At 35.3% G+C, this 140,772-nt stretch overlaps 1 protein-coding gene across 1 annotated transcript; it reads left to right on the forward strand.

Annotated features, from left to right (window-relative positions):
- Nucleotides 1–2,334: 2,334 nt before the first annotated feature.
- LOC113497176 (cadherin-86C) lies at nt 2,335–101,662 on the forward strand. Its single transcript, XM_026876588.1, has 15 exons — nt 2,335–3,522; nt 43,714–43,810; nt 85,238–85,428; nt 85,929–86,173; nt 86,962–87,045; nt 88,221–88,346; nt 90,594–90,858; nt 95,531–95,723; nt 95,999–96,242; nt 96,363–96,948; nt 97,035–97,377; nt 97,459–97,669; nt 97,757–97,887; nt 98,398–98,727; nt 98,814–101,662. The coding sequence occupies exons 2-15, from the start codon at nt 43,767–43,769 to the stop codon at nt 101,269–101,271; spliced, it is 5,451 nt and encodes a 1,816-aa protein (XP_026732389.1). The 5' UTR covers nt 2,335–3,522; nt 43,714–43,766; the 3' UTR covers nt 101,272–101,662.
- The last annotated feature ends 39,110 nt before the right edge of the window (nt 101,663–140,772 follow it).

The following is a 140,772-nucleotide window of genomic DNA, read 5'->3' on the forward strand; positions in this document are numbered from 1 at the left end:
ACTCAATATCCCCAATTCAGATAATCCTAGCGGAAATCAGTTTTCAAACTTCTTTTCATACTTGCTTTATTAGGTTTCATTAATTTTTATTTTGTTTTCAAAATACGTGTATATTATACCATTTAAAACGTGCGATTGGGTAAGAATAACAACAAGCGCTGATCACTACACCACAATCCAAGTGTCGTTTTTTTTTCAGCTTTTTGAGCGTGAAGAGTCAAAAAACGTCCATACATACAAACATACTTTCGCATATATAATATTAGTATGCTGCAGACCGATACGAAAATTCTTTGGAAGGCCTATGCGTAGCTCTGGAACGTGACAGGATGAGCTCAATAATTGATTGACGCAACAAAGAGATTTAAGAGATCGCATTCAAAATTTTCCAAAGAGGATAATATTAAGCTACTAGATTTAGTTTCAAAGCAAAATAAACCTTTATTTCCCTTCATCAATGGATTATCATTACTATAACAATAGTATCTACAGATTTTTTACATAATATCTATAACAACAGATCGCGAATAACGGTATCAACTCCAGTGTGATTCGTATGTTGTGTTGGGCGCGCTTGTTGCAATTTATCGGATACAGTTCTAATCTCCGCTATAACTGAGATTTCGTATTAGTAAAGTCCAATTAACCTATAGCTTGAACTGGAGGTCCACGCAAGTATTAGAAACTGCAGTCGTGTTTGCTGTTCTAATCAATATATTGATCATAATGTGTGGGTGATAAATTATATTATGCATTTCTGATGATCGTTTATGTCTTCAAACTGTGAACTCGACTGATCCTCAGCCCATTTCATAGCCTGAAGACATAATAATTGTAAAGACGCCTGTCCATACGTGTGTCATCAGGCTGTATCTAGTGAACGGCAATATCTAGACAGTTGAAATTTCAGAGTTGTATTTTAGTTATAAATAAAAATAGAAGTTAAGCAACGATTTATTTGGAATGTATTGCCCAATTATCAGCCGATTCCTACTTAATTCTCACACACTTGACCGCTTTCAAAGATGCTTTGTCTCACATCTTGCAATTTCAAGTACGTATTACATAGTAATGAGCCTTATACCTTAAACTAGATATTCAAGCCTTAAGTCTTCGAGACAAAGATTTACACAGACGTGTCTAGTTTGGTATGAGACTTGGAGGATATCACTAAAGGCCGCTTATCTCACAGATCTCACAATGCGACGCTGCCGCTCGTATCTTAGATCTTTTTATCTAAAAACTGTGAGGCTCGTCCACCCCCTCGTAGCCTCATCTCTTCACACCTAAGAATTCAATTAATCTCGACGCGCACCCGCTTCGCTGGCCACGAGATTCGTGACTGGTAATTACTTTTTGTAACAAAAAGAAAACAAATTCATTCTATACTCCCCCGCTTGTTTACGAAAATAAAAAGAACTTCTAACCGACTAACGGACTAACAGAACAATGAGCGATGATATGGAACTCTCAGTAACAACTCCCCAATAAAAGGGTTATCTTGTTAAACGAATATTGTACTTGGAATATTATAATAATAACGCACGAAACAAAGGCGATAACTAGCAGTAAATTACGAACAAGATTTACGTTTACCATTCATCATTTGAGAATTAATCTCCCTGTTTCTCGGCATCGCCTAGAGATATTTCAATATACCTCAAAAGAATCCCATTTATTTGTGGTACCTGCCGACTTCGCCTCATATTTCTCCGGGAATAACAAAGGCCGGGATCAAGGCATGACCTGTGGGCGCGTTCAGCAACAAGTTGTAAAAAACTTGCGCACGAGAACGCAAATGAAATCGAAATAACGTAACGTCCAGTCTCGGCAAGGTCTCGCGGAATGAGATACGGCCTTTTGATTAACCATTGTCGGGGAGCCGGCCCATGGAGTCGCCCCACAACACTGCCGCCATACTTTATTTATGTCTTTACATTTATTGCGGTCTCCTTCGCTCGCAATAAAGATTACGTTTTTCTAATCGCTCGACGCGACGCGGCGCTCTCAATGATCAGACCGGTTCCCTTCATTTGCATATATTATGTATTTTCAATCTTTTTTAATCTCCTATTCTCATTATAAAATTTATTATACTCAGGAAAATTGATAAATATTTTATTTTGTGTCTTAATTACTATTCAAATGATGTATTAATAGGCGATTTGTTTTGTCGGCTGAATTGCGTTAAGTTATAATTTATCATGCAATAATTTATGGTCTAGTGGCTAAAATAAATATCTTCTATTGCGTCATCTCCACTGCCCCTTTGTCCATTTCTATGTCAAAGTTCAATTTATTTTAAATTAAATCTTTTATGGCGTTCTTGATGTAATGTATAATTCACGACTAGTAAAAACCTGAGCAAAAAATTCAAGTACGAGGTTAAAGTTTTTACTTTTTGTTCCCTATATTCAGCACAAAAATAAAAACGTTTTGAACACTTCCATGTGACGTGTTTACCAAAAGCCACATTTAACGAATGATCATTATTTATATCAGGTCTGGGTTTTATTGAGCAGTTGATTTGTTCAAGGAACTAAAAATATTACGTGCCTTTTATTACCGTCTAATGACATTTTTAAGGTGGAGGGTTGGCTATAAGTCACGCTCGGACCCCGAAAAGAAGCGAACCTCCTTCTGCTAGTAATTACATGCAAGTCGAGCCACGCGTAGGGTTCACCCCTAGCCCCTGCTCCAACATCACGCGATGTAAAAGCCTTCGCAGTACAAGATATTTTAAAACCAGTAGCTCGATGTTTGTTCGACAAACAAACTTGCTCATAATCGAATCTTCAAATTCTCATCGAACTTTGGCTATCCCGATGTTGGAGTTATACAACTCCTTATTTAACTTCGGGATGAAACTTCGACAAAAGCAAGGACTTGTTCTATTTACATCGTTACTTGTAACATACGAAACCCAGTCCGATCTAAACATAGTCGCGTCAAGTATAAAGTGTACATCACACGATAAAGTAACTATTTGTGTGGCTGTTTTGTAACGTAAAGTTGATTTTACCGTCAGTGTACAGTCTTCTCTGAGAGTTTTAAAGGCACATAATCCAGTCGTTACAAAAAGTCGACACTGCGATAAAACGTGCAATAAGAATGGGTCGGTATAAGCACTATAGTGTAGTTTTCATGTGTGTAAGCGGGCAGCGGGCAGCGGGCGAGCTAGGCTAGCGCAGGGCCCGTCGACTTGTCCTCAACTCGGTAGCCGTGGCCGGTTCTCGGCTCGCCGCTCTAGTACGGCACGGGCGGAGTCAGGCAGCGGACGCGCGCCGCCACAACCCGGCGCGCGCATACACACGAACATAACTCATAACATTTGATAATACAAACTTTTTGACCGGTGTGTTTACTGACTGTGTTTACTGGATTGAGTGCACATTGAGTGACTTAGCTTAGTGAGGGATTTGGCGGGAGTCTGGAGCGAAAGTGGCAGGACAGAGGCGCGAGCGCGCCCTCTTTTACATAATCGTTGATAACTGGAGCTTTCGTAATTGTTGCGTGATAACAGTAAGTACACTTTAAGAAAGTTTTGGTGTCTTAGAAATTTCGTGTTTTACAGCAGTTTTATTGTTTACGTTTGCGAAGCTTTTAGTAGCAGTGAACTTACCGTTGAACTTATTTCGAACTAATTTATGAGTGCTCATAAGTTTGTTCAAGTTTTTTGTTTGCATTGCGCATGTCATGTTTATGTTGATTCAAACTTATCTTGAGTTGTGATAGACATAATCCTCTTATCTTTGAATTAAGTACTGGTTTAAGTTAAAACAGCGTCTCGCCTGTCGCTTTTGTAAATAAACACAGATAAAGTACGAAGTCATTTGAATATTTTAGTTCGTAATTTTAGTTTTTGTAGGTCGGCTGGTATTATTTGAATTCGAAATTGTTCTGAGTCCAATCCTGAAGTAAAGTAGTGTGCAATACGACGGCGTTTTTATTTGCCCTGTAGTTTACGTAGTATTAGAATGGGATTTAAATGCGGCAAACGGTTTTCAACTCTTGGCCAATAGTATTAGGGTATGATCTACAATGTGTACTATCTATAGTTGTGATTTAACTTGAAATTTATTATCCAATCTCGTTTTTAATTCCATAAATTAGCCATTCTGTGATTTACGGTGGCATTTATTAAGATTGTAGGAACCATACAAAATTGATTTTGTACATTTTCTTTCCTATGTCCTTTTGTTCTAAACCAAAGTTTTTTTTTTGGGTTTGTAATGTTGTTTTGATGTTATCTTAATTATTTTTACGATTTGCTTTGGCTTTAAATGTACCGTAGTACCATGTAGGTGCTTGGAAATGTACCGATTTCATTGTTCTCATGATACTGTTAAATGGTCAGTAAATTAGTATGTCACAATTCAATTTCGTTTATAATTTCCAATTGGATAAGCTTATTTCTATTACTCGTATTCCAGGGATACTGAAGTTTCTTCTGTTCTTCTAATACCTATGTAGCGAAATCAGAGAATGTTAATTCATCATTAAAATCTATTTTAGTTCTATGGCAGTAACTAGTATTTTAAGCTACTAATATTGATACTATAGCACCGTTCGCTGATAACAGTTTTACTCGATGGATACCCAGAATTCAGAAAGCTGTCATATTGGTTATTGACCATTTGACGATCACATATGTACATTTATAAGTTCATAGAAAAGTGACCAATAAGAATGACTAAATGGCCTGTTATATTAAAAAAAACTTTCATGTTTAGAATGACTCATATTTTGTGTGTTCCATGAAATGGTTATTTTACTTTGCCTGTGTTAAACTTTGTTCACAGGGTGCGTAAGTTTTTGGTGTCCTTATTTACACCTGAAAAACTTTTCACTTAGACTAAGAAGTTGAACAAATAGATTATTATTAGAAACATACCACCTCTAACTATACCTTTGTAATTAAAAACAAATCCTTCATATACTTAGTACTTCAACTATAACTCTATACTTTTATTAAATATCTTTACTATTCTGTCTTCTAATATCTTAGTTCAATGAACTCACCCTAAAATAGATTACTAAACCCAAACTTAGATCGAAGTCGATAAGCCCCAGGATCTTTAGGCATCTCGTAAAATCCGATCACGTTTGATGGCGAGATCGTGGGCCACTGTCGCAATTGAATCGCTCCATTATCGTTCACTTATCACTGTTGACAAGACGACTAATCGTGAATAGTTGCTTCTCGAGAATACCTTGTCTTTGTATATTTGTTGATACGAAAGCGACTCCTGTACCAACTGGGTTTTAATCCGTGTGTGAGGGGGTTTCATAAAAAATTAAGTCACATGCACAAGACAACCAAACTCAGAACAATTGGTGGGTCACCCAAATGCTTGTCCTAAACGAGGTTTGAACTCACGATGCGTCGTGTGTCATCACCATGCCATATGGCGAGAAACTGCCAGCTATGTATAAAAGTAAAAATGTAAAAGTATCGGTCACTGGTGACCTATTCCTTGTTTTATGACTTGTATTGAGTAGGCTTAGATTAGAGTAAAGAATTTATTGTTGATACTTAAACAGGTTGATCATAATATATTTTATAGTAATTTTCATCCAAGTGTACTACAGTAACGTCGAATAAAGTGCTTTTATGTGACATTTTACATTCGTTGTAAATATAACGTGAATTGAGACAATCACAGACAGTCACTATATAAATACCAATTGCTATCTTAATACAAATATAATAATAAATCTGTTAGCTTAAACTTGAATGTTATACTTGAATGTTATGATTTTCGAAAGCTCGAATTTATTTTATTTATCACCAATTAAGTCTATAAACCTCTATAAACTTTTAAAACCAAAATCATATATTTGTTATTACAAATAATGAGTACTCTTAAAACGAAACTTAATTATGGATATCAAAGTCACATAAATACATGAGACACTTGAAATGTTTTTGAGTAACAAAAAAGGATTTACTTCGACTTTCATACAATATGATAGACGATGATAACGATTAAAGTCAATGAGGTAATAGGGATGCGCGTGGCGATCTTGAAACCAATGAGAAGATGCTGTGATCGTGCGACACGGTCGATATCTGTAGTCTTTATCTTGGATATGTTAGGGTTGTACTGTATATGAAATTGTAGAAAAAATAAGTATAGTTGTTCATGGTGATTGATTTTCATTTCATCAGTTTTTGTTGACCATAGTTTTTTTTAAATGAAACAAAATAAGTAGTTGGTGCTAAAAATAAAAGTTAATGTGATCCGTGAACATTTTTTATTTTGCTTGGGTTACAAATATTTTACATGAATATTATGCTGTTATCAAAACTAAAAACATTGCACTTCAACCATAAAAATAAAAAATAAATCTTAATGATCAATAAAAGTCGATTAGTCGATTGTACTCGATCGTCGATAGTAAAATCGAGTAGCTTGTCCCATCTCTAGTTATCGTCACAATGGCGTCCTCTCGTTAGGGCGACACTGACTTCTCTCGGCTAATGGCGCGTCGTGCTGCCAATTCCTGGCTTTAGGCGCTTTGAGCAGGCGTTAGCACGCATTAGTTTAAATGTGTTTTCTTTTATGGCAATACTAAAGTTGAGGGCCAGTAAGAATAGTTGCACGTTTTATGGTAGGTCCGATTGTGTCTTGTGAAGTGGCCGTTTTAATAAATTTGAATGTTGTGCTATCTTTTTAAATAACTTTAGGGAAGCATTATAATACATTTATATATATATCTATTAGACTATTTATTTAAAATCACTTTTTTCGGTGGATTTGACCTTTTATAAAATTCTAATGAAAAATTTACTTCTTTTACCGTCTCATTTAAAATTACAGTTCAATAAAATTCATTTAAGCTGCTTATGAAGTACGGTACAACAAAACTGTACATTCAATACTTAAAACTAGTCATACCGTTAAAGCTAAAGTTCTATTACTCTTCGCTATTTTGTTCCATAAAATGCAATCAAGAAAACTTCGCATGAAATTTTGTCGTAACTAACAACGTTAAGGCATAAAAAGATTGTTAATCAACCTGCGCAAGCGCAGCGCGTTGAAGTCTTTTGTATGGAATAGAAGCGGCGCATGAGCGTCGCGCGTACTATTTTCCATTTTCAACTATTTTATTCAAAGATTCTTAATTTTTATTTATACTGTATGTGTTAATTGATTGGTTAAGTTGAGTGTTAATTAAAATAACATCTGCTTATTTATTTATCACTCTTAACTGACGCGAAAATTATAGGTAGGTAATTAGAAAATCTTAGCTGTAATGTTTTATGTCTTGTATTCGCTTTGTATGAGAATATTTTACAAGAATATTATTTTTTTTCAAGATATTCGCACATATAAGAGCTTCAAACATCTCCTAATAACCGAACATAACAGCGTGGGCGTGGCGTGGTTTAGAATCATACTTTACCTTTATATTTTTATTACAAACAAAATATTTCACGATTACATATCTATAACGATTTCACTTATAGTTAATAAGCTTGCCTAAATTTAGAGCTTATTGTGGTACTATACAAGAGGCTTAGAGAGGCGGCCTACGCGGGATAATGTAAACAAAGCCTGATAGCGTCCCATTACTGACGAGTTATAGGCCATTCTGATAGTCAATTATATAAACTACAGGAATGAGGTTAATTCTTTGATATTCATGTTGTTATTTAGATTATTTGAAAGGAATTTTGTACGTTGGTCTAATAAAGATTATTTTCTAAGAAGTTTAAGGCTGGGTTTTGGTTGTATGACTTTAAAACTGGTTTAGAGGATTGTTTTGATAATGAAAAGTGGTATTTTATCTCAGAAATGCATAAAATTTCACATCATTCAATCTTGTCTTGTTTGAATTTTTCTTTAAAAACAGTCTCTACAATGTGATCACAATTAATTGAAAAAACATACCTTAAGTAGGTAAATTTCCCATCAGAATAATAACCAAAACAAAAACCTTGATATTATATCATCATTAACATCGAAGTTAATTAATTAACGAAACTAAAGTACCAATCAACGATATATTACTAACGAAAGAAGGTCGGGGACAACCTGTACTATGAAATTTTAATTCACGGCCGTCTCGGGCCAAGTATCCTAATTAATAATGTTAAAAACAAATATTTACTGAATTGACGGAAGGAATATAATATGAAAAAAAGATTACTAAACAAACATTTTAGCATAAAATACTCGTTTGATTTAATATTATTATTTTTATTGAAAACTACATGTAAAATATATAGAATAAATATTTGTATAAATAAATAAAATCAATCATCAGCTGTCTTTAAATGAAAACAATACAGTTAAAAATTTCGTGATAATATTATGAACCTGTACAAGTTCCGTTTTTGAGCAAAGAATTGTCTCAATAACTGTTAAACATTGATCACTTATTAAATCAAGAGACCAATAGCAAATAAATATTTAAATGGTCCACAAAAATCAAAATTACTCAATAATATTCCTTACCGACCGCAAACTACAAACCAAACCTTTCTTGAAACAGTTCATGCTTTTTAATCACACGATCTGACCATAATAGTTTTACTTTTTACCAGCAGCCGCCGTCTGACCCTCCGCCCTTTAGGTCAACTCCTAACCTACATTATTTTATTAAGAATCTATATACTAATATATAAAACTGAAGAGTTTGTTTGTTTGAACGCGCTAATCTCAGGAACTACTGGTTCAAATAGACCATTCATCGAGGAAGGTTTTAGGCTATAAATCATCACGCTGCGACTAATAGGAGCTAAGATACAATGGAAAATGTGGAAAAAGCAGGGTAGACATAACTCATAACTTATATTTTCTAACGACGCGGACGAAGTCGCGGGCAACAGCTAGTAAGGTAATATAGACAAAGGTAGCATACATTTGTAAAGGAAGTACGTGAGTCGATGTAATAAAACACCTCGATTGTGGTAAACTTAGTTTTTTGACGACCACAAAACAAACGTTATCGTCCAACCAGATTTAGGTCGGGGGCTAATAAATTGGACGTATACGTAATATCGTACGCTATTTTTCAATAGTGACCATAGAAACACGAGTGTATTAAACTTACTTCAATTTAACGTCGGCTTTTTCGTATATGTCCCACATTTAGTTTATTTGTAAGACGTTTTTTGTAGGGCAGTAGAAAATAAACAAATAAAGAACATTATACAATACTAGCTGTTGCCCGCGTTTTTTTTCGATTTGGATCAGTAGTTCCTGAGATTAGCGCGTTCAAACAAACTCTTCAGCTTTATATATTAGTAAAGTATAGATATGAATACATTCATGTACGGAAAGATATCTTTATCCTTATCTTTCATTTACTGACCGTATTGTATGCAATAAGGTCGTTTGATTGATTTTATATGGCTAACGATGTATTAAAATAAGTCAGAGTTATTGCAAACACTCCCTAGGTAGTTAACGTCACTATTATGTTGTACTTCAGGAGTGAGAGATTCTTTTCGTATTGCCATATCTATTACTTAGAATAAGAAAGCAAGAAATATTCTTTATCAATATACATATTTATCATTGACGTTTTAAACAACAATGTTCAATAAACAAGAAAAGCGGTCACCCTTTGAACTTAGAGCTTATTATCAATAATTCATTGTTCAGCCCAAGACTGAAGTTGCTTGGTAATAAATTCACTGTTTTTTGGCGACAACAAAACTGTAATGTAATCGTTCAATCAAATGTAGGTCGAGGGTTTATAAATACGTGTTTTCCATTATTCATGCTCAATTGTTCTGACGGAAAATCGTTAGCGGTGACTCATTAAAGAAATTCGACCGGTCTCGAATCGGTCTAAGATTTTGTTTGCTGATAAGACTTGCAACTTATATCGGTCGCGAAGGAATTCTGTATTGAATGATATTTTGTTTCTAAATTGTGTTTTCTAAGTAGAGCTGTTGCGGTATTTCATGCGGCGCCTTTGAGACGTTTGTTTGCATGAGTGTTGTTGTCAGTTTAATTATTTTGTTAAATATTTTAAATAGGTGAATGTTAATTTGATTGTTCGGAATGGAGAATGGCGTTGGATGCTTTTACGTTTAACACAAGGTTTAACACGAAAAATTTATTCTATTGTGTTTTATTCGAATTTTGAAATCCACATTTCAATGATTGTCAAACTACCGTTTGCTCTATTACTATTAATTACACGAAGCATAATCTCTTTCTCTTTCTTTCATGGTGTGCTATCCACTCTGGTATTCTCTTTCTAAAATACCAGAGTGCCTACCATGAAAACCTAGAAATGTTCATTGTAGCACATAAACGATATACACTACCTACAATTAATCAATAACACAAATATGTAACTTCTATGTCCTAATTCCAATGTCAGGCCGTCACGTGTCAAACCTATCATGTATTGAATAAAAAGTTCGTCCTTGAGTGACACATAAGTTTTCAAACAAACATTGTATAGAGAATGTTTATACAATTGTATACATCTACTTTCATTCATACATTGACCCCGATGGCCGGTCGATATTAAAGTTCCAATTGACCGTTGTATGTTGAAAGGTACTCTTCATAATTAATGGAAATTGCAAATTTTATGAAAACGTCGATTTTGCTTTTTTTCTGGTTTAGAACTTGAAAACGTCGTTACTCGCATCCGACAGTAAAAAACTTAATTACTCATATGTGATCCTACAATGTATCGTGATCTGTATAATGATCCTACTCTATAAAAAAATATTATTTAATTTACTAATATTAAACTGTAACCAAAAATCTTCACGCTATCAAAACGGGAGAACGAATAGCCGAACCATGAAATACCATCAAAATTAACACTACAATAACCATGAAACATTAATTTAGTGAATACTCAAGGTTACGTTACAAGTGTTACGATTACGATTTGAACGTTATTGGTCGCGTCTGATAGCATCGAAATGATTTTGTAACCTTCAGGGCGAGTGGTGGTTATCACGCGACAGCGACGGGTTAACTCGCAGCCCTTTGTCACGACTTCACCTTATGTATTAAGCGTGGTTTATAATAGCGTGAAAGTAGCGCAAATTATAGAATAATATTTTTATAGTAGATATCTTAAAATTACTGTCTTGGAATCTCTCTTTGTTTAGGGCCTTATTAAACCATGTTTTTTCGAAAATTTGTTTCTTATTCTCTGTTCCTATTTTTGGAATTGAAGAAGTGAATTTAACTGTTTGCAGTACGTCTCCATTATGTCTATTTGGAGTGAGGACAATGTAGGCAAAACTGTTACTCATAGCTTGTATACGTGAAAAGTAATACAAAAAAAATGTAGTTCCATATTTACTTCGCCATGACTCCTTTCTCACAACTTCTGTATAAACCATCCCTTATATTTTATACGTGTACACAAGTAAGATATATACGATGTTCTTCCTGAACAAATAGTTTGGTGCTAATGTTTGTCTGAAAGCTTTGTATGTTCTTCAAGTTGCAAGGCGGTGAAAACTTTTGTTTTATGTCTTGCGCCTCGAAAAGTATCGATAAAATATTGTTGTAGTAAATGTCAATTTGTTTTTAATTATCGTTGTCAATTATAAAGTATAGGTACCAAAAATGTATAGCATATAAACTGAATACTTTGCTCTAGATCTCACGGGGGAATTGTAATGACTTAAATACTCTGTATTTATCGCGTAATTAAATCGTAATTGTTGATAATTGATTAAAAGTCTAACTTTTGTAAATATTTATAGAAAAAATTCGAGTCAAATCGTGACGCAGAATCAAAAATATAGAAACGTCTAAGTATATTAAGAAAGTACTTGTATGTTTTAAAGAATTAATCGTAAGGAACTACAATCAATAATAATGCACGCAACCAAATTATCTTCAATTACAATCAGAGAATTCAACAAATTATAAACGCTTACAAAAGCTAACGGGTAAGCAAATGTAGACAAATAAAACCAACCACAAAGATATTAACGATTATCGAGTAATTAATCGAATCACTGGAACTAATATGCAACATTTTATATCGATAATAATTTTACACGACCATTCGACACGTGTCAAGTTTCAGTAATCAACCGTTTGGCAGCAATCGATTGTCAGTTTCGATTAAATACATCGATAATCGATATTTATCTTCTGAAAGGAGTGACGTATATTGTCAATAGGAATAAACGTGAAATTGATTGAAGAGTTGATTATTTATTGTTTTAACTCTACTTTGTATTTTTTTGTTATGTTAGCCTTAACGGCTTTGGTAGTCGGTAACCATATTCAAATTAACCGTGTTATATAATGTCATCAAAAATAAGGTCAACCTGATGGACATTTAAAAAGAGGAAATTAATAATTTACCAGCCTAACTTCACACAAGATTTTTCCAGAAATTTGTTTATTTTCCGTTGCCATAGCAACCACTTCTCAACAAAGCCATAGTTTAGGCTAATGTGTTAAGATTTTACGGTCAGGAAATGTCAGTGTTGCGTGGGTACCTACCTCCTCAAGAATAGCCCTACAGGGTCATTATTACTGAATCATATCGCCAATTCCATTATTCATGACCTTTTACGTCATCGCTTATGAATAATGGAATGACCTTTGTCCTATTAAGCTTCGGCTGACGTCACTAACATTTCCATTTTATTGGATTTCAGATTCCATGTTTTCTTTTAATGTGAATCGTATCGTTAAATTAATAAAACCTTCATGTTTAGAATGAATAATGTTCTGATTCATATTCATTGAATCCTGTCTGGATTGTTAATCTTTCTTCGATTATGGATGTTATTGCTGTAAGTCGGGTAAAGTTTTTCTTAATTGCTTGGGAATCATTTTTATTCTTTAATGAGAAATAGATATAATCTTTGATTAACCAACGTATGAAAATCGACTACAATGTTTCTTTCACTGAATATTTCTCGTCATGACTTATTTTCCAAGTGTTTTTCTTACTACCTATCCCTTTTCTTAGGAACCTTTTAAATTATCAAGAGTGTTGATATCAGGAACTCTCAAGAAGTTGCCTTCAATATTTTTAGCAAGCTATACCTTGTAGTCCCTCAGATTTGTCTTCAAAGTACAATCCGATTGAGTCATTACCTCAAATGCGAACGCAAGGCGGTCATTTACTTACATTACGAGGATAACTGTTTATTAGAACATACTTCTGTACAAGAGTCGAGTAAATTGCGTCACCATATTTGGATCTGGGGACCTACCACCATCGTTCATAGTAAGTCTGTTGCTGATGTGGGATTGGGACGGCACCCTATAACGTGTAGTGCCATCTCGCTTCGTCCAGCATGAGATGATGGTAGACGCTCTGAATAGTTATATAACTAGGCAGTAAGTAATTAGTGAAGGGTAATCTAGATATTCTACCTCTATTGGACTCTTTATGTTCAGCAATGTATTACTTCGTTTTACGTCGTCGTATCATTAAACACTGAGTAATGTTAAGTATAATGTAAAACTTATAAATGTAAAGTACTATTTTATATTTTCATTAATACTTGTGATTTTATAGCTAAATATAATTTGTGACATAATAATTGAAATAAAGATCAATTATCGGTTAAGCGCGAGTCGAACCTGCTAGCGAACCACGATTGTACGAGAATGCATCAGTGAAAACCTATCACAGATAAGCAGAAAGTTGAAGTTTTTATATTTGGCCTGCCTGATGACAAACAGCAGTGTTCTAGTTTTACCCTTTGGGTACGAAACCATAAAAATAAATAAAGAAAAAGGCCCCATCTTTAATCTGAGTCTCATTAAATGCTAAACACATAATAAAATTCAAAATACACACAGATGAGTCAGATATGCCGCAGATTTCGTAAAACAATGGGTCCAGCGAAGAAAAAACTGTATCACTACATCGGCATTTCGTCGACCATTTAAAATTCTACGCGCGTTTTCTGACCATGGCATTTTTGTTTAGTACCGCGACGTAAAATGCGCGGATTCCCATGTTTTGAGGCCGACAACCTCCCACTGTGAGCGACAACCACCCATGAACATTTAGAGCACAGAATACAATTAGAATAGACAACAGGGTGTTGCGTTAAATTCATTTTTATGACCGTCAGATATGAGACATCGAGCACGTTTTTTTGCGAAGACACAATTTTGTGACGACGATTGTATGACAGGATTAAAAAATCATTGTCAAGACTCAAACAGAACTTGTACGTAACATAACGAGCCACTGCTTTAATATTTTTGTGCACGTTATCTAAGTAATTTTGAGTTACAAAGTAATAAGTGCGTCGTTGTAATTTCCTTTCTATCAAACTAACGTTCATACTCGTCCTTGTCGGGTCAATCAATCAACACTGCTGAGCCTCTAACTACACACACTTGCTAACTGTATATTATATATTATAGCCGTAACATTATCAGCCTTTTCCATCAATATATGGCCTTAGTAATGCAATTCTTAATAAGAATGTTGGTTCATATTTGGTTGCAACGGCTCACTACGAATTCAATTGCATATGCAAAACTGCTCCAATTACATATACTCATAAGCATTGGTTTTGCATAAAAAATGTGGACAGTTGGTAAACTGAAATAGACCTTGTTTACAGATAATGTCCAAATATAACCAACCTATTTAATGCACCTTTTGAAGATAATAGTAAATTAAAATAAAATTGCTCTCATTAACAATCTCGTTATCAAAGCAATTAAGAAATATATAAGTTAATACATTGACATCTTATATTGAATATAACATTAAAATTTTAATTAAATACCAACAAGACAGTAAAGGAAATGGATAACTACTCAATTACAGTAAATGAGTTCCATAGTTTCTTAACGTGGGTTGAATTCGCGCGATATTTTAACACAAAGCCTTATCCGGCTATTTACTTTGACAATCGGGTGTCTAGGCTATTAAATCTTGGGAACAGTTGATTGTGCTTGATTTCAATGTTAGGTTACCTAGCGCCCTACCACTAAATCTTAAAATACAACAGTTACAGTTGCTAAGGGGAGACAGCGATATTCGCTTCGTAAAGCGGCATCTCTCTTCCACGCATGCATTTCTTGCTTTACGCCGTGGTATTGGGACAGCTTTACGGCTGATGAATCTCGAAGTAAAGGTGCGTGGGTTATATGGAAATCGATCGTACTTTGTTTTACAATGAACGAAGCATTTTAGGGTAAGAGTGCACGTTCAGAAACTAGGTTTAACTTAGCAATTTAAACCGTTTCTGATTGTGCGAAATTGCCTTGTTTTTAATGACATTTGACGATGTAGTCGTTTTGTGACGAGACGAGTAAATCCTCCCACGGACAATGATGGTAATGGTGCCGTAACTTTTAATTTAGCCCTTTTTGTTAGTTAGTGCTTTGACATTTTGCCATCGAAGGTTTTACAATCATTATTGAAAGAAGGACAAACACTTTCTGAAAATCTCAATAAAGGGAATTTTCATTTCTGTGTCGAAATCTTTTGGACAAAAAAAAATAAAAGAAAGATTATCTCAAATGAATGTTGTTTGGGGAATATCCTTTCAGCTCAGTAGGATGATAGTCAGTTTGCCGTGCAACCACCAATTTATGTATTACTTGTAAAGTGCCTAATCCAACTAATTTCCCGACTTACTAGGAACCTATAAACAAAAATCATTTTAAGACATAACAGTATTCTTGTCATAAAAATGTACAATACATTTTTTCAATTTGCAATTTAATTCGAGATGACATTATCTGTGCGAGCGTTAGAGTGCGCCGGCGCCGGTTCGACGCCATATAAATTAATTTATAAGGTCTGTAACTGTACAGTTGGAACAGAACATAAACTTCGTTTTAATCTCGTACTAGTTACATTAAATAAATAATTACGAACTAACGTATTATTAGTATAACGCAGCAACTAAAGTCAAAAGTTTAAGAGTATGTCTATGCTTAACACCTGGACCGATTTGGATAAAATTTGTTGTGCTCGAAACAAATTGGATTTTAATCCCGATGAAGGCGAAGAAAAAAAGTACAGTAAATTACAGTTTAAAGCAACATCTACGCTGGCATAGCTGGCGTAAGTAAGTTGACAAATAGAAATTTGCTATTGATTCAAAAACTTTTACAAAACGCCATTTAGTCTTAAATTAAACAGAGCTTATGACGCGAGTACCTACTAGACAAGTTATAGTTCCAATATCGAATTCCTTTCTTTATTGTTTGGTTCTACACACATCGTAACATTGCCTGTTGATATATTTTTAAGTCAAGTCATAGTAAATATAATTGTCAAGTTTTAAACCTACTGGCTAACTTTCACTCCTTAGCCTTTTGTCCTTTTCGTGTCGAAGCCAAAACTTCACGGTTGTCAGTTCCGTTTACGATCAGAAGACCAATGACGTAAAATCTTCGTCTTTTTTTATTTGCCGTAATTTAATGATTTTTTATTGAGATGATTTATTACTGAAGCGCTTCTTTAAAACTATTTTAGCGATTTCTAACGTTTTAAGGTAAAATTAGCAAAGTAAGTATGTAATGGAATTCGGGAACTACTATAAAAAAGTTTATTTTCTTTCTCGGTTATTCAAAAAATATTGTTTCATATGGTTAATGATCTTATAGTTCAAAACATATCTATTCTATATGTTACAGTATCAAATTGATAATTAAAAGCCTCCACATTATTCATTTTGTGTTTGAGTTTCAAATCGATAATTAAACACATTAGGCAAAAAAATAACTTAGAACAAATCTTACATAATACATCAAAATTTTCAGAATCTGTTTGATCTTCTGTTCTTTTCTCTCCTATGATCTAGAGCAGTTAGGCTCGTTTCGTTCAATTAGCTACCGTCACTTAGGCGTATGTGGCAAAAGCACCGCTAGCTGCCGACTGATAATTTTATAAGGTAGTGTTGTCTGATTATAGTCTAGGCGTGTGATCTGATTGTAATTCACAATGCAATTATCGTACTGGAAATATTCTTTATAAGTATTCTAGACTGTGGTTAGTTAGTTGTATGTAAATTATATGTAATGAATGTTATGTTGATGGTCATTGACTTAATAGCAGATATAAAAATCTTTTTTTTTTCCTTTCTTTGATAATTTTTGGTGAACAAGAAATATGAATATTTTAAGCCTGTGTTTCACCACATTATGTTTTGACGTGTAAATTTTAGGTTCGTAGAAATCCTAAAATTACCATTAAACGGTATTACAAAACGCCACTCACATGGTTACTGACCCCAGTCTATTACGATAGCCGGCGAACAAGATAACTCATGCTTCGTAACCATATAGGGTAAACAGAATTGCAGGCGAGGGAACCACTTAGAAAATGCGGATACTATAAGCTTCATATTTTCGTTTTTAATAAAAAAATACTTGAGTTATTACGTTTGTTGTGTAATGTCTGGCGATTTCTTAAGTAATGTCTTAGACACATTTGAAAGAGAAATCTACAGTTAATAGTCAATTTGTTATTTATAAAATTCATGCATCAAAAAATGAACGCAACTTTACAAGCACTTTTACAAATAAAGTTATTCTGTCGGTCTCTTTTTACGGTCTTACGAACCCATGGATCTATACAAAACACAAACACACACACATAATACTCCGTCCTTAAAAGCTAAACAGGTTGTATGGGAAATTGTAAATAGAACGAAAGAACAAAAATTATTATACCATTTTTTGTCGCCGGTGTAAAAAAGAGAAAGTTGATCTATATTTAATTACAAGATACACAGTCTAATTACAAAGCTAATAGCCTTTTAACCTACTGTTAACAATTCTATTTTTTATAAAGAACTTTTTTATACTATGTAGTTTGAAGGATGCTCGTCCGGTCTCCACTTTGCTATATCATTACGTTATGAAACGTTGAGTTACGTCTAGTTTCTAATAGACAGACTCGAGGTATATTATTAGTGGTTTTTCAAATATTAGAAGCGTTAGTAAATGTTTTTAAATGGAGAAGATTCAATGTTTCGTCACTCGCAAATGGGCATTTACGAAGTTATTATTAGTGGACAGTAAGTGCTCGTCAAAATAAAATAAGGAATATTATTACGATTTAGTATTATGTAATAGTTGAAACCTTATTTTGTTATATAACAGAATGATGGCTAGATTGGATTCTTTCTTATTATAGGTACGAAAATGTTAAGGAAGCAATCACATTCAATTGATTTTATTTCTCCGCTGGACTGAGAGGCAGACCCAGACGGTGATAGCACAATGAACTGAATTCGTTCTTAACTTGTTACTTAACTTAGCAGTCGCGGCTCATGAGAGACACAATTAGAAGAAGAATGAAGAATGAGGAGCCTTTTACCCAGCAGAGGTACTTTCTGGGTAATAATAATAAAAATAGCGAAATTATGAGAGTGTTTGTACGTGTGCATGTTTGTTACCTTTACACAAAAGGCCGGACTGATTTCGATGAAATTCGGCAAAGGGGTAGCTCACATTACTTTTCATCCGACTAAAGGAAGGGTAATATTTTTCCAGCTATAACGAACAGACGGGCGGAACCGCAAGCAACAGCTGTTACCATTATAAAATGATAAATAGATTCACTAGTTCCAAACAACAGTTAATCCAGTATTCGGTCGATATCGGTGTTACCATTTCTACCTCGTAAACGTCAACTGACGACAAATAGTGAGTGTCGTGAAATAGGCTCCATCCATGATACTGAACCTATATATTTTAGTTTTATTACTCACTATATCAGGCAGCACCTATTATCTTGTAGGTACGTACGTAAATGTAACAAACTGTAGTTTGGATTTTAAACCTATTTTGGTTTTGATCTTGAAAAAAACTCGAAAAATTTAGTTTTTTTTAACTAGATTTTTCATTAAATCTCTTGAATTTATGCTATAATTTATATTTTTATATTTATTGACTTTAATAAATCATATGATAGTATTCTTATTCCTAAAATTTTTGACAACCCTAATCTCAAAGCTTTACGAAAGCCCCATCCACAATAGCAAACAACGCCCTAATACACCGTTACAAATATAATCGCAATATAAACACGTTACAATCAAACAATTCGATCAATAAACATAAGTGAGGGATCACACGTGCAAGCCTGCACTACAGTTGCACGCTACACAGTTCACGCCAAAGAGTAATCACCTCAGAGGTGAAACTTTAAACTACCATTTAATATCGAGTGATGTCTGTGTTAAAAACTTCGAATAAAGAATGTTTTAATATACCGCAAACTTGTCTTTTGTCAAGTCCATCAGTACAAAATGTCAATGCGTACTACGTCTATGTAATGTGTATCTTAGTTACAGATTCTTTCTTTGTATCTTTATTTACAATTAAAATAAGAAAAGCACTTAGACTTCAAAAGCATTACTTTTCCGGGAACAGATAAAGAATGAAGCAATTGCTCGACTGGTCCATCACTACAGTTTTAAGAAAATTCTGAACAGTCAGCGTTGCGATGCTTAGTTAATAAATCTTCATCGTAAAACTTTGCCTCTCTGAGCTACTTGATCTATGACACACATACACACAGCTCTAAGCCACATATAGAAGCCTGAAGCATGTCATTTGCAAGTCTTGCTTGCATAACTCGCCTGATTTGGCCATAAGAATTGTATACAAATGTCGTTCCTGTTACACGAAAGAATTTGAGGTGTTAATTACGGTTGTTTACTTTTTGAACGTGGCAATATTTTAATTAATAAAAGATTTTTTATGTAATAACTTTTGGCTTTTTTCTAATACTATGAAAATATGGAACGTATTTTTTATACCGTACCGAAATTATTTTGCCCATCTTATAAAAATAATCATAAAAGTCAAAACTTTATAGCAGCCACAGCTTCCTGAATGTGATAAAAATGGGATTGCCCACTCACATATGTTTTAACCCAGAGGACCAAGTCTCTCTGGGCAATACAATATTAATTGTTACCATGTTTTTAAATTCTGTGTAGTTAGGTAAAACTTGTAATGAACCATTGTTGTTTGTAAATAAAAAAAATATTATGTTTTATTATTATTATAACCGTTTTGCTTTAAAAAGCTGAATCTAACTGTTTTTCTAACAAAATAATCTATCAGTGTGTTATGAAAAGTTTTTCTATTATTCTTATTTCTTGTGAGTATTTTTTTTCAAATAATATCGACAAAACATTTTCTATGATTGACGAGAGTATATCAGCCATTACCTTCATAACTAAGGAAACATACTCATAATCATCTCATACATTAGTGGTATGTACATTTATGATTGCTTCTGCAAAGAATGTGTTCTGCCTTAGTTTACACTCGATTATCTATGTATAACATCTAGATTATACCAGATTAGAAACTAGAATATCGTAATGGTTCAATGGCCTAATGAATGGGATCGTTTACTTAAGATTGTTGATTCAAACTTTGCCAATATACTTATATATGTAAGTAAACCTAATTTTTACGTTTTTGAAGTACATAATTGTTTTGCTCCTTTTATTTTGGTATGCCATTGACAGATTCAGATATCTGCTGAATAAAAATACTCTTAATGTAATAATTGTTTTTAATGACACAAACATACATACTGATTTCAAATAAAAGCTACTTATACAAACTTGATGAAATTTTCAAAGGGTCAAAGGACGAAGGATACAGGACAAAAAATACATCTGAATTAAGAACCACATCCTTTTTGAAGTACTTGTGTTTAACAGCTTACTTTAATTCACACTCAATCAAAATTGTACTTCGAAACTATCAAAATAAAAACAAACCTACAAACATCTCTAGGTCAACGCCCCGATCGCTTTATCAAACAGATATTATATGTAATACCGATACAACAAAACAATGTTTTATTCAACACGTTTATTGATTGTTACGGGACACGTTGCGCAACCAGTTGCGTGACGTTATTCCCGATGATTCAGACGTGACTTACTAAAATGTTAATGCGAGGTGAAAGACGGCTTTACGGCTGTGTATATTGTAGGAATGTCAAGTTGTTGGGGAAGGTTAGGTCGACTAAAGACTGTTAGACGTTTGGGTATATAGTTCTATCAAGTTTTTTTATTATGAAATCCTACTGCCCAAAGCAGTAAAAGAAATGCCATATGCCTAATTTAAAGCCCATTTTAAAAGGTATTTAACAGATACATGCTACTATAGCATACAAGAATTTTTAAGTCAGTGATGCACAAATATGTATTTTACATTCGCTTTTATTGGTGGCATTGATCTTGTTCTATTGTAACTACTGAATTTTATATATTTTTTTCTTTTCTTTTTACACTTATTCATGCCATGCGCCAACGTGCGGTAGCTCAATGTATCTCTAACGAACTTCGTTTCGTTTTAATGTCATAATATGTTCATCGTTGTACATTGTTGTCGATGTCGTCATCATTTTAGTAGTATAATACAATTTAAGTACGGCTTAAGAAGTATCTACAAGCTATACGTTACTTAATATTTATATGTCATTTAACAATATTTTCTTACTCTTCAGTTATAAGTTTTGTAACTACGATAGACTATTCCGTATGAAATCTAGTATCGATACAATTTTAATGAATTATTGTGCGTCGCAAAACAATATCAATAATATTGCACCGACGATTGAGACTGTACGTAGGCAGAATATTGACACAAACCAGCATCTATCGATTTCACAGTAACAATCGCCAAAAACTTTCGTGTAACGTCACTTTCCACGTCTAGAAAGACAAGAGCGTTGCCACAGCGTCACAATAACGGTCAAATAGCGATTTATTGCTTTCTCGATATCGATAATTGTCTCCTGCGATGTCGTTCGTGAAATAGATCGTGGGTGCCTGGTCCGGAGTAATTGTCCACGCTGTCATATGGTCACAGACATTTTTATTAGTATTTAATAGGAAATAACCGTAGTTCATTACTTGCTGTAGTATGAGTTGAATATATATTATGTACTAGTTTCAGACTAATTGGGTCTATTGAAAAGTACTCGAATTCTTTTAATCAATGTACCAGGAGCGCAAACACCTATAAGAGGTTAAGGAGTTCAATGTTTTTTTTTAATGTGACTAGCTGACCCGGCAAACGTGATTAGGCCATTTAAATTATGTATAAGGAATTTGTGGTGTTGAAAAGCCAATACATAAACTTATATCGTAAATGAATAATACGGAGGAAATGTTAGGGGTAGACAACTTTTAACAATTAGGGGTATGAAAAATAGACCAGCCGATTCTCAGACCTACTGATTATGTATGTATGTGGTCAATCTGTTTGGGACAATAAGATAAGGTAAAGTAACTAACAAATTGTCATTGTGAGAAGAGAATTTTAGAGTAAGATTTTGCACACCGTTTATAAGTTTACTATATAAAAATTACATATTCTTTACCTTCCAAGATTACTTAATATCGTTTCTCAAACGTTTCCTCAAACCGTTACTTATAGCTCACTTACAGTAACCAAATGAACATTACTAAAATCTAAAAATAACTAAATAACGGAGCCAATACTTCAAGTATCGCAATTTATACTAAATTAAGGTTTCATGCCAACGTGTATCCATTTAGTTTCCGAAATAAACTTATAAAAACACTGGAATATTAAGTTGGTTATATTTTTTTGCAATAACCGTATTACTAAAACTAATTTTAATATTACCTTGTTTAAAATTAGATATCATAGCCGCTACTGTAACATAAATTGAGTATTTTATATCTCGTGTAACTATTATAGTTTAAACTTACAAGTTTTTGCCGAACAACAAGGCCGAAGCTTCCAACAAAAAACAGAATCCATTTATTTCCATGATTGAACATTGTTTGTTTTTTATCATCCACAAACATACACAAAGCGATCAGGAATGTCGTCAAACAAGTACAAAACAAACTCTTATTACAGTAGATGCTTGTTACTCGTCGCCAATTTAATTAATTTCACAAGAAAACAAAACACTTAAAATATTCATGCCGTATTCACCGAAGGGCCGGATTTGCATATTTCTACGAGGGTCCAAGTTTATTGGCGGTCGTGTGTGGTCCTCGGTTGCTATGGTAACGAAGGTATCGCGGTCAAAGCGGATCGCCTTACCGCCTTAACTGATGGACGCGGCTAATTGTTAGAGCGCCGACGTCGCCGCGCGCCGGTCGCCGCTTCTGACACCACACGCCTCTAAATGTCACTACATGACCGTTAGTTTCATTTCTTATCTGATTCTCCAATTAAACCGAACTTAGAAGCAGTCAAGACCTCGTAACAATTAAGTATACTAATTTATTTTATAATGCTTACTATAATTTCCCTACCAAGCCTCTAGTCTTGTAAACATAGCATTTAATTTGTTCCATGCTTATAATTGTTTACGCTTTTACAGTACGACTGTCGCGTTAATTCTTTACGCAATTACTTTTACGATTTTATAACGATTCGTCTCGGTATTTATCTTTTGCCACTGACCCATGAACTTGCAGCTCTTTTAAAAGAAACTTGACTAGTTAAAAGAAAACATAAATACCATCTCTCTTGTAAAGATGCTCAGTGTATCTGTGGGTACCGCCGCATAAATGAAACTTAAAACTAAATAAGAAATACAAAAATTGAACGGACTTTGCAAACGCTGTGTAGCGGAGGAAAAAATCCGTCTGTGAAATTGAAAAATAAATTAAAGAGGAACAGCCTTTAGTATCTGAGCGGTGGAGTCACTGGCAACTACGAAAGTGATTTGTGTAAAAAATACGAGATTTAAATGTAATGCAAATTGATTGGATATGATACGACTTTTCATGTCTAATTCGTTTTGGCGCACCTGTATGACTTTTTCGACTTTTTCCAACAACGCATATAATAAATACTAGGAAAAAAGATTTTAAAACAAAAAGGTGAACTTAAGGTCAGTGCCCATTGGCGCGTAACACGCTCCAGTATTTTCACAACAGCGTGTATTGATGGATATGAAGCAAGGCGTGTCACGAATAAATAGCGTTTTCTATGCGAAACAGATATTTTGCATAATGAACTGTTTTAACGATACGCTTCGTTGTACGCTATTACTTAAAAGCTTCTCGTTTCTTATGGATACAGCTTAATAAACGGCTACTGTTTTCATTTGTTTGTTTTACAGGTTTATTTCATTCTAGTCAGATGGTTAAAGAATATTGATGTAAATTTCCAGGGCTGCAACTTACACTTTTTACTGAAACCTACGACCTACGCGGTCAATTATAAAAATACAGACGATGACAATAGTTAACGCTTGTGACCTGTATATCTACAGCGCCCCAAGGTCAAGCCAACTAAATCGATTGACTCGACAACTTTTAATAGAGAGCGCAATAAACGTAACAAATGATATAATTTAAGGCATCCACAAAGATCGTGACATCTTGCAGGTGCTGATTGTCCGATTGTTATCATAACAATAAAGCTTCGCTGAACACTTGTATCAAAACTGAACAGCTGACATAACTATTAGGTGTTGTTTTGATTTAAATGTTTTTACTGTTTATCAATGTGAAGATATTATGTTGTAGTAGTGGTAGATAGGTTGTTTTGTAAAAAGATTTGCATTTCTAATCCTTATAAGGAGCCTTATGAATACTCCTACCATATATAAAAACGTTATAGCGAGCAATATACAGCGCAAAGTGGAGTCTTTTTTCCACAAACACAATTTTAACAGATTAAGAAGGATGGTTCAAAAATCTCGTATTTTTTTTCTGGTTAGGTTGAGATATTTTTAGTTAATAATTATGTACACGCAGTAAAAAAAAACACAATTTTACAAAGTAAGCTGCTTATTTTGAAATCTGGCCCGTGATAAGAGAGGCGGTTGATATTGGCCGTCAACAGACACAATTTATTTTCTTTAAGAAAGATTATTGTGCGTTTACTTTACTGGGAAACATATTACTGTCCAGTATTATAATATCCAATACAAATGACTCAATACCACTAACAACTTGTTCAAGCGATGGCAGTTCTCACGCGTCGATCAAACAAAAAATGTTCCTATCTGCTTCACCGAGCATAATTATAGCAAGGAATATTAAACGTATGAACTAAACCAATGCTTACTTGACTGTTAAACGACCAACAATAAGGGCCAATTTAAACTACAATAGAATAATACTAATTAAAATAAAATTTATAATTTTCGAATCGGGTATTTAAAATTAATAACCAGTTACTTCCAACATTAATAGTTTATTACATCACACTTAATTCGTTAATTAATTATTATTTTTTCTTTTCCAGGTAAGTTCCGTTAATTACTGTATTTAGCAGCATGTGTAAGTAATTAAAATTAGCAGTAGGTTTATTTAATTGATCCATAATTAAGGTATTTATACTTTACGCTATAGCTAACAAAGTTTCTTAAATAGCTTTTGCCTGAGATTAAATATGATGTTGATTAAAGCTGCAAAAGTCTATACTAATTTAAAATACCATATATTTTCACCACAATTGGCCCTATCAACATCCTATATAAATATGCGTAACAATCTTACAAAGAAACAAACTACCTTTGTAAAATTATTGATAAGATAAAAAGCGATCACTCTTCAATTCCGTCCCAGTGTGAATCGACCCTAAAAACAAAAACATGAACTAAAACATATTCAGATTTAAACAGTAAACAAATCACGCAACTAACTTAACTCACTCACAGTAAACAGGTTAGTGGTGTAACAATTTAGGTCGTGGTGACTAATTAAAACTTTTGTTACACGCAAAACTTGCTTTGTTCAGAAAATGGCCGTCGCGACGCTTAGATCGCGTTCTCATTTTATATAACAATATTTATTACATTATTAATTATGTGTGGTTTACGTGTTAGTAAACAGTGAAGGAAATTAGGTTTTGTTAGTAATAAATCTGTGTAATATCCGCTTAGGAACATTATTCTTGTGTTAATATTGTACTTCTTTTTCTAAGTATATTAAGTTCTTTGACAATGGACTTTGAGGCTATTTTGTTACTTGTTAAACAGCATTAAAAATGACAACAAAGGATCAAAAGAAATTTAATAAAGTATGTCTTTAATATTATAGGTAAGGTTTCCTTATATTCACAAGGAAAACATTATTACCGTGGTATTATACTGATTTCTGTCTAATCTTTGTACCTACGCAAATTTTAATTATTTGAAGGCATTTTCGTTGTCTTAATTTACTTGAACACATTGGTTGAAATATCTGTATCACAGTATTTACAGTGCATCTCAGTATATGTCATTTCACTAGTTGAACAGGTTTTACTTTTTTAATTCTAATGCTATATTTTATACAGGAAAGAGATAATTTCTAATCAATAATTGTTCTTAGACTATTCACCAAGCACCGCTTACAAGTTAAAGGCCAACATTCAACAATAATGATAAGAGTTGCCAACATCGACAAATCGTATATTAAAACTGTGTAATATTGCCTTCGAGGTATCCTATTATTAGATAAAACGATAAATATCGTAACGTGTAAGGCGTTAATTTGTTCCGGCTGAGATCAAAGGCTCTACTATCATATCCTATAGTAAGTCTTCTGTAGTTGTGGAAGGGAGATGCATGACTTCGCTGTATAGGTCTGTCTCTTTCCCACTCCAACTATCTTGCTTTAAGAAATATTGGTAGAGCTCTGGCTTTATAAAAGCTTGACAATATATTCCCTTCATTATAAATTAGCTGAGTCCTCATAACATTGAATACATTGGAAACATAATTAAAGTTTTTATTGAAATCATAATGCGTTAATTGATAATATATTTACTCTTTTATTTGAAGAAACATTATTAAAAACTATTTTTATTTCAATTTTAAATAAAAACATTTTGTTTGTAGATTGATTTTTATATCGATAATTGTAATTATTACGAATTAATTCTGTAACTTTAATAAAATTTTATAAATATGCAGATATTTTAATTTTAATTTTTCATTAAAACATACGGTCAATGCTTATATAAAATTCGATGTTAATAACACCAACATGCATGTGCATAATGATATTAAAATATTAAACGTAAATAATGGCCGCCTGCACGCAATTTATGCTAATTGTTTACTTCACGATATAATGTGACATATTTTTAATTTTAATTTAGTTTAGCTATTTGATGTGTTTTTTTATTATAACTTGCCAGTAAAATACTTATTTTTTTTTGTAGTAAAAAATAATGAAAGTCACACTATTACTGATATTGTAATCCCTACTATATATAATATTATAAATGCGAAAGTAACTCTGTCTGTCTGTCTAATGCGCTTTCACGTCTAAACCACTGAACTGATTTTAATGAAATTTGGTTCAGAGAAAGAGTTGACTTTGAGAAAGAACGTAGGGGTAGTTTTTATCCTGGACTTTTAAAGAGTTGTCTTGGAAACACGATATAACCGACCTCGACGCGGGCGAAGCCGCGGGCGAAAAGCTAGTAACTCATAAGTCTAATGATTAATAGAAGCTTTTTAATTCATAAAAAAGGTAAAGTCAATATTTGATTAACCACTACAGCATTGACAAATGCTTATTCATTAACTGCCAGACACATTTCATTTCAGCACTTAAAACCTTCTTGAACTGACAGAAAAGGGACTTTAACGAGACATAAACTGGCCGTAATGTTATTTTGACAGCTGTAAATTATAAACTAATAATCGAATTTAATGTCGTACTGGTCGTTTATTTTGATTACTAACGAAGTTAGCTGTAGGCGCCTCCGTACAATGAAACGACATCGTGTTAAATCCATTCGTAAATATTCAGTAACTGCTGACGTGCGGTCTAGTATTGCAGGTATTAATGTGATTTTTAAAGTTATTACGAACATAGGTCCAAATTGTTATTGCGGCTAATCATGACAGAATAATACAATAACTATGTAACCGATATTATCTAGGTGTAATTTACATTTAATGTTACGAGAAACGTCAAGGTCTTGATCACTGGTTAGTATTAAAAGTTCTAAATTGGATTCAACTTAGTCAAACGTAATTAACAATATTTTCAATTACAATTAAAAAAAAAAGTTCAAATATAAATGTTACGAACTATACTGTCTGTTTTAAATCACTAACATTCTGTATTTTTTTTAAAATGTCGATTTAAAAAAAGCTTTATTTAAAAATTAATTCAAATAATATAGGCTGATAATAAAAATAAATTATCACCTACGAAAAAAATAATCAATTTTCAAATATAGAATCTAAATCCGCCATTGTTAATTAAATAATGAAACACTCAATGACAGTTACGAATCACGTCGTACAAAATTAGGTACAATCAAGTCCGTGCTACTCTGTATCAATTTACAAATGGCAAAGTTCAGTAATTAAAGTACCGTAAAAATTACATGCAATACGATCTCTGTTACATGACGTCCGTATAATTGTAATGTGGTCTATATCTGATGTTTTAGCGAGCTACTTGTGTAACTAAGAACATACTTAATATTGTTAATGTATGTTAGGTAAGTCCTACTATAATGTTTATTGCGGTACTAGAACTGGGGGACTTCCACCAACTCCAGTGTATTAGAGGAGAGACAGAGACAGCGCTATACGCCATGTAGTGCCTTCTTACTTCAACAAATTCAATGGTCTCATTTTAATTGTAGGTAGGTTGTTTCAGATTTATAAGCGTATGTCCGTATGTAAGCTACTGATATGCGTATTGCAAATCAAATATTGTCGGTTGTAAATATTGTGACTTCCTGAGCGAAGGAAACATTTGTCAGTGATTGATTGTAATATTGTTCAATTGTTTTTTGATTGCACATAAACTTGTTGTTCGTAGATTATTTTACCATGTTTATTAGACTGCAATTATTTTTTTACTTTTTCCATGTCTTACAAAATGAAATCGATCTTAAATACATTAATGTTGCATTCGATTAGAGTTTAAAATGTGTTGAACGATCATTAGTTTTTCTATTCTCGATTGTCTTCATGAATTTGGTTTTATTCGATGATGACCAAGCTTAAATAGTAGCAGAAAAGGAACTTGAAAAAAAGTAGATACGTAAGTTTAGAAATTAAAAATTTATAATCCAAATAATCCAGGAAAAAAATATATCTGTAAGGTCCCAATTCACTCCATAAATATTTTATCGAGACCTTTCAAATTGGATATTTAAAGTCTAAGTGTTAAGATGATGAGGAAGTAAATTTAACATGTCTATGAAATCCTTAGGTTATTGAAGTATAATTTTAATTGCGCGAATAGTAACGCAGTGTGGTATTTAGTAAGTACTATGGTGATTAGGAGTTTCTGCAACATTATATTAAGTGTATGGCCTTTAAGTCGTTAGCACATTTCAGTAATAAAGTTTTTGTATCAATATCCTCTTAAGTACTAGACTATCTGCAAGATAAGGCTAAGTATTGAACGAATATAAGGATTGAAACTCGATTATTTAATATAGACAATCATTGTAATGATCGAAGTTTTATGGACCAAGAATTTTTTTATCATCGTTCTTATGCAATTTGCCTGACCATGCGCAGGCTGTTGATTCACTGTAAATATTTTCAAACATGGTCCTATTCCGTCATTTGTTAATGGAAACAACAATTTTCTACGAAAACAAACCACAAGACTTAAATTTGAATCAGAACTTGTTTTTTATTGTATAAGCTCTTGGGATTTGAAAGCCACTAAAAGCACACATGATTCAACTTTACGTAAAAATCGTGTACTCCATTTAAAAAACAAAAACTTTTAAAAGTCTCTACAATGTACACCAACCTTAAATAATTCACTTAATACCACGTATCGTTGACAGGACACATTACAAATACTCATTAAACAGTAATAGATTAGGCTCCCATAGGTACTGTGAGTCATGCCGAGTACCGCGTGGGCGATATTAATTCCTTGTTGCAATCACAGTCGCGGTTGTTAGCCATGAGTAACTAATAAATAATTGCTCATTTGCTGGAATGGTGAATATGAGCTAGGTTTGATTGGAACGGTGTTGTGAGATAGAAGACTAATCAAAACGTTTCATGTTATGTAATCGTGATTAGGGAAATGTTTGGATCAAATTTTAATTACCGTTTGAAGTCTTCTCTGTCACTGACCGATTCCGTTACAGATTTTAAAAGAGTTAACAATCTTAACCATCGATGAAAACAATTTAAAGTGGATCTTCTTTCTTCGTCCTGCCTTGATCCCGTTCCTACTTCCAATCTGTCCTGTCTCCTTTTTCCTTCATATTGCTTTTCCCAACATGCACCTACCTACATTTTTGGTCTTACGAGCTATACTCACTCTCCATCAACTGAATTCACCATCAATCGATATTTAAATCTCTTTTGTGGAATCTTTATCAAACGACAACCGATCTCAGAAAAGCAACAAGAACAAAAATAAATTAATTAACCTACACCACCGTCATTCACAATCACTTTCAATTGTTATCATAATCACAACAATATAAATAACACACACAAATATTTTCTCTCATTCCGTCAATTCATAAAAAATCTTTTCAATTCCATACGTTTGTCGACTCGGTACGTGAGGCCACGACCTCAGTCTCGCTCTGATAATGATGAACAGGTGAGGATATACGCAGAGGCATCTACGAACCGCAACTAACTAGAGCAAGAATGTAGTCAAAATAATAAAGACAATGGAAAGTGAAATTAATAGAAATTATTCAAGGGAGTCACTCGCTTGGTACTCGTAACTAACTTCTAGGCAACATCGTTAGGAGCTACTATTACTTTTAAGTAGCCGTTTAGTATCATTCTTAATAAGCAAGGCTAGAAGAGACCGTTTTCAAATCTAGAGAGTTTGTCTTCCCCCCACCCCCTCCAATTATCTAGACTAATTGAGAGGGGAAAAATAAAATGTCTCTCTCAAGTGATTAACCAAGTGTACGTGTCAATTGAGTGTATAATTGTTGGATTTTAATTCCGACATGCTACCACACAGTAAAAAGAAGTGTGAACACCATACGAGTAAGTGTCACAGTGTGAACAAGGCTTCAGTCCCCGATCCACTTTCCTTAATATCTAAGTCATTGATATATGTGACGTATACAAATACATTCACGGTTCATTATACCTTGAATATCTGGCACGTGCCAGTAAAAACACATTCGCAATCTACCTTAGATATTTTTCGACCCATTCATCATCATTTATTTACGCAACCCGCTCTATATCTGGCTATATTTCAGATATTTCTTAAGCCTTAGAAACGCCAATTTATCAGTTTTGTTGAACAAAACATTTTGTTTAATTAACATGCAATGTTATCGTTAGTTCGGTGCAAACGTGAAACTTTTAATCTGGTTGGGACTTACAACGAGTAATTTGCATAGTTTAACAATTACTTGGCACATTCTTTCGCAAGTATCCACATCTTGATATCGTCTACTAACAAAGAACGGGGAACTCTTCGGGACTTCGTGACTACTGAACTGTTAAATCCTTGGGTATGTGTTGGAAATATATTGTCACTAACGTTTAACTCAGTATCTATGTTATAAGTCTCGTTGTATTAATCTCGTTCAGGATTAAGCAATGGTATTTTGTAGTCTACTTTACCTCGGTCTGACCAAAGGTATTCGCTTTAAACTATTGCTTCAAACATTAATTATTTTCAGACCTAATCAAACTACTCATGACCTTATGGTACAGTCAGCAAAAGAAGTTAGACAACATTGATTTAAAAGTACATAAGAAAGTATGTTTTAACTGTACTCACTGTAAAGCATATTCCGTTACTTATTATAAAAAATGAAATTATTTATTGTGCAAGAATGATAAATCAGCACTTTTTTGTGTTTTACGACGCTTTTGTTGACATTTCCTTTCGGATTATCTGAGTCAGTCTCTTTTTAAATCCATTTAATAATAATTTATTGGGGATAATTATTTCAAAAGTGTCTGCATTAATCGACTATTTTTGATGATCTTACCAAGATAGTTTTAATGTATGAAGCAATTACACAAGTACTTACACCTCCGACCTCCGCAAAAGCAGTCTTGATACTTGATCATCTATTTCTCAAGCTGTGACGTCATAAACTACCCACGAATATAATTAAATAAATCAATTTTCCCCAGTTGAATTACTTCTGCTCGCATATTCATAGGATTATTCTACATTTGTGTTCAAGTGACGTGTAAATATTTATACTGTATAATTGATTCATTGATGATTATTTTATTCATCGAGTTGTTTGCTGTGCTGAGAACCAATTCTTGGAAGGTTGATGAATCGGTAGTGGTGTGTGGTTTTCGTGACAATCGACAACTTTATTGAATGATTTAAAGGTTTACTCACGTATCTGCATGATCGGGTAAACCCTATAAATACGGGAAGATGATGAAGATGAAGAAGATGAATCAAACTTAAGAAAATATATTATATGTAAATAAATAACAATTTCGAACAACATTAGCGAAATTAGTGCTTCTGCAATAAATTTGCACCAAAACGCTTCCATTGAGGTAAAATATGAGTGCATAGACATAATCCGTACCGATAAGTGAGACATAAAAATAAACATTATCAATTTCATGACACAACAAATTCCATTTCAAGCTTCAATAAACTTATAATAATTGAAGCATTAACTCAAATTTACAACTTGAAATTTAAAATAAATAATACCAAGAATACCACAGCAAGGCGTATAAGGAACAACAAACAAATATAAAATACTATACGGTTATGAGAAAAGATAACAATAAGCAATAACAGTACCTATAAACATTCTAAATTAAAACATTATACGGGATATTATGTAATTCGCAGGCGATGGATAGCCATTATTCTTTTACTGAGTGTGTGGCCGCTCTGGCCGCAGCGTGTGTCATAAAGCTGCGCGTGCGCCGCTACAGGGGGCGTCCTCGTCACAACACTTTATGACCACATTACAGTCCGATAGTAAACGACACCCTAAACTTACCGCCATTCAGAATATTGCTATTTGAAAATCAACCATATTGAAATATGGTAAGGTTGGGTTTTGTAATTATGACGTTTTTAATCCAATTTTATTGATCTTATTAAATGTCGATCGTGAACTTTCCTTTTTGCTTTAACATTATTTATGTGGTTTACCTGAAAGTTCAGAATATTTCGAATCATATAATTTTATCACTCCCGCCTACCTCAAATCCTCATTCATGAACAGGATGTTATAGCTTCAAGTACCAGGTCAAAAACTCAAACTTACCCAACGTATTGACATTGGTTACATAAGCCGAGAACCACCTAACACTATAGAAGGCGAGTGAAATAAACAACAATTGTTATCTATATAGCAAATAGTTTTACGTTTACACTTCTAAGTTGTAAATATATTTAGGTAACATATACCAAAAACGGAATTCGAACTCTCGACCTTACCTCACGACTGGGACTTTAATAAGTTTGCCTTAACTTCTAGGTTGCCAAGTTAAGATAATTTGCAGTCAGTATATTTTATGGCAATTATCGACTGTTATTGGATTTTTTTATTGAGCTTTTTTAATATTAGACAATCGGAGTATGACTTAACTTCTTGTCTTTATAACAATTGGATGTGGAAACTTGGCATAGCAATTTTTTTTCGATCATTAAGTATTTAAAATTAATGTTCCATGTTAGACATGTTCAACAATATGATCAAAGTAATCTATGCTAAATATTTGTCTGATTCGTATGACAGGTGAGTGCGAGATGGGTGCAAAAATGCAAAGCACCCGGTCATATCGCCGGACGCATGATCAGTATGCGCGCTATACATCACACATTCCTATGAATTCGTGCAGAAATTGGCACCCAAAGAGCGACCGACCGAGAATAAAACAGGCCATAAACATTGACCATTAAAATTTAAAACAACACCCGTAAAGCTACGACAGCATTACATCCTCATAAAAGGCAATATTTCACTTCACAGTTTTCAAGAAACATGTCATAAGTAACGACACCGGCGTAAATAAACAGACGATGTAAAATAGTGAGTTTTATGGACGTACTTACCTAGCCGAGACCCTTGGTTTATTCCAACGTTAAAATCTGAAGAGGTTGAAGTACTGTGTTAGGAGTTACTTCCTACTGTCGCCTATAATGAACACCGTCATCAAGTTATTAGAGGGCTGACAGTTCACACGTTTAAAGACAAGGAATGGCCCGCGTGGGCAGGCACTTCAAGCATCGAGATTGAAATCTTACTTGGTTTACGTATTGGGGCAACGATCGGCCAGAACCAGTGTTGTCTGCGGGCAAATCAGCAGTTTAAATCAAGTCTATCGTATGCGTAGCCAACCATAATGTAGCTTAATCAAAAATCGATCTCGTGTGACCGGCCTAACAATATCGATGAAGAGATGCTTCCAGAACATAAAATAGGCACTAACCGGTTTATATTTTAGGCATTTTATCAATACCATCTTAGATTCTAATATTATGTGAACGAATTTTACAACATTCTGCAATTTACGCCAATCTTTGAACGTGATTGCTGTGACTTCCATTAGATTTCGCAATTATTAGAAACTAGACGAGTGTAATCTTAAAAGTTTTTGCTAACTATTTAAGAATTACAAAAGCTACATTGATTCTAAATGAAATTGGACACTGTTTTTTGCTCAGAGCAAGCAAAAAGTCTTGCGGTGGCTTATCACGTAACGTTAATAAGTCAGTAGTCATACCATCAATCACAGTAGCGTGAATACTGAGCTATCAACGTTTATATAATGTTAAATAAATAGAACTAAAAAACAGACCACCCGCTGAGCGAGTATCGTTTTCATAGTTTCAACGTTACAGCAACAACCGAGCAAAAACTCGGTACGCCACAAACAACAGTTTCTCATTTAACACTTCTAGGTATGTTAAAATTTAAATTGCATCACTCGATTTGTTCCCCAAAAATTTTATACGCACGGAATTATACTGACAATGTGACCGCAAATATTGTTATTGCGAGTCGAATTTTGCGAATTGCGTGAAGGAACCTGTGTGTTTGCGGAGCGAAAGCTGAAATCGTTCCATTGTGGTTCGAGTGGATTTCATATTCGCTCATTCCCGGCAATAAAAACTCAATTCGCGCTGAGGTTGCGGCCGCGATACGAGGAAAAGTTGCCTCGAAAGAAGCTGGTTACGTAAATATTTAATTGGTTGTCTAGTTTGTTTTGCTTATAAAATAGAGCATTTAGTAAGGAACTAAAAGTTTGTAGAAAACCTTTGAGTTGTCAGACACGCCCGTATCACAGGTAACATTCAAACTAGATACTGGCATAAAATGTCCCGCTAAGTAAGTAAAGTAGGTGTTTATTGAAAGTTAAACTTATGGTTTCGAAAATAGTTTCCATGTTCTTATTTGTCATAATATAGATAAATATCCATTACCTCCTTTTAAATAAGTAATGCCTGACAGCTGACAAATAAACTAACAATGTCGCCGCCTACGATCGCACCAATAGCTCCAAAGTTGGCAACGGATCATGTATCACAAGGGATCCATTACATAAAAAACTTACTCGACGAAAGCGTGAACTAATACAAACAGACATGGAACGTTATTGCTTTGTTGTTTGCTTGTCGTTTTTATAAATTCAGCAACATTTTTGTCGGTCTCTATACGATGCAAATTGCTTCATTAGTTTCAGTTCTAAATAAACGAGAGTTAACCGTAAAAGTTAGAGAAATACGGATCCCTAAAAGGACCTCGTTATTTTCGCGCTCGCTAAGTACGAAAAAGCAGTAGTTACGCTTGCGTATTACGTATGTAAATCCTTAGCGTGGGCGGTCTATGTGCTCAACACCGACGGTACAGAGCTTAGTTAGATTTATTTCGTTCCCGGGTTATAACTCAGGCCAATACGTGACCGATGCTCACGCCTACGCTTACATAGAAATTATCCACGACCAAAACGTTATCACGGTGAAATGGTAGCGTATTTCACCTATCTAACACTGCCGGGGTCGGCCACCTAATATTGGCTAAAGGTCGGTCGCTAAAGGTTAGTTCCTGTCGCCTGCGGCCAGCTTTCTACTGATTCTAAACTAGTGCAGTTGCAGAAAGGTCGTGCTGTCAAAAATGCATGCACAACTTGTAGTTACATAATGGACACGGTCAACCGTTATCTACACGAAGTTGTTGCTATTCTCGCTCGAAGTTTTGTTCTCTTGGGTGTTGTATATAATCTCAAATGCATAAGTTAGTGCACGGGAAAAGCAGCTGAATTATCTTGAGGAACTTGCTAGAAATAACTGTCCTCTGCATAATGCTTGTTTCGTTTATTCTTAAATGTGCCTAAATATGTTTCAAAGAAATCAATGAAAAGAATGGGCTTCCGTTGATGAAAAACATAACAATAAGGAGATTGACAACAAAACACAAAAGCGACTATCTACTCAATATCATTCTGACATTAATACACCATGAAGTGAAACTATTGTCAAATAATATTCTATAACAGCATAGGTGGCATTACTTACTGCAGTTTAGTCAACGCCAGCATAAAGTTATTCACACCAGCATTTCACTTTGGCTTGGTATTATGCATAAATTTCCCCCAAGAATGTGATCCCGAATGCATTGTTGAAGCGGATAAATTCTCGTGAAATTTGAAGTAAACTATCGATTAAATATTGATATTGTCCTCGGTTTTGTGGAGGTGTGAAATTAATGTACCTCAAAATATTATAATATTGTGGAAAATGGGTGGTACTAACAATTTATTTACAACTGATTTACGTGTAAACAGGTTTTTACAGGTCTATCAAATAATACAAAATCTATTTTTAAAGCTGGTCCCATACACTCTTCGTGCTTTTTAAAAGTTGACGATTTAAAAACTTACTATTTGTCTGAGAGTTGTTATTACAAATATCACTTAATACTTTGTCTTGAATTATAGTGTCGATCACTTAACCACAGCTCTGACCATATTGCTAGTCCTGGCGCTTGCCATCTTACTGCTATTAATCATTTTGTCTTCACCCCTGATTGATGCAAATTAAGTTAATGTTGTCAAACGGGTCTGACATTCCAAATTAATGAACCATTCCATAGATTTATTGCTCCAAGTAAAAATTTTAGACAACCGCGTCATGTTCTCATAATACTTGTTGATACGACAAAAAAGCGGTTTATCTCGCTATGAATAAAATATACGGCTAAGCATTTTAGTTCTTATATTGTTGGACATGAAGGCGATGGCGCCGGCGGAGTTTTTGCGGCGCTCATCGGCGACTGCGGAGCGTGAGACAAGTAATTCATACCATTGGTGTCCAATAAACTGTACCCGGAACTAGCGGATGATATGAAAGAAAAATTCATTGAGCGTCCCTGGGAGCCGCACGCTCGGCGCGCCGCCCTGCGCCCACCGGAATGAGAACCGTGCTCGTGGCCGATGAGAAAAGTTGGAACGTCTGTACCCACATTTCATAAGCGGCTTAGCGACTTTAAAGGACTGCGCGCAACGATAGCCGGTATTGCGTACCCTCTCCTTAAATGGCAGACGTTTTATTTTTGTTGCATTGTGCGCGGATGCGGATTTTACGTAAACTTTCTACGTATACGATCCCGGCATGTCATTACATCACGGCGCGACTTAAATGGATTTAAATGCTGACGATTACAACTTCCATTTGAGTCGAACAATTAAATGTTAGCGTTTGGAAATTGGTGTGATATGGCCTTTTTTACACTAGAATACAAGCTCCATTTATGACAAACAATTGGTGGTGGCTTGAATTAGTGAGTTGTGCCCATAATTGTTCACTTACCCTAAGTTACAAAAGAGGAAATAAATTACGTAAAGTCCATTTATCTTCCTAATATTTCAAAGTGTGTATAGAGACAATCTAAAAGCTTTTAAATCCTTAGGTAAGTGTGAACTTAGGTTGATTTAATTCTTCAACGCTTAGCTCCATTATTTGATCAATAAAATTTAATAGTAATATAATCATAAACGACATGTTTACAGTCCTGCTCAGCGAATCTGATCGTTTCACAGAAACTGAGAACGCCCATGCAACGGAAATTATCAGCGTCTAGTGTATTTAGGGCCCTTCCCTGCCATTAAATACAACCACTGTTTAATCGAACTTCCTTATTACCTGATCACTTTCATTTTCTACAAGAACGGGCGTAGAACCTCTATATTACTGCTCTACAATTTCCTCTAATGATTTATACACCTAGTTTTCCCTTAATTACGTGCCTGAATCTAAACCAAATCCATGCTCTAGATTAATCAAATAATTCACCGTTTCTAAGCTTACTGCTTCAATAAATGTCATAATAAAATTAATTAATATACTGTTGTGTATCCAAAGAGAGGGATTAAAATACAAATTCGATTTACTTGGTGTTACAATTATGTTACATTGATATCGAACTATTGCTTTGGATTTCGCGTTTAATATAGATGTTCTGCTATTGTAATTATTTTTGGATTAGATAATAACTGGGTTTATAATAGCAATTTGCATTGAACGGAGGGATATTATGAAAGGTGGCATGGAATTCGTTGTTTGTCTATACAATAAAATATGTTTTATTTATACCTATTCCGGTTGCGTTTTAATTACTGCCCTTTTGTGGAGATGAACAACATTCTTTATGAGAACCAGTTGAGTCTTAAAAAAGCTCGATTATCATGCAATACGCATTGTCATCAGCTGTACGTACTTTTAATACTTGTACAAATAATTTTCCTTGCTAAAGGGACAATTTCAAGCCATTTCTTACACATATTGTTCCTTCAATCATTAGGCCTGTGTCCTGTATATACAGTTCCTGTCAACAAGCACCAACATTCCCGTCAATTCATTTTCAAAACGTGATCACGTTACGCAATAAAATTATGTGACCACAACAATATTGGTGTGGCAACCATGCCCAGTAGTGGATCCCGCCCACAACTGTGCATGTTTCGTATGGTAAAAGTCGTTCGAAATGTAAGCCAGGGGTCTACCATGGCCTCCTAATGTCAGACCGCGACTTGTGGAAGAGAGATGCTGTTATACGCAGTATAGCGCGCCGTCTCGCTTCAACATTAACAACACGATTGAATAAGGGGATAGTAGTAGGCCCCCAGGTCAACAAAACCAGTGCGGAAAGCTGCTTACCTTCGTAGTTCACATTCAGTCCGAACTATACGTAGAGTGAACTCACACACGAATATTTCGCTTGTTTTCTTTTTGCACAGCCAAGGTCGCGATGTCTGAACGAGTTCATTGAATCACATTCTTGCATTTTAAATACTGGTATGGTTTTTTATTCACGTTTCATCGATGCGTTTTTATGAGGTTGATAACGTTATTACCTTGATGTTTATGCCCATTTTGTGACGAAGTTTAATATGTTGTTATGTAAGTTTACAGCTATTCAATATGGTCATGTTTAGATAGCAAGTTTATCCGTTCATTCACGTTCTCTTGCTAAATATATCATAAAAGATTTTATAAAGTGTAAAGCGCAGTGTTCTCAACGTAACAGTTATTTATTGTCTGTCTCAGTACGCACCAGATTGCGGGTGTGATAACTTGTATTTATCATTATACTGTCTATGAGTTTTAAGGATTAGTTTCAAAGCGAAACTGTTCAGCGTTCAACAATAATATAATGAATACTATTACACTTAAACAGTTTAATTAAAATTGCCTTCGAAAACAGATTGTAATTGCTGTGCGTTATACTCAATGATACAGAAACAGGATTGGCAATGAACGCTTACTAGGTATTTCAGTACGCAGTTACTTCGAAATAATTAATTGAGCAATTGTAACTTGCCTACTTAATCTCAGGTGTCAGATAGAAGGGTTGTGATACCCTGAGCCTCTGATAACGACTTAATTACGCGACGCGTTGCGACAGGACCAAGTACAGTCCGTACCTAGCATTCTCATATCTTCATCGGTGCTACAAAAACTGGTTGTCAGTTGCAAAACTGTTGGCACGTAAATTTGCCGCTACCCAACAACAATGGCGGGCTGTTATTGTAAACAAAACAAGTAAAGCATTAGCATTCAGTTACGAGACGAAAGGCGTAGTGTTGCAAGCGGCGTAAAGCGAGAATGTAATTAATCGATATTTATTCGATTATTGTGTCAAATCGATCAATTATGTAATTTAAATACTTGAAATAATGGAATTGACGTAGGAAGTTATTTCTTTAGAAATTCCTTTGGTACGATTATAATTTAATTGAGCAACAGGATGTGTTTGTTGGATTATTTATAACAAGGTCGAGAAACGTACTTGGGTAGTATGATAAAATAAATACTAGGGTATTTTAAAACCAGTTGACCACCGCAATTAACATACATAACTATTATAAAACATGCACGTACATGAATAAGTTCGTGATTGAGACAAGCATTAATCATTATGGTATTAAAATAAGTTCGTAAATGATTTGTGTCTATTAATTGAAACTTTTTATTAAAATTCATTTAAATAATAATATATTACTTTTATAAATTGAATAAACAATTTATCGCGCATTGTATAACACTGGTTATTTATGGTTTTTAACTCATTTACAAATAAGGCAATGACGCCACTAGTTACAAAACATCGTATATTTATTCCAATTTTAAATAATGGCCTCAGGCCTAATCACTTTGTATTTTTAATAGCAGTAGAAGTTTCACATTATACAAACATATTGGTGTGTCGCAATTTCAACATTCTTACAACAAGATAAAATACATATTTGATTATTTCGACTTGAAAAATCTTATCACCTTTTTTCATTAAAAAGCAAAGCATTCCAATTTTGAATTGTCATTTCAAAGTCTGTCCAAGATACTACAATATTCGTTTGTTTAATTCGCATAATAGTTGATGATATTTTTATTGGTAAGACAAATCAATTTGAGTTGTAATTATTTACATCTAAGGGTCTAAATTCATATGACGTTCTCTGTTTTAATGAGCTTTCATCACCATGGTTACCACCATGATAAAAGAGAGTTAAGTTTTGTAGGCGTTTCGCTTATCAATTAACATGTCGTGAGTAATTAGCGGAATACAGTTATGGAAGTGGGCATGATTGCATCACAAAAACATTCTTAATAGCCATACAAAATATAAATAAATGACCCGCCTTAACACGACTCTATATAAGAAAGTAAGAAAACCCACTCAGAGCGACACGCGAGAAAAGAAAACATTTATCAAATTCAAATTTCAATATTATTGCACTATAAATTAGACACTAAAAGGATTGGTCCTTATGGTGCTAATAGGACTTTTTAATGGAGTGAAGGCAACTTGTTTAAAACGTATCAATTATTTGGTAACTTTTTCTAATATTATAGTGAATTGTAAAAGGATTTGGGCAAGACCTTTTCTCAAGACTAAATAAAATAAGCCATAGGAAATTACTTGATTTTCCAATAGGCATGTGTTATAGGATAAGGAGGTATTTGGCTTAATATAAAAATATTAATCTGCTTAATATTGGATACATATTTTTCATTTCGTTACAATATTAAAAAGTAAGAAGGAAAAAAGCACTTAAGTATAGTAGTGGAGGCTAAAATCATCACTTGCCAGTAGCACGTACTGGTAAGTGACGTCACACGAGATCCTAAATCACTGTTTCCCCCTTTGCCTTAGAATTTTCTAAACCCGAAATACAAAAACATAGAATAAACCTTCTGTACAATTATTTATAGTAAAACTTTAAAACCTACTCATACAATCTGACTTAAAGCACGTTTTTGCTAAGTAACTATTTAGTTTTAACGAAAGATAAGAAATGCTTTGTTGGAGTGCTTGTACCGTTGTGTTTGCCTTCATTTGGATAGTAAATAGAACATCCGCAACTCGGAACAATGACCGGGATTATGAACACTAGAACAAACAAATGGTTTGTTTTCTTTTGATTTGTATGTTTTAAGGTTTGAAGCTATGATGGTATTAACGTTAGTTGGTATTCAAGTTGTGTCATCTTCGTTTTAGGATTTGCTGGAGGGAAGACGATTGATAAGTAAGCCTTTTAATGATTGGTGTGTATTTTACACACGAAACAGAAAATACATACCTACGTAGTACTACTAATGTAAAACACCAAAGCATGAATGTCATTATACTAATTATACTTACGAATTTTGACTATTTTACTCTCAAAGAATATTTTTCTTTTTACTGTAAGAAAGCAGCGTCGTATTTCTAATGAAACCTTATTGTTTAAATACTATTTCATACTCGGAATGTCCAATCACTAACTCGATAAAAAATGGAATATGAACTAATCGTTCATGACACTTACCAGTCGGTTTGTGTTTCTGCTTCGGCAAAAATATTTCTACCTAGCTTTTACTTCAGTTATGTTAGATCCGGCTCCAACCCTCACTGACCGTATTCGGCTTTTCGCCATATTTAACTTAAGTGATTGCCCATTTGACCTTTTTTCAAACGCCAACGCAACTAAAAAGCTTTTGAAGTAACACGACATGACCATTCCTCATCTTTTATTTACAGTAAAGAAAACTCATTTGTTTGCGGCGACTAACAAACGTTTAATTAAGTAAAAGAAAGTGTTTAATTAAATATTCTAGCGACACAACAGTTTTACTAATACCAATAGTTAATAGAAACACATTCCAAGAATATATTTCAAACTGTCATCTTATGTTTAAAGTGTTTGTGAAAGAGCCCACGTACTTAGACGCGTAGTGCGCCATCTCGCTTTAAAAACTGACCAAAACTGTAGATGATACCTGCACAGTAACTGTAGAATAGTGAAGCTCATTGCCTGACGATAAAATATAGAGATAACCCAATTTATTCAAGCATTTATTTTTTTTAGATTCAATCGATTCTCCAAAAAAAAAAACATTTTTTTAAATAAATTAAAGTGACAAAGATACTCTACTATTTTAGACAAAATAACGTATCACCGAATACTAAACATACATTCCCAATCAACGTCTAATTTAAATTCTCATTGTACCACAATCCTATCCAAGCCACTATTGTAATGACAATACAAGAATTTTCACTAGTTTCTATTAGTATATACAATTTGAATAGTTCCGCGTTAACTTACCGTTGGCTCTCATTGACCATAGTTATCTCACTCATTATGCATATCCAAAATCGTATTTATTGAACTAGCTTTGGTGAGGTATGCCTGGTTTCCGACCGTGGGGCACGTGCGCCGGCGTCGCCACTCCATTACCTACTATACGCTTTGTGTTCAGATCTTTATTGGTAATTAAGATTGGGAATTTATTTGTTTCGTTAGATGTGAAGTGCAAAAGTATATAAGGTAGGGTATAATAAGTAGTTTTCGTTGCTATTGCCGGGAAGGAGGTTATAGGCCTTCGAAATCTTTGGACTGAGAAAGTCCGCAAGGCTTTGCCGAAAAAATGTGTAACTTAAAAATCTCATCATGATAGATATATTAGACTGATTTAACGCTACAAAACTGCGATTATAATTGTCAAAGAAAAATAATGAAAAAAATTATACGATAACAATTATATTGTTCTACCTCTAACTAAATTATATAACCGAAGCCGTCAGTTATGAGTCACGTGACACTGCTCTTACAGCATTGGATATACTGTGAGCTTTCGCCGCGACGCCGCATTATCTAGGCATCTGGGCGAAGACAATGGGCCGCGCATGCGTAATGCGTTATCTCACATCTACCTCTTGCCACACTCTGCTCCCCTAATGAGGAACGGTGTTCCACTTCTCGTACTATGCTAATTGAAGAATTCTAAATCAAAACTTGGTGAAATTTTCGGATCTGCTAATAATAATAATTGTTGTTCATTAACGTAGCTGTGTTTTACTCTAACTTAAGGTTTCATTGTTCTAGGTGGAGTAGTATAACGGTAGCCGTGCCTCGCAAAGGATGAGGAATAAGCAACGATGCTGGCGACGCTCCTTGTACCCAGACATACTCAAATCAACAGGTATGTATGCTTATCCAAAATTCCATTTACGCTGAACTTTATTATAGTAACTAGGATAAGCAAACAATTTAGAAAGATAATGGAGTCTATTCAAATCCGACTCACGTACATTATGGAGAAATTGCAACAACACGAACGAAACTTGGCAGGCTTTCAACTTTAGTGTCGGCTAGGTTGAGGAATAGTTGGGAAACCACTTCAACCCACTGTAGAATACTTTAAATAATCATTTATATTTGGACTCCTCAGTACCAGATATAATAAAAAACGATGAACACCCGATAGCAAAATTATTAAACATGCTTCAAGAAGGAATTTAATAGAAAAGGAGTTTAGTAAGGTTATAAAGTTGTCTTCAACACAGTAACCAATAAATTATTAACGATAAAGTATTGAAATTAGTGCAGGGATGTCCATCTTAGCACGCATGACCGGTCCGAATCGATTCTTGTTAGGCTATAAATACACCAACTTTATGTCTAACAAAGGTAACAAAACACAAATGGTATATATTTTATATCTCCATGATAATCGACGCGGCCCTGCTTTCCTGGAACGTGCTAACAATAATTCTTGGAAAGGAAGGAATTTATGTGCAGAGGTGATGAGTTAGCTTGTATGAGATAAATGTAATACGACTGTTCCGTATTCTACAATTCGAGAGCGAAACACACACCGTACACAACAATGCATTGCGCATTGTCATATCCCGCCCACGTGGCACTGTGTATAATTTCGAGATATAAACGCACCGCCTTACGAAATACATCTAGGGGAGTGCGACGATAAATAACCAACAAATTACTCAGTTGGCGCGATACGTTCTTACACGTGCGACGGTGACATTTGCATGCCTGAGAAATGTTTACAGCTTGTTGAATCTACAGTTCGTAGGAAGTGAATGAATGCACGCCGCGGAGCCGGCCTCGGGCGTTTAATCAAGGTACGCTGTGAGTGTGACAACCAGCGTTATACTTTACGTCAAAACTGCGCGATTTTGTGTCGATTTTAAGTCGAAAATCAAAGTCTAATTTACATTGAACCGTTTTTGTACAGCAAAAGTAGTTCAGTCAAGTATGGACTGAAAGTTTCAATTCATCAAACGTGCCCTAATCGTGTCTACTAACTCTATTAATTGACTAGGTCTAAAATATGTTGAGAAGTTAAATAATTTCCTAACGATTTTGTCTACTGAATTATCAGATAATACTTCACCAAAAACAATCCCCTTTCGCAGAATGTTTTCATTCAAGCGCAAATAAAACGTAATTCAGCAAACTTCCCTGTTTATCTATTCCACGGGACCTAAAGGCTGTTGTTCAAAGAGACTCACTTAGACACAATTTGATCAAATTTCCCGCTCACCAAAAGTTTGTGAAACAAATTAACAATTACGACGTTTCTAATCATCTCGATTGTTCGAGTCGTAGGACTGTTTAACTCGACGATTGAATTATACGAGTAATTCCGGATGGCGCTGACTAAGCGGCTGGCTTGTGAATTTGAATGAAATGTGAGCCATTTCGTTAGCGAATAGCTTTCGCAGACTCGAGAACGATGTCGTCTGGTTCGGAATTTGTATGGATGCAAAAATGCACAATGGGATTGCGATATATAGAATCATAGAACGCATTGTCTGGTGAAGGAATTTCTAAGCGAAAATGGCGTTTAAACGGAATTGTTTTAATGACAGCTTAGGTACTATTAAAGTACAACCTTCAGCCTACTTTGTGGTTAAAGTGTTTGAGAAAATAAGTCCAATTATTTTTCCATTACAGCCCTACGTTTTCAACATCATTTATTGCTATTGCACAAAATGTATAAACAAGCTGGCTCCATTCAACCCTTCCATTAACGCCCACTCGTTTTTCAAGCAAGTTTCATCAGATTGCCTTTTTTATCTTCAAATAAAAAGGTATTTAGGGACCCTTATCAAAAAAATTAAACAGTCCAATTATAAGGGGAGTTTACACTTCCGTACCCACATTAGGTATGATTTATGCGGATGTGTGACACGGCCTTAAATCAGAGTTTATAAACGAGCTGCGTCGCCATTTTCAAAATGGCGCAATCATGAGGAACTGACGGAAATACTCAACGTCGTTATGTTCAGTTAATGGTTTTGAAAACATTTGCTAAATTAGAATGTTTGTTCTTGCTATTTCATGAAGTGTTCTTAGACTTCTGTGGTTGGGATGAATCTAAGGCATTTTGAACTAGACAGTAAACTGGTCGCCAAAAGTTTCTTTTCTGGCTTTCAATTGAGTTCCAAATATATATCCAAATAAATATATAAGTAAATTTAAAATCATTGCTGCAACCCTTAAACCTTTTCTTGCTCTTTGCCGTCGTCCATCCTCATTCGTCATACCTTTTTTCTTACTTAATTTTAAAGAAACGTGTTTAAGACTAATACAAATATGTAAAACAATCGATTACGATCAAATAAATTCAATATTTTATAGGACTAAAGCTATTGTTAACATTCATTGTTTCCTCAGCATTATGAATATTTTATCGATGCTATAACGTGGTTTAACATTTTATTTGCTTTACAAATCACCTTAAAACAGGCTTAACAACTAACATAAGTACACAATTACATGCAGAGCTTTCAGTAAGTCCCAAAGTTAGCAACTAAGTCGAATCAATGAATTGTCACATTAACAGTTGCGTAAAACATTTTGCAACTGCCCATTTATCTTAGAATCGACAAATACTTACAGCAAACATCTGTTATAATGTATTATGTACTTATAAAGCGTTTAAGATGAAATCATTAGAACTAACGCTAATCTCTGCTCTGACGAAATTTCTGAATAAGTATCGAAGGTAATTTATTGAGTATATCTGACTTATCCTTATTGGTTTATTGAAGTTAAGCCTATTCAGATATGAACGTTGACAAACTGTTTTGAAACTGTTTAGAACTACTGTATATATTGTTTTATAATCATTCATTTGTTTATATGGCTATTCAGAAGAATGATATTTGCGTATATGTTGGGGTATCGAAATATATGGGTAGTGTACAATTAGAAAAAAAACTAATAAATAAGTCCATTTACATGTAATGAATAAAAGAGTGCTAATACATGTTTCTTAAAAATGCGTGCAAGAAAAATACTGTAATATTCAATATATGTAAGATAAATCTGTATATTGATTTCTATCTGGATAAGAAATAAGTAACTTATGTGAAAGTTCCTCTTTAAACCACCTTAGGTGTATAATGTTACACAGGGTACACTTAATTACAATTTATAAATCATCCTTTCTAAATATAGAAATGTATACATATAATTTTATGTACAAAATGCCTTACTAAAAACATATACAAAACTTAGAAACTACACTGTAAATCAAATAAAACCAGCCATAACTCCCAACTAAAATCTACACGCATCGCAATAAATTGCCGTTTTCGAAAGAAGCTATTATTAAGTGTGGCATTTAAAAAGAATAGAAATAAAAGTGGTCCCCAGGGCAAGGAGCAATTAATGGCGAAGAGATTAACCAATAAATCGAAGCGAGCTTGCCGCGGTGGGGCGACTGCCGCGGTCTCAATGAGTATGTATTTGACAAAGTTTCAAACACTGCGATATTGACTCCTAAAAGCATTTGTGTCTTGAATGTCTTTAAACAATTTGAGTTTTGAGTCATATTTTTTTAATGTTTTGACTGTCGTTAGTCAAAAGAATCAATCTTATATTAACACAAATGTTACCAAACCTTCCTTATAACCATATTGTGTACTTTCATTAAAACTTTGGCTTTTTGCAATGAGCAAGAGGTAGATTACTCCATCGTGTAAGCCAGACGCTGGTACAGTCTGTCATCTCCGTCTCACGTCCTGCTGTTGAGTAGTAAATTTGCAGTTTGTCTAATTCATACTTAGCGCGGCATCGCTTCGTTCATACCTTCGTAATGACGCTCGATAATCGGAGACATCCTTCCCGGGACCTTTGAGCTCGTTTAAAGGAATTTTCTATATTTTTGTAGGGGAAAAAATTGAGAATTTTAACAAGAGGCGCTTCGCTTCCACGCTTGCAACGCCATTAGCTCGAGGTTTCCTAGATTTATTGTTAGCGATGAAAATAGTTTGTTGCTCAACATAGTTAGGGTGGGATGTTACAAGGATTTTTTGCAGGCCTTTTAAATAAGTGAGTCTAATACTAGATATTTTGTTAACAGACGTATTGATGAGAATGCCAGACTCTTTCTAACAACCGACGCAAACGAGGGAGTGTTTTACGTTTGAAGTGTCTGGTTGTGGCATCAGCTCCCGAATGGATTGAGCGATTAACAATTAAGTTCGTTTTGTATTAAAATAAACTAATGTGCGAGTGTTCTAAGACATGTTTGATAAAAATAAGAAAACTGTTTGTCAAAGGTTTTTTATATTTTTAATTTTATCTTGTTAATATTCTAGTACTTCAACATTATAAATTATCAGGGCGCTATGTATTTTTATAAACAGTTCTCATAGTTAATATCCAATCATGTAGTTTCCAATTGCTTTTATAATTATGTCGTATATAACATAGATACCGTCTTAACTGTCAGTATCGCTCGATCTTAACATCGACGGAAATGATTGTTTACTTAAACGACATCTAATACTTTCCATCGAATGTCCAATAAAAAATGTTAAGCCCAATAAATTCTTCAATCGATGATAGCAACCGAAAAGAAACCGAGCTCTATAATTAGAAAAATAAACTATAATTTAGTGAGATACGAATCGGAACAAATCGATATAAATCGTTCGATTACTGGGCGTTATCGTAATCGATTCAATATTTATTCGCGATTCACCTATCGTGTAATTTTTTGCGCAACCTACGGTATTCACCATGTGTAGTCATGATCTTGACAAGCCTAATTGACTAACGTATCCCGAGATCTGGCGGAACGCATGCAAAGCCGCGCTTGTCACATCGATTTGCCGCATAAAGCTCGCCGTGCAATGCCTAAAACGTCCTTCCGTGTAAACTGGTTGGTAGACTTGGTAGCCTAGCCGTCAGAGTTCCCTTTTCTGTAGTACCAGGGCCGCAGGAAATGCAGGGATGGTACCTGTAATTACGGTTGTTTGATAGCCATGTAGTCTGTCGCGAAGCAGATGCATGTATGTATGTAAAATGTTACAACCTCTTTCGACTCATTATGTCCTGTTCGTTCAATGACTTCTCTATTGCTTAATCTGCTTTCTTTTAAATTATTTTTATCTATTTATACTGGTTTAAATATCAGTGACCGTCCATCACTATTTTAATTTCTAAACCGTTAAAATCCAGAAAGCTTTTTTTAATAAGCAAAAAAGAGATACAGATTGACTGCCAAAATAAACTAAGTTCTGTTAACTATCGTGTAACGGAGTGTTGCAATTAAACTACGGTTACTTAACGGAAATGAATTAGTCTATCTTTAATCTATTTGGCTAACGTGATCTTGAGTTCAGAACTGCTAGGCAAAAGCTAATCTAGGAACACAAGGTCTTATCTCACAGTATGTTACAGCAAATTGTTATTTAATAATACCATGTTCTATATAAATTGCTGTACGTTTAGCTACATGTATTTATTTATAGATTTGCTACATGCATCTTTAGATTAATCACTATTAAGGAAGCGAGATTTATAAATCTGAAATGAAATATTATGAACGTAAAGTTGTATGTGGAACTATGTTTAGTAAAATTGCCTAAATTTAATCCTGCCTGATTACGACGCGATGTAATAAAAAAACCACTCTCACAAGAAGGAATTTACTCCATATGAGGGGGAGTGTTCATAAACATTCAAGACATATGCACAAATACCCCCAGTCACAGAACATGCATTCATAAATCGCACAAACGCTTGTCCTACTTGGGGATCGAACCTGCGACACGTTGCGCACATTGGTTTAGGCATGGCTTCCACCGCTTGGTTATCCGTGCAGATAAATATTGATATTTCGTACATATATTTACTAAAATCGATGCATGAAAGTAGCACATGAATGAGTATACTAAAAGTGACAGCCCTAATATGAGTTAGCCCCACACGGCGACCGCGCACCATTCCACTCGGCTTGTAATTATTGTTGTACCTAACACCAGTTGCACAACATTACACTACCTAGTAAGTAAAACTACTTTTATTTTAGATAGAACCTCCTTATGTGTTAGCTTTCGCCTCTATAGACTTGGAGTTCAGTATTCGAGCTTTGCGCGATTGTCCGTAGATATGAATGAATAGGTACTGTATAGTACATAATATATGAATTATTAGATTTTTGCTTTAGTGCAACGTTACCTTACAATGCGACATTAAAAAGAGCCAAAAATCTTCAGATTGTCTTCATTTTTTTTTTAGTTTAGTGTCTTTATTCTTTACTGATCTTTCAAAATGAAAAAAAAACAAAAATAATGATATTAATTTGCCATTTTTTCATTTGTCTGCTACAGCAAGTAAAAATAAGGTATTTAAAAAAAACGAATTAACGAAACAAAAACATTAAAGTTGGGTATTTTAACCTAACTTTTTCATCGATACCTACAGCCACTGTAGCCGTCATTAAACGAACGCTTGTACAATAACATTTTTTCCACGTATTCAAGTTGTAAGTTCTTAGTACTATTTAATAAACAAAAGCTACCGCCTCCCAATCAACCTATTGTTGGCTTATGATTTCTATCCGAACATTTTATTATGCAATTACTATTGTAAGGAATAATTTTCTAGGAACAATTAGCTGATTGTTCAAGCTAATGCTTTACAATAATTCCTATTTTGTTAACATTTATAGAGCTTATCTTGAGTCTGTAATGTTGCTTGGACAATAGTTGTTACTAAGTTATTGTACAAGAGAATGAAGTGATAGATCTGCGGAAAAGCGTTTTAGCTGAGGCGGAAATTTTATCAAAACGTTATTGGCTTAAATTGTCGCGATTATTAATTTATAATTAGGACTCTTTTTTTGTAAGGAAGCAATGGCATTGAATGCGTAATCAGTGTTACACATTTAAAGTTTAGTTTTAAAATTGGTCTTAGCAACGTTTTCCTTCATATCACGTCTTTGTTTTACAAAATATTTTTCTTTTACATGTAAGTAAACAACGATATGTTTTTTCTCTTTTCAAGTAATGCTTTTTCTTGCTATTAATGTTGGAATTGACATATAAAAATAGGTGGAAATAAAACAAAATTACTACTTCTGTCTACAGCACTACACCTTCAAAGTATATAGGAGACAAAAATGCACTTAAAATACATGAAGAGATAGCCTTATTATTCCAATCGAAAAAAATGTTCGGTAACAACCTCAGCGGCGACGATCAAACTTGAATTGAAATAAATCTACATATAAAACGCTTATACATAATACATAGATATTTAAATAAATGTGTTCACCGGCTAATTGATATTATACCGTACCATTGGAAGGTGTCGCGTCGATGCTAATTAATAGTCATTTACAGATCATTAATTACAACGTAGTTTATTTTCACACCGCGCTGTATACTTATGTAAATAGAGGTGTGATGGAGACCGGTCAAGTGTGAGCTGGAATCGCAACATTAAGGTTTGGTCCAAAGAGGTTAAAAAAAATTGTAAAAAATAATAGGCGTTACATTTATGACAGCACCAACGATTAATAAACTTAGATTTTTAGTTTTACTACTTGTTGTTATGGCGGCAACAGAAATGCATCTTCAGAAATTTCCAAAAGTCTTCCAAGTGTGATTTTAGAGATAAAGCCGGATACAGACTTACAGACAGACGAAAACGTAGCAAAGGCTGGTAATATGGTTCCGTTTTAAACCTTTGCTTACGGAACCCTAATAATCTCTATGTAAATTAGTCATTGAGTAGCTAATACAGATTCTATCTTTAGAGACGTCTTAAATTTATTTACCTCATAAATAGGAATAAATATTTATATGTTTTATATCAGAATTCAATTTGTTATTGTAAGCAGGATGTATCTAACAAGATTAACTGTAGCTTTTAAACACATGCTTTTAATATAAAATCAATTTAGTATGAAAATAAATGTTTGACAAAGAGCACATTTATTGTACTAGGTACATGCTAAAGTAAGTGGGTGATTCTCCGGAAAAAAGTAAAACAAGTTAAAAACGTCATTATCCTCACCACACTTTTGGTACTGCAGATTGATGTATTCTATATTATTTTTATGAAAGTTCCTAAAGTACTCAGACTATTAATAGATGACTTGAAAATTTAAACAATTTAGTACTACAGTTACTTAGACCAGTTGGTGAGGATAATGACGACGTTAACTTGTGTTATTTTTTTTTGGAGAATCACCCAAGTAGTTTGCGATATTTAGTACTTTATCTCTGAATCATTAAAAAAGGATTTAATTAATCCATGATTTTTAAATTCTTTTTCGATTGAGTATCATACTAAAGAATTTTCAATGCGCACAATAAATGAATTAAAACTTTGTTCCTTCATAACAATAAAGTAAAACCTAACAGTGCTTATCATAAATAGCATTATCCAAAAATATCTTCATGGCTTTATCAAAAAGAATCTATAAAGATAAACACAGAATACCACACATAACAGACATCCAACCGTTACATAATAGAATACAAAACCAACATCCTATCAACATTAATGGAGACCAAATCACATAAAAGGCTTCTCCATACATTAGTTTTAATCATAAATGCAACATACATGTTAGTAATACAAGCAAGTATTTGTTCGAGACATGTCCAATGCATTTACTTGCATCATACTACAGTTGTCAACTGCAACGACAAACGTCGACAAGAGACCACGTCCTGTGCCCTATATGTATGCCTATCGAGTAACATGACTCGCTCTAATCGGATAGAATAACAAGAATAATCGATTAGGAATTCGATGTTGAAAAGGCAGAAGTAAGAGAGATGGTATAATCTCGATAAAGGGGAAAAAAAGTATGCATGTAAAAGCCCAGTACTTAAATTTATGACGATGATGAAAATGATATGGTTTTTCAATTTTAAATAGAGTTTCGCAAGTTCGATCCTCGCATGTATGATTCGCGTCGGACAAACATTTGTGTGATCCTCAATACTTGTTAAAAGTCTGTTTTGGTGTATGTCTTTTTACATGTGACTTGAACGTTCGTAAATCCCCGCCATACAAGGATTATAATCCTATAATAGTTTAAAAAAAACTACTAAAAAGCTTTAGAAATTTTGTTATTAAGTGTGAGATTGTTCTTCTTCAACAGCAACTCTAATTAAGTTATATTTTATAGGTTGTATTATTAGTTATTTATCAATTTAAAAGCACTAACCCTAACTATCAGTAAAAACAGTGTTTTAAAGACCACTTGTACAATCGAAAAACAAGGCAATTAGTTAAATCAAAGTTGTTCTCAATAGGGACTTGTAAGTCATTAGCACAATAACATGAGCTCAAACCACGGCTAAACAAAGCTGTCGCAATAAATTAATCAGCTATCACTAATCCAAATGTTACTTTACTTATCTCAACAGTACACCGGACAACCGTCAATACATAATTGTTTTCAACTAAACATTTATTCATACCTCCTCGATTTCTCAGTAATCTTATCGATTAGACATTAAGAACTTATTCTTATCGTTTCATGATACCGTGTCAGTCCATTTCCTATTCACTGTCTGACAATAGCCTGGGACTCTGACAGCTAGTGACGTAATTATACGTGCAGGCGAGTTAATTAGTCGCTCATTGAACCCGTATTAATGTGAAGTCACTGCGTATAATAGCTAGTCGGTGGGCAGATTTGCGCCCTCTCCACTCAAGGTACTTCGATCTATGGCATTGATAGCTGAGTCAACGGATTAAGCTCATTTCTGTTTCACAATAACCTCTCCGATCATACTAGATTTTGTCGATTTCTATTCGTGGCTGGGAACCCGCCATAAGGAAATTGGATATCGAAATGATAGGTAAACTGAAGTTACATTAGATTTAATAATTTACTATATAGTAAGCGTTTACTTAAGCATTTTGTTGACTGGTGAGAAAATAGGATATACCCGTAACCTTTGCACAAAATTGATTTTGTTTTTACACAAAAAAATGCGCTTTACGACTGTGAATGCAATTATAATGTTTCGCTACAGCACACGAGCTTCCTCGCACGCTATGGTAAATAAAAATAATAATCGAATTACCACAACTTCACGGGTTCTCGGTAAAAACCGGACATTCCATTACCTTTTGTATGCCCGCCATTTAACCTTAAATAACTTTCATAACCACGTTACTAAACTTGGAGGAAAGGCCGCGACTTTAGGGTCTATGATTGTAAAGTGCATACCAAGTTAATTTATGTAAAGTGTTGTTTTCAAAGCGGAGATTTACAGCGGTAGTTTAATTGTTAATGTATTAATGAGTTTCCGAAGTTCAACTGTGGATTGGACCACACAGTGTGAAATATTTCACAAGACGGTCACGATCTATCCGATTATTTCGATACAACACAGATATTGTTTTATCGGAGTCTCTTACAGATGCACGATGGATTGGTTGTGATAAGAATAATGCTTGTGTGCATTGCATTTACGAAACATCCGGTGAACGGGCAGTTCACATCGCTGTGGGCAGACATGCGGTATTGAATTTGATGAAATAATGCACTAACTGTAATATTGCCACCAATAAATAATAATAGAAAGCAATGATTTACGTATATTGCGTCTTTTATCGCTATACCAGATGGAAATACGAATAGTGGATTGATTTAATGTTTAAAATCTATGTAGGAGCGAACGTATTGAGTAGATCTACTATTCTGTTCTATGTTTATTCATAACTGTCTCGTGGTCGGTTGATTTGGGACAACGTATGGCGCCGATTGTGTTTTGTTATTGTTTGTTATTCAATACAGCGATTCCTTAGTCGATATTCATGTGTGGGCTTAGTAGTCCCTAGACATTGAAGAGCCTATAAAAATATGATACCGTATTTTAGTATCTGAATTTATTGACGAAATTATTCCAAACATAAAGCAAAGACTTGATTGATACATTACCTGACATCTTTTCCCTATTACTTACTGTAAATAGTTTTCTAACAATACACTTGAATTTTAAAGAAACACAAACTCGAGTATTTTATTGAACGACTTGAAGTAATCTGCCCACACATGAAATTCTTTAGCTTTATAACTTCACATTAAATTGAAAGCAAACTGTGATCTCGTTTATCACTTGAATCGATCGATACTTTACGTCAATGAATGCATTCATGAGATGCGTTGACATACCGAACATGAGGTGTGAATATCGGCTCGCTTAACTTACATATGAATGAAACAGTATTCAAATTCCACAATCATATTTGTTAGTGTACTTGTGAATATGAATGGGTTGTACCGAGTATCGTGTTGAAATCTCTGAGAACTGACTTTAGCATCAATTATCACATTAGGCACGAACTTTCGTTTGAAGTACGAGATAGGGCATTGAACTTCTAATTGCAGGCAGCTCTTACTGGCGTTTAGTAAAACTTTTTACTGGATTCTGAGAAGAAAACAGTCCACTGTTCTTCAGGAATGCTATTGTGAGTGCGTCAAGAGTTTTTTGGAACAAAAGTAAATGTGTATCTTTGCGGTTTTCGCTGTGGTTTGCCCATAATTTCTGGGCAATTTAACGGCTTTTCTGTAAGTAATTTAACGTTAATATTAGCATGCAAAACGGGCACAAACTTAATATATATTTCTTTATTTTTCTCTGTTCATTTATATTTAAAGTTGAGGATGACTTTGAGTTTCAACTTCCTCAACAACTTTAATAATTATTTTCTTTTTTAACTCTTTTTAGAAGCGAGTTATTTAAAACTTGAGTAGAGCCGTACACATACAAAATTAAATCAAATAAGATAAGTCTAATCAAACAACTTTTTTCTTCTCTACGTTTTGGTTCCAAAAATTTCTGTCATTTTTGGTCGTCTTCGGTAATATAAAAACAGTGTGGTTAAAAGTGAATTATTATATAAGCGAATTACCTAGATAGATAGCAAATGACCTTCCAAATGGACCATTAAATTTAGCAGACAATAAAAACTTTATTTCAAATTTCTCTCTATATTTCCAGGTAAACAATGTTTTCCACAAACCATGCATACTTTTCTATCAGCACCATCTCTTTATCAGTAATATTTCTTCGGAATTAGACAACTACACGACTTAATTTACATACAATCGAAGAAAGTTAAGGTGTACGGGACCACCCATGACACTTCCGTGTTGTTTTATCACTTAATTAGTATTTGATCGGCGCTACGTGAAGACTATAGTGATTTGTAACACACGACTTTTTTAATCATTTTCTGATTGAGATGATTTGCTTTGAGAATGTTGCTAACAGACCTAGAACCATGTTTCTATTGGGGGCAGATTTTTAAATTAAACGATAGTACGTGGGTATTATGGGCTGGTTCCATGTTTTGCCCAGCAATGGGAAACAGTGGGTTAAATAAAACACGTAGTATTTGCCTTAAAAAAAGGAAACACATAATTAATCCTTTAACTTAAACAATTAGTACATCGATCCTTAAAAGTTTTTGTACACGCGGGAGAATATTAAAAACTTTTCATGCCTTACCCAAAGATTTCGACGGACACCCAAGAAAATCAGGACAAAGTGAGTTTTAAGGGTTAAAACTCTATTGTATTTGCGATAAAGTCGATTTTCGTTAATCGATCACTTACGTGCTATCGACCTACGTAATCCCTGAATGGCTTACATAACTGGCGTCGGGTGTCTGCAGACATACTTGATTTTAACAATGAATTTCGCCTATTGATTTTGACAATCGATTTCAACAATCGATTCCGATGATTAATGTTGTTGTTGAATAATGATAATCGATATTAATGACGCCCAGTGCGACCTAATTGGTGCTATGGCTTAGTGATTAGCTTCTGCGCTTGTGGCTTAGCTTGCGGGTTCAATCCTTGCATGGAACAGGTTTTTTATTATTTTATAGTGTCATAATAGTACCAGAACGATTAAGGTTAAAAATTGATGATTTTGATTTTTTAATGCCATAAATTGCATATAAGACCAAAAAAAAACTATACTTTGACCAAGCGTCAAAGAATTAATGTTATCTGCAGTAGGTAAGCGATAAATAATTTTATTTACTTACAAACATACGAACATTTTCCTAGATTTTTCGCTAAATAAAATCACACGAATTAATAAGTGCAGTTTGACACGTAATAAAGTATGTTAAAAATACAAACTTGTCAAACTTGTCATAAACTTAGATTTATATCTAAAACATGTGAAATTCTTGACTTGCATTACACATACTGCAGTTTAACTAATCAATCATAATTGAAAATACATGTCTGACATTAAACACTTCGATGACTTATATGGGAAACATAATTTGAGAAAAAATATTTACCAATATTTATATGTAGGTACATAAATTACCTCCTCCGGACAACGAGTGAAAACCTAGTAACCTTTGAACTGCCAAGTCAAAAGTCGTAGGTTTGAGTCCGGTACGGTAATCACCGCACGGTTAAGGAAACCAGCATATCTGAGAATTACGAAAAGTATTTACGAATAATTTTTAATTTAAGTTATTTCAATAAATTCTACTTCCTCTTTTAGTAAAAATCACCACTTATCATCAGAACCTAACTTTCTAAACCTTAAAAACAAGTTAGTAATAAAAAATAATGACTACGATATTATTATTATAGAGACCCGAGGGTAGGTACCTACTAAAGACCCAAACATGTAAATGTCACATACAATTATAATTAATTGGCCACACCCAAATAAAAGCCATAACTCATTTATTACGTAACAGTAAAGGAAATGTCAAATTGCGAAATATATCAGTAGTCAGTAGTTTTAAGATCGAAACAAATTATGTAAGGTAGGTACACGATCTTAAGACATTGTCTTACTGACCGGTCTAACGTGTGTAAGGAGCAAGTACAACGAAATACTGACACAATGCTTTGTGAGTTCAATATAATGATAAGAATTGATGTATGTAGTATGGAGTAAGGGTTGAATTGAATAAAAGGAGAAATAAAATGACGACCTCCGTGGTCGAGTGGCGCACGCACCGGTTTCAAGGTGTCGCTAGCTCTGAGGTCCCGGGTTCGATCCCCGGCCGGGTCAATGTAAAAATTCACATTTCTACATTGTCTCGGGTCTGGGTGTGGTACCTTCGTTGTATCTGAATTCCATAACACAAGTGCTATAGCAACTTACTTTGGGTTCAGAACAATGTATTTGATGTTGTCCGCATTCATTATTTATTTATTTAAAGAAGATCTTTTTTGAGCCTTCTCGTTGAATGTGCTCTTAATATACAATTTTATTGATAAGGTTTGAGAAAATCATATTTCTAAGACGCTTTTATACTTTTTTTTGGGCGTCTCTTGGTTTTAATTTTGACTTTTTTTGTATAGATCAAAATACTTATCGGTTTGATGATTACAAATATTGGAATCTGAAATCGCAAATTCGCATTAAGCAAAAGTTCTCATTTCTTAAATGGTAAGAGGCCGTTGTGAAGTGGCCTATTATTTATAAGTATTGAAATATCATGGCTTTGCTAAATCTAAATACATTTGTAAAAGGCCCATAGAAATTCTTATTTCAATACTTAAACTATTTAGGTATGGCCGGCCTTGCATACCTCAACACTATCGTACAAGCAACTTCAATACAATAGTTAAACAGATTAAGTTCGTAACATTTCAACATGCATGCATGCATTGCAATGCATTGATGCATGCACAACAGCGTTTCAGAATTCAATAGCTGGCTATAGCTCAGCCGGATTGATTTCCCTTCGTTTGTGTCTAGAAACTTGGTACAATAGATTTGAATTGAAGGTCGTTGTTCAGACTTAAGTTTCTGCAGTTCTTGTTCGTTGTGCGACTTTTTAGTTTGTTCTGACTTGGTTAGTAATAAGCGTTTGTAGACGTACATCTGAGAACATTTTACTTCGAAAATATTTTGTAATTGTAAATTATCTTTGTTGGCGGAAAAAAAATACTGACACCCTGACTCCGACAGCCGTAATTTTTTTCCAGCTTTGAATGGTCATGAGCTTTGTTTGATGAAAATGTATACAAAATATCTTATACTAATTTAACCTGACATTTAAGTCTGTAACTTTACGTTACACGTTACTAGGATATATTTTTTTAAGGAAACTGTTGGATATCTGTGGCGTGTTAGTCCCATACTATTCTAGTCAGTCTATTTAGTTTAGTTCCTAGATACTCCTAATTTTAGATGATGAAGATTAACTTTATTTTAAATTAATATAAGACATTTTGATTAATTATTTGTGTAAGACGATGTGACTGATAACCTGAATTGTTTTTCAAATAAATATTTACGAAATGTACGTTCTTATTTAACCACCAAGACCATAGTTATATAAAATTTATAAAGATGTAAAACTGGTGTTTTACCTATATTAGGATTCAATAGAATTAACACCAATCTCCACCCAACAAAACACAGGTATGATGAATACACAAATATAAATTTGTAAGATACGAATCAATTTATAATAGGTGTGATACTCAAGTATTCAACAGACAGGTTTCCTTCTGTTGAATCACAATTTACATGTGAAGATAACCACTGTATACACTCAATAAATTTATCATTCTGAGATTCAATAATGTGATATGAAATGACTATAAATAATGATAGGCAATGCAAACAATAGAAGCTGTAATACCAACACGAAATTATGTAAGTAATCTCACAAGGAACTTGGATTTGTTTGAAATGGATCGCTCGAATCAAAATGTAGTAGACAATCAAACAGACATGCAATCATCAACTCAGAGCGCCTGCTACCACATCGTAAAGTAATATTCTTGTCGATGAGTAAGCGTGACAGCGCTCTCTACGGTATATGGCGGCGTCCCTTCTCCACATCTGCAATAATACTACACTAAGCTTTAATGGTAAGTTCTCAGTACTTTGAGTCTGCGAGTTGTGACCCGTCCTTTCATTAATCAAAGAAACTAGGACAGATTTTATTAGTTCGTAAAGATTGCTGTTGTGACGAAATGAGTTATCGAATTGGAAATTGTATGAGAAACATAAAATTGCTTGATTATGATTATACTTGATTTAGTTCTAGAATTTTAAACTGAGGTAGTTTGATGTCTGTTTTCGTAATCGGATATACTGTTTTTTTTAAATTATAGTATATCTTGTTAATAGAACAGTTTACGACCTCAAATCATCAAAAACAAATCCATTAAGATTATGCCATTGACATTATCAAATGAAAAATAGTTAAAGCCATACATCAAGATAATTTATATTGCAACCTTTATAAAGTTAAAAACAAAACGGCCATAGATCAAAACATAGATAGAAACGTCAAAAATTACGATAGCTATAGATAGAGATTAAAGACACTTAAGACTCAATACAACTTTTAGACAGATGGATAATTTATTGCTTTAAGCTACACAGCTTTATTTTAACTGAAAATAAAGAAAAATACATTAAGGTGAATTAATGTGAAACTCGGGAATTAAAAAAAAATGCAACACTATATTTTATTTTATCAAACAATAACATTTATCATTTAATTTGTTTTATTTGGTAGTCCTTGGATATTCTCCGATACCTTACGAAGAAAGCAACTCTAAAAATACATTTATCAAATAGAGATTGAGTTATCTTCTTCGAACTGTGATTTATAACTCTTACGAACAGTATATTACGTTACACTGTAAGGTATGAATCACAATTTGACAAAATAAAAAGACTGACTTCGGGAAGCAGTCTGGAGAATGCACAATAAAGCTATTAATTAAACATTTAGTCGGCGGGCGGCACTCCAGCCGTCGACGCACCGAGACGGCCACAAATCTCAGCAGTGCCATTACTTACTGGGCCCAGCGTCCCTTGCCTGCTACTGCACTATAACTATTTTTAACATCCGATATATCTCGTGATAAATCACTACTCTGTCTGTACCATATACTATGTGAGCTTTACATAACTCACGCGAACGTTATTTATCACACGCCCTTTGCTAAAGGAAAAATATTTCAAATTGCACGTCTACCAAGAATTCAGTGGCTAAGATAAAGGTGTGCAAAGGAATGTCGCTGACTTTGCCACGGCTAGGATAAAACTCGGCGAAATTGCGAATATTTTGAATTTCAAATAATGTCTACGAATGGTTGGTATTCAGAAATAACTCTGTTTATGCCCTTCGGGGTGTATACGGGTGACTTATGCAGCGACTGGAGCACCGACTAGCGACTCTCCTAATGCTTTCTTTACTTATTCGAGTTCTCAGCCACGATGTGTAGCTGGCGTAGCTGCGCAGATTGTGGTCATTCTTCAACGCATAAATTACAGATCTCTCGCGGAAACCTCGCGCCATCACGCTCGCCTCGAGCAACTACACAAACACACAGATAATACGCTCAAATCAACTGTAGGCAATAATTCATGGTGCAGTTTAAAATTCACGTTTGAACATTAAAGCACGCAATGCAATAACGAGTCGCTTGATGTGCCTGATGGTCGGGTTTCACACGCGAACCAAAACCATGTGGCCATTCAGTCCACAGCCAACAAGATAAAACATAAATAAAATCCCTCGAAACATCTAGCTGAATGCCTCTTTGCCGTCAATTTAGATTCAGTTTCCTTATACGGTTGTTTTTAGATTTAAAGCTCAGGCTAAATTCATAACTGTACATAAATTACGTCTTACACAGCTCAGGTCGACACGCAATCGCATTTATCCGTAGTTTTCCAATAAACAAGGTACGTATATAATTGAAGGTTTCATATTTACTAATAGTTCCGATAGACTTGTTATTCCGAGCACGCAGCTAACAAAGCGCGGGCGCAGGAGATAACCGGCCGATAGTCCTGCGCGCACCAGTTACGCATGCGCAATGATAACTGTAAGACGAGATACCATAAACTTTTCTCATGCTACATGATTTTTCATTAAACTGCAGTATTATACTGTGCAAGCATAGAAAGTTTAATACCATTTCCGTCAACGTATTTTAGTTCACTTATCCATTTCCCACAAATCGACAGTCACGATTCCACATGCGGATAGATCGGGATCAGGACTTTGGTAAAAAATACCGTCGTGCATAACGATAAGGAAAGAATTCATTTGGTCCTAAGCTTTGATACGCCGTTCTTAGTAATTGCGAATTTAGTCGAGGTTAATTGGGAAAATGTGGGAAGGAATGAACGCCCTAAGGAAACGCGCAGTGGTATCGCATTTTGAAGAGTAAATCTTTATTTATGTCCTTTATTCTGGAGTCGCACCATCTCTCGACGAAACTCACCGCGCCGTCATTACTCAGATATTTATTGCGTTAGCTTGTTCCGCAAACGCTCCCTGCGAGACATCGTCGCGTCGTTTATGTTAATTTATTCGCATTTCAATGAGACGCCTGTAAAATGGCATTATGCATTATCATGTCTTATTTTTGTATTTATGTACTAAGATGTAACGGCGGTTAACAGTTTTATCTTCACTTTGAAGCCTTTGAGACTTTGAAGCAACCTTACTTTTTATTTTCTGTTTTTCTTGTGATTCATTTTTTCGTCTATTTACATATGCCCCAATTTCGCAAGCATGTATACTGAATTATTACGAATAAAATTCAAACCTGAATACAAATAGTGGTTTAGTTTTGATTATGTGACTTATCTCTAGGATCGGTTATGTTTGAGTGAACGCCATGTGGTGGGATTGAAGGGGCTTAAACAGCAGTTTGCTTGCTTACCACGACACTGTACCATGAATTTATAATGAAGCTATTACTTAGAAATCTAGACCACCTAAATGTTGCTGTAGCTATGAGTCACCTTGATATTTAGATATTTACCGATAGCCCAGCTGTCGACACGGCGCTTGAAAATGTAAGTTCAATTAAAGTGTATCAGGAACATAACACTTTATCAAAGTTGCTACTTGTAACCCATTAACATAACGGAAACTATGCCGCCTACAACAACTTTTTGTGGTCGGATCAAATTACGAAATTCAAGAACTAATTCAAAGATTTTATTGTTCAGTAAGTTCAAGAAAACTCCCACTTTCATACGAAAAGGGGCTGTTAAGAGGCAAAAGATTGAGATAACATGGACATAAAATGGTTATGAGTCATGAATTCAGTTAGAATTACATCAACATCGTTATTTAACTATATAAAATGCGGTCGATAATTAACTGTGGAGTTACGTTGGCTGGAACACATATGGTCAATATTCTGAGACGTCATATTGAGCGTTCGAATCCCACGGTCTTACGTAAACTGTGTGCACATAGTACCGGCCATCTTGTGTTGACTGTTAGTAAACAAGATTATTGTTCTACAAATATAAACAATTATATCGTCGCGTGTTGATTTCAAGAGACACTACTTTTTTTTAAACCCGTGGTTTAGAAACTCTTATTAGTATTTTCGTAAATACACTAAAAATCATACTGCTTTTTTAGTTACTATTCTACCCACTACCCACCGAAATCACATTGCCCATTAATATTATGAACACAATATTTTGGCTTCATTAATCTCAAAGAGGATCAGCCTCGCAAACAATTCCCAAGGCGTATGTAAACATTACGGGCGGTCCAGTTAGAGCCAATAAAGCATAATTAATAACTAGAAAGTTTGTTTATTGCGATAGCGTTACCTAACGCGGTTCACGAGAGAACAATACTGCCCACCATTAACCATCGCCGGAGTTAAATGATTAGCTCCTGACATAAGGCGGTCACAGCGAGACATGGATGCCTTGTTAGTGCAAATACACAATAGCGACGCTGGTACACTTAGCAGACGATCGCTCTAGAGATTAGGCAACGGACTAAGCAGCACCTTGTAATACGCGTCACGATCGTTCCAAATTAAAAATTAATGCTTTATCAAACGACCCACATTGAAACATGAATTCCTGGTATGAAATAGAGTCGCTTGTTGATGCTGCTGTGAAATAGAGTTTCTGTATTCAATTTAGTAAATGATTCGATCTGTGATCATTAATAATGTTGTAGAGGTGAAATGGTTGCAATGTATCTCGTCTCGTTGACTTCACTTGGACTGGCTTTGTACGATTTGCAGGCGTGACTTGGATTTGTCAAGATGGATCTGAGCTATTCGTCTTGCATATCTTTGGTGAATCAACCCTAAAATGTAGAGTTTTTATGGAGCTATTCGAATGTAACATACAAACCTGTTTTAGTTACACTCGTCATTACAACTAGTGATAGATATAATCGTGTTTAAAACCCCTTAATGCCACATCTGTGTACGGATTCTAAGAAAGCAATAGTTATAATATAATAGTTTCCAGAAAAATATATTTGATCAGCTGGTGAAATTTTACTTAAATGGAGCAAAGTTTCGTAACCCAACTTGAGACGGTGTCCTGCAGTGTAGTCTTTAATTTGACTATGAATTATTATCCTAACGAAAGTCACCATGAGAATTTCGTATCTTTTGCGTATTTCTATTTCTTCAATACATTCTTAATTTTCTTACGCAAAAACCTTATTTAAAATAGAGTCAAGGCCTTAACACGTTTTAAATAAGGTACCAGGCGGTCAGGAAAGCGAAGGAAAAATAATTATAATCTGATTCTGGTCGTTTAGCGGCTCAGGTCAGGTAAGCGCCTTACTTGCTCCCACTTGACCGCAATTGTGTGCGGTTGTACGGATTTAAGGTAAACTTAGAAGTGCTTAAATGTGACATTTTAATTTTTGTGTTATATTGTTGTAGGTTAAGCTAAATTTAGAGGCAATGTAAACACCTAAATACTATATACCGTGATTTTTAGTCGTCTTACAAAAGCAGCCCAGTTCATGTATCCAATGACTAGAACACGTTCATGATAAAAAATAGGTATTTATGAGATTTGAATAAATTTAAAATGCAATTTTTATTCAATATTATGATGCAATTCGCATTTTTTTAGAAACACAGCTCTGTTGCGAGCGCCGTCCGAGCCTTGTAACAATGGTGAGGGGCGCGGGCGGCGGCGTTTTTATCATTTTTAAGAGTATTTTCTGATTTCTCTTGTTTAATTTTTCTTCGTACTCTTTGTCTTAGTTGATGATAAAATGATAATAATCGCGCCTAGGGGTATTTTACGTCGGGTACATGAACTGGGCTCCTTTTGTAAGACGACTAAAAATCACGTGTATAAACGATGTCCTCCAAAAAGAAAGAAGTTTCTACCCGCCTCCAAAAACGTGGTAAACTTGTCTTGTCTTATTTAACAATGCTTATGCTTATGTTTATTATATGTTAAATTTCAATGACTATTTAATTTTTAGGGCTTGACCCCGTCTTTCCTTCTCAGTTTTCATTTAGTTTATTATTTTTTGACGACTTTTTTTTAGTTTAGTACCCAAAAGGCATTAACAAAACCCTATTACTGAAGTCCACCTGTCCATCACCAGTCCGTATCTTATAAACCAAGATAGCTAAACAGTTGAAATGTTCACAGATGACGTTTTCAAATAAATTAGTACACACAGTTATTCTAAGACCTCCTTATATACATGAAACATCGTGTTAAGTGGCTTCACACTGAACCTAATTCTTCACTAATACTATTAACACGGATCAACAACAAAGGTTTCACTTAAAATCTTTTACGCTAAATAATTTATATTTGAATAAGCCGACTTGACCGAGCTTTTAAACTTCTTTAAATATTATGATCGTTAACAATTGTAATTCTTGCTTTTTGCTGGCGTTAGTAAGGAAAAGCTGAAAGAATAAAGTCTTAGATAAGTATTTAACTTGGTTGCATTAGGATACGTATGAATACTATGTAATATGAGGCTTTAAAAATTTCAAAAAAAATAAAATAATAACAGTAAATCTTACACAGATACGTATAGATAATAATTGTTAAATAAAAAGATTTCTTTTTAATTAATAAAAAGTATGGCCTCATTTTTTTCAAATTAACAAATATTCTTTATCGTACCTACTACAAAATTGTTCGAATTTCAAAGTTATTATTTTTACAACGAACGTGACCTTTTTGGATGAAGTGCTAACGTTGGCAGCCGTTGCTAACTGCTTGTTTAGTCCTAATTGTTGTTCACTGACTGAAGTCTAAATCGTCGTAATTGGAAAAAATTACGTATAAAATTATTTTTTTGTCATTTTTCACTTAAATTGGTTTATTTTGATATTCTTTCACATTGATATTGTCAAATAAGCTAAGCATCGTAAACAAATGTAAAACAATACGCGCGTAGATCGTAAAGCTTTTTGTCTTATTGGTTTTTTATATTAATTTCATTAATTTTAAAATAGTATGGTATGGTCTGCAATCTAGGTAAATTCGAACGGCTATTTCGAAGGCCCCGCTGTCTTCCTACCGTCTGCCCGTTCTTCTGTCACCAGGATTTATATAATGAACCTTATGAAAAATGAAATGAAAAAAAAAAGTATCAAAGTTAAGTTGACACGGTCCAAAATTGGATGGTTGACAGATTCTATTCCTTATATAACTTTGTCCTAGGGAATGGTGCTGTAACTCAAACTTATACGCACGTTTTTTTCTTATGTCAGCAATCACTTTTTTCCTGCCAGGTCTATTGAACAATTTCGAATCAAGATTTGTTGCATATGAAATGTTGTAAGTAAATATTTTAGTTGTTGCACTACGTGGTCATAGTATCACTTCAATCTTTACGTTCACTGTTGTGTCCTGGATAACGTCAACAGGTTGCCTTATTGTACTTATTGGGTTATCTGCAACCACTATAAATAAAGTGGTTCGGTAATAAATAATTGTTACAAGGGTAATATTTAGGTAGGTATCTAGCTTTGTATCATTTGAAAACTGTTTCATAAAGGTTTTAGCAAATTATTGTTGTAGATATTTTTAAATGAAAATGAGAAAAAAAAGCAATATTTAATTCACTACATTTGCAGGTTACACACACAAACATAACGAAGAAAAGTGCATTGATTGCATTTCTATTCTGGCGTAATAAAAAAATACTGTAATTTTTTTTTCAAGGGATCTTGTAATGGAGTCCATATAAATCCTCTTCCATTTCTATAACACTTTCAGAAACCAAATCAAGAAGGTTCACACGCGGTTTCACCAAGAAACAAAACAAAATCTAAGCGCCAGATTTGTATAATTCAAAGTAGCAAAGATAACAGCTCTACCATCCGTCTACTAAGCTGATTTACCGAGAACTTACAATACCTGGTACAATAAAAGACCCCGTCCGGATTAAAATAATTCAGACTTCAACTGCAAACGTGCTCTCTGTGAGGCCAGCAGTGATTAAATATACCCTTTGGAGATTTATAAGTGTTTATTTCAGGGATAGAGTGGGCTCTACAGTGCTTTCGTTCTCGCCTTTGTCCGACCTTAACAAATGTTGTTTGTCGTAAGCGAATTGTTACATGAGAAGCGAGTTGTATGAAAAATTTATAGCTATCTTGGTAGGTATCGTATTACTTTACGGCAAATAGTGCGAATCATAGCTTGGAGTCTGGACTCGTTCGAGGAAGTGTCTGGTTTGAAATGTAAGGGTTTAAGTCGTAAAAGTTACGGTTGCTGCTAGTCATTTGTTTAGTTGTGTGTTGTGCAGTTATTCTGAGGTTCTAGTCTTGGTAAGTCATCAGATTCAATTGAATAGAAGCATGGTTGCTGAGCTTTAACTTTTACTGATTTTTATGTCGGTATACAAAAATCGTAACATGGCGTAAGCAAATTGAAAGACAAACTTTTTTTATAATTTGTTAAGAAGTAAAAATGTAAAAAAAGCTTTGATACAGATGGAACAGAAAGCTTTCATAGTTAATCTTGCTCAAAGCTACCATGAATAAGTTTCCTCCCACAAATCTGACCAGAAAAGCATAATTCTACCATGAGCGTTGTTCTCCATTTAAATAATATCCAACACTACTAATTACGCAGATATTTACTATAAGGTAAAACATAGTTTATGAAAGTAAATTTCAAATGTCAGACAGTACAGGTAGGTGCTTATTATAATTCGTTGCGCGCTCAGCGCTCTTATCGAACCTATTATATTCATCTAACTAGAAACAAAGCTAGGACCGGATAAAAGTAAATGGTAGCCGCATAATTTGTCAATGATTACAAAGAGTTCAATCTACGGCAAGGGCTTGTGCAGCTATAAATCATAGGCACAGTATTGTTGGCGGGCGGACATACGACAGATATTACGAAACTACAAGTTTGCCACAATGCTCGGAACAAGGCTGCGGCTGAATGGCAGGCCCTAATTACCTGTCAAGTAATTCGACGTTATTGCTGTTCGGTCAATATACCATTTAAATTTTTCGACTTAGGCCTACCCAGCAATTAAGTGTCGATAACATATGGTAAGATATGAACAACGGTTTATGAATGCAAGCGTGCACGGCCCTAGTGCCGAGTGCGGTCACGCATTATCTGGCCAGTGCGGTCACAGTGATTAGTGCATTGTCAGATAGTGCTCCCAGCAAACGTTACCGAGACGTTGCAGGCGACGACGATCGGATCGCGTTCGCACGCATATTACGAGCTGGCCCGGCTCGGCCGCGGGCGATACAGCGACCTAACAGTACAACGGCCCTCGTGATTAGACGCCCCACGATAGCGCCCATTGTCGGTACACGATCGGCTCTTGTACGTCTTGAAATTGCGGAAATGGACACGGCTCGCACCCACTCCACGCTAGCGGGACATTTCAATTGCAGTCCCCAGCCCGCAGGCAGGATAACACATGGAATAGATTTGGCGAGACGAATTTATAAAGCTATTTCTCAAGACAACCGTTAAACGTTACTATTTCAGTGACCCGAATTTGACATTATCACCGTTAGAACAATTTTACACTTAAGCCACTCAAGTTTTGTCGAAAATGTACAATAATTGTACGTTAAAGTGCTCAGACAACCAAGAAGTTTGACAAACTAGATATAAAATCATAATGGCACCAAGTTCGTTAATGTCAAACGGGCTGTCAGATATCCTTAATGGTAATCAAAATGACGCTCGTTCCCTTTGTGGAGTGCATGTAAATTACTACGATCCTTAACTCGTTTATGAGACTTCAACATCCTTAAATTGTGGTTAATAGTCGTTGTGACGTGAAGATATTAGTAAACGCTAAAGTGTCCTTGTTTACGAGGTGCATAATGAGAAATGTCTCGGGTGGGAAGTAGCTCGTGACTAACAAATAACAATACTCCAGTATCAACGTGTAACAACCCAGTAATCAGCATCACTTGTACCGCCATCTATATTGCATAAAGAATTGTAAAGAGAACTCAGACTCGAGAAAATGTGAACTAGATTACGATTTTTATTTTTTAAACATTAAAATTATAATTGAGAACGTCTGAACGTGTATAAGTCTATCGCGGCAGGATAGACGTATTCAGTTAAGGCTCGAAGGAACAATCTAGGAAGGTGGAGGCCCGCGGTGGATGCTATTGCTCAATTGCCTCTTGCAGGCTCGGGAATGCTCGCAATCGATACAGCTGGAAATAGCAATATCTCAATGCCGACACTGAAATGCAATTTAGCTGGCTTTGCCAATACCAATAAACTATCAATTATAATTATTATAAGCACCGGACTGACGTGATTTGGCAGCTTACTGTAGATAAATTAATTCGTGACACTAAATTCCGGGACAATTATACGAAATTTATAATAATAACAGTAACATGAACAGCATTCATTGAGGTGTTTCTTTAGGATTAAAACCAAATTCAAAGTTAATGTTTACGGTATCTAGCAACCGTTGTCTATTTTTAGAGGATCCTTCTTAAGTGAAATAAAAATAAAACTAAAATATTTACACTCGAGGCAGTCAACAAAAACTCCCACACCATCCGAAACAATCAATCTTCGGAGCTCTGAAAGGAACCTCAATCAAAACAGAATACGAAGAAGCAGGGACCGGATAAAGGGCCCTATAAATCATAAAATCAAGCCTCCATTCAAAGCGGTTTATTTGGGCGAGAAGAAAAAAGTTTGACCTACGTTTCTTTAACTATTGTTAACTGTCGAGACCGAAGGGTGCATCTCCAATTTGTCCTACATTCGAATAATAATCAAAGCCCCAATGTTATTTATGGCCTCATTAAAATTTCGATAATCACACGACTTTTTATACGTAGGAAATATACTTTTTTTTAAGTATCACACGTGAGCTACGCCGAGTGTTGGAATGCAGTATCGTTCGTTTATTACGATGCGTAGGACGTTTTTAATTGGATATCATTTTTATTTAGTAAGTAATGACATTAACTTTAACTGTATCTACAACTTAAATTGTTACAAATCTAATAGCTATTAGAATGATTATGTAACATTTTATGTATATTACATTCGTGTGCAGTGGAAGTGTTGGTGTTTAAAAGTGGGCTCGGAGTACAGTTCAAGATTGGATTTAATGTTATTTAAAAAAAAACTGGTAAGTCAGCCATTAAAAGAACGAGTTCGAAATGTTGACCCAAGATAACAAAGTTAATCGCAGTAATGTCGTTAAATTGAATATGCGCCTTAACATTTCGGTAGAGACTAGGTAAATCACCTTGCCCTTAAATTTTCAATGAAAAACTCGGGATATAGCAAGTGGCTGGTGTCGTGGCGTGCATTGTTTTATTATGTGGTGTTATCAGCGTACCTAACACCGCTTCCGCGTCCTTAAGCCGTGCCTACGTTACTAAGGAGACGCGATAACCTCATGTCACAATATTACGACTCACGTGATGACATAAAACGCCGCCATGTTTAAGGCGTATTACTACTTCTTTGTATTTCATTTAAAGGAATTAAATCCTTTTTTAGACTTGAAGAAACAGTCGTCAATTTTAGTCACAATGTAACTAAGATCCGTCGACTAGATGGATTGTTTGCTTTTTATGTCTTGATAGTATTAAAAAGAGTGAACACTTTGAATATCAACCACATTGTGAATAAAATTATGTCTAACTGACTGTCATCGTATAATTAATAATTCATTTGAACAAAACTGAAAAGAAAACATCTAGCACTTACCCTAGCCACCAGCCCATAATCTCTCTTTCCTATCATGTATGTATTCATGTAACCGGTATGTTGTCGCTAATCGCTATCGCTTATGCGCTGTGTCAGCGGCGTGTTCGGGCGCACACTCGATTAACCTCTGCTCCCGCGCCGATGGGGCACCGTCTGACCCCACTCAATTACATTTTTGCCCTAGAGACAGGTACTAGTGATTGATCTACTCCACATAATTCTGTTATGGAATTTGTTGAACAATTTATTTCTAATAAGATACGTGCTTTTAAGCAGGGACTTTATAAAAGTCAAATAAAATACAATACAATGATGCTCGAATTTGTCAATTTTGTTTGTTTAAGGCTTGTTGATCTTCCAAGATTTCTTTGAAGAAACACACTTCGTAAAGTTTATAAAGAGTGCTAAGTTAAAATAGATTACAACAACTTAAGCACGCGCAATACCATTTTGAGAAGCGCCTTCAATTGTTCTGACACAAGTATTCCAAGATTTGCCGGCGCGTTTAATAGAATACACTTCACTTTATCCCCGTTACATCGCCACGAATATAGCATATTTTGTTGAAAACATTGTAAAGTTTATCATAAACCTGTAGGTCACTGCATATTCTTTGCTTCAATCTCATACCTAAACCGTAGCGCGGGTCAGAGTGCACATTGTACCTACATCATTCTTAGAAGAGAACAGTTGTCCGTTATTTCGTGCGCTCCATATTGAGCCATAACCGAGATAGCTTTATGGTGATTTGATACCATTCGCGTTCACAAGTGTAAGTATTAAGTTCCGGAACAGAATGGAACGAATCGTCTTGCTCAGTCCTTTAATGCGTTTGTTGTCAGTGCCAAATGCAACTAAGCATTCCGTGCAACTATTACCAGGTAAAATCGAACTACACATTTGCATGTATATAGTTCGAGTTCTTACAAACATGTACATTTTGTAATAACGTTTACCAAGTTAGCAGACCTGGGCAGGCCAAGTATTACAATGCTTTTATTTGTAAAGAGAACTGCAAAACGGGTCGAAGACCAACCTCATTTTCATAGAATAACACCGCGTACAATCAGAAAATGTAATCAAATCTGAGCTAAGACAAACAGTGACATGACGGGACAGAGGTGAAGCACTCAGACGGAGCAAATAAAGCGCAAGTCGCGCTGTGCGGCGAGTCACGAATAAAAACACTCGATAGAGAATAACAATGAAGTGTTTACATGTAATATTCCACGTAACGACGTATCCGTCGGGGGAAACGATATTTGCGTTGCATAAATGCAAGACGAGGAACCCCGACCCTGACCGGAGGGCGTCGACCCTGCGCGTGACACTTCGATTCTCTATCGATCACGACCGCGGATCGCTCCATCGGACCATCGGCTCGGTATTTTTGTGCGCATCTCTTATCTGATCGAGTTTCGATCGAGTTGGGTCCCGGGCCACGAGTAAGCGTGACTTAGAGTTTTCCCGCGCAGCCCGGGCCTGCCGAAACCAATCACAATAACTAACAGTTACCTTCTTGTATTGTTAGTACCGTAGCATGTTCTGTTTCGCGATCGTATCGGTAGCGTCACTGCGTTTGGTAACAACGTGAGACGTATCGAGTGTAGTTTTCAATGCTTTACTGACAGACTCTGTTTAAAGCTTTCACGGTTTGCCAGAACACTATTATCACGATTATCTTCTGTAATTTTCCATAGCCATTAAACTTAGAAATATCATCATGAGGCAAAGAAACTAGCCGTCGAATTACCTACATTTCGTTCTTGATGCGTAATTCGTAACTTCAAGAAAACAAAGCTCTTCAGACAATAACTTTATATAAGACCTTATCTTAAATAGATACGTCTCATAATAAGACGTAATACGTTATAACTGACAACAATAGATTGCAACAATAACATTAATAAGAATAAAAAGCTCGAGTGTCAAAAGGTCGGTGATAAAACCAGTTGTATGGAATTTTGACGGGTTTCGTATTATCGTTATTAATTACTATGTTGTCAGCTTTTATCTCCTTTATTTCCTTGTTGTCATTTATATTAAGAAACGCTTTGTTGCGTACGGAGCTGGTATTGCTATATTTGTGACTAAGAGCCTGAAAATAAAGATAAAATAACAACGTTTAGCACAAAATTAGTTACTTTAAAAATAAACTTAAATGTATCGCAATAGAATACCTACTACATACCATTTTTTTAGACTAGTAGATAGCCTTAAAACTACTAGATAATATTAAACCTCAAAATAAAAAAAAATGCTGTTCAAACATTCACTTACTACTTCAAAAGACAGATAGAGATTAGACAATAATAACCTCAAATCTGAAAGTTCCAAAGCGCGTGCGCTCACAATTCTCTCCGTCTCATACATTTTGATACGCTTTCGATTAAATCTAAGCCGAATTCTTATATAAATTTCGCTGCTTTTCAAAACAGTGCATGTATAAAGACGTTTCAATTCGTCAAGCATCATTCCAATGCAGATTGCAGTAAAATGCGTTTCTCTTCTTTTTCATATTAAAGAAAGCAGTTTGGTTAAAATGAGGCATAAAGTGATATGTCAATAAGAGAGTTTTAATAAGTAACGAATTATGAATGATAATATAAATTGCAAACAAGGTGATATACTCGTACCAATTCATCTCACATTTGCTTTAAAGTTTCAGCACGATGAAACGCGAACCCAACAGGACAATAAGTAGTAAGCATTAGCACTTAATATCACTGTTGCAGCTTATTACAGCTACATAATCTATTATTAATGTGAATCATAATGATAATTCACATAACAGCGAAGCTATAAATCGCATTAGATTGTAAGTTAGCGCTCATAACAACCGTTACGAACAATAGGGCGACGACATTTACACAAATACGCGTATGACGTACTGTAATTTCTACAACCGGTGCCGCCCACGCGATCTGCTCTTTCGACACTCAAATAAGCAATAAATTATCATTTTAGAACAAGTCGCGTGGCGCGCATGCGTGCATCTATCCTATAATAAATGAGCCCATTGCGACTTCATAAACATTTCACAGGCTGTTGGACAAATGCGACCAATTGATACATGAATAAAGCTCGGTTGGAGACTGTACTACATAAGTAGGATATAGTACTGAGGCTTATGTTAAAAAATAACGTAATAAATTGCTTTATGCATTATTTTGACGTCGGACAATTTATTTTGTGATGTTATGTTGCTTGATCTGTTGCTACAGTGCAGTGTGATAAATTAAGGATTTGTAACTTATTTATACCTTGTACGAGTCTATCTCTAGGTATCTGATTGAAAAAAAAAATGGCTGGTCTTGTCTTGCAGCAGTCTTTTGTGAACAACATTTTAATTATTTTTTAATGTTTGTAACCTTAACCTTACCCCATCAAGTTTAGCTCATGCTTTTATTGTTAAAATAATATGGTGTAAGGAAAGCACATACAGCCTATCAACCATTGCCCACGATCACATCGAAAGTTCCCACTTACCATCCCAACTTTACAGAGATAGCAAACAAAGTACGCTGGTCATATTCAATAACAGCAATTTACAAACGTATGGGTGGCATTTAGCATAGCGAGGGTATAGTACTAAAGTAAATATAAGTTGTATGGGAACAATGCCCGAGGCGGAGTGACCGGCCGGCTCGCCTCTAGACCATTGATTGTACCTTACGATGACAAGCTCGCGGTATCGCAAATAAGTATTTATTGCAGCCACACAAGTGCTTCAATGTGAAGTAATATTTGTGGAAGTGCTTGTAACGAAGCGCAGACTGACTGGCGAACCTTGTGTAACTTTGCTTGCACTTAAATTTGTATTCTTCCATTTGAACAGCTGTCAGTTTTGTTGCATCTTCTTTGGTTCCTTGTGACTAGAATTAATTTCTTGTCAAGTATTGATTTTATTTCTTATGCTTGATTTTATTAAGCCTTTAGTTCTGTTCCGTTTAATTTAGTTCCGTAGCTATTGAAAATGTTGACAATGTTAAGGGCTATAATTATTCTGATGGATAGAACTAAAAAGATGCTGAAAAAGAATCAAGAAAGAAGCAAATGAATGCCGATTACACAGCCGGGCAAAGTTCTCTCCCACCTCTCTATATTGTTCTTTCTAGGGCAAGATGTTCCCAGTCCTGTATAAAGGACTTGAGCTCATCGCACCATCTTCGGTCTAGTGCGTGTCGTTAAAATAGCTGTATAATAATACATCAAATTATATAAATTAAACAAATCATTGTATAGTAAGCAAATCTGAAAGCATAAAACTTTACGAAACACCGAAAATATTCTTAAGAATATCGACAAATACCTCGAATACTTATCGAATGAAGACATCTCGTTTACATATAAACCGACAATAAGAGTTGCAAAGTCATTGCAGACAAGTGCCGCTTTACTTGTTGTAAGATGTTATCGATAATAAAAAGTAACAATACCCCACCAAATACGACAGTCGAGCAAACTTCAGAATTTTGATAATTACAACATCTTTATTACGATGTGCTAAGGTTCAATTTTGCAGTGTTTTTGAAGTGAAGCTACACGATTATTAGCGGATCAAGGGTCAAAAGATTCCTATCGATAACCAGACTAATCTCCTCATCTTCTTGCCGTTAATAGCATTCGGTTTCGATACAAAGGAACACTGATTTGAAGAAAAAATCCATTCGGTGAATCCCTTTACAAATTTTACGAGCATAATTAGTCAGCATATTTTTTTTGGAAGTAGTTTTGTAATAGTTACGTTTATTGTAATCGACGCTTGGCATCTTGGAATTCATCGCTTTTATTTGGGTAGTTTTTGTCTTCCGCCTTTCGTCAAAAAAAGACACTACAAAGAAACTATAAAAAACTACATGCACACATGAAAGTAAAAATACGTATAATTTCATATTACATCATTTGAAACTAACTTTAACTAAAATGTCAAACAGTATAACACAAATTACAGCGATAAAGCGCTTTGAAAACTACATACAAATTATCATAAACCCTTCGGGACAGGTATTATTAAACAAATCATTAAAATCACCACAACTATGACCATAATATATGAAAGGTGACCTCTACGTATCATACTTACACCATATTATACTGTACTGAGAAACTATCACTACATCTTAAAGAAGAATAATTTCTTTTGTTGGAAAGAGACAGCGCTCTATGTATAATGTTCTGTCACGCTTCCACTATTGCAATGATATTACTTTAAGAGTTGCTGGTAGGCCCTAAGGCACAGAAATCAAGTAAAATGGAACGTTGTAATTGTGGCCCTAAGGTCAACGTATGTGCGGAGATAGCTCACGTCTGCTACTGCATGCTAGGGATGGTAATTGGTATTCGGATATGGTTTTGGGTACGGATACACAAATAATACTAGACCATATGTTTCGGATAAGAATCACTTTTGGTTCTATCGATTTCAAATACTTGTATCTGTTAGAAAATAATAGATTTAGGTCCCCAAAAGAATAACGGGATGAAAAATCTCGATCCTATTTTACGATACTAGTTCCGCCTGAGCGCAAACGTATCCCTAAAACCCTAAAAACCTATACCAAAGAGTCTCATAATCATTCTCTGCCATCTCATCTTATTTCGGATATATGTATACTTTCGGTTACAAATACAGAGCTTAACATCCCTATTACATACTAGTAGATCGACCCCGGTTCGGCCGCGCATTCCTTCTTAGGCTTAATAATACACATGACTTGGACGTAACGATCCGACTGGAAGCCTCGTTAACTAAGCTCGGAGATTCGAGCCCAATGTACTTACTATTTCGAAATATGTGGAGGAATATGTATCAACAAACTGATTTGATAAATGTAGGTACTGGACTAAATTGTAGGTTACTTGAGCTAGATTTTCGTTGTAAATTGAGCTGTTTTGGACTGAAATGGGTTCATAATACGTACGTACTATAGAGAAATATAAATCTGCTTCAAGAATGGACATATGAGTATGGTTATTTAATGAATAGGTGGAGTAGGTACATAGATTGCAAATCAATAATGTAATGCTTAAAATTTCGGATCAGGTAGGTTATTAAGTAGTTTAGGTAGGTAGGTAGTTTAAATTTCAGAGTTTACTAATTTTATCAATTACTAGCTGTTGCCCGCGACTTCGTCCCCGTGGGTAGAAGATATAAGTTATGATTTATACCTGCCCTGTTTTTTTCACATCGTATCTTCGCTCCTATAAGTCGTAGCGTGATGGTTTATAGCCTAAAGCCTTTCTCGATTTTTTTTCAATTTGGATCAGTAGTTCCTGAGATTAGCGCGTTCAAACAAACAAACAAACAATCAAACAAACTCTTCAGCTTTATATATTAGTATAGATAATAGAGTTAAAATACATACCTACAATTTTGTTAAAATCTCACACAGAGTAATTTGGCCTATAACCACGATCTTTCTAGCTGCTTATGACAGCACGTTCAACTTTGTGCCCTTAAATTGTTACCATTCGTCGAAATACATTTTAACAGTAAAAAAAAAACAATAAAATTGAATCGTGGAATTCCCAACTGTGATGGAATTATATTATGGTAATACTACGATCGAACATCCGGTGCCGCTAGCTTATTGTTAGGCGACATTGCCCGCCGACAGTTATTAAAATCATTTATAATTCTGTTACTCTTCACCGGAAACCTCTACAATGTTGTATTGTGAGATGTCAGATAGACCATATCATTAGCATCGTCTCGGAAACGTCGCATGTCATTTTTTGTCACTCGTAATAAAATGTTCTCAACTCTGACAGATCACATCTTGTTTCTTCATGTAAATTGTGTATTGTGTCGGATACATTTAAGATTTACTTGTTATTAACCTTCAGATGTTGTGTTAGTTTTGCTTCAGAATTTTCTCTAGCTATTAAATGTGTAATTTATAGTGCAGTCAAAAATCTGTTGTCCAAAACAACTATAAAACTGGAAGAGCCTATTTACATCGAAAAAATGTTGTTTTCTTTTGTTTTCCATTTTATTGGTTCATTTAGGTGATGTTCAGATGTTTATTTTCATTGTAGCTTGTTTTAATACACAGACCAGTATGGCGCAGTGTCGGGCAATAAACCTTTTAACGATTCTCAGATGTGGAGCATTTAATGATCGTAATATAAGATTTCCTCGCATACAAACTGATCACGATTCAATTTCGATGGCAATAAAAAGATTTCTAACGTATCGCCCTACTTCCAATAAAGATATTTGGTGAAAAAATCGTTCTACATTGTGTTTGAATGAGGCTTGAAATTGAATTAATCGTGTCTCGTTATTGCGAAACGATATGCCTCAAGTTTTTTACTTAGATATATCTGTAATGTCTTTAGCTAGTAAAAAACAAAACTGTTTACGGTATGCTGAAACGTTTTTAAGTTGGCTACTGGGCGGTGTTTGCGGGTAAACCGTAACTGCTACCAAATCGTAACGATAATCTATACTAATATATAAAGCTGAAGAGTTTGTTTGTTTGAACGCGCTTATCTCAGAAACTACAGTTCGGAATTGAAAAAATCTTTTTGTGTTGAAAAGACCATTCATCGAGGAAGGCTTTAATCTATAAACCATCACGCTGCGACTAAAATGAGCGAAGATACAAGGAAAAATGTGAAAAACCAGGGCAGGTATAAATCATAACTTATATCTTCTACCCACGGGGACGAAGTCGCGGGCAACAGCTAGTATATTCTAAGGCTCATCAAAATAAATGAAGATTTTATTGAGATCAAGATCCCTTTAACCAGGCTCTAAAACGTTTAAGCTCTTAGAATATAACTGTATTATTAATTTATACTTTTGTGTCCTTTATATACTTAGATCGAAAGTGGCTTTTAATACCATAAGTTATTTTCGGAAGGCTCTTGGAAAGCTCTTAAAATACCTCGACGTTCTGAGAATCGCTATATTATTTGACCCATTTCAAAGCATCCTTAACATAACAATATTACGAGAATATTTGACCATACCTGGCGCTGACAATAGCTCATTAAATTCGGTTTTAACCCATACGAAACCGCGGCGGAGTAATAATTTAAATTTTAACAGCTTTATGTCATTCAAATTCATTTTGTATGAACTTTTAAGGCCGTATGTAATCAAGTGAAGCCATAACTGTCGCTAGGATGAAAAACGTTCGTTCGTTTCGTTCGTTCATTCGTTCATTCGCTCAATGATTCCCACGCGTAGGGGTGTTAAATGCCACTATTATACTAATCTCAGCTTCGGAGATAATTCTTAATTAGTATCTCTGATTTATTGTGCTCCTAATACGGACATTAAAATTGTTAATATGCCTTTTATAATTATCAGTTTGACTGATATGAATTGATGGCTACTAAATATTTATTACTACCTAAATTAGTATCTTTCACTTAGTGCCAGTTATCTAAGTAACTTTTGAAGTAAAGACTCTTATATTCACTTCAAAAGCGGTAACAACCTTTTAAACATAAAATCGATACAAACTTTATGGATCAAATCCCGTCTTTATTTCCCCACACTATTCAACATTTAATTAATTACTGTAATTTAAACATCAAATTAACTAACAAGATTTCATCAAAACATCACACAATAGCACTGACACTCCGGTTTTTTGTCACCATTTAATGTAACGGTGTGTTACAAATTGTATCTGGTACTTTAAGTACCATCATTGTGAGGTAAACAACAATCAGTGGTTACCGTAAGAACATAATAGGCACGTAACTCACATAGCTGGTTCGCAGACGAATCGAAAGTCCCATTTATCTACACGTAACGGAATTTAGCTTCTGAAATAGTTTATTAGTTTGCATTAAGTGGTTAAGGAAAACTTGATTTAACATACAACAAAGATTTTTTTTAATATCTGAGAATTGTGATGTCAAGAAAAAAGCATAGACAATAGGAATTTATATTTTTTGAAAAATGTGATAACTATGTGATTAGGAGCTTTATTATTAACTAGCTTATTTTCCCAGCTTTATTATTAACTAGAGAAAAAACTCTTTATTATTAGAATTAATATAAAATAGTTCCAGCGTTTCTTCTCTTTCTTAATAAAATCATCCTCAACTTATATATTTCTTGCTTCTTATAAAATTATGGCTTAGAATGCATTTATTTCCTATTGTACATTCAATGAAATATTTTTCTTATGTACCATCGAATAAAATACATAAACAACAATCACATTTACATATTCTTATTTAAGATTGCTTTAACAAACAAAAGAAATTTATATGCGATCGATAACCAAAAATACAAACACACAACGCATAGTCCATTGTTTTACTAAATATATGTATGATGGTCGAGTGGGCAGTGTTGAGCAAAAATGCTCACATTGTGTAACTCATTCTGTGGGCTATTGGGCAATATGACACATATTGGAAAACCAGAATTCGATGACCCGAGAAATGATCTGATTACTTTAATCCTATAGATCATATTAATTGGTCTTGTGAGACTTTATAAAAAAGTGAATAAAAACAAAAGAAGATCATAGAATATTTGTGTTTTATATTACCGCACGGGATATATTTAGAAGTATTGTATCGAAAAGCTTGTATACAGCTGTGTGTTGATTTAATAAACAGTTCGCAAACCCCTAGAGGCGTATATCTCAAAAACTTGAGCCGAAAATACAGTTGATATTTCTAAGAACACGTATGGAAGTAACTTTGTAAATAATAAATCGATATATCTCTATCAACAAGTAAGCAAAGCAAAAACGAACCTTATTGCTTTGGAATAAAGACTGTCTAAGAACTCACAGAGAGTACTTTATTGCTCTAATTAAAACATACAATACAGAACACGATTCAATAAAAACTTAATGCCTTGTAATCAATAAAAGCGAAATGAGGTATAATGAAGAAATAATGGGCGGTGATTTGTTAGTGCATGCTGAAGACGTGACCGGCGAAAGTGGATCGAGTGCGGATTTATCAGGGGTTCAGTACAGACGATAGATGCTGGAAGCTTGTGCAATCGTTGACGCTTTGGTATAACGATGTTAGCCGTCCTTTTGTAATTGGTTTTCCGTCATTACTGGATAGGATGAATGTTTACGATATATTTGTAGTTTTAGGTTTTTTTGAGGTTTTAACTGGAAACTATAAAGATCAAAAGGTAAATTTCATAAAGTAATTTCTAATGTGGACTGAGGTGATGTAATGATTTCAATTTAAATTAAAGTGGCCGAATAAATGTAATGTATTCCGCATCTTTTGAACATCAAAGACGAAAAGCAATGAAATAAACTATTTCCTTCCACAATTAAAGTAAAATAACATTAACCACTAGTCACGGGAAAAAACTAGTTCCATTTAAAACAAGCTATCATTCCGTGACAAATAACCCGATATAAAATAAAAACGTAATTGAATAGGTCATTAATCAATTATATTTAGAGCATTTTATTATCGTTACCCAATAGTATGTTTATCCGTCAGATTTACCCGACATAAAATTTTATGGGTTAAGTAAAAGATCATCAACTTTTAATAATAATAAATAAATAAATAAAAAAGTAACGTATTATTTTCAGTTTATTATAAACAATAACAGTATTTTCATTACGTCAGTTCCCTTGCTTTGGTATAATTCATAAAATTTTAAATAAATATTTATAATATTTGTAATATTATTAATGGGTTAAAAATCAATTGAATGGCAGTTGAAGTAGAAAACAAGTCGTTCGGATATCGGATCCCTCATGGGTCCTACAGATATTAAAATAAATATATTAAAATTTTTTAGGTTTACCCTACTAATATTATAAACGGGTGTGCCCACGGGCAACAACTAGTAATACATAAATCGTATGTCGTGAAACGTCGGCGAATATTGAACACACCTTCTTGAAAGCCTTTGTTAGGCAATTAGATCTAACGTAGCATAATTTTGATGTAAGTTTGTTAAAAATCGGTGACAAACTTATTGCTTTTGAACTTGAACTCGTTTCAGGGCTAAAATTTCCCTTTTCTCGTACCAAGTTTTTGGATGACGGCAATCTGTTGATGATCCTTGTATGCCTTTTTTTATTCCTTCTATCAAACAAAATGAACTCATAAACAATGCATTTAAAATTGATCATTTTTCTCTAAAAAGCCATAGGTAAGTATTTAAGACATTATAATCCCAGCTCCTATGCTTATAATTATTTCACCAACTAAATGTTAAGGAGAAAATACGGCTTTATCCGTAAGCAATCCCTTTCAAGAGGTTCTAATAGTAACTTTCATGACCTAAGAATTAAACCCAGGACCCTAAACTCGGCAAGACCATAGAATAAGGCGGTCTACATTACTTACAGTGGGCCCTAGCTAACTTAATCCACCGTACCCATTTAATGGGGTCGGGGGGTCAGTTAGCGTGATCCTAACTATAAAATTACGTTTTTGTCCAGATTTACCGCGCACAATACCCCCTTATATAGGGGCCATGATTAACTGCACGACATTAATAAAGTTTAATAAGTTCCCCGTGCTTCTTATACTGAGAAGTTTTGTTGCCGCCATTCTATGTATATTGTCCGGGCACTGTCGATAGATTTAACTTTGAGTAACAGCTGTCGTTAAATACACGTCGTCGATTCGCTTTTGTATTATTAAAACGTCTCGACGAGCCCGTTCGTGTTTGAAGAAATTGAAAATTGATTGCACTTACATAAAGGATGAATATTGTTTACATAAACCTATAACCCAATTACTAAACAAACACATTCACACGCAGCGAAAAAACTCATGAGAACGGATTATGTTAAGCTCGGATTTAGTTAACACCTACCAATATAGGATTAACCAGTTAATCCCATCGCAAGAACTCGTCCGACTTCGTACGATTTCATTTTGTAAATTGATCCCAACGTATTATTTACACCATAAACAATTCCCTTGTTTTATTCGCTTCGTACAATCCGACATATATTTCTTTGAGGTCATAAACAAGTAAATTAGCAATAAAATTTTATGAGTGAAAAGGTGGGATCGCTCGGGGCTGAGAACCATGACCCGGTATCTTAACAAATCGATCGCCAGCGCATAATGTTACGTTGTTACGAGATTGTGTATTAGAATTTATAATAAGCGCGAGAGCACGAGGCGCGGCTATCTGTCGGCTCCGAGCTCACGTCCGATCCTCACACACTTAGCGCTATGGTAATGGGGAATTATGACCAAAAGGGAACAACGGTCTATTACGCGCCGGGTCGCACGGACGACATCGTGCGCCTTCCATTTTTGCCGCGTATCCCCTGCTGTTAAGGGCTTACCGACGCCCCAGGACCGACCGACCGCTACTTCCCACTTCAAAACGTAGAAACACTCATAAATAATAATGACAAATGATAGTCTACTTCGATTGCAGTCTCGTTACCATTTCTGGTGTACTTCACGCCTATAACTTTTTATGGGAATGTTGTCTATAAATAGATTGGACATAAATAGTTATAGCGTCCGAACTTGCCTTGTAGTTAATAGTAATACCAAAATGTGTCTCTACCTGAGACTCGTGTACCTACCTGGGGAACACACATTACCATACTATAAAGCTCATATTAATGTCAAGGATAAACGGACTGTCAGATGATTTAAAGCTGAATTCTCGGTTCGCATGGCCGCCGAGATAATGATACCTTAATTGCGTTCCTGTGCTTTCCCGAATGATCGAATGGCAGTAATAGCTCTCTGTCTGCCCGAAATGACTATAATTGGCATCGGGAGATGGGGTATATTTCAATCGTTTGGTTATTATTGTTCTTAGGGTAATAATTAAATATCACTTCAATGTTTACAGTTGAAGAAATAAGTTTGAAATGATACTTACATTGAGGTGTGTATCAAAACGTTGTCGATATCTAGGGCTAGATGTAGTGTAGTTCAGAGTCCGGGTTGAGCACGCGACAAGATTTAGTGTCGCAGGCGGCGGGCGTTAGCGTCAGACAAATATTTCACCTTGGTCGCGGCGCCACAAGGAAACTCAGTGACGCGCGCTGAGTCTTGCCAGCTCTAAATCAAACTCCCGAAGCCTTTACGTTCACATTCGTCTTCAAGCGAACCCCCTAGAACACAAGTCTCCCCGACAAGCAATAACTTTTACTACTGAATAATTGCCTCTCAAGCGTCAGAACAAAATGAATAGCCGACGCACACCGAGCTAAATCATCCTCCTCTAAGAAACTTCAAACACAAAAACAACAATTCTCTAATCGTGCAAAAATCGAAATGTTTAAATGAACAGAAATCCGATACATATCAGTTACGTCGTGTCAATTTCCTTCCGCAATATTTTCTTTGCAAAATGTTTATCCGAAAGTTCCGAAGTTAGACATGTTCCATGTTAACGTGCCAGTGAACTTGTTCGTTGTTCGTGTTACTTACACAACTGCAGCGCAGTAGATAACACACAAACAGACAACACGAGAATGGGTTTACTTTAGTTTGCCGTTCAGATTTTGTTTTAAAATAGTTATGCCACAGTTCAAGGAATACGAGAACTAATGCCGGTTGTTGCGTAAACATTTTTGAACTACTTACTGTATATCTTATAAGTGTTTACTTATCGATGGTAAATTGTAATTGTTTGTATGTAAATCGAATGAATACGATTAAACGAAATAGTAAATACGATAAAACTTAGTTTTGTAATAGACACGAGAGTTACGAGCGCCACTTGAGTGTAGTTATTTTATCGCACAATACTGATCTTAGATAAGAGAAGCAAGTTGCGTATGAAATTAAAATAAAATTGAGTTGATAGCATCCCTAAACGAGTTATTACGGGCAAGCCATAAAGAGCGGTTACTTCCTGGTCTGCACAGAAGCGGCGGCCGTATGATTTCATAACACGAATTTCCCTTTCGCAAGGCTTGCCCTGCGGTCGAAGCTGATCCCTAGAATATCACGGAGATACGGCCAATTTATAATTTAATGCTTGCTTCGCCCGGATACGATAATACGTACGATGCCCGCGCGCCTCTAACTTTTGATTTCTCTTCGATAAATTGCTCATGAAGTTATAGTTAGATAATTAATTGGGTCAGTGCAAAACCTTGTTTCTAAACTTTGTCGCCAAGTTTGTCAACTTGATTCTTAGTTGCAACTCGGAGAAACTAGGATTAATACTGAGGCCAAACGAGGACTGAAACTTTCGTATTGTGTTTTGATTCGTAATATTCCACATTTTGTGTCCGATAAAACAGTATTCTAACTTTAACTTTGGTTTAATAAACCAGGTAGCGAAAAAGATGGATTTCGGACAATCCCGTTACCCTAGCAGGAGGTTAGGTACCTACCTTACAATTATTGTAATTATGTTCTGAGCAGTCAGTTACAGTTGATCACATTTGTTTCAGGATGACGTTCGCCTTGGCGCTGGTGGTTGTGTGCTGGGCGGTAGGCGCGCGCGCCGGCGAGCCGGTGTTCGACCCCAGCACGCTGATGCGGCTCGTGCTGGTCCCAGCAGACGTCCCCGTCGGCTCCGTCATCTACCGCGTGCGCGCCTCCGACCCTGACTTCGATTATCCGTTGCATTTTGAACTCATTGGTAAGGGGTGTTCTGGTGTATATTTGATCGACATGTCAATTCAAGAGGAAGATAATTTTTTGAAGGAAACATTTCGACATTATCAAATTATACCTCATTCGAGACTAAAAGGGTCTATGTATCAACTTACGCAATCCAACAATCTTGGCAAAGATAAGGAAACTGTCGAAGTTACACGAAACCCTGTAACTCGATATCAAAAGTTTCAGAAGAAAACAAAGCCTTATTGCATTCCATTAGCCTCAATTCCCGAGAACTTAATTCTTTTTTACCAATCCTGTGTAAACAATACCAGCTTTCAAAAAAATATTTGAAGTGTTTGATTATCCAGACCATTCCGCTTTTAAAAAATAATGGGTAATAAGAAAAGCCCTTAACTAAAGATTAATATAATATTTACATGTCAACCGTTTTATATATCTTCATATATTATAAAAAGTCACAACATATCTATTTGTTCTTTCATACTGATAACCTCTTTTTATTTTTCGTCTATCTAGGTCAAATGGGTCGCCTAGACATTGGCGTGGAGACTCTCCCCTGCACGCGCTACAACTCGGTGTGCCAAGCTAACATCATTCTGCTGCGGAGGCTGGAGCCTGGTCGCTACGTGGACTTCAGACTGTCGGTCCGCAACACCAGAGGACGCAGCTCCCGTATCGCGTGCTCTGTCACTGGAACTAATGCTACCACGCCTCGGGACACCATTTTTCCACACCAACCAAGCATCATTTTGGTGCCTGAGGTGAGTTTACGAGACCTTTATCAATTTTATGTTCTTGTCGTGGTCAGTTGAATAGTTATCGTTTGCTTAGTAGATGATTGTGAAATTCCTATAAGAAAAGTAGAACTGGAACTAATATTCCTCGTATTGGATGCGATTTATTGCTCGTTATTTTAAAATTGAATGAGAAAAAATCTAGGGTTATTACGACGACATGATTTTACTAAAGAGTTCAAAGCTGTTATTAAAGCATTAAACGTATGCCTTTACCCATAAATGTAAAGCAAAATAGATTTTTAATACTGTACTGATCCTAAGCAGAGTTTGCGGCGTTATAGTTAGTACTTTTATCACATCAAATGACATATTACGGATCATTAGACTTGCAAAGTCTTAAATTAGACGCTATGAGCACGCTTGCAAAGAACCTCATTACATTTACGTTGTCGCTTGGAATAAAGATGTTCATTTGCATAGTCCAGTTATAATGGCGGATTACGTGGAAAAAGCACCTGTCGGTGGTAGAGGCAACAAACGAGGCGCCGAGACGAAGCGTGCCGCATGACGCCCGTGATTGATGATGATGATGACGTACGTGAAGACTGACACAAAGGACGCCTGCCAGATAACGAAATTAACATTAGTCAAGGACTTCAATGTTCTAAATACATACATGAACAGAATATTGTCAATTAAATTCGAAATGCTGGAGAATGTAAATTGAAGCAGCGAGGTTTATTTTACTTATTGAATGTCTTTTGTAACTCGAATTGGAATAAAGCATTCCTAACAAATTCTTATTTTCACAGGACGCCAAACGTGGGACCGATCTCGAGATAGTAATCGCGAGAAAAAACCCTTTGTCGCCGAAGCCTTTGGAACTCGAACTTTGGGTAAGTAATTTACATTTTAAAGGAAACACGATTCGAAGCGATGATTAGGGGTAAGCTAATGATATTTTCTGCGTGCGTCGTGTTTGACACGCATTTCGTTGTAACCACATAATGAAGTTTCGCTCGCACGTTAATAGGGATCATTTTCACAGTGTTATGGCTGACGGGGATACGCCTCTTGCGAAACTCATTTACAGTTCACGTGGTCGGTTACGTACGCTTTATACGTGGAACCCACAAATTTGAATAGGCAATCAATCTCAAAATTACAATGGGAAAGTCTATGAAATTATATCATAATACATAATGCCTAAAGCTCATTCTCTTTCGGATAACTGTATTAAGAGTCGACAGGTTGATGACCGTGCGAAATGGTCTAATTTACATTACAATTATTCTCACTGTGAACAGAATTGCATTTCAAAATAATTGTGGCAGCTGAAATGGCTTCAATAGAAATAATAAGGTGAAAACTAAAATTTAATGGATGATAAAGTGATCACGCTCACTAACGAAGACGTAGATTGGAATACAATTGCAGAAATATTAAATGCAAAAATCATTGAGTTTAATAACCTTTAGCACGCTCTGAATCGAGAATGAGATCGCATTAGGCTCCTCAGCCCGTGTGTTGTCGATGTAGGTACCCACATATTTCGCGAGTGGCCATCCAATGGGTTGCAATTACCGGACATTAAGAGCAAGGCGTGTTAAAATTCTCACAGGCATGGAGAATGGCTAGCACCCGCTTCGAGGTCGTTTTACAGGCTTAAATGCTATAATAATGGAGATCGTGTCCTTACATGTAGTGTAATTTTAGACCGTCTGCTGTGGGTTGGACTATGTCCAGTTAATGCGGCATCAGAGGGTTTAAGTGAATTTGTTGTATCGATTCCGACCCCCATTCTGTTAATGAGAACATAGGCGTACAAGGTTTTGTAATAATATTGTTAGGGATTATTATTACCCTAAGACAAGGGTCGGGTAAGGGTGCTTTTGAAGGTAAAGACTTAAATAAATTGTTGTTTCGACATAATTGAATGTAAATATTTCCAAATATAAACAGAATTTGATAACACCATAAAAGCGTTTAAAATAGAGAGAAAAACGTCATTCTATTGTATGTATCATAATTTCATTTGTTATTTCGTTATTCATTTGCTTTTTCTTCGCAGGGATCACCGCTTTTCGCGATCCGGCAGCGTCGCGTGTCCGCAGAAAATACCGAAGGGACCATATTCCTTGTTGGACCTTTGGACTTTGAAGCCCAATCTATGTACCACCTAACACTACTAGCTGTGGTAAGAAATTCATTTATTCAAATGAACCTAACTCCTCTAATTAGGGTTAATTATTCAGAGTTCCTCACGAGATCAGGTCGTACGAAACAAGCGATCTGGTACACAGCCTAATGATCAGCATTTAAATTGTAATTAATTACGCCAAAACAAGTGCGATGGATTTTGTGGCTTGTGAAACCAACTGATTTACTTGGACAACTATGTGTGAATTATGTAGCTATGCCATTTTTGCATTATCTTAGACACACCTGAGAATTTAATTAGCAGCAAGACTTAAATTATTTTTTCGCACCTTTTATAGTTTCTAATCTAATATATAAAATTCCCGTGTCACGATGTTAGTGACCGTACTCCTCCGAAACCGTTCGACCGATTCTTATGATATTTTATATACATATTGGGCAGGTCTGAGAATAGAACAACATCTATTTTTCATACCCCTAAGTGATGAGGGTAGCTCACGCTAAAAAAAAATATTTTATTCTTTGGACAAAATTGTTTGTTTTTATTTTTTTATAATGTGGCATTAAAAATACATATAACTAGAAAAAAAAATCGGCAAAACAACGTTTGCTGGGTCAGCTAGTTTTATTATAAAAACGAGATAAAACGAATTCTTTTTTAACGTTTTGCAGCTAATAATAATGGTTGTATTAGGAACATAATGCAGCAAAGCCGCTAAACAGGATAAGCTTCATATACCAGCCGTGATCAAGAATAATTTTCTGATTCCTACTAAAATATTCAGTTTTTAACGGTCATATGAGGCTCATAATGACATAAAAGTACTTGTAGCTTTATTACGCAATATAGTTTCAATTCCTGCATATATCAGTCATTAACGGTAATATTACATAACGGCGTCAAAGGATTTATAAATCTCAATTAATGTTGCTAGTCCGTTAGAAGCATAAAATTTATAATATCCCCAATGCTAATCAGTTTTGTCGAAGTTTTTTTTATTGATGCACTTCCGCAAGGTTTCCGTTATAAATTTTGGATTCTTTGAAATTTCTTTAACACGGGTAGTGAGCACCGCGAGAAATCAACTATGCGCGACGTGTTGCAGATTCGATCCCCGCGAAGGACTTGAGCATTTGTGTGATCCACGAATGCTTATCCTGAGTCTTTGTGTCTTTGTGCATGATACTTGAATGTTTGTGAAATCCCGCAATGGCCGCAATACATTCATTAAATAAAAAAGATTTTAAACCATACTTTAGTTACATATACTCTTAGCAGAACGTGTGGGAGTGCACAATTTACCGATTAAAAGTCGTCCTATAAAATAATGCAAAAGCAGTCTGAGTCCAAACGACGTGTAGTATTTAACTAAAAATAGTGTTTATGTCTTACCGTGGGTGTTCCAGTGTTAAGCGATTTATAGTAAGAGGTTTGTTGTAGTAGTATTTACTTGTTTTGTTAAAACTGCAGATACAATTGTAGGTGTTAACGGTACATTGGCCCTACATAAGTCATTTGAAAAGCCTTCTTAGTAGCTATATCATCAGATAAGAAAAGATTCTACTTTTCACTTCAATATTTACTGTGATTTGGGGCATCTGTGATCAATAAATTAATTTAGGGTTACTCCGCTTCGTGTGCCTTTTCTTTCACGTTCGGAATTTAATGTATAATATTTTACTTGATCTTAGTGACCTAAACTCAAAACAGTTCCGGCAGTTGCAACAGTCGGGTTGCTGTTGTAGCTGGACATGTAGATAGGCCCATAATGTGGCGCTGCATGACCTGACATCGACCAGCATTTAGTTATATTAAAATAATTTTAAAGTAGCTTTCTTTTTAGATTTTATAAATACATAACTATGGACTATTATGAAATAAGTCTATAATATTATTTCTTCTAATATATAAAATTTCCGTGTCACGATGTTAGTTACCGTACTCCTCCGAAACGACTTAACCGATTTTCACCAAACTTTATATGCGTATTCAGTAAGTCTGAGAATCGACTAACATCTATTTTTCATACCCCTAAAAAAGGGTTGCTCACACTAAAAAAAAATATGTTCTTTTTTTGACAAATTGTTCTTTTACTTTTTTTTAAATGTGGCATTAAAAAATACATACAACTAGAAATAATTTATTAGACAAAACAAGGTTTGCTGGGTCAGCTAATTATAATATAAAAAACACATTCAAATTCCAACGATCCATTGCGAACGTAAAGTATTTGAATCGATCCCAGTACCACAAGATAAACACAAATCACAAATTACCTTCCAGGACCCATACATAGAAATTGGCAAGGATACACGCAACATTGCCGGCTTAGAAGTAGTTGTCGTCGTTCAAGATGTCCAGGACATGCCACCGGTCTTCACTGCAGCTCCCCCAATCACCCACCTGCCAAGACAAGTGGCTCCCGGGGATATGGTCGTCAGAGTGAGGGCAGAGGATGGGGATAAGGGAGCTCCTAGACAGATCAGATATGGATTAGTGTCTGAAGGCAATCCGTTTACACCGTTCTTCAATATCAATGAAACTACTGGTGAGTTGCATGACTTTAATTTAAATGTTTAAGGTTATATAAAACTCGCGGTTCATGAGAGACAAGTGAAAGAAGATTGGGGAGGCCTTTGCCCAGTGAAACATTCCAGGTTAATAATAATAATATTAAGGTTTTATAGGTTCCTAGTATCGAAGTAAATATTTTTTTTGAATTCCATCTAAAGGAATAATTGTGCAAGCAAAGTGAGAGTCACAAGGTTAGGCTGTAGTCCAATTAAATTTATAACAGAAACGAATGCACCTGAAACCCAGCAAAGCAATTTCACACAAAGGTGCTTAAAACGTACAATCACTTGAACAATACTTATTTACAAATTATTTTGTAACTCTGTAATTTGAATTTCGAATCTCACAAAGGGCAACATAAAAGCTTTTTAATTAATTAAATCCTGAACATGCCAGCCAGCACTGCCAGCGTTTTATCTGAAAGCCTTTTAACAAAAGACCACGAAGATTCTGATTTAACCATTGCATATACATTTTGGATTTTGCCTAAATGGCCGCTTGAATTTTAGAATTAACTTAGAATGAAGTTGAGAATTCTTTTAACGAACATTATTATGCTGCTTTCAACTTGAGTTAATTTTCTACAAAGATTACGTGTTAACTGTTGGGCCGCCGGAATTTTAACGATCAACTGTTTTTCTGGTTCTTGATTAAAAACGTAAGAAATAATGTTGGTATAGTTCTTTGAAAATTAGAATATCACAACCTTACTTGTTGTACTTGTTCTTGTTTGTTTGACTGTTTGGTTTTGTTGCGCCCTTAATCCATTAATGATGAACGTAAATACAGCATCTGAATGACTTTATATAAAAAAAATATTTAAACAAGGGCTCTTGGCCAGGCACTTTCAAAGTGTTACAATATTGACTCTAGGTGCACGGTTCTAAAAAATCATTTGTATAGAGAGGAAACCGGCAAAAGTCTCCATTTAATATTTTTAGAATAGAAACTCAACAAAATATTAATGACGTCTAGTATTTCATATGTCAGACATACAGGAGTAAAAGAGAGTAAAAGGAAAATTTACTACCTTCGTACTTGTACTTATAAATTAAATTACTCAAGTGTATCGATAAATGTCTGTAGTTTCCTACCAATATGCTCTGGAACGTGCCACAGACGAGAATTTATACAATTTAAGACACTTAACTGTCTGATAAGGGGGTCGTGAATGATTCTAAATCGTGTTGAACGGTGTGTACTCCACTTTACTTAAGCGTTTGGCCTTGATAATGTGTTGCTAGCCGTTGTCCTCATTCTGAAATAGAACTTAACTTTTTCTAGACGGTTCTTGGAAGTTTTTTCGTTGATAAGATCGGAACTTCCTCGCGTCCGGCTTCCGAAGGATATCCTACCACCTTATCGCCTACCGACACTACCCCCACTGCCCCAGTTGAAACACCACACTGCCCACGACCTTGCGTGACCCACTTTACTTCTACACCACTATCAGATTCATATACCAGTTATTTTCTACCAAACTTCCATTTTATAGCATCAAATATAATAGCTAAAGTTCCGACCAACAATTAACGTGCAGACAAACCGGTTGAAATTAAGTTTCGCTGCAAATTGAATGGCGAATTCACTATTAGTATCTGTTATGAAATGTTCTTTGTTAAGGTAAAGCGCAAATTGGTAAACGAACTAATATTTATTACTGACTAAGATTGAAATTACAATTTACATAAACATTATTTCCTTGATTCTATTCGCAGATACTGATATAATTGTGTTCACTGTATAGTGATAGTAATTGACAGCGCTGTCTTGTAATTCGTCACATTATTCTAAATCCATTCTAGAACAAGGAACTGTTGCTTGTTAAACAGGTTAACGACCTAGTTAAGAGGCAAAACTTTGATGGATACACTAATGGTAACAAACTTACGAATAAACAATTTATTGGTACAATGAGCAAGTATTCGGAAGCAACATTCGCCGTGTTTACCTCATTGTTCCCGGCTACATGAATTCAATTCAGGCTAACATCTAAATTCCCTTAACAATGCCATAAGTTCATGTTGAGTGCGTGGCAGTGCGGTAGCTCCCTGACAACACTTAACAATGCGTATTTGTTCGCCAACAAAACTACAAACACGACGGACTTCGAAAACGCTAACAGGGCTTTTAATGCAACCTTGCATTTTGCTGAACAAGCACATAATGGCTCATTAGACCTTACCGGTCGCGCTCTCGCCTCGCCATCCATTGTTTGTAAAGCTGCCCTACCTTACTTCATAATAAAGGCACTTCCTTTGAATAGCGTCCCCGTACCTGCGTAGTAGCCGCTGACAATACAATCCCGACTAGCTCTGACATTATCAGCTCGATAACTATGCTCGCCTCCGCAAACTTGCTCCTTAAGAACCGTTCAAACTTATCGGCGTATTGGAAGACTTGTCGCTCTTGTGAATTTGTCGCATTAATCAGACCACACCTTATGAACATGTGAATGGATATCGGGAATCAATTTGGTTCAAGCGGTTCAAAGTTAGTGGGAATATTTCGTCTCGAGTGCCACCCTTAGTACATACAAATGGTAGTATTGTGAACGCCCCGCCATTCGCCAATAAAGTTTATTGTTATGCCGGTCTTAGTAAAGGGTGTATTTTTGGAGACCACTCTTTGCTTGTGAAGTATTTTATTTATACTTACTTTTTCGTTGAGATTAAAATGTACTAATAGTAATATTAAATTAGGTAACGTCTATTTCTTATACCAACATTTAATAAATAGGCTACATAAAACATGCTTAAAGACAATCGCCATGGAAATTAACTGCAGAAGTTTGCAAGTAACTTTATTATACGCCTTACAAAGAGTGAATAATATTCAAGCGCAAGGGTTAATCTCAGCTATTTGCTAAAATACTGCGCTGAATAAAAGGGAATTAATTCTGTTCATTTATTTAGTTGTTTTCTCCATTCAGGAATCGTTTAAGTTATGAGATATTATAGCTTTAAACACTATTTTTGTTAGTTTGTTTTTAGAAATTTATCATGTTATCTTAACAATTGCATTTGACGAAAATCTTTGACTATTTGTAGCTGAACTAGGCAGAGACTGTATTTCGGCTGTCAGGAGTCAAACCCCTAGAATTTTGAAGCCTTTAGTACCTGTAGGGGTCGGTATTAAGTCATTAAAATGCTATAAATTATCTAATAAAAAGTAGAACAGAACCAAAACCACTACAGTTAAACAGTCAATTTAAAATTTTATGGTAATCACCAACAGTGTTTAAGCTCGTCATCCTAATTTCTACACTTGTGACAAGGAACGAACACAAACACTATTAATTTATTCCTTAGCAATAATTTATTCGTTCCATTCAAGCCGCGCTACTAAATTATTAATGAGCTCTCATTTGCCTTGTCACCGGAGACAGATTAGAATCTGTAGAGGGTCATATTAAAGTGGATGCACCACTTTTGTATGTTAATTACGTCACGAGATTTTTCTCAGACACCTACTTGGAATAATTAATGCTTGTCGGCTTCTACTAGATTATTATGAATGGGAGTATGATCTGACGGTGGTGCAGTATGATAATTATTATGTTCATATTAAGTAGTCGTTAATGTTATGGATTTATTCTTCTTTGAAGTGTTGATGGCGTTAGAAGTAAGATTTGAATGGGCAGAACCATTGTCAGTATCTTTGAAAAATATTTTTATTAGCTGCTTTGGTACTTTCTTGGAAAATGTGCCTCTTCATCAATCAAAACGACGAAATCAAAACCTAGCGGATTTAAATTAACCAAGTTAAAAAAAATACATTGACATGGTGTGTATATTAATTAGCTTCTTTGGCAGACAGGATATTTGTTTTATATTTATCACCATTTCTCTCTCGAAAATTTCAAGAATTCGTAATTCGTATATATTGCATATTCTTACTGATGTCAAATACTAGAACAATAACTGTCTTCCACATCGACATTGAAACTGAAGAATTTCTTTATGAACGCAGTCTCTTTTGGTAGACTGACATGAATAATGTTAACATTTTATTGCTTTCCTTTATATTTAGATTCTCACTATAACACGAAAATGTATCTGGGTAGTTATTTAATAAAAAAATACTTACTTTATTTCTTTCCGGTGACAACTTATTTGGGTAGTACCTATAATTTATAAAAACGAAAAAAACAGCAATAAACTAAATAAAAAGCTTCTATGCTTATTTAGCTACTTAGTAAATCAAGGGATCAAGGGAACACAGCATTAAAAAAAACTTATCGTAAAATCGTTCCATTCTTACTCATGGCGCCATCTAGTAGCCCGTAATTGTACTATTCGAACAAAACCCCTTCGTTGGGTAGTGCCCGGCTTCTGTTGTTTCCAAAGGGCGTAACAAATCTAAGGTCAGCCGTCGTATTTCGTAGGGTCATCCATAGATGGCGTTAGAACTACTCCAACCGAAAATCTTTTGCATAATGTAACATTTTTGCTTACTATATACGAAACTGTTAAAGTTAAAGATGTAAAGTGAACTGTGAAAGTTAAAGATTGTGTAATTTACCTTAAACCATATTTTAAGCTTAATTCATTGTAAATAAAAACGAGACAGGGAAGAATTACAAAGAATTAGTCAATTAACTGCAATGTTATATAGAATCTTGATTTTTTATATTCCATTTTCAGGTGAGGTAACTCTAGAACGTCCTATAGAAGAAATAGCAGCGATATCTCACGCTGGGGCACCGATCCTGCTGACCGTGGTGGCTGAGGAGGTGAGGCTGTCTCGAGAGGAGCCTGAAGCCATGTCCTCGACCGTCCAGCTCGCTTTCATATTGCCTGAAAGAGAAAACTCGCCACCGTACTTTGAGAATCAGTTGTAAGTTCCTATCAAAAAGAGATTATAAAATAGGTTTTATCGCATAAATATGAGGTGGTATCATTAGGCTACCTATAAAAGCAACTATCGTCACCAATTAGTATTTTAAGAATTTTTTTCCCATTATAATGGTTTTATGTAATTTAACTCGAAGCATTGATGAAAAATATGGATGTATTCAAATGTTTAATTTTATAATTTTCTATTGACATCCATTCGAAAACGTCAAATTTATTTTATTAAACTAATTAAAATGTTTTTAATTGCCATTCCAGCTACATCACCTATTTGGATGAGAATGCTCCTCAAGGTACAGCGCTCACGTTCAACGATCCTTACATACCGCAAGTGAACGATAACGACGCAGGCAAAAACGGCGTGTTCTCACTGTCACTAGTCGGTAACAATGGAACCTTCGAGATCACGCCAACCGTCGCCGAGAGACATGCGCAGTTCATCATCAAAGTACGAGATAATGTCTTGCTTGATTTTGAAGCTCGCAAGTCTGTCGTTTTTCAGGTAACATTTGTTTCTCAATAGATAAAGTCTTAAGTAGTTTGTAATAAAAAAAATCCTAAACGATTTTAGTTTATTTTACTTAAACAGTTTAATGTACAATATTGTCTCGAAAATTTTCAGATCTTGGCTCAAGAACTTGATCCCTCAACAAATCTATCAGCGACTGCTAACGTGACAGTTTACCTGAACGACGTCAACGACAACCCACCAATCTTCTTGGCACAGTCCTATGATGTGGAACTGCCTGAGAATGTAACAGCCGGTACCAGGGTTGTACAGGTCGCGGCCGATGACGTCGACACCGGTGCCTTCGGAAAAATACAGTTCACTGCCATATTAGGATACCTCAACACATCCCTACACTTGGATCCTTTGTCAGGAGTGATAACTGTAGCCACTAATAATCATGGCTTCGACCGCGAAGCGATGCCAGATCTGCATTTCTTAGTAGAGGCTAGGGATAATGATGGAGTAGGTTTAAGAGTAACAGTGCCATTAATTATTAAGTTATTAGATGTTAATGATAACCCACCAGAGTTTGAGAGGTCGCTTTACGAGTTTGTACTGTCACCGAGCTTAAATAATTTCACTTCGGCGGCATTCGTAAAGGCAGTTGACAAAGACTCCGAACCACCAAATAATGTAGTCAGATATGAAATAATACAGGGAAATGGAGATGGGAAGTTCGCAATCAATGAGGAAACAGGTAAATTATGATGATTTTTTTATTTTTTTGCTACCGCTTTGCAGAAAAATACCAATTCAATGCTCATATTTTTTTTTATGTTACAGGTGAACTGTATCTTTTAGAAGCATTAAAAAGAACAAAGAAACAAAATGTTCATAGACGAAGAAGACAGTCTGACGACCAACAAGAGAGTGAAGTGTTTGTGCTTACCATTAGAGCTTATGATCTAGGTATCCCTAGACAATCTTCTACCACATTAGTAAAAATATACCCTCCTGAAAGTAAAACTAGGACAATGTCCTTCATAGTACCCGGTGCTAACCCTGATAAAAAGAAACTGGAAGAAGTATTAAGTACTCTCTCTGGAGGGAAAGTAACTATAATTGATATAAAACGTTATGAAGGTGGTGCAACAGATTTGAATGGTCAAGAGTCTAGTCAAGAAAAGTAAGTACTACACAATGGGAACTTCAATGCAAAAATATCTTTGATCTCCAATGTACTAAAATGCCTTGTTCACAATTTCAGAAGTGAGGTTATCGCCGTGGTTCGAATGTCTGGCAATGCGGCCATAAATGTGGCCAAGCTGCAGGAACAACTTGCAAAGAACGTGACGGTGTACACAACTGGGACCAACTCAGGCGGAGTTATCAACACTGGCACAGGGACCAATAATGGGAACAATGGTGCTGGTTCAGGGAAAAATGATCATGCTAACACTTCTGATAGTAATGATTCTGTAAGTACATTAGAGCCAACACCTTAATAAATGCTTTTTAGATTTAATATTTAAATCATATTAATTATCGTTTGTGTTTCATTTCAGGGTGTATATAGAGCAGAAAGCCGATTGTTGTTTTGGCTACTCATACTGCTGGCAATATTAGTAGCATTAGTACTGTTACTTCTTATATGCTGTTGCATATGTGAAGGATGCCCACTTTATATGCCTCCAAGGTAAATATCAACCTCTATATTAGACCTAGCCGTTATTTATCAGCTTCTGTATACACTCCATTGCTAACTCCTAACACTGTTATATCACATTTCTGAAGTAGGCACACATTCCAATTCAAATCCTATTTTCGACTAATACTTCCTTTTCTCTTATTAACAGACTGAAATGCACCAACTAATGCCAACCTCACACCAGCTTTCATTTTTAGGTAAATATTTATTTTGTTTTAAAATGCACATTTAATAACTGTTCATGCAAATCCCAGAAAGTGACTTTAATAAGAACATTTCTTTTTCTGAAATTGTGATAAATAAGAAAAAAGATATTGTATCACTTTATGGGATTAAATAAATATGCAACCTCTACCCTACCAGTTTTTGTATAGCATGTCACCTGTTTTCTATGTGTAATACCTTGTATAACATTAACATACACCACCACATTCTTATAATACTTAAGTGAATATAACAGAAAAGCTAGGTACATAGATATCCATTAATAAATTCTAGGAAAAGAGTGATACGTGTCAACTCCACAGAGGACGACGTGCATTTAGTGGTGCGCGACAAGGGACTTGGGAGGGAAAACAAGTCGACGCAAAATATAGAAAATAAGTCTGTACAAGCTAATGAGTGGAGGAGGCGCGAGGCGTGGAGTGCCGAACAGGCAGACTTGAGGACCAAACCGACGCAGTGGAAGTTCAATAAGAGAAACTATAGATCTAACAAACACCCTTCTAAACCAGCTTCAACGCCGGGAGACATCCACCAAGAGTTCGTACACGCGGCTACTGATAATGATTACAGATATAATGACAATCGTCAATCATTTCGTACGAGGTAAATATTCATTTCGTTAATTTATGCGATTATGTTATTAGCACAAATCGACTATAATTATTTAAACTTTTATTTTTTATTTGCAGAGATGGACCAAATATTATTTACACAAAAGAAATGCAACTACAAGACGCGTTTGCAAACAAACACAAAGAATACATAGAAGACTTAGAAAATGGATACGATAGAATCGCTACATTGCATTATCAACGCAGGGAACAAGACGATGATTCTATTCGTAGGCACGAAATAGATCGCGGCTCTGAAGTCGGAGTCTTCCTCAAGTCTGATGCTGACAAAAATCTTAACGACAAGACTGATAATAAAATTAAACTTGAATATCAAGACAAAGTCCGCGCCCCATCTTCTCAAGGCAGAGATCAATATTTTATTAAAGAAGGAAATACAGAAATATTGCGATTAGTAACTAGAGGTAAGAATGAAGAAGAACGCTATGTGAACCTTCCCGTTCCGCAACAAAGGCCGGTTACGTTAATACCACACACACAATACGTTGTTGTGGATAGCGGTAAAAATCTACTTATGGAAAGGTTTATCCGAGAACAAGGTGAAGAAGCGAAAAACATCAGAGAACGAATGAGTAAAGTAACTGATCTAGATAATGTTTCAAATGGTAAGGATGCTAAAAGTTATGGACAAAGATCACAAGTAGGAAGTGATATCCAAAACCAGTATCATGAATATTCTAATCTTCATCCGGAAGTTCCCGGTACAGTTCCTCTGAAAGCAGACTACTTACAATCTGCGCTATTAGAAATGCAAAATAAATCAACTATACACCAGGAACTATTAGAGTCGTCTTTACGAAAACAAAATGAACTTCTACATCAAATACTCATTGAACGTGAGAGAATGTTGCAGAATCAAGAAACAGCCTCTCAAGTAGAAAGTAAACTTGAAACACAAAGTTTGCCGGGGCATTCTGTTATGGCGACTCAAACAGAATGTCACATTGGTACTCAAACAGAGACGGAGCTTCTCAAACCAACACGAAGAAAAGCAAGAAGCGACAATGATTCATACAGCGAAGATGAATCAGAAATGGTACTCGAAGATGAAACAAAGAAGGTAGCCTGGGTTAAAAAGAAAAAGCCTAAAAAGAAATTAAAACACAAAGATCCCAGACGAAGTATACGAGTCTATGATTTAAGACGGAAAATAAAAACACCTATTCTTGAAGAAAGCGAAGTGTCCCCTTCATTAGAAAGTGAAAAACATGTAAAAATAAGTAAGACTAATGAAAGAGAGGAACACATCAAAAATTATGGTGATATGACCAAAAGTACGGTAACAACTTCTAAGAATGAAACAGTTTCTTCTACGCAGATAAAAGTATCGGACGGTGACAGAAAATCCCGACTAAGGAGAGAAGTTTTAATGGAAATTTCAGATTCACTGGAAGAAAAAGCGGAATCAGACATAAGTGATCGAAGGCAGAGGTTACAAAAACAATCCTCTTTAACATCCGATGATGTGCTTAAAAGTCCTCTCGCCATTGAGCATGAAAGTAATGAAAGTAAGAGTAGAAGTAGTTCTGCGTCAAAAGACCATAGAAATTTAGTATTCTCAAGGCAAGGATCATCAACTGAAGCACGAGAAAATGCAGAACTTTCGCCAAGTAAAGTCAAATCACCCGACCATGATGTACAGTCAACCAAGTTAGATAGTTCAAGTAACTTAGAATCTAGTAGCAAAAGACTTAATGAAGCTAGTGAGTCAACAAAGTCATCCGACAACGCTAAACCTACACAAAAAAGTTTGCCCAGGTATATGCAATGGTATGGAAAGAAATCTGCTCCAGCTAAATCAACAAATGAAAAAGCTATTCCCAGTAAGCCAAAACGATTGTCGAAAACAAAAAACGACGATGATAAAGACAAGGTTGGCCGTTACGGGAAAATTATGAGCAAGGACAATCAGGGCGATTCAGAGGCAAAAAAAAACTTCAAATCAAAAGAAAGTGAATTTATACATCCACGAATATTGAAAGAAGAGAAAGTCACTCCTGTACCGGAAGGCCCCTTACCTGATGTCCATCCTTTACTTCAACACTCTGAACATAGATATGAGCATCAATACGAAAACCAAAATCCACTTTGTTACATACAGCCAACGCATATTCCTAAATACCTTGGTCAGCAACCGATGCCTCGAAAACAAGTACCTGAACAACAACCAATTTATGTAAATCAGGATGATGTTATAGACCCAAAACAAGACATATCAGAAAGTGCTCTAACACATAGTATATCAATATCGACTAGTTACGAAGAAGAGCGAAAAAACCCTGAAGTGCATGTGTCCAAAATCAACATCGGAGGCGATAATGTTCCTGATATAAGTCACAGAAACGTGACGTCGAAGATTGACGACAACGATTCAGGTATTGCGATGAATACCTTAGTGCAGCAAAACAATATGAAGAGGTTGCCAATTACGGAGAAGAAGAGTGTATTCACGATCGCTTACGACGATGTTCAGACCAAACAACTTCGACCAGACAGCAGTTCTACTTCCTACTAATTCTTTAAAACCTTTTCCGTCGATGAGTGCCTTAAAATCATTACGTAATTAGATAAGTCTCAAATTAATGACTTTGTGTATTTCTGTAATCCGTCCGTCACAGTATTTAATAATTTGATAAAAAAAGTTAATGTATTTTTACGCTGATACTTGGACTTCCTTTTAGCTAATATCCAAGAACCTAGAATACTTTAGGATAAGCTAGTTTCGTTAAACGTATTGGATTTTAGCTAAAATGTTCTAATTGTCATGTGAATTTGTATGATAAGTAAAACTTGATACAACTGCCTTTGTTTATTGACTGGTATAAGATAATTTTAGAATATTTTCCTATAATAATGTAAATACGTCACATGTTGAAAGTATAATGGATAATATTTAAATTAATGGTAGCTTTAATAATGTCTCTTTGTAAATATTATATCTGTAATATCTTAAATTGCATTCTGATACAGTATGCAATCCTATATTTGTTATAAATATAAAGTTATATATTACATATTAAACGATGAGTATTATTTACTAAAGTGTATTTATTTTCACTACCTACACGAAATAATGATAATAAGCTACGGGTATAAGAAATAAACAACAATGGCCGAGAGGTACACGATTTAATATTTTTTGATAAAGAAAAAGGTTTTACAATAATCAACGTTTTTAATCTTTGACCAGCATAGACAAGTGATTCATTTAATACTTCTATAAACTAATTACCCAGTAAAATAATTGCCTAGGTTTTATTAACCATGACATAATAAACAAAAGAGTAAATCAGTGTTATGAATAGGATGTTTATAAAACAGTTTTTACATTAATTATGACTGAAGACAGCCTTTGTAGATCTTTGCGGTACTTCAGCTTAAGATTGTCTAGAATAAACATACACGATTTTATTAGGAATGTTATTTTGAGCATTCGGACTAGATGCGTCGTTGTTACTACTCCCAGGAGTAGGAACCGAGCACAGTTGGCCTGGCTGAGCTTCATAATCTTCTCCATCCAACATCAGCTGAACAACACGCACTTGTTTGGTTAAGTCATCCAAACGGCTTTTGATAGTTTCGTACTTATCGTCTGATAGGTCACCATTCACGACACGCTGTGGGTTCAACAAAGCCATCGCCTTATCCGCCATTTCACACAACGTATCCACGTGGCCAGTTGTCTCAAGACTCACAATTTCACGCACTTTTAAAGGTAGATTATTGAACCAAACATTTAAAATGAATTCGATTGGAACACGTTTGTCAGCTGCCTTCTTCAGTTTGTTCAAGTATTCTGAAGGTTTCAAGTTGCCCATGACTGTATTTTTCAGTTTATATACAGACATCCGTTTGATGAATTCGTACTTAAAATAATCATATTGGTCTTCTTCCCGTGGCTGAGCCATAACAATATCTTCCATCATAGATAGGTATTTCACAGGGATCCGAGTTATGATGAAATGGTATTTGTCTAAGTCAGACAAGATTCCGTTTAAAGTAAACGCGGCTTCACATTGCGCGAGCCATAAGGACACATTCTCACTTGAAAATATTGGCAGTGGTACGTAGTCCATGGCGTTCATTTCGATGAACACTTGATTTTTGGGAGCCGTCTTAGGATTTGTGACGAGAGCTATCGCCACACCGCGATATTGGATGTGACAGTTACTTTGACAGTGCAAATAAGATAATTTTTACAAGTCTATCTACCCACATTCATAATTACATTGAAACTATTCACCTACCCTACCTTGGCTATTAAGTTTACACGAACTTGGGAAGGGTTTCGATTTCATTTGATTGAGTCTTGAATCTAATAACATTTATAATCTCAGGATTTCATTCTCAGGAAGAAAGGCAACCATTTCCATACACAGACAAAGCCGAATGACCTTGTTTACTGTTTAGGTTTAGTCAGTAAGATTAATTTCAATATTTTTATAAGTATCTTTCAACCAAGTACCACATTAGAATGTACAACTTCTTATTTTATTCAGTCTCATTTGATCGTAGTCTATCAGACTACGATCCAAATTCGAACTACCAAGGCATCATAGAACGTAAGAGCCATTGAACATCGTTGAATCGTTCTGTCTATAGATACTATAGGCAGTCGTTCTTTCACATTATTATGTGTTATAATGGATATGACTATACTTTAAGAAGAAATTTATTGTTCTTAAGAAATAAGAAATAATTTCGCCGATATCATAACACTCTGGTTTTAAGTACCGAACAAAAATATAGATGTCACTATTATAACCTTTTACGAAGCGTTGAAAAAACTTCAAATTACGCAAAATATAACTAGACTTGCTTAAACGTACCATCTCTAAATACATTTTTCAAGTGAGTATAATGTGATACTTTAAAAATACACAAATAACCAAAGCACGTTTTAACGTTTACGTCTATTCTACAATAGATGGCGCTATGAGTTCCGTCACAAAGTTACCCAATTTTCTAGTATCGTTGCATTGTAGTACCACATGAGAATACATGTTGCTAGACAAAGCGTCTTTGATTTTTTTTAGCACCAGTTTTTTTAAAGATTATCCCTTAAAGACCTAACTAGTACTTTATCGTTTTAACCCCTTTTCCGCCTTTCAGAATTGCATAGATGCATACGATTGATAAGAATACGATTTAGTATGTGTAAGTACCTATAGTTTTGTAGTGTTCGTTGTTAGTCGTTCGATACTTACCAAGTTATCTTAACTTCAAGTCACTTTAAAATATATAGAAGGCCTGACGTTTTTCAAATGCCAAACATTAGTTAACGACTCGAACTTAAATATTGTTTCATCGGAACAGCGTTCAATCATTCGCCTGAACAATTCCTTCATTCAGCTCATTTGCACAAGCGAGTCGCGCGGAAAATTATTTCTTTTTCATATTCCCATTTTTCACGTCTTACTTAAAGTTTTCAAGTCAGTTGAGGGGAGTTTGTTTTTCGTCTGTTTACTTTTTTTTTGGTGATTGACTAATTTTCGAGTTTCGTTTAGTTTATTCAGTGTTTAGGTAGACGGATAAAGTGGCTGAGCAATTGTTGATATATTTTTCGGTTAAACCCAGAACTGCTTTAAATCCTAAGATGCTCCATTAAAATTGAACATTTACTTATTGTTACTGGACTGTTACCCCTTGAGTTTGTTTCGACATTTCTTCTCAGGTAGTCAGATAGGAAATGTCGACTCCAGCGTTCTCAAAAAAATAAGAAGACATGTAAAGTGATGATATATTCTTATTACAGAATAAATGATTTTCATTTCTGGTAAAACTCTGTATCGTTCATAACCATCACACATTTTTGAGAGATTTTTGATCAATCTCACTCAAGTGAGTTGGATAATGAATTTGTTAACTTTTGGGATTATTTATTTTAATATTTAATCTATTTTTCGGCATATAAAGTGAAGCGGGCTTCACTTGGTTGCCATCAACAGACCGCCTTAATTTTAACACGTTGAATTTTCTCAACATTTTAGAATACGGTTTCTGACTAGAACCTGATTTAATTGGTACTTTATAAACCTACAAATTTTTATGAACACTAAATTGTCGTAAATGAAATGCCAGTGCTATTTATTAATTCTAATAGGATAATGCCACTTGTATGACACATTACTTCATTTAGTTTTAAAGAAACAAGATTGTATTATTATAACAAAATCTAATAAAATAAAAATAAAATAGCAACCGCAGCCGACCATATTTAATTTACAATAATAAAACACAACGGAACTTTTATTAAGAAAGTACCAGGACGACAGAAACAGACATGAGGTATGGAAATTACGTCTCCCCGGCAACTTGCTTTCACGGTCCACTGGGCTGATCATAATAAAAACTCACGCCGTCGCCTTCACACAGAAGTTTGACCATAAATTTGGGTGGTCGCTGCAGTAATCGCGCGACGCTCGCCGACGGCGAAATTCTTACCGACCCCTGATACGACACATCCAAAAAATTGGAATCACAATTTTTTAACACCGTTTCTCTTTCCAATGCTTTTTGACTTCTCAAGATTAAGAATACTGCTAAAAAAAAAACGCAATGAAGCCTGAAAATTCACAGCTCCCAGTTTTCATAGTGGTTCCGTACATCTCCCTACTTTTAATATAATAATAAATATCATCAGAATACACTACTTTTTGCAAAGTTTTTTTTCTGCTTTGTTTTCCCCTAGGGTGAACCAAAACCATTAAAAAGGTTAGGGCGAGCGATATTTTATGCGATTTTAAGTGTGTAACGGTTCTAATGTCCGTTTTATTGCGCCGTGAATTATGAAGGCATGGTAACACTAGTAAGGTATTGTAATTGCGATCGTAAGAAGTAGATTCTCAGAGGTAGGTAATGCAAAAATTATCGTATTGGCATGTTTTGAACCAATTTCATTGGAAGAGGTATTTTTGGTAGTGCGGATTTTACGCTTATTTTATTTTATTATATTCTGCTATCCTCGTAAAATCTTATGGTACCTACTGTTAATTGATTCAATACCAACCTTATCTGATTTGCCAACTTCGAGTTGAAGCTTAACAACAACGATACTGAAACTCAGGTACCCTAACAAGTTAAAAACATTAATTAAATCCACAAAGGATACTTTTTAAACTTGACTACAAACACCAACTTTGTCAGCACAATGTTTTCAATCCGAAAATCTGCTTAATCCGTCAGATGAGACATTCGTAGCACAAGTGGTCGCCGATACCTCTCATTATCCCGACGCGGAGAGGGTTAACTTTGAAGTATCATTGCCATTTATTAATGGTCAAGTTCAACCCGCCGCCGCTTCGCCCCAAATTAGAACTGATTGCTGTAACTGAATTATTAAATTGATGCCATTTGTTCTCAGATATTTTAATAAAGGAAAATTGTTTTGGGGTTTGGAATAATATTCATTATTTTAAGAGTCAGTTTTGGTACGATTTTTCTCTTAAAGTCTGAAGTTTTCTCTTTTTCTCACCATTATGTGTTTTCATAGCCTTTTTCAGATTACGTGTATTTTTATATTTTTACCTTGTAATTGTGCTTAACTCGCACTTTCCAAAATTAAGCACCGAACATTTTTAGCGCAGTAATTTGATTTCATAAACGTTATTTATCCCATTCAATGCTTACACAGTAGACTTTCTGAGTTAAGTCAGTTTCATTCATGGCTATCTTACCTAAAATTAGTTGTCAAATACGGACATTCTTACAAAGATTCAAGAAGTTTACAACTGACGACTGCTGACTAATCAATATTGATGAACAATTCCAAAACATGCCGCACAGCAAAAGCACGCATTAATTAAAATTTTCTTTATTAATTTTTCCAATGAATCAGGAACGCACAACATTGACACTTATTGCTTTTCCCCAGATTTATCCAAGAAAACCAATTAATCACGTCGCCTCTGTCCAATAAATCCCCTTACGGACTTTAATTATTTTCTTATGATTTTAATTTTTGTTCTCCGCACGGACCCTCAAAATCACGGATTTGCGAACAACTGTCTCCACTCACATTTTTTCGACTGCTGAATACTTTTATTAATAAAGGACGAAGACAATTAATACTACTTAAAATTTGTTTAAGCATTCCCCAAACTTAATTAGAAATCTTTTCTCTGTTTCGGGATAAATAAGTAGGCCTGAAGAAGCAGGTGGCTCTAACATCTAAATTAATAATGGAGTAGGTAAGTATTACTAAAAAAAAATAATACCGTGAATGTGATGTAAACTGGCATGTAGAACTTGTGAAGTTAGGGTCGTTAGAGTTAGACCGCGTAGATTCAGAAGTTTGACTCTACATGAGTCTTGGCTACATTTTACATGAATTGTATTTGGAGGGATATAATAAAAATATATATTTGAACTTCAATCAAATGAAGAGCGATTAACGAACGTTTCAACAAATTACACACTTATGCTTACATTTTTACAATTCAGGGTATTTAACAATCACGCAGCGGCCGATTATTTTCCGAATCGGTCCCAAAAACCGCGCAATTAAATGCCATTTGTCCACAACAAAAGAGCGGTCCTTTTCACCCCCTCTTTTCTTCCGAAATTAGTGATGACTTCAATAAAAATAATTCTTGTCTTTTAGGCAAATTGCATCGCGGAAAGTCCAAAAGCCTTTAATTAAGGGTCGCCCCTCGCCACCCCGTAAACAGCGTCGCGGCCGTCACCTTTTATTTTTGTTAATTCCTTCGGCTCTTTCTTCGCCGCATAAGTTACTTCACCCCTTTCCCACCCGTGATTCTTTACGCCTTTTTGTCACCGTTTGAATTCTTTTGAAGAAACCCTTTCTTCCCATCTGCCACGCCCGTCAATATTAACTCCGCTACGACGAGTTAAACTTTTTAATATCCGTTAAATTTTGTTACACTCAGCGCGAATCCTTTTAAGCAGGTTTAGAAAAAAGTTTAATTTCAAAATCGTGTATTTCCGTTGCAGTATGTTTTTCTTTTTCATACGATTTTACATGCCAGTGTTATTTCAAATATCGAAGAACAGTATCAACAGAGTGGTCTCCCCAAACCTCAATGGCAAAATTTCTTAAGATTCATTAAATTATTCACAAGGGAAAAAGAAAAAAATAATGCAAATGAGATCGGAATGTTTAAAAAAACTTGTTGGAAAACACGAGAGATCGTGACGGAGGCACGGTGCGGTTGTACTTGTAGGGACAAGGAATTTTTAATCCATTTCCCGTAGTCGATTAATATTCAGGACCCGGCCGGTCTGGTTCATCTCCTTCGCCAATATTGCTTGGACGCCATCTCCTCCGTGTCTTCGGTATACTTTCGCTTTGATTTCGTACAAGCTAATTACTTTCCATTTGTGACTGATTGCATTCTTGAGATCGGTTTTTGTTTACTGTATTTACTTTAGATCCGGCTTTGTAGTTTATTCTTCAATTTACTGAAAAAGAAAATTGTTCAGTATTTATTGAAATGAATTGTCACAATTATGTCTGTATTCACAGTTGGCGGTGCAGCCACAACTAACCAAAACATGAACCCCAAAGCCAATTACACAAACACATAATGCCTTGATTTCCATGTTCAGTTGGAGCAATATTGCCTTAATATATTCAATATCCGGGAAGATGATAATTTACCGACTTGGGTAGAATCCATTATGGATGTTTACCTGACCTGAGCTTAGTGCTTACTAAGACAACAGGGGTGACCGCTGCGTACTTATGAGATCCTAGTCAAGAGGGTCTGCTCAATGTAAGAGCTACTTCAAATGTTTCTTTGGGAGATGGAAGACGAATATTTTAATCATCAACTTCCATGACTCAATAGTAGTTTCTCTTTATAATATTTTAAAGTACGCCATACTCAATTGATTTTTTTTTTGAGTTTTATCAAACTTTTTTGCGGTTACACACCGGTTCCAAAACCAGAAGAAAAATAAATAAAAAGAAGAGCAAACAATAAGAACAAAAACAGAAAGGTGAATATCGAAACGGTGAATTTGAATTTGGAATTCAAATCTCGAACGTTGACTTTAGACGTCAAGCAACATTTTATTGACACTGCCACGCACTGAGTAAAAAAAATATAGAGTTCTAGACGTCAAAATATCATTTGCAAAACGTTCATATTTATCAAAAAATGAAGCTCATTTGTTTCTAATCATTGTTGAATGCTGATTGGTCAAGTTCCGAAATATTTTGTTATATTTCCTTTTATAACAAAAACTGCAACACTAACATTTTTCGTTTGAATAGAACAATTTTTTGATGAGTGCGTGTAATACATTGATGCAGAAATATGTTTATAGCCTTACATGGAATATTTCGAGAGGAAAATCCGGGATAATCTATAAATATCGCCCCCGACTTCACCCCGTAGCAAATTCTAAAGTGACAATATTCCTTATTGTATCCTCGATGTGAAAAATGTATGCACACCCAGAACGGGGACCGTGGTAATATATGGCGCGCGTAGGGAGTTATTAAAATTATAAACAAATAAAATTATTCAGTGTGCACCCCTTACGTTATTCGTGGCCTGAATTCTTCATGTGTGGTATTTATTGCATTATATAAATTTTGTCTATTTATGAAGATACATGGCTGTTTTTCGGTGAGTTGAATTATATTCCAAAATACTCAGTGCAAAAATGAACGGTCCCGTATTGATGACCGGTTTGCAATAATAATGTAATTGAGATAGTCAACAAATATGGAATGATTCAGGTAAAAAATTATACCATTACCTATAGAAAATGCCATTGTTGGCACTACTAAGTAAACTAGATTAATTTGTGGACAAATATTTAATATATATTTACACGGATGATAGTTGAGGTCGCCACGCCAAACCCACTGAGCGCGACGTGTCATGGGGTTCCATCCCCGAATGATCCACGAATTCATGTCCTGAGTTTAGTAATCTAGTTTGTGAAATCACCAGCGACACAAGGATTAAATTCCTCTATTAAGGAGAAGTTTTTCTTTTGAGTATATGATTTGATAACTACCAGATAAGGACGCAATAATAAACGTCCCCGTAATCAATCTCGATTAAAAACATTGTCAATCAAGTGACTCATAAATCATGTTCAAAGAAACAAAAAAGAAACACAATTTCCGTCTTCGCTCGGCATGTCGAAGTTTTTCATCTATCGGCATATCGGTAACCCTGTTCCCTTTTTTTTATATTAAAGCGATAAACATGTCGATTGCTAGAGACACGCGTGGCCGCTCTCCCTTCGGATTTGTAGCGAGAATCTGCGTATGTTACTGTGATATACAAATTTTGAGCATTTCTGAGATATTCAAGAAATATAAACACTATTGTTAATAGTTGTTTGTTCATTTAAATTTTGCTCACCTAGCCGCTTTTTGCGATTCTTAAATGATCTTAAATTTTGATTGAGCGCCGAGCCGTTTTTATATATTTTAAATTATTGAATTAAGTACGAAAAGAATGCATGCCACAAAAAAATGGATTGGACAGGCAATAGACTGGACCGAGTGGAAAAATCAAACGGAGGTCTTTGCCCTGACGGTAAGTAATGGCGAAACAAATTTAACTATTAAGTCAACAAATATAACAGCGTTTCTTAAGGACGTACTTCACTAATACACAAACAACTAATAATTTTCATTTTATAACCTCATAACAAAACTGGAAAGACGCTACATTTGCCAATATTCAATCTCCCTCAGTAACATTGCCATAGAATATGCAAGTCATGAGAAAACGCTTATCACGGGATTTGATAGCGCCTCCGATAGACGGGATGAGTTATGGTGTAACATATTGCCGTGTGATCTGTGACTATTAGTTTAAGGTCGGTGGTGTTTCCAAATTAGGGAAAATGCAAAGTCAGGTACGTGGTAGCTGTAGTGTAAAAAATGATGACGACACTATACATATAAAATATTTTTTATTGATCCTTCCTGATATGAAAATGTAACAAGACACGTACGTAATTAATCCTGATCATCATCAACTCAGCCTTTCGCCGCCACTGATGCGTACATGCATCGCCCAAGTTGCGCCACAGCACCTTCCTTTCCTTTCTTCCTCCTTGGCCTTTTCAGTCCAAGCTACATTTTTAGGTCATGGCTACATCAACCTGGTCGATAGCGAGATAAAGCTTGAGCAATTCCTCATATTGTAGTTTAAGGTACACCATTTTCGCCATTTGCTTTATAATTTAAGTAGAAATCTCACCACCTTGAGTTTTGGGTCTACGATCAGCCTCCTTCTTTATCTCTAATACTGCATTATGAAGTGCATTTTGAACCATAAATTATGTATAGATTGACCACTCATCCCCTAGGGTCGGCTCTCCGCGTTGCTTTGCAGATGGACACTCCAACAAAGGCGTTAAAAATGAACCCTGTCGATATCTGTCAGCCCTGATAAATCGCTCCACTGCACCTTGAAAAGGAAAGTAATCGGTAAGTGAGTTATTGGCACGGTTTCATTTTCTATCAATCAGGAACGCGTGAGCGATTAAGTATTTATAAATCGTAGATTAGGTAACAAGCGAGTGTAACTAGAACTTAGTTTTGAAAAGCAGATAAGTTTTAGTTTTGAAGACGCCATAAATTACTGGAATTATGTTCCCGTTCGGGTGGGTTCTCGTCCTCACCTGAATTAAATATTTGTTATGAAACATTGTTACTCGTAACAGAAGGGTTTTACAGCACTGTTATTAGCAATAACATAACACGAAGCATCGCTCCGGTATTTTCTTCAATAGCTGTAGGCCCATAAAGCCACCGTGTTGAACAAGCGATTGTGTGAACAAGCGGCCGCTTGGGACGCCAAACTTCCTAAATTCCCCGTCGGCTTGTCGCGAGCAGAGTTTTACGGCCAAATTAATATGGCAAATTAATGCGTTCTGTTACCGTATAATTTTCGCGTATGGAGGGTGTTTCTTGCGACGTCCCGGGTCCCACACAAACCGACATATTGCGTCACAAGGGTACTGTCTAACGGGGCGGGATTCGTATCATTTTTCCATATGGAAATGATGTAACGAGCGGAGCGCAAGACAACAGTGATATGCTAATTAAAGGAAAACACACGAAACGTATTCTGTGTTTATTTTCGGTCGGCGACGAGACGGAGGAAACGGCGCGGTTTTTTAATTGCTGTACCAGAATAAAAATTACACTTCCCTTCTAAGTTCTGTTGTTTTACGTGAGTTGCTAATACTCTGTAATACTGGTACGCCGAAGCAAATTCCAAACCGTTTACATAACAAACTTGCATATTTTCAACCATTTTACATCAACTGTTCTAAGCCTGCGATAAGACTTTGTATTTATTTGTTTAGTAATAATAATTAAGACCCATTTAATTACAGGAAAAGTTCATAAGTTGCTGTACCAGGAGCGTATAAGGAAGAAGAGCATGTGGGTTTATGAGTGCGATTCGTCACGGCAATTGAGAATGTGAGGGGACTCTTGTAATGAGAACACCTCCGAGCAATAAGGAACTCTGTAACGCAATAAAAAGGCGACTCACTTAAATACACGTTTAATTTCACGTTTCTTAATATTGCCTTATCTTGTCGCACGTGTAGACTGGGGAACAAAGATAAATAAACTACCTTTAAGTAAATTCACACACGTGCAAACATGAACAGTTGTTTTTATAGAGATGAGCTAGTATTTGTTTATTATTTTAAACAGTAGTTGTATTTAAAATACAAGATTATATTATATTTTTGTTGTTTGAAAAACAGAAGTTTATATTTTGCTAGATTGTTTCTAATTCCTTTCAACATTTTCTATACCTTCACATACACATTTCGATATACATTCACTAGATAAAGTTCTATTATAGTTTGATCAATGTAACTCCTGACTAATGTTGTTTGTGAGCAAATAGAGAATGCCTATAGAACACATTATGAATACACGGACGTCGACAATATCGAGAGCAAACAATTAGAGGCAAGTTAGGGAGAAGGGGGCGCCGATTAAGTTATACACATGCGGGTTAGAGGGTACCCTGACTCAGGAAGATTAAGATTCATCGAAAGGCCCTTACATGGAAACAAACATTGTATTACGAGCCGTGTCTTGGCGATGTTTGCCGAAGGTAGCTGATGTTAATTTAGTATTCACCCTTATGTTACGTGCCCATGCCCAATATTAATATTTTGGGTAGGAATGAAAAGATTCATTTCGTAAATAGAACGAAGGTGACATCGGGATTTCTTGTGCGAACTAATTTGCGGGAACAAACAAGGGGAGGTTTCTCGAAGGCCGTTAATGGCCCCGGAACGCCTCCAGGCTGTCCACGGTACTTGACCGCTGTCAGGGGACAACTCACACTATTAAAGTGCTAAGAGGGACATTAGTATACCCTCTTGGGGTCTGTCATCTGAATAATTTAACGTCTTAATTGTGTTTAGTTTTTGGGTATTATACTGATGTCTTTATGGGCGAGTGAATTAAGGACACCTAAGAGTTTGCTGTGATTCCACTAGATTAGTTTATCAACAAATTATTTATTTTCATTCTTTATTATATGTTACACTACTATTTACAAAATAATTGATGTGGTAATCAATGTTAAAAAATTCATTGGTATTTCAGGTGTTTCACAACTCGCTCAAATAATAATGTTTAAGATCTGACACATTTTCAGTTCTAATAATTTAAAATAAAAAAAAGAACTTGGTCTATCGACGTAGGTTTAAAAATTTAACACCCTCTACTTTTTACCCTACTGTATTAATAAGCGTCTTTTCGTCACACCATATATACGACTATAGTTACACTGCGATCCTCAAAAACGTAATAACTTAAGGGCAGGCGGTCAGCGATAAGCAAGTTAATCCTAAAGATAAATAGGGCCGGGTCTTTGTGACCGGCGCGGGCAGCGGGCGGTGAGCGATGCGTTTCTTTTGTCTCCCGGCCGCCGTCCGCCCTGTCGAACGAGACAATGTAAGGAACAGTCAGCAATCGACAGTGAACGCATATTTGGGATGTAGAGACTAAGAGGTTTTAGACAGGATATTGAAAGTATAGATTTTTTTCAACATTTCTGATAAAAACAGCCCTGGTTAGAGAGCGCTTGTAGAGTGCAGTGGCCTTTGGCGTGCCAGAAAAAAATAGGACGTAGAGTACGTTCATTTCGACTCGATTTTCATGTTGAATTCGACGATTTTGTTTCGTCTGAATCTTCTGAAAACCACTGTAATTAATATAAATAGATTCACATTTGCCACTAAACATCGTTGACGATGTAAATAATTTAATTACCTTAATATAATATATCTTAACAAACTAAACAAAAATACGTTTAACATTTAATAAACTTTATCTTTCAATTATTTGATTCATTCTATCCATTCCTAACACTATAAGCGGAAGCTACGCCCGAACGTCTGAATTCTGAATGTCCAGCACATTAACTTCAGACCACAAGTCGGGGTCCGTTCGACAATCATGGGTGGCTTTATTTTAAATCACCACCTATTGTGTCTAAGAAACTATCCCCTTACACTTTGTGACATTAATTTATTTAGTACATTCCTTTAATTAAATGAGGTATCTACTTTCTCGTTACAAGACGTATTTAATAAGCATCGATTGAGATTTTTAAAATATCTGATAATGTTTACTGCTTAGAGCTCTCAGAGAATGTTAAACACATAAGTTTCTATTCAAATATAACACTATTGTGTTACAAAAGTTTCAGAACAAAAGCCATACTACAAACACCAAACGAAATTACATATGATAATATCAAACATACAAGAAAAACTTGTTCGTAACACCATGAAATCCCCTGCTTTATTTCTTGGGCAGTTTCCAAAGATATCGCTAAATCTACTAGGCAAACAGGAGTACAGCGGAGATTTGCGAACACCGCACGGGGCTATCGGATAAATTGACCGGTAATAATAAAATGTAAGGGGTAAGAATGTAGATGGCTATTTAGATAATTGTTAGCTGCGTCCGCACTAGCAGCCAGTGTATTGGAAAGCTCGGTAGATAGTGGGCGATTTTATTGCCACCCCGAGGTGGTCATTTATGGGAAAACTATCAACGGAAATACAAACGGAATTGATGACGTAGCATTTCGTTGTCTCTGTGCCGATGTGGGAAAATGATGTGATGGCTGACAGCTGATTTATTGAGTCGTGACTGACATTTACTGCTGTGTTTGCTCCTTTAAGTAGACGTAAATAAACTTATGAACTTATTTTGGTGTACAGTTCTACTCGTCAAAATTCTACCTCTAGTAGCCAAACCCATCGATGAACACTCGTATATTGAAAACATTACTTAGTATCGATCCTTATTCGCTTTTCGATTATTTCGTTCCTTTCTAATATGCAAACTACTTCAAAATTCCTCATTCATAAGACAGAATTAAAAACTAAGCTTAACCTTTTTCTTTTCGAATCTCTCTCGCGCACAAAGGTCATCCGACAAAAATTCAATAAAACGCATTGTCGATTTGTTTACACATGTATTCACCCCTGAGTTCAAGCCGTTCAATATGAGCGTTATGCACGCGGGGAGGCGCGCTAAGCCGAATATTATGAGTCGATGGCCCGACCAGGTGCCGCCAACATTTAACTTGAATATCAAAGCCTGCTTACACTCACAACGATGTCAGTCACGTCTTAGAAACGACGGAAACTTGCCAAACTATGCCGGATACACTGAATTTGTGTAGAAGAACAGTAAAAGGATACTTTGAATGTGAAACAAGGACGCTTAAATGTGTCTCTGGACTAATTTGATTACAAATGTAAGGAGGCGTATAAAAATGTTTATTTCTTTTGAAACTTTTTTTAAGTCACTATATCGTTGCCGATTCAGTGGTTTGTAGTAGAATAATTTCGCGCGTTTTGTTATAATATCGAGATAGACAATTGAATGTACCAAATTGAATTCTCAACGAACATAGCAAGCGATAAGCTTAAACAATGATGTTTTACCTTTTATCAAAGGCTGTGTTTGTTGATCTGATTACGGGCCGTTTCCTCGGACCGGTGGTCAGTTGACCGTCATAATTTGGGACCAGAAAGCGTTCATTGGCGCATAAAATATTCGCAGGAGACCGACAAACAGGCGTGGAAAGCGCAAACGGGGAAAATCGCACGCCATTACACTTCTCACCTGGTGGACTGACGCTCCGAACGTCTGGAAAATAAACAAACAAACATATTTTAACTCCGACTTTTAGCAAGCGAACAATCTTTAAGCTTTTCACAAATCTTTTATTTAGAAGATAGAATATGTTTCGGTTTCTACAAGAATGCACAACTTAAGTGTAATTTCTAGTCGTATGTAAAATATGTATAAATTAATTTTATGAACACGGCCTACGTAACTCAACAATGAAAAATAGAATAAAAAAATAACCGGCTGTAATTTCAAAATTCAATATCTACTTTCAATAATAATAATACATTAAGAAAGTTTTCTTTTAAAATATACAACATTCGCGACAAACATTTGAAAAATTATGCCGCGTACGTGCCCCGGTGTCCCATAAAACGGGTACGGAGACTTATTTCATATAGTTACGGGGCCATAAAGCATAAAAGGCATTCAAATGTGATGTTATTTTGCCGCCAACACCGAGTAATTTATTTTCGTGCGATTCATAATTTTCTTTTATTCACTTTATGTTGATTTTCCTTGGAGTGTGAGTACTCGGTAACGATAATATTATTTCAACGGCCCCATGCATCACGATGCCGGTAAGGGCCCGCTCCGATGCTTTATTTCTTTGTTAAGTTTGTTATTATTACTTGCGAGTGTGTACTTTGTCTTTGTATTCTCGTGTAATTAATTGGCTGATGTATTTATGGTTGTATGAGTGTTTGATGTCTTTATTAGCTTTATTGATAAAATACAGCTAACGACTGAGTCCCAAAGCTGAATATTAAGCAGGTGTCACAGAAGCTACAGAATCAAAATAAAACGCGATTGTATCACCAATAATAACCCCCAGTTTCATGTCATCAACCTCGCCTTAATAGATACTAAACACATCGCAGAAACCGCCTGCCACTTAAAAGGTGCGGAATAAATTTACAATAATTATATTATCGAGAAAAAAAGTATAAGCACAACCTCACCATCGGTAAATTTCTCCGTCGTACCTCGGAAGCCCATAATTCCTAATGACATGCAATAACCGTACCCCCAATTTTCGACATAAACCCGCCATAACAATATCGACATCAGCGAATTTTTCCTCCGGTATTTTTTATTTGAGAATAAGTAACCATTTTCGCTGTAATCAAAATTTTGCGAGAACCCACTCGGGCCTTGGTCGGGAGTGTTTATCGGGCACTCAATTTGATTTTTACCACCGCACTGATTTCCGTCGTGAGGAATGCTGAGAAGCACGTAAGGAATGCCAATGAGCTGGCGATATCTGATTTATTGTGGATACGATTTTGAATTATTCGCGCCTTTACGGGGTTGCATTTATAATGTTTATATAAAATTGTAAAGATAAAAGCGACAGAAAATGTGTATTGGCCTCTGATAAGAGCGCCTCTTCTCGACAGTCATCAGTGATAAATAAACAGATGTATATTCGTTTGCTCCCAATGACATATTAATGCCCATCTAATAATTTTTCAACGATTGACTAAAATAAAATACCCAATTACTTTGATATTTTCTCCGAAACAGACAGCACTGCTGCTAAAATTTAAAGTAAGGATGAAAAACCATCTAGTATAAAAAATCACACTGCTATTTTATAGACATCGGTCAATGAAATAAAAAATATCATACAATCCGCAATCCCAGAAGTATAGCGAAAAGTATCCTTCCATATCCGACAAATTGGATGCTCATCTAAATAACGGTGTTCGGTGACCACGCTTGTGGAAACATGGAATATTTAAATTCAGTGCGGTCCACTGCAAGCGATGTTTCAATTGTCACCATATATGCTCTCCTAATCCAGTTATTGAGGAAGGGTGCGACGTTTCTTTTTATTTTTTACTTTATCATATTCTGGTCATGTATTTTTATGCGATGGATGTTCAAATGTCAGTGTAAATTTGGATAAGAGGGACGGCCAACACTTCAAATTAATCCTTTGAAAACTCGTAGAAAAATTTTTGGTAGTCGATCAGTAAAATTACACCTAATCTTGATTGACCTTAGGCCAGACATTTTTTAGATATTTGGGTGCTAAACAATTTAAATATTTCACATTCGGCATAAGTTTAAATGGGCATCTAATCAATCGGCTCTTGCTTCTACTTAACCTACGGAAACGGGTACCAAGAATGGAACTTTAAGCCAACCGTATATCTTAAACATATTGCACACAGGCTAAGCAAGCGTGCCAACCACGTGTGAGTCGTTTACGCCTAAGTGCACATGTCCTGTTTCGAAGAGATCCCTATTAGTGTTCAGGTCACGTGCTTCGGGCGCCGCCTCTCCCGTTTATGACTAATGATAGGCTCACATGCATCGCACCTCATACTCCGCTTTATATTCAAATGACGCTTCCTGACCCTGATTAATGCTGTTTTCTTTGCAAACATTTGTTAACGTCTTTAAATTGAGACGGGTGTCATGTGTTTAACGTGTTTCGGGTCTATGATGTCTTATGTTTTGTAGATTATGATCGTATATTCATTTTTTGGTTTAATGTTTGGGGCGAAGTCTAAATTGTAAGCTTGCTAGCCTGCTGCCCCAGCAAATATTTTTTTGCCATACAAATAAGTTCTTGGGGGTATGAAAAATAGAGGATGTCCAATTCTCAGACCTACCCAACAAACACAAAATTTCATGAGAATCGGTCGTCTAGTTTCGGAGGAGTTCAATTACGAGCAGCCGTGGCACGAATTAGTAGAATTTTATACATTAGAATCAGTTTTAATATTCTCATTCCTAGAAATATTCCCAAACACAAAGTCTTTGCAAATTTTTTACCTTAATTTTTGATTACTAGGCATTATAGCAATAGTACCTGATACTAACAAAGCAAATTTGTCTGAAAATTTGTAACTGAAGTGCGTAGATATGAATAATATAACAAGTTAGATTGAATTAAGTAAATCGCTCCGCTTTAAACAAATATTGGCGCTGTTCTCATTTGTAAGACGTCTGGGTAGCTCGCCTTAGACAAATTAATAACAAGATAAAGAAACTCGACGGGTCTTAATTCATTAATTAACCTAATTGTATTTGCCGTTGTGCCCATTATTATTGTTTGTGGAATATTGTACAGGGTACAGATAAACAGTACGTCTATTCTTAAGTACCTACCTGAATATTTTGGAGTTTAAAATATAAATTAAATTTGTTCTTTGCTATTTTACCATCTCATAGTCATCTCAAAATAACGGTGCAAGTCGTGGCCAATACAAACCACAATACAACTTCATAACCATTCGTACTGCTACTAAAATTTTCAAGTAAGCATAAAACCACTCACAGAATTTTTAACAACGTCTTCTAAATACGTAATGTGAACTTAAAAGTGTCTTAAATCGTCCTAAAACTCAATTTTGCAGCAACATGATTTAGCAAAAATATACAAATGTGACAGGAAATAAAGTCGTACTGTCATACTGTTCTCATTTACTCTGTGGCGTATCATGTGGACGCTACGAGATTTGCCTGATTGCCGTAGAAAGGGGTCGAATCAAAAAGTTTCACAAGAAAAATTTGCTCGATTTAAAGAAAGGGAATAAGCGCCGGATTGCAGGCGGTGCCGGAGTTTTGAAAGATTTTTCACTTTCAAACGTTAATTGTTACCGAAAGTAAAATAAATCTTTGCTTTTCTTGAGGCTTGTTCAAGCCAAGCCTTGAGCTAATCAATTAATTAAACTGTTGATATTTTACGGGGAAAAATATTGAGTTAGCTGAAACTTTCAAAACATTTTACAGATTTTTCTTTTGTTTTTTAGCCAGTCCCTATAGCATAATATCGATATTCAAAGCTTTGGTGGATAGCTTAAATGTCACATCTAAGTCACGAGACTTAACAAAACGAAATGTCATTTCAGAACAATACATTTGAGTATTATCCATTTCAGCTAGCTACTTTAAAAATGTTACTTGGCTACCGGAGCAGGTATGAACCTCCCATACATACATTTCGCGTCAATAAAGTAGGGACTGAGATTGCTTTTCTGATTATAATGTGGTATAGGCGAAGTTTGTAAATAAAATAGATACAAAATATCTCTCCCCGTGTGCAGATCCATTCGACGTGCAATCGTAACATTTTATCATAGGTGTAATAGAAATATCTGGCGACAGTAAAAAAAGTTCCGTTTCACCCCGAACTGTTATTTACAAAGTTTTTCTTTACGTTTATTGTTTGTTTTGATGCATGTTGCTCATAAAAGGATTCAATTATAATTTGTTTTGGATACATGCGGATATGATGGTACTTTATTGACAAAATATTGATGCATTGGTTTTATGTACAAAGATATATTATTGTGTAATTTTTCTAGGGTTATCAGTAAAATGCTACTGTTTTGAAAATTCCTGAAGCGAATTACAAAAATATTCTTCAAGGAGGTAGCTTTATACTAAATATACGTGACGAGATGATTTCCTTCACACCTCTTCAGTCCAAACTAGTTTTGTTATCTTGTCATCCAAGTTGAAGGTTTATTTAAAGTTTTACATAAGACACACTTTCCCTACAAAGAAAATATTAACTTGGGACGTCGGGCAGGTAGTCTGTCCCCTAAGTAGCGCAGTTGGAAAAGATCAACATGTTGGCAACACTTCACGGACACTCAATTTAAAAAGTTTTTCTGACTCTTTGTTTTGTCCTGAACAAACTCAATTAAGTGCCCTTTGCCTTTGAATTATTTAATTTATGTGTGTATATCGTTTCGGGCCATTTTATATCTATAGTTTAACCTAATTTAAAGTTACAGATCATTGTAAACATTATATTTTAGAACTGTTTGCATTATTTAGATCATGTGTCCATATGTAGGGTTAACATTATTGATCAAGATTATGTAACTTCTAAAAGGGGTTTTAATCAGCAACGACAAGTACCAGGCAATCAGAGCCGAGTGGAAGTGGGTGTTCCGGAATTAGAATTGAATGTAAATGTGCGGGCTTTATCGGGGATTATAGTGTTCGTGTCTGCAAGTGGGAGATAGTTGTGGGCCGACGCTGGCCCGTCCGCAGCTCCGTATTAATACATGTTAGGAATCACCAGTTGAAATGGAGCTACCCTGCCCCTTGCTGACGCTTTAACAAGTCAATTTTAGGAGTATTTTCCTAGTTCTTTGGAGCTCTTGTATTAATGGTTGGCTGTCGCCGCGAGGCACCCGTATTCTGGAAGTCCTCTTTAACAAATTTTACTGCGTACTAATCCGCCCTTTTCGCTACATGCGGCCAACTACCCCTTACATGTCTTGTTACTCAGTTACCAGTTATGAGGTTATTATCCGAATATAAATCTAGGTTATAAGGGGTAGCTTAAGTCGGTTTTGGAAATACAATTAATTAAGAGATACGGTTAATAAATGTGTCTGGTAGACATTTAGTGTAGGTGCGAATTAGTTAGCTATGCATAATATTTTGATTGGGAAGTGAGACAAAATTTATGTTTTAAAATTATAAATTGCGTTGTACAAAAGTTCTTTAGTACTTTGAACGGGAATTTTGATTAATGTCATTCAACGGGCCGTCTCTAAGATTTGAAATTGAAGCTATTAATTAAATCACATATTGGGAAACGGTACAACTTAAAGTGTCGTTAAGGTTCTGTGGTGAAGTAAGAGCCAGGCACATATTTCATTAGAGAGCGGAAAGCGATTTACTATATTTATGCAGGGTACTTAAAAAAATTGGCAAGTACAAGGATTTAATTCCTTAGTACGGCAAAAGGTTTTTTGTTTAAAACCAACTTTTTTTCTCTAATCAAATCATAGTGACTATCTTTTTAATACCGTTCATAAAAGATTTCACGTTCACGCTTGAAATAAAATATTATTACGAGTGTCACTTGTACTCTTTGCTTTTTTTCTTTGGTTTTTAGAACTTACGATAAAACATGAAAAAATAACAAGACAATTTCAACCAAGAACCACATGCTTTTACGTTTATTTTTAATTTAAAAACCAACCTTTTAAATTCCAATGAATTAACCGTATAGCACCCAAACCGCAGCCTTAGAGCTGTCAATCCGGCCAAACCGCGCATTACGCCAAATGGCTCGAGTAACGGGATAGAATGAATCCCGGTTAGGGAGACCGGGAGAATCCGGGAAATAGTAACAACTGTTAGAGAAACACGCGATCTAAACTCATGCACAATAAAGCAATGTTACAACTACCGGACCCAGGAAATGAGCCTTGTTATTTGATGAGCATTAACATTTTGATAGTTTGCATGTGTTATTTACGATCGGAACGCATGTAGTTAGTATAAGTTTTACTAGGAACGTAGTTGAGTGAGTTCACCGTAATTTAAGGTAACATCTCCGCCACATAATAACTACAATATTTATAAACATTAAGTACGGGCTACTTAAGCAGTTTTAATCTTTGTTCCACTAATATTGTACAGTCGAAATGTCGGTCAGTTTTAATAAAAGTCTAAAACAATTGTCTTGTTAGACACATAAGAAATGGAGTACTCATTTGAAATACAAAAAAGTACCTATTCTTAAAATATCTACTATCTCACCTTAACTTGCAACAAAACATCCAAAAGTCCTACAAAAACATTCAAAAGTTCACAAACAGCAGCAGATACGTCATTCAAGAAAAATATTCAGACGGGATTCGCATTATCGCTGTTTGAGTTCACATTAAATCTTAGAGGCGGGCCATAAATAACGCAAACTTTTATCCTACTCGAAATAAGCACTCAAAAATGCAAAGAGCAGAACGGTATAGAGCACGTTCACTAAATTTATTTTGTTTCGCACAATTCAAATAACCATAATTCACCGATGGCGGAACCGGCCGCCTAAGCCTACGTAACGATGTAATGAAACGCCATTAAGTTTCCAAGTAAAGCTAAGTTTAGGGAAATGCGTATTTACTTTCTTACCTTACAGATAAAGATGTTACTTTCGATTTATTGATCTGATGTTTAGGGGACAATAAAGTTTGGCCTGATAACAATGTGTTTATTCGCGGAAGTAACTTCCAAAATTTGGATTAAAATTTCGTTTAAATTTAGTCTCGAAATTATAAAAAAAAATCCTATTACGAATAATTAAATTAAATTGGATCATTTCATACACTTTACACACACTCAAGTTAACAACAATAAAAAAAATCATAAGTCAGAGAAACAACACGCACGTCTCAATAAATAGTCAATCAAGCGCACCTGAAATCCGACTTTTAAGTCTAAGTACGTCTGCAAAATTTCTTGAGCTTCCTGCCCCAACGCCATCTTGCCGATCGGGAATATAATTAGGTTGTTTGCATTCAACGAGCGCGGCCCGTATGAATTCTACCTATTGTCTGACATTGGACCTTTGCAGCTATATCATTTTGCACCTATCGCCTCCACCCCGCTTCCTAAGGGTAGCGAAACAGGGAAACTGGAAAAACGCGTTATGAAATTTAAAAAGGGGTTACGAAACATAATTGTTTTGGCTGTTTATTTTGATTATATTGCCATTGTAAATTGTCATCTTGTAGGTAGTTTTTCGACAAATATTATTATTTATTTATTATCAATTAACAAATCAGTAGAAAAACCGAACATAAAACAGATGTTTGTGTTGTATTTGTTTCAAAAATTTCGTTTTATTGTTTTTCAATTTATTTTCACGTTAATAATTATCTTACAAACCAAAGCAAAGGATGGACTATAATAAAAAACAATAACTTACAAAAAGGATGTAAAACAATATTAGAACCCAAATAACCCTCGGCTGTTTTCTAGAAATAAAATAAACACGAACAAAATATTCATTTTACCGCTAACTAGCTGTTTCGTACACCCTTGTTTGTAGAGTCTGCACCCATTCGTTCTGAGACAGTCCCTCAACCTTTATATAAAAATATTAATCCCGGGATGCCGCCTAATAGATATTTATGCATGGATGGAAGCAATTTCCATGAAGGCTGTCTGGAACCCACTGTCTACATATATTATTTCATAAGTGCATCGTTAAGTTAATGAGATGTTGTTTACCACCAATATAATTATACGCTTCACTTAATATATCCAGTCTGATATTATATTAAATCTTTTTTCAATTACCAACCTCGACCAGCCTTAATAAATTATTGATAGAGAAGTCTCGGTTCCTCATTTTATTTCGTCAGAATCGATAATGAACGCAAAAAAGGAGTAATCGATACTCGTCAAATTTTAAAAAGTCAAACACAATTATTACGGAGGCATAGGTTTTAAATATGTAAAGCTGGCACATTAGACAGTCTGGCGTGGGGTATGTGTGCGTCTAGACGTCGCGGTGAGGCATGAATCTCTATTGAGCTGCGAATTTGCTGAACGAATATTTGATTATGTGAAGAGCTGATTTTATTCCCCTCTAATAAAGGGAAAGATATAGTATTGATACTCCGTTTATAGGGAAAAATTAAGTAAACTGCCGATAAAACACAAAAAATGTGTGTAGAGGTATGGTCGCAAAAACTGAAGGACAAAACTCCTTTACAGGAAAAACCCGTTATACCGAATTCCACCAATGAAACGTGGGCAATTATGTTCCGTCTCCAACATGAAGGAACAAAACCGAAACAGCGTAAATTAAAAACGGCGGAAAAAGGAGCATTCACAAGAGGCCGAGCCCGGCGACACGGACAGGTTATGACAAATATGTGAGCCGATGGCGTTAATGAAAATGAACCTTTTTCAAAATAAAAATGCCATGAATTCGAAGAGCACGTCCTAATGTTTGCGTCACGGATTGAGAGATCTTGATCCGTGAAAAGCAAAAAAACTCATTTTTTTCTTTGCATAAAAACGGTTCGACCTATACCTATATATCCCAATTTATGAAATTAAACAATAAAAGAAATGAGTTTTGTTTTAAAAATAAGTTAAATCTAAATTAATGTTTTGAGGTCATCTTAATACAGGTCAGGTTAATACTCGATAACTCGACTTGTACGGCAAATGAGTTTCTTTTTGTATAATTTCTATTGAAAAGTCATATTCCTTAAGACTAACATTCATATTTTTTATAAACCTCACAAACATTAAATGACATCACTCAATATCAAAGTCAAGATACCAACGATCAAGATCGTTCAAGCCGCTACCCAACGCACCCTTCCCAATACGCGTCTAATTTTTCACAAATCACAAATAGCCGAACAATTTCTACATGAGCATTGGAACTTAGCAGACAAATGGTTTAATTAACCTGATGGCGACGTGACTGATCGCCTTGGATGTGCAAATTTCTACGCAATTAGAAACACTTGCAAATCTCATACCAATTAGGCAACCGCCCAAAATAGCGCCCCCGAAATTGTTTTTGAATGCGTGTAGTTTGTGTTGCGAGTGATTTATACTGATTTTAGTGTTAATTCGTTTCATTTTGTATGTATTATGCGCATATGTGGGTAATCGTCAGTTTCTTTCATGGTATTTCCGTCATTATCAAGTTGGAAAATAGAGTTATTCTGTTACCGAATAAATAACACAATGCCTTATCCCCTTTACGCATTTTCTTTGCACAATATCGAACAAAATGAAAGAAATCACTGGAGACATCCTTTTGAATTATTCGCATTTCTGGGACAGACACGGACGCACGTCGCGCTAAAGTCTGGAGCTCTGACAGCTAATTAGGCCTTCATTGTTAAACGAATCTTGTGGCGAATCTCCTCAAAATACCAAAAAAGTCTTAAAGCGTCTTAAAATAAGGTCGATTGTCCTTCGAGCGTAAACCAAAATTCATTAATTCCTTTCTTAAATATTTCGAGTGCTAGAAAAATACAATAATTCGTTCTGAATAGGGCTATTGTATTGAGCCAGTGTCCAGGAAGGCTGTTTTGTCGGGGTGTTCTTTTTATTGCCGAATTTGCGTTTTATGGGCTGTCACAAAGGGAGCGATGAGGGAATGTGACAGGTCTTCCCTTATTGTGTCTGTATTTTTTTAATTCTTATTTTATCTGAACTCTGTTAATCCGATCACCTCTTACTGTTTGCATTGTGAATGAACGACACTTTTTTAATAAATTTTGTATTGATTCTTCAACTATGCAACGGTGTACTCTTGCGTGTTTACCGGGAATTCCCGAATAGTTTTGAAACCATCGACTCGGCGTAGCGGGGTTGAGTATAATATAGTGTGAAATCATTTAAAATTATGAATCGTCCCCACGATAGCTGCTATAAAATGTAATATAATTCATATTAAATTTTAAAAATCAACATCCTTATATATAACATCCGTAAATAAATGGGTTTTGTTTTCTTCCTTCTAAATCTCGTCCCTTCGACAATTATTTCAGAAGCCAGCCCCTCTCATCCCAGTAGCCGGTGTCCAGATGCAAACGACTTTGAAATATGAGTGATATTTATAACATCCTACGTATTAGACATGGACGATTTGCATGCAGAACTTTATATACCCCAGCTTAGCTTAAAATATGTGTTTTCGTGCAAGAAAAACACGTTTTATGCAAACATGTACTAAACATTCTTGTTTTAAGGTTGCATAACAAATTCCTCGCATGTCTTAAAGTTACCGGTTCAGAGAAAATATTTCTAAAGACAAAAAAAAACCCAAAAAGTGGTCACACGAAATGCGGTGACGCGTACCGTTTTCACTTTCGATCACACGAAATGTGACTAGGCGCGCATCAACCGCAAGAGTCAATAAAATCGTGGAGCGAGGGCGCCGGTGTCGTCAGCGGTCGGACGTGACGTAGCGCCTGACGACGGTCATGACGGTCACTTTATTGCTGACCTCCGTCTACCTCTCCGCTCCTAATCACCGTATCGATACTTTACATTGATTTCAATCCGAGTTTTTGGTAACAATCGAAATCGGTATCGAGTATCGACTGTGTATCGATACAAACCCGTTTTTGTTTTTTATTCGGACAAGTTGTTTCGGAATATTTAAGTTATTCACATCGTTATGCTCGCCTGGTACTTGCGTGTATGGTACCATGATCACGTGCCTTTTATAGAGTTGTATGTTTATCTCTTACTAATGACGGTTATACATGCAGGATCGCTACTCTATTATTACAAAGGCAAACAACAAGTTATGAGGGCCGCTCTATTATTAATCTCTTGTCAAATTTGTTTGACCCGTGTGATCCGAGCAGTGATTAGAGACAAAACCAAGTACAAAATTCACATACTTGACAATAAAAATTTACAAATTTCATCTTTAAATATATCTTCTTTTTACGTTAAATAATCCTTCATTTTGATTGTATCCTTAATTTACGGCATCACTACTGTTACTTATCTTCATTATTACAGCCAATTAATTAATTTCTCGTTCTAAAAATACACTTGGCTATCTCACAAAAATGTTCATTAAAACGCTAGCCGACGCGTGATTTAATTTAAGGCGTGTGTGTGTAGTCTGCCCATTTAAACTTTCCTAACTGCGAACCTCCGCCCGGACTCGTTACCGGCGGATTATTAAATATTGAAACAGTGTTTGCGAGATGAAAGCTGCTTCCTAGACGACCGGAGCAAATCCTACAACAGAACGAGAACAAAGACTACTTAAGTCAACAAAATTTATTCCAATATACGGGTTCAACCCGCGGTTTTACCAATGTAAATATTTCCATTTACTCGCTATGGATACGCTTTAATTTTCTAACAAGTTACTCAGTATTCGCAGACACGAACTGTCCATTCGCTGCATTAGAAACTGATCCGGAAGTAAACTCTCGTGATTGTCGGATTAGGTACGGAACGGACTAAAAAGAGATACAAAACAATCTCAATTTCATTTGAATGAACAAACACCAGTTTTAAAACTGTGATCGGATACAGTCCTGAATAAAATCGTTTCGATTAAACTGTTGTGTACTCCTGTAAAAGGTTGTAAATGTGTGTCAACATTGGACATACACATTTTTTTTCTGATTGCTTTTTTTTTGTCTATTCGTCCACTATCTTGAACACTATACCTCGAATATTTCAGACACAACTCTAATGTTTATTTATATTTTAAGTAACATTATTATAGTTCCATTTTTAAGTATCCGCATACTAAAAAGATATACAGTAATATTAAAAATAAATGTATATGTCAGTCGTAAGTAAATCCGTTCGGTTTATCAGCTACGCGACACCCAGGGGGTGGTTAATTGTGAAAAGAAATCTTTGCTCTTTGTGAGTCGCGTGCCGCGAGGGGAACCTATTGATTTCTTTTGTTTTATGCTGATTGAGACACCTTCGCTATCCGCGATCCACCCTCACCGAACGCCTGACAAAACACTTTATATTAAAACGAATGGTAAAAATGCAGAAAGGCGATAATCGTGGTATATTGTAATAAATTTTTACTTCAGTAGTCGTAATTAAGAACAAGGAAAATTGGATAGGATAACCAAAACAGTTTAGAATTATTCCAGAAATAAATATCTAGAATGAAGTATACATGATATTAATAAACACCTAATGGCCCACCCATTTCTTAAATCTATCTTTTAAAATGTGTTTGAAAATTTTTATGCGCCAGAAATACTCCTCAACCTATTCAAATAGTTGTGAAACTAACAAACACATAAATCTTCGTCACAGATACGGGAACAGACAAGGCTCAATCGGAGCGTGCAAGCGTCGCCGAAAACACAAAACTTAAAAATCGAAAGTAGACTTAATTTCCATAACAGTAGAGATTAAATTCGTTATTTTGGATTCTCACGGGGTGTGGTGAGCCAATCAACATTAGTCCCTTTGATGATCGCTTCTAGGCTCATTTATCTCGTGATTGACTGGGACTTAAGAAAAAATTAGATTGCGATTGCCACCTCGACGCCCGCGATACGATCGACGAATTTTTTTCGAGGACTTACTAATGGGAGCCTGCTTTATCTCAAGCCCCTTAATGCCCTTATGCGGGCGACAATAATAAGATTTTGACACGTTAACGATGATGATGATTATTTGGATAATACGACAAAGGCAGTGTTAAATTTGCACACAAAACAGCACTGAAAATGCAAAATGCTGACTTAATTTTCACGCGAGAAAGCTATTGAAGAACAAAAGTCAGGTGTGTTGCAATTTTTTGAGGTAACTTTAAAAGACCAGCTTTCTTTACAATTAAAATGTAATTATAAATCGATAACGAATCAATTTTTCAATTCTGTCTCAAGGTGTCCTCCTAGTTCAAAGAGGCTCTCAAGGAGGCAGTGAAGGCCCTCGGCCGAGGGTGACGTCAGCGGCGACTTTAATTGCACACCACTTCGTTAACGGCCGACTTGATGGCATTTTTAATGAACACCCGAATTAATGTAGTGGGTGAAATCGAAAATCGAAGTCGACTTGAAAGCTCGATTCGTCATTGTTTATTTAGGATTGGGCTATTATCTACCCGTGTTGTCGGAGGCGACGTGACCGCAAACATACTGTATAGTACTGTTTATGCAGAATCAAGTTAATACAACTGTGAATTGCTGTAATAATATCGTATTTACATAATAATTCCGCAGTTTAGAGAGGAACCAATTGGCGGAATGGTCATGTGATTGGTCGGTTGCTTCGGTTTATTTGGAGATAACAGTTAATCTCATTAAGAATTTACAATATGCTGTGTCGCACAAATAAAATAAATATTTAATTGTAAACTAAACCGTAAACTTACTACATATAGATAATATAGGCATTTTATATGCAGACAAAAACCTTTATTGTTAAAAACCTCCTAAGTAAAAACTGTTGTACAAAAGAAAACAATTAAACTTTCAAATTTCAAAAAACTCAATCTGAAACTGTTTTCCGTCCTAAATAAATATTCTAAAATAAGAGTTTTTCGGAATGACGGCTCAATACCAAACACTCCAAATCTCAATGAGGACGATTTCGAATAAAAAGCGGGAGTGCAAGATTGACAGGTGCGTCTTAATAAGTCCGGCGACAGGTGCACGGAGAAATGAGAAAATTTTGATTGCTGACTTTATGAATATAAGCATTGGAATCAAGGAAACTGGCTGAAAACATTGTTTACTATATTACTGAAAAATACCCTTACCTACAGTTAAAGAAAAAAATAAAATAAAACACAATCGCATCCCATTTAAAACTTCGAATATTGACTAAAAAGGCAGACGTCGAAAAAAAGAAAAACTACTTTCTAAATAAAAAACTAAATATTGGCAAAAAATATCGTTCCTTTTTCATTCAATTTATTCTTTACACTTTATTATAAATCTCAATAAAAAAGTAAATTAACAAAAAAATGTGAAAAAACACTGGCCAGCAATAAAACAAACTTCTACCTTCTACTTGACGATCGCAAGTTTACATAGGTTTCCATTATTATTCACTGCATGCAGATAAACCAGGGCTCCCTTTAATCTCGTCATACGGGCGAGACAATGGCCGCCTAAGGACGGTCCAGTCTGGATATCTAGCCACTCCACTTTCCACTGGCCTAAGCAAATTTCACCCGGCTCTGTTGGTTTTTCCCTCGGATTTCTATTTCTTCACTTCTGATTATATTATTCTATACTTTGTGTAAACAATGGCTCGTACCCCAACCCTTCCGCACTATTGCCGTTTTGGTCGGTGATAAGCTTTTAGTATGGAGGCAGACTTTCGTTATTTTATTGTTATGATATACATAATTTATTGAATCGATATAAGCTGTAATTTTACTGTACGTTTAATATCTTAAGAATTCGAATTTGCGATATTAAAAGTACGTTTTTTTTTAGTTTTAATATTTCCTTATTCTCCAAAGTCTACATTTTACTTTCTCAACCTTTCAGTTTCTTGGTCTTTTTTTTCATTAACTTAATTCATTCTTCCAAATTTTGTGCAAAATATCTACACGTTTTGCAAATCCACCAGGTAAGTCAATAATCATTCGAAAACAAGTGAATGCGTAAACACAACTGCGAAGTAGCGTCTACATTAACGGAGGTTGAGCAAAAGCAAGCACTCTCCTCTCATAAGGAGCGTTTTATAAATATTTTTCCGGAGGTCTAACCGCTGTAAAAGGTTTTTGTATACGTTGCTTTTTGGCTCCTTTTGCCAGCTAATCCAATATTGACCACCCCGCCAGGCTATTGACTTATGTTTGTGTTACTCATAATAATTCGACGGGCAACGCTCGCCTTTTATTATTCAAAATATCAATTTGCTTGACTTGCTTTCTTTTAGTAGAAGCGCGCCATTAATTTTATTATGCATACCCGACTTGAAATAATTAATGATCAAGCTCTACTTATTACGTACAGGGATGGAAAATATCTCATACTTTTTTTTCTATTTCATAATCATAATGAATAAACTCACGTGCGATAAGTGAGTGAATTAAAATCTGAATATTAAATGGGTGAAGAAGAAACAGTTTCCGTTCCGAACAAAGAGCCAGCTGCGGTATCTAAATGTTAATCTTTGGTCAGTCGCGCAAAAATTATGTTTTTCGGACTGGATTAAAAGTTACTGGGTCGGAAACGGACAAAACGAGCAAGCCTCATTTATTTCACTTATACGAAAACAAATTTCGCCAACACCCCGTATTTTAATACACACCAATGAACTTGTAAACTAAAATTTTTAATAAATCAGGGATTTTTAGAATCACGTGAAGTGTCTGTGGGTTATGCCATTACCACCATTTTAATGCAGAAAACGCTATCAAAGGCTCCGTTTTATTTCGCGTCAATTTCTACAAAGCAAAATGACTCCAATTTGAATATGTAATGGCGGCTTAAGATAATCGTCCCTGGCTTACACTAATAAAGGCGCTCCAACTTTAAAACGAGAATCGTATCAAAAGAATCGAACAATCGTTCGATTCGGTTCGGGGGGTGGTATAATTTATTCGAGTGTGGACCGCCATTTTGCGGCGGGGCGTTCTCCGCTATCGCGCGCCGGAAGACGCTTTAAGACATTGATGCTGATTCTTTTTTTTATTATGCTCCCCTGGATTCCCTTAAAGACGCTAATATAAAGACGGCCATATATAAATAAGCCGCCTTTGTGAGGATTCTGAACAGACAGGAAACTCGAAGACCCCTCGATGGAAAACAATCTAAATTACATTTTCACGCAACTTCAAATGTCTTATTAATTACGTACGACTTTTCAATGCTATAAATTTTCTTTTAACGCTTCCTCCTCTAAATCGGCTTAATACACAACACTGGCTCTGCATACTGATCACTCAATTGTGTTGTGAGATAACTTCTCAAACTTCCTTTTACTTTGTTCTCATTTACGTCTTCGTATTTTTAAATAAGTTTGTCAGTATTCCGTGATATACGACAATATTACTGTAGTAAAAAACTATCTATATGTGAGATACATTTAAAATTCTCCACATAAATATCTAAAATCCGGACCATCTGTTTTAAAGTAACACCCTAGTCAAATAGAAAATACCTGCAAGCCATGATTTAGTGAGGCCTTTAGACAGCTAGCGATACCGCCTTCATCACCTCGTGAATGACCCCCATCCCTCAAGCTTAGATAATATAGGGGATAGTGTCGCTTATTCCCGGGGGATTTGTCAAACAAATGCCTGCCGTGTATCGAAAAAATCGCCGGCTCACTAGTGGCCGTTAAGGCTATTTATGGCCGATTCACAGAAGCTTTTTTTATTAATAAAACGTATATTATGCGCGCAAGTGCGTTTTATATCGTGGACCTCAATTTCTTCGCGGATATTATCGTCCTTCTTCGGACATCCAATAATATAGATTCGCAATAGATATATGTTTTGCGTAATGTTCTTCCATTGTATTTTTGTCTTGCGTTAAATTCAATATTGAATGTTTTTGTTTATCGTGTTGGGGCGAACAAAGCTGGTTCGTTCAGGTATCGATATGAATGTGTTTACCCCACAGTGGTACAGCACAAAGTAGTTATGCAAACACAAGATATTGATACGGGAACTTTGTGACAGACAAGAAAAACAAAAGTCACATTTATATAAATACGCGTCGGTATCGAGGAAATATTTTTGACGTGGAAATATTTATAAGAAAGATATGGAAATACTTGGGAGTTGAACGTAATTGAAATCTTGGATATTAAAATAAATAATAGAAACATTACTTTAAATGAGTTTTGGAGTCCAAGAATAATGCGGAAGTAAAATTTTAAATAGCTATAAACAATTTTGCGTAGATTAAAGTGGGAATCTCAACCCGCTATCACTGGTAATTGTCGGGAATAAAATCATTAATTCCAAACCGAATAACGCATTAAAAGTAACAGCTTGTACGCGGCTTGCCTCCGCGGCACTCCCTTGAGGGAGAACACACCAAAGTTACTAACACCAAAATAATAATATCACAACATCTGAATACAAGAATCTTGAACACATTTAGAATTTGCAATTAATTATTCATTAAACTTCGAGGTATGCATCATTGATAAATCCTCAGTTTGAAACCAATTCCATTTTGAAACTTATTTATTTTATGCCAGTATGAAATATTACGACACAATTCAAAGAAACTATGAAGGCTAGTAAATAAATAATATTCAAACTTACTTACCTTTCCATTCTAAACTAACCACTTAAGGTTAATCGAAACGGTAGCAGAGATTAATCCCCGACCCTCCCATAACAGTACAAATTCAGAAGGCGTATCGCCGCCATATTCTTATAAATTAATTACTTGTAATCTACTCATGAAACGGGACTTACAGAAATGAAGTTACAACGTGCCGGTAATACGGGCAAGGGCACGGAACGACTTAATGTCGCAACGAGCGAACAAGTCTGAATTAGAAATGAACCCTGTTACAAGAAACGGTTAATAAGGTACACATGTCGCGATCCTGACTACTTTGTTACGATTTTGATACGTCTTTGTTAGACAAGTACTGTAAATTAATGTTTGATTGGATGTCGCTGTAGACGTAAGTGGAAATCTTGCAAAGTTTATTTTGGGGTGTTTACTTTTGGAACTCCTTTACCAATGCTAAAAATTTGTTTTGGAAATGTTTCTTGCTTGCAGAAGAACCGCAGAAGGATAAAAAAGAAGAGGAAAATCTTCACACAAGTATAACTGAACCTACTTAATATTCAGAGGAGAAAATCTTTTCCTTTACGTAGCGAAATCACCAAACTATTACATAAAGCAGACGAAGCGAAAAAAACTGACACATTGTAAAAAGTACTTTTAATTTTTCGCCGCGGCAGACTCATTGCCTGGGGGAGGTGTCCCCATGATCGCGTCTTATCCACTACGCAAACATTCTTTACAAGGCCCTCACTCATTCTATTCACTCCTCTAGAGGTTATCTTTTATTATTTCTCTCGACATCCTCTTTTTATTGCCTCCCATATTGACTTTTTATACCGCTCAAGAATAAATACATTTTGATTTACGCTTGCGTTCACACTATTTTATGCAGACGGTGAATTAGTACGCTCGAGGTGTCGAATGTAACAATTACTTTTATTTTTCGCGGAGATTTTTGAACCCTCTTTTATTTTCTTAACATTCTCGTAACCACAAATACTTATACGGAATAAAATGTGTTTCCAGTAAGCTCTTGAACAAACATTGAGGGATTGCAAAGTTCCTTCGAGAGGCGAGAAAAACAAAGATAAATCCAAGTTAAAGCTTGACAAGTGCGTATCTAAGATTTGTAGATCCACAGTCCACGGCGCACCGCAACTTCTGATCTCAACTAATTATACCAGGGCTGCAGGGGTAAAATGTTCTCTGGGTTTATTAAAGGTATTAAAAATATACTTGGGCTTTGTGAATTAACATTGTATTTAATAAAAACTGATTTATGGGATATTTAAAACAGATCTTACATACCTACTCAACATAATATCTTATTTGACGAAAAAAATACTAACTTTTTTTAACATTTTCAGCCAAAATTTTATTGCAAATCTTACGTTTGTCTACTTACATGTCTTGTTATCCAATTCCTAACCTCCCGCGACATCACCTCGTCCCAAGAGAACGATTAAACATGTAAAAGTACCAGGATAACAAAGTATCTGGGAGTCTCGTTTGAGGCCGGCCATTTAGCACGTACCAAGGAATCGCAGTAACACGTTCGCAAGAACTTAACGACCGGAGAAATGGATGTCGTCTAACGTTTGCCAAACCGATCACTTTACTCCTTGTTTGTTATTGGCATTTTGTTTGGGAAGTCCTTTGGATAATTGCTGTGAATCGAAGACTGCTGTTAGTTTGATGACGGAAGCTGAATATCTGGGTTTCGTTAAATGAGTTGATAATTAATTATTGTGATTTTTATAATAGTGAAAGTGGCTTAGTCTTCTAGTGTTTTATAATTATTGCTTACTTAAAGCTTTGAAAGTCCTACGAATACTTGAACTACGAAAACTTTGGCCGCCATAAATAAGCGGAAAATGTAGATGAATTCAAATGTATATTTGCTTTAGTAAAACAGCTCATAAATTAAAATTGTGTGGATTTTCACAAAATGTGAACTTGAAATATAAAGGAATACGATATTCGGTTTACCCACATATATCGCTTTCGTCTACAACCATGGGTTTAGGTGTCGAATACATTGTCTGGCAACCAGCCAAAAAAGCGCTTTAAAAATTACATTACTTTTTGTTGTTTCAACTTTTTACCCAAAATGATTACTACGGTTTATCAAGAAAGATTAATGACAAACTTACGACCATAATTACTTCTTTTTAATGAATTAACGACTTTTGTTTGCGAACAGCTATTCAAATAATTAAAAGTATCATTATAAGTGCCATTAATTCGATCTCAAAGGAGACGTTAATGTTTTTACTGGTTGCTCCGTCATAATAATTAATAACTGTACTATCCAAAACAATTGTAAAACCAACTTTTATGGCAATAAGCACTTGTTTTTGGTATTCTCATCAATAGATAGACGTTGCTTTTACTCTATGATAAAATTGTTTTATTCTTGTTGGTTTCAGATAGCAGGGTAAATAGTTTTTTGAGAATAATAACTTAAGTATGAGAAAAGGTAAAAGAAAACTTTATAACATTTTTACAATAATGAATTTACTGAATTTAGTCATAAAGACAAATAAATAGACAGACAGTCCACAAAAGTTACCTAAATAATGTTCAGTAGAATACCAGCGTCAGGTGTTCTACCTGACACATGCTGGGCTGGACTCCCATTCGGTGCAAACTTAAGACACACTGAAACGCGCCCTATTTTTTTTTCTCCATTTCTTTGTGTTCCTTCTACCGTACTACCAACTAGTATGTAATTTTATAAAAGGGTTTTATAATATATTTAGATTTTAATGTTGCGGCAATTTGTATTGTGTACCCACTTATTTTTTATTTATCAATTTCTTTGTGACTGTTATTGTTTGTACTGAATAAGTGCTTTATCTATCTATCTAAATACAAAACAAAAATATTTATATATCAACCCCAAAATGATTACCGAAAATTCAAAGTGACTATTTAGACCACACGATACAATCTTGCATATTTAATTACTTCACCAAAATCTTCAGCCGTTCTTATTGCAACAATAATTGTCAAGTGCGGTATTTTCATCCGACTTTTAATTGATCCTGGAGGGCGACTGGTAGATAAAACTCGGATATCTGAACTTTCTCTATTACAGTTTAAGAAAACCGCCGCAGTTTTGTTTCGGAGATAACACGAAATTTTCATTGCATTCGTTCGAGGCGTCCGTGGCGTGGTGCGGTGCGTAATAGCGGGTAATTATTTTGAAGTTATTGTTGTTCTGTGATTATTTTTTGATGATATATAAGGAAGTAATATGCTGATCTAGATTTACTATTTTAAGAGAAAATCTTTAACATTATTTCTTTTTGTATTGAACACAATTTATTACCTTTTTCTGATAATGATGTTATCATTTTGAATATTTAACAGCTATTGTTTACAGCCATAATGTAAGTAAATAAGTCATCTAAAGATAGTCATTTATTTGTTGCATTGTTGCTTATGAAGTTGCATTACATCATCAGTATGAAGCTTTTAAAATTAATTAATCGGTAAAAAGTTAGTAAATATTTCACGATTAACGGATTTCGACAAACAAACTCTTTTTTCCTCTACCCATTTTACTCCGATTACCGTCTCCAGTATTTACAATAAAACATTTAGTGTAACAACAAACTTCCATATTTTATTATGATCGTTATCGTAAAGGCCCCCGGATTCTCGCCGTTTAAAAGTTCCGCGTACGCCACCCCTCGCAACCCGTTTGGAAGATTTCATTATAAAATTAAACTAAAACTTATCACTATAAATCGTAATGGCTCGTAACTTTGTTTTGTATCTTTACTTACTAGATTACTTTATAATTTCACAAATAAAAAGTTTAGTATCTGGAGTTCGTTTTACAGTCATTTTATTAGAAAAAATACATTTAATCGTTTCTTTAACATAACATAATATTTTAGTTGCTTATTAGATTGATATCTTCTAGTAAAATGATTATTAAAATTACATGTGTAATTATTACTATTTTAACCGTAAAACAACAATTACTTCAATCTTAAGTAAAGTTTTGTTCTCAGAAACCTAGACAAACTTGGCAAGAAACTGCGGGAAACAAAAAAGTTTCACAAACAAGAATTGAATGCTTCAAGATAGACGGCTATTATAGCTGAACTCCTAATATGCCAATCAGGAAAAATCGGAGGGTAATCGCAAATACATCGGAACAGAAGTTTCGGGCCCTCGCACCAACGAAACGTAAACACATAAATTCGTGGGGAACTCCTTTTAATTGTCTAGCTATACCTTAACGAACAATTACATGTTGTTATTTATTTGTTTTGCAACCGTATTTTTGGAAAAGGTTGTCTTAGACATAAAATCTGAAAAAAAAAGGTTGTTTTCTTTTCATTATGATATAAAGACCATGATTTTAGCTCTAGTCTAAAGAAACTTACTAATATTTTGCATGGGTGTATTTTTTACTTTTGATTCCTTTTAACAGCAATACGGCCCCGGTCAGCAATTCGGATTTCAATTAAAAGAATAACAGAGTGCGTCGAATGGACGCGACTAATCGTTTTCTATTGTTCTTGGAGCCACTATCTGGTAGGCTTTTGTGTCTGGGGCCCGGTAGCGAACTAAAAGCTGGGTATTTAATAAAACACGAGATTGGCAAACAGAGAGAGAGAGCGCTCGTATGAAAGGGACCAGCCATCGAGATGGCATAATTGAAGGACTTAACATTTCGAGACCGCCAAAAGGAATGCTAGAAGGGTTAAAATAAGCTTTATTTCCAGCTCCCGTTAAAATTGCCTTTCGGTTTCGCAGATAGTGGAACTACAAAACACAAACGTTGACCGGCGAACGTTCGGCGTGAACGTGACAATGACGGCTAAGCCGCTGCACGCAAGGAACGTTTTACTCCTTTTATATCCAACGTATTCGCCAACACACACTCGCCACGGCCGCTTTCTGACGACGTTATTTTTTAATCAAATATATCCGTGGAGCGGGTGACGGACGATAGGGTCGCAGCGACAATGAAAAACTAAAAGGAAAAAGTCGAACTCTTTTAAGCAAATACAGGCGAGACCAAGTTGATTGGTTTTGTTAGCGAGCCTGTTGATTGGCACGGGCGTAAACAATACGCTTCCAATGTTTAAGTTTCAAACGACAATTGAGACTTCTTTTAAGCAAATAGTGACTAGACGTGTTGATTGGTTTTGTTAGTGAAACTCTTCTATCCAGTGTATCCATTAGCGTTGTCGATGTTTATGTTACGACTTTATTCGGCTAGAACTCGGATGTTTTCAGACTGAACAATGCTTTCGAACAATGTGTTCTGACGTTTCAACGATACTTGAAAGTTTTTTGAATTTATTTTACTGCCCGCGAATGGTCCAGAGCTCGTTGTTGACATGAACCATAACCAAATAACCGCAAAAACTGTGAATGAAAAACGTTGGTAAGGTAAACGCGAAGTACGCTTACAAAGAAAACAATGTAGTATGGAACACGGCCAGAATATTTTCGGAGATCATAAATTCTTTGTAATATTATTCACGGCGAGTTACCGGGTGGTTATAAATCAGGACTCTTCAGCCGCTATCAGGAGGGCTTCCATTAGTGACCTCCTTTGCGGGTGAAAAGTGTCAAGTCTACTTTATGCAACGCCATATTTATTTAATTTTTAAGTAAAGGTATGAGATCCGACTGGGTCTGGCATTCATCCTTAGATCATTTTTTCGTGGTTAGCCGATTGACGACGATGATGTTTTTAAAATAATATTTATATGACTGTTTACCATTGTTGTCGTTGTTGAATTAAAAGTGTAAGTAGTACGCTAGTGAAATATGCTTAAGCATTTCAGATATTCTTTCAGACTATTTGTCTTGTTGTAAATATTTGTAATTTAAGTAACTGATTTTCTTCTAACCTACTTAAGATAATCTTTTCTTTATGCGCATAAAAATGTTATTTTAGTCCATCTAATTAAAAATCTCTACTGTAAGTACTCGTAATACGTCTTTAAAAACTAACCGTCGTCAGAACTTCAAATGAAGGCAATTGTACAGATGTATAAGTGTTGCAGAGAAATATAAGTGTAGCTATCCATACCTAGACTCGATATATCTCACCTCCATTTCCTCCTCGCGCCTAAAAGGAAATTGTTACAAGAAGAACTGCCTTCCTGGGCGATCCACACACGCTTTCTTCCAATAAAACGTTCCTAAAAGCTCCGAATTAAAACCTTTGCGGTTGAATTAATAGGGGTTTTAATATCAACCGTAGATTATTTTTGTATCAAAATTATGCACACTCGAGTGGGTAGCCAGACTTGAATAAATTTATAACGGACGGCCGAGAATTTCGGTTCGCTCATTACCGGGTATTTATGTGAAGAGATAAAAATATTAGGGACACATTTTAATCGAAAACGGATGAACATGGTATGGGGCCGCGGCCTAGTACTGGATCGTGTTTTGTTTGCTTGTGTCCTTTTGATGGAACGTTGGTTACTGTTTTCGAGTGTCCAGTTGTTTCTTAGATGAAACATTCCAGAATTTGTAATAAGCATACATAGCGTAAAATAGTAGCAAATTCATATTCGTTTTTTTTAGTAGGTACTAAAGGAACATTTATTAAGAATTTTCCTATTTGGATGGCAGCTTACACAGAACTATGTTTTACCTATATAAACGACAACCTTTATCTTTTCGTAGGTCGGTTAAAAAAAGAAAATCTTCAGAAACTTTACAATCTCGATCCTCTTACAACAATCAAGACATTTTCTCACTTTTTTCAAGAGATAATGAATACCAAACGACATTTATCAAACAGCACATAAAGTCAGGCCGGTGTTTGGGACAGTTTTAAACGCTTAAATTAATTTCCCCTGATTTCCTTTAAGAAGTTGTAACTCGCCAAGTGGGGATAATGCGATGATATATAAAAAAAGGTCCCAGTGAGCCAGGGCCCCTAATAAATTATACCCTCGATAACAATGGGATTTTTTCAGCGACCCTTTGTTGCAACTTTTGATATCACCTGAACGTAGGCACGGAAACAAAAAAATAACATTATGAAATTAATAAAATATTTCAGGGAGAAAATTAATATGGTTTAAAAGGTTAAAGGTTTTGTATTTGGAAGTCTCGTATTTGAGCGATAAATAAACTTGATAAAATAAAATATTTTTTTTTACTTGGTAAAGGTCGTTTTGCAGGATTTTTCTAAACGTTACAGTAATGACTCAACGTGCACAGTTACACTGATAAACAATGGTTCCAATGTCATTCCTTTGCAGGAGGACCGGCAAGGAATTTCAATAAATAAGATTCTCGTTTGGACTATTTTATTTTCTTATTAATTAATTCCAACAGTTTTACACCATCCATCCACTAACTCTACTTATCCTAGAATCACCAAATTTTTGGCCAATCATTGAAATTTAATATTCAGAACGCGTGACCACATTAT

This window comes from Trichoplusia ni, chromosome 9 (genome assembly GCF_003590095.1).
Source record: "Trichoplusia ni isolate ovarian cell line Hi5 chromosome 9, tn1, whole genome shotgun sequence".
Taxonomy (NCBI): Eukaryota; Metazoa; Arthropoda; class Insecta; order Lepidoptera; family Noctuidae; genus Trichoplusia; species Trichoplusia ni.

Excerpts from the sequence above, each read along its gene's own strand:
- LOC113497176 (XM_026876588.1), top strand. The coding sequence starts at position 43,767 with ATGCTGGCGACGCTCCTTGTACCCAGACATACTCAAATCAACAG. Across the intron at positions 87,046-88,220 it reads CTTTGGAACTCGAACTTTGG|GGATCACCGCTTTTCGCGAT; the intron begins GTAAGTAATTTA and ends TTTTCTTCGCAG. Across the intron at positions 95,724-95,998 it reads CCGTACTTTGAGAATCAGTT|CTACATCACCTATTTGGATG; the intron begins GTAAGTTCCTAT and ends TTGCCATTCCAG.